The sequence below is a fragment of the Hemitrygon akajei genome, chromosome 31 (assembly GCF_048418815.1).
Source record: "Hemitrygon akajei chromosome 31, sHemAka1.3, whole genome shotgun sequence".
NCBI classification, from domain to species: domain Eukaryota; kingdom Metazoa; phylum Chordata; class Chondrichthyes; order Myliobatiformes; family Dasyatidae; genus Hemitrygon; species Hemitrygon akajei.
The window spans coordinates 37,973,971-38,113,970 of NC_133154.1; the positions used below are offsets into that span (position 1 = coordinate 37,973,971).

At 47.5% G+C, this 140,000-nt stretch overlaps 2 protein-coding genes across 7 annotated transcripts; both read right to left on the bottom strand.

Moving 5' to 3' along the window:
- Window positions 1-5,330: 5,330 nt before the first annotated feature.
- Window positions 5,331-28,260, bottom strand: hspbp1 (HSPA (heat shock 70kDa) binding protein, cytoplasmic cochaperone 1). 5 transcript variants are annotated; one of them, XM_073033686.1, is made up of 10 exons: window positions 28,178-28,231; window positions 26,088-26,169; window positions 24,623-24,765; window positions 23,313-23,499; window positions 18,944-19,168; window positions 16,145-16,300; window positions 15,623-15,670; window positions 9,386-9,482; window positions 8,915-9,026; window positions 5,331-6,804 (listed from the first exon to the last, which is right to left on the bottom strand). In XM_073033686.1, exons 3-10 carry the CDS (start codon window positions 24,746-24,748, stop codon window positions 6,730-6,732), a joined length of 1,026 nt encoding a protein of 341 aa, XP_072889787.1. In that variant the 5' UTR covers window positions 24,749-24,765; window positions 26,088-26,169; window positions 28,178-28,231; the 3' UTR covers window positions 5,331-6,729. The 5 variants fall into 5 exon arrangements, with proteins under 5 accessions (XP_072889787.1, XP_072889786.1, XP_072889788.1 ...); XM_073033685.1 differs by lacking the exon at window positions 26,088-26,169 and having other exon boundaries at window positions 28,178-28,260; XM_073033687.1 differs by lacking the exons at window positions 15,623-15,670; window positions 26,088-26,169 and having other exon boundaries at window positions 28,178-28,260.
- A 5,163-nt stretch (window positions 28,261-33,423) lies between these two features.
- On the bottom strand, window positions 33,424-69,304 carry LOC140719230 (histone-lysine N-methyltransferase KMT5C-like). 2 transcript variants are annotated; one of them, XM_073033691.1, is made up of 9 exons: window positions 69,213-69,304; window positions 61,842-61,968; window positions 57,699-57,864; window positions 55,920-56,029; window positions 49,250-49,413; window positions 42,711-42,730; window positions 41,077-41,213; window positions 40,295-40,464; window positions 33,424-36,980 (listed from the first exon to the last, which is right to left on the bottom strand). In XM_073033691.1, the coding sequence occupies exons 2-9, from the start codon at window positions 61,949-61,951 to the stop codon at window positions 35,446-35,448; spliced, it is 2,412 nt and encodes an 803-aa protein (XP_072889792.1). In that variant the 5' UTR covers window positions 61,952-61,968; window positions 69,213-69,304; the 3' UTR covers window positions 33,424-35,445. The 2 variants fall into 2 exon arrangements, with proteins under 2 accessions (XP_072889792.1, XP_072889793.1); XM_073033692.1 differs by lacking the exon at window positions 69,213-69,304 and adding an exon at window positions 67,904-68,017.
- Window positions 69,305-140,000: the final 70,696 nt, after the last annotated feature.

Below are 140,000 nucleotides of genomic sequence, written 5' to 3' on the forward strand. Positions count from 1 at the left end.
TATCAGTTTGTGCTCATAATATTTTAATACGTTGGAGCTCACACCATCCACAATGACCTTCTGAGCCTTCAGCCACAGTCCAAACCACTGATGTCCAGTATCTGCTGTCAGCTCCTCACTCGTCCGTCCTCCTCGCTCACCTCCCGAAAAAGACCCGAACTCCCACTCAGCTTATACATACAAATTAGCATAACAATTCTCCATTGGTTAGTTCCCCCCTTATCTACAGTTATAACATTCCAGCTACAGAAACCCATTACAGCATTAAATAACATTACAGAGAAGCCATTTTGTTAGCCTGAACAGTTAACACCACAGTTAATGGTACATACACCATTTATTTTTGCAATTTAGAATGATTTACAAATGTACTGCTGTCACAAAAGACAATTTTCCTGTCATCTAGGTCCGTGACAATAAATATGATTCTGAAACCATCATTGTTTCTTTTCCCACAGATGCTGTGCACCCACTGTGGAAAAAGCATGATTGCATTGACCCATCTACATGCCTCAGAATTTCTACCTCCTACCAAAGATCCACAAACCTGCCTGTCCAGGTAGACCCATTGTTACAGCTTGCTCCTGCCCACTGAACTCATTTCTGCATACAGACAGACAGACAGACAGACATACTTTATTGATCCCGAGGGAAACTGGGTTTCGTTACCAAGAAGTGTAGAAATATAGCAAGATAAAACCATAAATAATTAAATAATAATAAGCAAATTATGCCAAGTGGAAATAAGTCCAGAACCAGCCTTTTGGCTCAGGGTGTCTGACACTCCAAGGGAGGAGCTGTAAAGTTTGATAGCCACAAGCAGGAATGACTTCCTATGACGCTCAGTGTTACATCTCGGTGGAATGAGTCTCTGGCTGATGGCTGAATGTACTCCTGTGCCTAACCAGTACATTATGGAGTGGATGGGAGACATTGTCCAAGATGGCATGCAACTTGGACAGCATCCTCTTTTCAGACACCACCGTCAGAGAGTCCAGTTCCACCCCCACAACATCACTGGCCTTACGAATGAGTTTGTTGATTCTGTTGGTGTCTGCTACCCTCAGCCTGCTGCCCCAGCACACAACAGCAAACATGATAGCACTGGCCACCACAGACTCGTAGAACATCCTCAGCATCGTCCGGCAGATGTTAAAGGACCCCAATCTCCTCAGGAAATAGAGACACTCCCCATTCGACACTGTTTTATCCCCCCTTGTTCAATCCCTTCCCACTTATGTTCGTGACACTTCTCATGCTCTGGATTTTTTCAATGATTTCAGGTTCCCTGACCCCCATCATCTTATTTTCATTATCGATGCCCAGACCCTATATACCTCCAACCCCACCAGGAAGGTCTCAAAGCTCTCCGCTTCTTTTTGGATTCCAGACATAGCAAGTTCCCCTCCACCACCACCACTCTCCTCCGTCTCTTAATAATTTCTCCTTTGGCTGCTCCCACTTTCTTCAAACTAAAGGTGTAGCCATGGGCACCAGTATGGGTCCCAGCTATGTCTGCCTTTTCGTTGGCTTTGTGGAACAGCCATGTTCCAAGACTACACTGGTATCCATCCCCCACTTCTCCTTCGCTACATCAACGACTGGATTGGCGCTGCTTCTTGCATGCATGCTAAACTCGTTGACTTCATCAACTTTGCCTCCAACTTCCACCCTGCCCTCAAATTTACCTGGTCCATTTCTGACAACTCCCTCCCCTTCCTTGATTTCTCTGTCTCTGGAGACAGCTTATCTACTAATGTCTACTATAAGCCCACGGACTCGCACAGTTACCTAGACTATCCCTCTTCCCACCCTGTTACTTGTAAAAAGCCCATCCCCTTCTCACACTTCCTCTGTCTCCACTGCATCTGCTCTCAGAATGAGGCTTTTCATTCCAGGACGAAGGTGATGTCTTCCTTTTTTAAAGAAAGGGGCTTCCCTTCTTCCACCATCAACTCTGCCCTCAAACGCATCTCTCCCATTTCACATACATCTGCTCTCACCCCATCCTCCTGCCATCCCACTAGGGATAGAGTTGCCCTTGTCCTCACCTACCACCCCACCAGCCTCTGGGTCCAACATATAGTTCTGCCATCTCCAACAAGATCCCACCACCAAGCACATCTTTCCCTCCCCCCCACTTTCTGCTTTCCACAGGATTGCTCCCTACACGACTCCCTTGTCCATTCGTCCCCCATCCCTTCCCACCAGTCTCCCTCCCAGCACTTATCCTTGAAGTGGAACAACTGCTACACCTGCCCTTACACTTCCTCCCTCACCACCATTCAGGGCCCAGACAGTCCTTCCAGGTGAGGCGACACTTCACCTGTGAGTCGGCTGGTGTGGTATACTGTGTCCGGTGCTCCCGGTGAGACCCGACGCAGACTGGGAGACCGTTTCACTGAACACCTACGCTCTGTCCGCCAGAGAAAGCAGGATCTCCCAGTGGCCATTTTAATTCCACGTCCCATTCCCATTCTGATATGTCTATTCATGGCCTTCTCTACTGTCGAGATGAAGCCATACTCAAGGCTGGAGGAACAACACCTTATATTTCGTCTGGGTAGCCTCCAACCTGTTGGTATGAACATTGATTTCTCTAACTTCCGTTAATGCCACTCCTTCCCTCATCCCTATTTTTTTCTCTCTTTCCCTCTCACAGTAACTCCTTGCCTGTTCTCCATCTTCATCTGGTGCTCCCCTCCCCCTTTCTTCCTTCCAAGGCCTTCGATCTCCAGCCTTGTATCCCTTTTGCCAATCAACTTCCCAGCTCTTAGCTTCATCCCACCCCCTCCTGTCTTCTCCTATCATTTCAGGTTTCCCCACCCCCTCCCACTTTCTAATCTCTTTTTTCCATTAGTCCTGATGAAGGGTCTTGACCCGAAACGTTGACTGTACTTCTTCCTATAGATGCTGCCTGGCCTGCTGCGTTCCACCAGCATTTTGTGTGTGTTGCTTGAATTTCCAGCATCTGCAGATTTCCTCATGTTTGATAATTTGACTTTTTTTTGACACAGTCAACAGAGACTCTTTCGTGTCAAAAATGAAAACAGTTCCCTACAAAGTGACAAAGTGAAAATTACAAATATAAAGCACAAAATAATTGATTGCATAAGTATTCACCCACTTCAAGTCAGTAATTAGTAGATGCTTCTTTGGCAGCAGTTACAGCCTTGAGTCTGAGTGGATAGGCCTCTATCAGCTTTGCACATCTGGACACTGCAATTTTTCTCCATTCGTATTTACAAAACTGTTCAATCTCTGTTAGATTGCATGGGGATCATGAGTGAACAGCCCTTTCCAAGTCCAGCCACAAATTCTCAATTGGATTGAGGTCTGGACTTGACCACTCCAGGACATTAACTTTGTTGTTTTTAAATGAAACACCTTTTTATTGGGCGTCTCTGGAAATGCAGCTCATTAGCCCCTCACTAACAGCCACTGGCCTCTGCAGTGAGAAACCCACCTTTCTGAATGCCATTCGAAATCTATCTCGAACAAATAGGTCTCTCACGGGAGTATGAGTCCTTCCTCCTTGAAGCCATTAATCTGCACAAAGCACCTTGTGCAACAGGGACGGCATCCTCAGTCATCTTCCCTCCCGCCATCTCCCAGCTCCCCACACCAGAACCTTCTCCCAATTCCACCATGCTGATTGGCAGACACCAGATTACTAAGTTGAAGAACAAAGCCTCTTCTTATCTCAGCTCAAAGCCAAACAGGCTGAAAATGAAACAGACTGTTTCACAGAACTGCTAAAATAAAATACCTACAGCATAGCAATAAAAATCTTAACCAGGGTTAAGATTAGCTATTAGCTAACATTAGCTATTCCTGTGTAGCTTTGGCTTTGTGCTGGGGGTAACTGTCTTGCTGGAAAACAAGTCTCTCAAGTCACAGTTCTCTTGCAGACTGCATCAGGTTTTCTTCCAGGATTTCCCTCCCTGTATTTATCTGCATTCATTTTACCCTTAACCTTCACAAGCCTTCCAGGACCTGCTGCAGTGAAGCATCCCCACAGCGTGATGCAGCCACCACCGTGCTTCACAGTAGGGATGGTGTGTTTTTGATGATGTGTGGTGTTTGGCTCATGCCAATTATAGCATTTAGTCTGATGGCCAAAAAGCTCAATTTTGGTTTCATCAGACCATAGAACCTTCTTCCAGCCGACTTCAGAGTCTCCCACACGCCTTCTGGCAAACTCGAGCCGAGATTTCATGTGAGTTTTTTTCCCCAAACAGTGGCTTTCTCTTTGCCACTCTCCCACAAGGCTATGACTGGCGAAGCATCTGGGCAACAGTTGTATGTGCAGTCTCTCCCATCTCAACCACTGAAAGTTGTAACTCCTCCAGAGTGGCCTCCCTTACTAGTCCCCTTCTCAGTTTGAAGGATGGACTACTCTAGGCAGATTTACAGCTGTGCCATCTTCTCTCCATTTCTTGATAATTGACTTAAACTGTACTCCAAGATTTATTCAGCGACTTGGAATTCTTCTTATATCCATCTCATGACTTGTGCTTTTCAATAACCTGTTTGTGGACTTGCTTGGACTATTCTTTTGTCTTGGTGTAGTTGTCGCCAGGAACAGCTGCACTTTCCAGAAACAGGTGTATTTTTACTACAATCAGTTGAAACACCTTGACTGCACACAGGTCTCCAAAAACAGATCTCCAGTTAACTAATTTTGTGACTTCTAAAACCAATTGGCTGCACCAGTGATGATTAGGTGTGTCATATGAAAAGGGGGTGAATAATTATGCAATCAATGATTTTGTGTTTTATATTTGTAAATGATTTAGATCACTTTGTAGAGATCTGTTTTCACTTTGACATGAAAGAGTCTTTTTCTGTTGATCAGTGTCAAAAAAAGCCAAATTAAATCCAGTGTGACTCAATGTTGTAAAACAATAAACATGAAAACTTCCCGGGGGGGGGGGGGGGAATACTTCTTATAGGCACTGTATATATGTGTGCCTAAGGCTTTTGCACAGTACTGTGCATTCTCATCTCCACTTCCACAATACAGTACTGTGCAAAAGTCTTGGGCACATTGGCTACATTGACGAGCACAGTACTGTATCTTATGGTCTTCTCCCTTTTATCCTTTCTGTGTTTACACAGAATATATACAGGGAATATTTCTGGAACCTAAGAAAGCCATTTGGCTCACTGAGACAGAGCTCACCTGTCTAACCACAACTTTCAACACTGGATCCAAAGTCCCCCAGCTATAATCCTCAAGTCCAAAGCTAAGTTTTATATAACTGCAGTGAGGGATTTCGCCTCCACAGCTTGGTAACAACAAAAAGGAAAAAAAGAGGCCCACAGAGTGAACGGGGTCAAATGTCACTTTAATGTTTTACAGAAACTGAATCTTCCTTGAAGCAGGAACGAGGATCTCACAAGATGACACTAGCCTGCTACAGTCTGGGGTCAATCAGAAAGTTGTGCTTTCCAGGTTCTTACGCACAACAACCACTATATACAAATGACTGCTTTGAAATGTAAAATACAGTGCACAGTATGCTGGACAACTTTTACAAACAGCAGCTCGGAAGTTCTCCAAGATATTAGAGGATGTGTGGAAAAGGCCGATACAACCAAAGATTTGTACAGCTGAAACAAGCTCAAGAGACAAGTGGCCTCTTCCTCGCATCTCTGCAGCCCTTCAGAGCTCCACAGACCCAAAGGCTGCAGGTATGAGGTTAAGTCAATCCACCAACTCTCAGTAGCACCACAGGTACCGATCTGGCAACCAGACAGTCTAATGAACGGCCCTGTTACACTCAGGCCTCTTCTCCCCTCGCATTGTCTTCAGATGTACAGGTCTTAAAATATTACAATACTTGTGCAAGATAACAGTTAAAAAACAAAAACACTTGATGCTGTTGGAACTCAGCAGTTTGTGCGTGTTGCTCGAATTTAAAAACACAGCTTATCCACACATTCCCTCCCAAGTTAATTTTCTTTTGGAGCGCTGCTGCTCCGAGCACCTCAGGCTACGGGGAAATTCACAGCAGAAGCTACAGCAGTGTCAAAGAATCTGGCAGTTCACTGCCCAGGAGTTTGTATCTTAGTTCAGAAGCATGAGATCAGCACCTCCTCTTCCTTAGAAATAAACTGTACATTCCCTGGCACGACACCAGGAATGTCAAGACAGCTAGACTGCAATGTTAATCTAGTGAGTCTGGGATTCTAAAGAAGATAGCCAATGATAATGACAAATCTCCAATTCCCTTACTGGGATTTAGTCCCAAAAAACAAAAGATGCAGAGAAAGAGATGGTGGACAGAGAAAGACAAACTGTAAACTGTGTTAGACACAGATTGCTGTGAGTATTTTTATCTTCACTAAGTGGAGAAAGCTGTACACAGGATGAACAGACAGGGTGATCGGGAAACGATGGGACTTTGAGACAGATTGCTGTGAGTATTTTTATCTTCACTAACTAGTCATTACTGACTGGAGAAAGCCGTACACAGAATAAACAGACAGGGTGACCGGGGTAACATTGGGATGTTGAGACAGTTTGAAGAAAAACGAAAAGAGTGAAATAAATATCTGTTAAACAGTCTTTTTTCCCCAGTATGTGTAATACACAAGCTGATTCACAATGCACCAGGCTTCCAAAGCTTTACAGATTGCAGTTACAGGAAGCTGTTTGAAAGGCCGGATAAATTCTTTCCAACAATGCGGTGTAAGAAACCTCTGCAAAGACATCTCCTCAGATCACCGGTCCATCCCGTTCTCTTCGGGCTGGTTGAAGCATACACGGAGAAGCTGCTCACAGAATTCCAACTCTTCCTGCAAGTCAAATTAGACAGGATTCATTGCTTTTCCTCACTGCTAGGTCACTGCCCCTTCCAGTTCCACTCTTTCTCTGAAAGACGATGGATTTCATAACACTGCAGTTCTAAATGCTGAGCAGCACAGCATCCTATCTGTTAGTGTAACACTTCATAGCAACAGTGATCGGAAGATCACAGTTCAATTCCAACTGCTGTCTGTAACTAGCCATTAAATATTGAAAGGCCTAGATACGGTGGACATGGAGAGGGTGTTTCAAATAGTGGGAGAGTCTAGGACCTGAGAGCATAGCCTCAGAATACAAGGATGTTCCTTTAAAACTGAGATGAGGGATTTCCTTAGCTAGAGGATGGTGAATCTGGGGAATTCCTCGTCACAGATGGCTATGGAAGCCAGGTCACTGGGTATACTTAAAGCGCAGGTTGATAGGCTCTTAATTAGTAAGGGTTATGGAGCGAAGGCAGGAGAATGGGATCGAGGTGGATAATAATTCAACCATGATAGATTGGTGGAGCATACTTGATGGGCCGATTGGCCTAATTCTGCTCCTATATATTATGGTTTAATGTAAGGAGTTTTTAGTTCTCCCTCATTCTAAGGACCTATGGGTTAGGGGTGGGGTTAATGAGTTGTGGGCATGTTATACTGGAGCTAGACGCATGGCAACTTTTTCAGGCTGTCCCCCAGCAGTGTTAGATATTGACACAAATAATATATTTCAGGATATGTGTTGACATACACGCGACAGATACAGCTAATCTTTAACCTCACTGTTAAATGCAACTGAAATTTCTCCCAGTCCCTTCCACCCAAGCTCTGAGGAGGAAGAGAACTGGAAATGGAGGGTATGCTTTCATTACTGACATGAATGCTTCTGATTATTACTGATGAACAGATTAAAGGCGGAGTAAAAGTACAAAAGTAGATGGCACAGTAGCATCGCGGGTGGCGGAACGCCAGCAGTCTCCAGTCGAGGTCCGGTTGCTGCCGCGTACGTACATGTTCCTGTGAATACGTGGGCTTCTCCGGGTGCTCTGCTTTACACCCACATTCCAGACAACAGGGTTACTGACTTGCAATTTATTCTTCTGGCAAAACATGGAATGGTGGTACTAATATCGAAAATAACAAAGAAATACAGCAGTCAGCACCACCCTAAAGAGAACAGGAGTACTGTGCGTTGAAAACTCCAGGACTCCCACAGGCTGGGTCCTTTCTGCGTACTCAAAGGATGGGATTTTCTCAAGGAGAATGAGAGGTGACGATAGCGGTGTACAAGCTGATAAGAGGCATGGATGGAATGGACAGCCAGAGACATTTTCCTAGGGTGGAAATAAGTAATAGGAGAGGGGCATCATTTTAAGGTGCTTGGAGGAGAGTATAGGGAGGATGTCAGAGGTAAGTTTTTTTTCCACACTGAGTGGTGATTGTGTGGAACACCCTGCCAAGGGTGTTATTAGGGACATTTAAGAGGCTCTTATATAACCACATAAATGATAGAAAAATCGAGGACTATATAAGGGGTAAGAGTTAGATTGATCTTGGAATAGGTTAAAAGGTCGGCACAATTTTATGGCCTGAAGAGTCCTGTACTGTAGAGTTCTATGTTCTAAACATCCCATACTTATTCCGGAATTTTGTCCTTTCTATGGATATATTAATAACCGATTTACTGTCCGCATCAACACGGCTGATGGCAACAGGCTTGATAAACTGATTAGAAAGGCTGGCTCTGTTATAGGAGTAGGACGGAGCCTATGGAAAATCCTGGCCATTCTGGACGACGTTTCTCACTCTCTGCGTGCCACCTTGGCTGAACAGAGGAACACTTCTGGTAACAGACTAAGACAACCGTGCTTCTCTAAGGAGCGCTATATGACGTCATTCTTACCCTCACCTTTGGGCTCAATAATGAGTCAAGCTACAGCGGGGTGGTGATGATCCCCCCTCCTGTTAGACTGTTTCAGATAACTTATTTTTATTCTTTCTTATTTCTCTTCTAATATTTGAATATCAGATCACTTGCAATGCTACTGTGACACTGTAATTTCCTTTGGGATCAATAAAGTATCTATCTATCTGACCAGTTTCAGAATTATTTATGCACCTGAAATTCTTCTTGGTCTTTCAGCATCCGTGATCTCTCGACTAAAAGATTCTCCAGGCCCAGCTCAGGTTCCTGACACTGCCTGACTCCACCAGGGAAGTTGGTCACCAGGCTGCAAGGGAAAGAGGCATACAGTAATTTGTAAACCGTTATAATCCTGTTTTACACATGGCTTTTCCTCTCACTGGGAGCAGTGCCTCAGAAATGCAGTAAGCAATGGGTTAGAGACTGAGCAAGAGAACATGTGAGAGAGAGACAGCGAGAAAGGTGGGGACATTGAGACAGAAAGGCAGATACTGAGACGTCGAGTGAGAGATGGATAATAAAAGGTGGAAGAGGGTTTTAAAAATTCAGACAGGATTGAATAATGGGGCAGTTGATGGGCTGAATGGCCCAATTCTGCTCCTGTTGTGCTACGGAATTGAAAGACAATAGTTGAGAGCCTGGAAAGGAAGGCATTTGTCCACCCACCTGCACAGTGCACCCAGAACATGCTCATGAAAGGGATCGTGCTCTGTCTGTACGAGCGACACCAGCTGCTGCACCATTCCCATTGAGCAGAGAACGTCTGTAGAAGGAATAAAGCACACTCTTTATTGATGGATTTCTGATTTTGAGGATGTCAAGGTCTTGGCTACACTTTATTGAAAAGCCTTTATTTTCCAGCTGGACTCACTCCATTTTCTCACGGGAACTGCCTCTCTGTCACCTGGACTGCAGGGAGTAGGGTATCTAGGTAGAGTGTGTGTTCCTCACCCCTCCTTGTCCTGAACACAAGCTGCAGTACAGTTCCACACAAACCAAGCTCACAATTGAACACATGACCCCAGTCCAAGTGTTGGCAGGCTATTCTAAAATTACAAACCACAAGATGTGGATCAAGAACCCCATGGGAATTTCCATTAGAGGAGGGGGAGGGGTGTTTGAGAGGTCAAGCCAAGCCTAGTTTAATCCTTTCTCTCAATAATTCAAAGACTGTGAGGTCCTACATTTTGGCAGGAATAATCCAAATAGAACATACAGGGTAAATGGTAGGGCATTGAGGAATGCAGTGGAACAGAGAGATCTAGGAATAACAGTGCATAGTTCCCTGAAGGTGGAGTCTCATGTAGATAGGGTGGTGAAGAAGGCTTTTGGAACGCTGGCCTTTATAAATCAGAGCATTGAGTACAGAAGTTGGGATGTAATGTTAAAATTGTACAAGGCATTGGTAAGGCCAAATTTGGAATATTGTGTACAGTTCTGGTCACCGAATTATAGGAAAGATATCAATAAATTAGAGAGAGTGCAGAGACGATTTACTAGGATGTTACCTGGGTTTCAGCACTTAAGTTACAGAGAAAGGTTGAACAAGTTAGGTCTCTATTCATTGGAGCGTAGAAGGTTGAGGGGGGATTTGATCGAGGTATTTAAAATGTTGAGAGGGATAGATAGAGTTGACGTGAATAGGCTGTTTCCATTGAGAGTAGGGGAGATTCAAACGAGAGGACATGATTTGAGAGTTAGGGGGCAAAAGTTTAAGGGAAACACAAGGGGGTATTTCTTTACTCAGAGAGTGATAGCTGTGTGGAATGAGCTTCCTGTAGAAGTAGTAGAGGCCAGTTCAGTTGTGTCATTTAAGGTAAAATTGGATAGGTATATGGACAGGAAAGGAGTGGAGGGTTATGGGCTGAGTGCGGGTAGGTGGGACTAGGTGAGATTAAGAGTTCGGCACGGACTAGGAGGGCCGAGATGGCCTGTTTCCGTGCTGTGATTGTTATATGGTTATATGGACTCGTTGGTTTATTATTGTCACATGTACCAAGATACAGTGAAAAGCTGTTGTTTGCACGCGATCCAACATGCATTCATTAGTACATCGAGGAAAACCTATGCAGAATAGTAAACACAAAGAATACTGCTGATGCTGTCAAAACAACACATACAAACAAGCTGGATGAACTCAGCAGGTCGGGCAGCATCCGTTGAAATGAGTAGTCCTGATGAAGGGTCTCGGCCCAAAACGTTGACTGCTCATTTCAACGGATGCTGCCCGACCTGCTGAGTTCATCTATGCAGAATAGTGTTACAGATACAAAGTGCAGTGTATGAGTCCATCTTTATCAGAGCTCTGTACAGGAGTGTTATACAGGCAGAATATCTTGTCCATGGTTATATTGCATATCCACAGATGAATAAAAGACATTCAATATCCATCTCAGTTCTTCCAGCAATCCTCCAAATTTTGGAGTGAGTTCAGTCTTTCTTCAGATCCTAACGTCACGTTGAGACTGCCCCTGCAGTCTAGATCTAGATCTATCCTAAACTTCTTTTGGTGAAGGTATTCCCAGACAGCCCAGAATCAGAATTATTATCACTGACATAGGTTGGGAAATCTGTTGTTTTAAAGTGCAAGGCATGAAAATTAAAGTTACAGTAAGTACATATAAAACAAATAGTGCAAAACTGAGGGAATGTTTATGGACTGTTCACAAATCTGATGGTGTTGGGGAAGAAGCTGTTATTAAAACATTGAGTGCAGGTCGTCAGGCTCCTGTACCTTCTCCCTGATGGGAGTAATGAGAAGAGGGTTTGTCCTGGTTGGCAAGGATCCTCGATGGATGTTGTCATCTTGAGGCACCGTCTTCTTAAAACGATCTTGACAGTGGGGAGGTTAGTGCCAATGATGTATCTGGTTTGAGTTTAAAACTTTCTACAGCTTGTTGCGATTCTGTGTATTGGAGCCTCCACGCCTGACAGTGATGCAATCAGTAATATTGCTCTCCACGGTACATCTGTTTTTGATGACATACCAAACCTCCTCAAACTCCTAATGGAGTATAGCCACTAGTGTGCCTTTGTGATTGCATCAACACACCGGGCCCAGGATTCACCCTGGGATGTTGACACAGGAAGACAAAACTGCTCACCTTTTCCACTGCTAACCCCTCAAAGAAGACTGGTGCGTGTTCTCCTGACTTTCCTTTCCTGAAGTCCACTATCAATTCTTCAGTCTTACTGATTTTGAGTGCAAAGTTATCGCTGTGACACCACTCAACCAGCTGATCTATCTCACTCCTGTACGCCTCCTCATCACCATTTGAGATTCTGCCAAAAACAGTTGTGTCATCAGCAGATTTATAGATGGCAGTTGAGCTATGCCTAGCCATATGGTCACGACTGCAGAGAGCATAGAGCAGTTGGCTAAGCATACATCCTCGAGGTGAGCCAGTGTTAATTGTCAGCAAGAATGAGATGTTATTTCCAATCTGTATTTGAGCTCCCGATGAGGAAGACGAGGATCCATTTGCAGAGGGAGGCACAGAGGCTGAGGTTTTAAAGTTTATTGATTAGTACTCAGGGGATGATGGTGTTGAATACTGAGCTGTAATCAATAAACACTGCTGTTGGCTAGGTGCTCCAAGGCTGAGTAGAGAGTCAATGAGTCCTGCAGACCTATTGTGGCAGTAGATAAATTGCAGCAGGTTCAAGTCTTTGCTCAGAAGGGGGTTAATTCTAGCCATGAGCACTTTATCACAGTAGAATTGTTGATAGTCATTGAGCCAGCTCACTTTGCTCTCCTTGGGCACTGATACGATTGATCCCCTACTGAAGCAGTTGATAAGTTTCAGAATTTGTCTCCAGCAACAAATTTCTACAACAGGGTGCAACTTGGAGGGGAACCTGCAGATGGCAGCATCCCCTTGCATCTGAAACCTTAGATTGTTTGGGTTGCAGAGATTATGGGTTTGGGAGGTCTCGTTAGCAGTGACCCAAGCAAGTAACTGAAAGTCAAAGTAAATGTTACCATGTACTACCTTGAGATCCATTTTCTATTGAGGTATCCATTGAGGTATTTACAAGAAAACATAACAATAGGATTGACAAAAACTATACATAAAGACTGAAACAGCGAATGGTGCATTTAAATAAATAACTAATATTGAGAACAGGATTGACAAGTCCTTGAGAGTGAGTCTGTAAGTTACGAGATCAGCTGAACCTGGAGGTGTGGGACCTCAGGCCCCTGTCCCTCCTCTCTGATGGTAGTGGTGAGAAAAAAGCACGGTGGTGCTTCTAGATGTTAGATGCTGCTTTCTTGTGACAACACTGCATGGTGGGGAGGGCTTTGCCTGTGAAGGACTCTGTTGTTTCGATCACTTCGGTAGACCTTCCCGTTCCTGGACATTGGTGTTTCCATACAGGCTGTGATACAACATACAACTTTAGTGCACATTGTGGGATGATACATGGAGTAGATGCAGTGGTGGAGTAAGAGGGCATTCTGTGTCGAGATTTTCAGGTGTTGTTTCAGTACAGTGGAAATTATTTCATCAGACTTCAAAGGATCAGTGAGGCATTTTAGGATTCAGATTTATTTATCACACGTCCATCAAAACATAACAGTGAAATGCTTTGTTTGCGTTACAGCCAACACAGAAAAGCATGTACAGGGTGCAGCCTTCAAGTGCGGCCATACAATCTGCACCAACGTAGCGTGCCCACTTTGTACAGCAGAACAATAGCAAAGCAAGCCCCTCTTCCTCAGTCATACACACACGTCCACACAGACAAGCCTCCAGCAGACATCAGGTTTTCAACTTCCCCAAGGCTTCGGCCATTTGCCCTCGACCTCCAGACTCACCGACTTCAGTCTTCGACTTTTAGGGCTTCAGTCTTCAGTACTGATCCCAATAGTTGCCAAAGACAGGACCCCAAAATCCAGAACTCAAACTCTGGGCATGTTGATGATGGGACCCCTACACTTGTAGCCACAATACTTATGCAGTTAATTCATTTGAGTCTCTTGTCATGTGGGGAACTTGGCAACTGTAATGCCGTTGAATATCTCTCTTGCTTAGCATTTTTTTGGTGCAAATGTGGGTCTTGCTGTATGCAACTATGCCCTTCTTCACTTGCTGAAGAAACACAAATGAAACTAAACATCAGTTATAACTGCAATGGAGAAAAGCAGTAAAAGAGAGGAGTAACTCACACACAAAATGTTGGAGAAACTCAGCAGATCAGGCAGAATCTTGGGAGAGAAATCATGGAGAGATGGCAGTGTGCTCTGACGCAGTGGCCTCTCCAGGGCCAACTAGAGGTATTTTTGCCTTTTTAAAAAATATGTTTTTTTACAATTGCATGACAATGCTGGACTTAGTGGGACCATGTTGCTGCCTGCTGCAGAAAGGCATCAGAATTGGTGTGTGAAGGAAGTCTGCAGTCTAACAGCGATTGCAAGACCCTGTTGGTCATTGTTAATGTAAAATGCTGCAAGTCTGGTTCACTGGTGAGACTGAAGGTAGGGAGATTGTAGTGAGAAGAAGGCCTCATGCCACGAGTTTGCCTGTTGCAGCAGTCCACGACGGGAGATGCCAGAGTGATTTGGCACTGCACCCACGCTGGCCCCTCCCGGCAGTGCTGTCCTCCAGCGTTCGCTCGGCGTGAGAACAAGCTGGATTGCACGTTTGCAGAGTGCTGAGAACTGCTTGTGCTTGCCGATAACACTCATGCACCATCAATTGACAGGACATGTCACTCAGGGACTTGTGGCTGTATGTTTACTGCTATGTTGGCACCCTGACACCCAGAGGAACCCTGTTTCATCTGGCTGATCCACGGGTATTCACGTATGGTTGAATGATAATTAACCTTGAACTTGAATCAGCTGTTTCCAACATGACCCCCCCCCCCACTGGAATGGAAAGCAAGGCGGAAGGAGCCGGAGTAAGTTCCAGAGACAATAACCAGTCTTGTAGGAATCAGCCGCAGAGGAATAACTAACTTCATCAAATCACATCCAGGGTTGAAGGAAGTTCATGGGGAATACTCCAATCCACGCAGAGCAATTCGACTGCAAAGTGGGGAGGCCAGCACATCGCCTTACAGTGCCAGTTGTAAGACTGGGGTTCGCTTCTCGCTGCTGTCTGTGAGGAGTTTGTACATTCTCCCCGTGAGAAAGACGTGTGGGTTAGGGTTAGTAAGCTGTGGGCACGCTACGTTGGCGTCAGAAGTGTGGAGATATTTGCAGGCTGCTCAGCCCAACATTCACTGATTTGATTAACACAAACGATACAAGTCACTATATGTTTCGATGTATATGTCTTTCATGTTTGTTTTTTGTCTTGGATGTGATTCTGGAGCCTGTGATTTGCTGTTTGGAGATCATTTGGGTGTTCCAGTGTTCTGCAGTCTCTGAGAGAATTCCGGGAGGCAGAGGCAGCGTGCGGGAACCTCACTGTGAGCAGACTGCAGGATGGGTGGAAGCCGATGTTTGACTCCATTTCGCCAATTAAAGCAACAAGGGAGACTGAAACATCGAGGCAAAAGCGGAAGGGGATTGCCGGCTGCCAGCCTTTTGATCGCTCTGCTACTGGAGAGGGGAGAGCCTGCCACTGTGCCTGGAGAACGCGTTTTAGATACGGAGTCTTATAGATTTCTATATTCTGTGTTTTTCACCCAATCTTTCTGAGTGGGGGGGGGGGGGGGTGGCTGTGAGTTTGGGGGTTGATGTGCCTGTTCAGTTTGTTGTTTTTTGTGTGGCGAGTGGGGTTGATCCCTTCCTTTTCTTGGTTTCATGGTCACCTGGAGAAGGAGAATTTCAGAGTTGTATATTTTGATAACAAATGAACCCTTGAACATGGAACAAATAAGGGCAGGATCAAAGTAAGGTAAAAGGCAGCCTCCCCACCCCAGCCCATGATAGAACAGCCTGCCAATACTTACTGGCAATATTCAGCTGGTGTGGAACTGCATCCGTGCACGGGACACCACCTTTAGCAGGGAGGAGAATAAAACAGGAGAAGGAAAAACGTTAAAACCCCAGCACGGTAGTGTAGCAGCTAGCATAATGCCTTACAGCACCAGCAATCAGGGTGTGTTTGTTTCCCCTGTGACTGTGTGGGTTTCCTCCCACACCCCACACAGGGTTAATGAGTTACAGGCACGTTGCAAGCACGGCAACACTTGCGGGCTGCCTCCTGCACATCCCCGGACCGTGTTGGTCACTGACACACTCACTGCATTTCACTGTATGCTGCAACGTACGTGTGATAAATAAAGCTCATCTTAATCTTAATCATAGCACACTGGTACCGGCAAGAAAATGTCGCTGCGAACCCGTCAAACCCAATCCTCTCCTTCCATCTCCCACGCCAACCAGCACACTTGCCTTGCTTATCCTTTTCCCTAATGCAGCGGCTGAATACGAGAGCTTTGTTCATTGTGGATTTGATGGCAGTTTCTCACCTTTGTGCTCGGGGCTGTTGATGAGCAGGTTCTGCAGCAGGAACGCGGCCTTCACCTTCAGCTTCTCAACATTACTCTGCATGGCCCTCATCAGTACCGAGAAACCGTCGTGGTCAACAAACTCCCGCAGGCCAGCCTCCTGCTCACGCACCAGACCTGAAGGACACATGGTCAAATTTCCAAATGCAGCAAACATGCGATCTACTGTTCAGATACCTGCACCCATTCCCAGAGATGAAACAGGAAACTGCCTGATTAGGGAGCATGTCTTACAAGGAAAGGTTGAGTGAAAGGTTCCCTTTGGAGTAATGAAGGATACAGCAGGAGGTACAGAAGCCTTAGGTCCCACACCACCTAGTTCAGAAACAGTTAGTTCCCTACAACCATCTGGCTCCTGAACCAGTGTGGATAACTCCACTCATCTTAACTCTGAACTGATCCCACAGTCTATGGACTCACTTTCAAGGACTCTTCAACTCATATCCTCAATGTTATTTATTATTTATCACCATTATTATTATTATTATTATAATATTTGACTGATTGTCTTCTTTTGCACATTGTGTGTAGTTTTTCATTGATTTTATTCTATTTCTTTTCTCTAGTGTGAGTGCCCACAAGAAGATGAATCTCATAGTGACATATATGTACATTACTTTGACAGATTTTGATAGAATGCCTTTTTCTCAGGGCAGCAATGGTTAATGTCAGAGGGCATCCATTTAAGGTGTGTGGAGAAAAGTTTGGGGACATGTCAAGGGCAGGTTTCTGTTTACTCAGACAGTGCTGGGTGCCTGAAAAACACTGCTGGGGGTGGTCGTAGAAGGTGATATAACAGACATTTAGGTAGACACATGGATGGTAAAATGGAAGGTTATGGGCTGTGTAGGAGGGAAGGGTTAGATCGATTCTGGAGGTCGGCACTACATTGTGAGGTGCTGCCATCCCTTCAATAATTTTAGAGCTACAGCACTTGTTTTCAATCCCATTAACAAAGAAAATAGATAATTCTCTTTCTAGCTCCTCATAATTTGATGCACCTCTTCTACTCCAAAGAAACTCAGGATTTACAATTCTTTCCTCCAGAAGTTAAGCAGTGTCATGCTCACCACCCAGACTGAACTGTTCACACATCAGGCTTTGACCAGGAGCAAGGTCCCCGTCAGCAGCTTCAGCCTCAAGCTTGGTTGTTTTATCCTTGGGTTTTTGCTGTTGAGGGACCCTATTTCAAAACCCATCCATTCTGCTTGCCCCTCAATGCCTCTTCTAAGACTAGGGAACTTATTCCAGAGATTGGGACCTTCTCTTCTACATCATAGGTGCCACACCAATAATTGTCTTAAGATACCCTCAACCAATATATTGTCTTTTCAGCTGGTACCCTTCCCCCATCCCCACCTCTTCACCTTTCCTTTCTAATCCTGAAGTTGGCCCTTGCTTGTGGGATTTTGGAGGGTAATGAATCTAAGATTGTGAAAACACTTCTCATTGGAGAATCAGAGGTGGAGAGGGTCAGCAATTCCTCCGTGCTATAATCTTTGAGGACCTCTCCTGGACCCAGCATAAGTGCAATTACAGCAGTGCCTTCAATCCCTTAGCAGTTTGCGGAGATTCTGAATGACACCTAAAACTCTGGTGCTTGGAAATACCAATGCCATTCAACAGAATATCCTACAAAAAAACAGTGGATACATCCCAGTCCATCACAGGTAAAGCCCTCCCAACCACCCAGCACATCTACATGAAACACTGTCGCAGGAAAGCAGCATCCATCAGGAAGAAGGTACAGGAGCCTCAGGACTCACCCCACCAGGTTCAGGAACAGTTATTACCCTTCAATCATCAAGCTCTTGAACCAAAGGTTTACTCAACTTCTTTTGCCCCATCACTGAAATGATCCCATAACCAATGGACTCACTTTCAAGGACTCTTCATCTCATTTCTTAACATTTATTGCTTAATTATTTATATTATTATTATTTCTTTCTTTTTGTATCTGCACAGTTTGTTGTCTTCTGCACTCTGGTCACAAGACATGGCAAATAATGATGCTGATGGTAAATTGAATGGGAGACAGGATTAAGGGGCTGAACGGCCTACTCTAACAGTAACGCAAGAGATTCTGCAGATGCTGGAAACCTACAGCAACACATAAAATGCTGGAAGAACTAGGCAGGCCAAGCAGTATCTATAGAGGGAAATAACCAATCAACATTTCGGGCTGAGACCCTTCATCAGGAATGCAAAGACGATAGAATATAAAGGCAGTGGGTGACGGAGGAGTAGTACAAGCTGGCAGGTGATGGGTAATGCCAATTGAGGGGGAAGGTGGATGGGTGGGAGAGGGGTAATAAAGAGAGAGGTGAGAGGTGATAGGTGGTAAATTGGATGGCTGAAGAAGGAATCTGAAAGGAGAGTGGACCATGGAAGGAAGGGAAGGAGGAGGGTGATGATAGGCTGCTGAAGAGACAAGAGGGGGTAAGAGGGGAGCCAGAATGGGGAATGGAAAAGAAGGGGGGGGAAGAAAAATTACTGGAAGTTAGAGAAATCAATGTTCATACCATCAGGTCAGAGGCTATCAGACAGAATACAAGGTGTTGTTCTTCCAACCTGGGGGAGGCATGTTGCCTCATTCTGGCAGTAGGGGAGGCTGTGGTGCAACATACAGTAACTCTATCCATAGGCAAACCAAGAAAACGGTTTTCTTTATCACTTACTTGCATAAGCTGGTCTCCCTCCCTATCTACAGCACTCACCCCCCCCCCCCCTCAGAATCTCATTGAGAACAGCAGCACTTACATGATATGGCAAAGAGGGCCTTGATTCGAACCATGTCATTGTTGTCGCTATTGAGAAGATCCAGGAGTTTGGGCATTGTGCCCAGGTTCAGCACGTGCTCCTGCACAAAGGGGTTGTTTTGGCTGCACGTCCCAATGAGGTGCGCTGTTCGCCATCGTAGCTCAGGGTCCGGACATTCCAGAAAACTGCTCACCACCAGCTGCATGCCAGCCAGCTTACAGAAGTCTAAACAAAGCAAAATGTTAACATAATATCCAAACAGCTGAGGTAAAAAAGGTCTTTGAAAAGCACAGCTTCCCTTTTGCACACCAAGGGACAATTGCTTCACTAACTTCAAAGTATCACCAGTTGTTAGATTGTCATTTCTATTGAACCACCTCTATTGTGACTGGTGATTGATCTTGCATGTAAGGAATCGAAACAAATACAGTTTACCATACGTATAAAAATGGCATTTCACAGTTCACAGCAGTGTGCTGACAGAATCACAGTCAGAATCAGGTTTAATATCACTGGTATATATATGTTATAAAATTGTTGTTTTGTGGAAGCAGTACATTGCATAATGAAAAAAGCTATAAATTACATATAGTGATGATCAATAAACCAATAGTTTGGAATCAAATGACCTTGTCTGGTGTCTCAGAGCTGGGTGTGTTGCACTCATTTTCTACAACCTGTCTCACACCCCTCCTGTGGTGCTCAACCCTCACTATTCCCAACATCCTTTGCTCCTGCCAGATTTATAAACTTGCTCTCTGCTCCGCGTTAACAAATTCTGCAAAAAAAGTCTTAGGCACTCTAGCTATATACACAGTTGCAAGAAAAAGTTTGTGAACCCTTTGCACCTACCTGGTTTTCTGCATTAATTGCTCACAAAATGTGGTCATCTTCATCTACATCACAATAATAGACAATTGCTGCAGTGAGTGTCCTGCAAAGATCACACCAAGAGCACAAGGTGCAATGCTGAAGGTGGTGAAAAAGAACCCAGGGGTAACAGCAAAAGACTTGCTGAAATCTTTAGAACCTGCTAAATCTCTGTTCGTGTGTCCACTATGAGAAAAACACTGAACAAGAATGGTGTTCATGGAAGGACACCAAGGAGGAAACCATTACTTTCCAAAAAAAGCATTGCTGCACATCTGAAGTTTGCAAAAGACCATCTGGATGTTCCACAATACTTCTGGGACAATGGTCTGTGGACAGATGAGACAAAAGCTGAACTTCTTGGCAGAAATGCACATCTCTATGTTTGGAGGAAAAAGGGCACTGCACACCAACACCAAAACCTCATCCCAACTGTGCAGCAAGGTAGAAGGTGCTTCATGGTTTTGGGCTGCTTTGCTTGCAATTGTTGAAGGAACAATGAATTCAAAATTGTATCAAGACATTTTACAGGAGAATGTCAGGATAGCAGTTCATCACCTGAAGCATAATAGAAAGCTTCAAGATTCAAAGATTCAAAAACGTTATTGTCATTCTAACCGTACATCAGCTCTGCAGGGCAGAATGAGACAGTGTTTCCCAGGAGCAGTGCAATCATAACATAACAAACACAACACTAAATAGTAAAACACAACAGCCACATGTCGGTTAAAAACAAGTTATAAGTGTCCAGTGCAAGTTAAAAGTGTCCAAAGCAGAGTCAGGTAGAGCAGGTAGAATGAAGTTGAATGATGCATCAAGACAATAATCCAAAAATCAACAACAGAATAGTTTAAAAAGAAAATTAGTATTTTGGAATGGCAAGTCAGAATTCAGACCTTAACCCAATTGAAATGCTGTGGCATGACCTGAAGAGGGATCTTCATACAAAGGTATCCCAGAAATATTGATGAACTGAAACAGTTCGTATGGAGGAATGGTCTAAAATTCCTCCTTGCTGTTGTGCAGTAGCTCTGTGAAACTTTTGGTGGTTATTGCTGCTTTTTCCAGCCTGGACTGTGAATGATTAAACAATGTGTTCAATAAAGACATGAAAAGTACAATTGTTTGTGTGTTATTAGCTTAGGCAGAATGTATTTATCTATTATTGTGATTTAGATGAAGATCAGACCACATTTTATGAGTAATGAATGAAGAAAACCAAGTATTTGCCAAGGTTTCACAAACTTTTTCTTGCAATTGTACATTGAAACATACAGACTTTTGCACATTCTGTACATATGAAAAAATAAATAAAGTAGTACTTAAAAAAGAGAGCAAAAAAGAGAAAAATATATACCAAAGTAGTGTTCATTGTCCATTTGGAAATCTGATGGCGGAGGGGAAGAAGCTTTTCCTGAAACATTGAGTATGTGTCTCCAGGCTTCTGTACCTCCTTCTCAATGACAGCAATCAGAAAGGGGCATGACCTGGGTGATAGGGGTGATGAAGGATGCTGCCTTTTTGAGGCACCGCCTTTTGAAGATGTCCTCGATGCTGGGGAGGCTAGTGTCCTGCAGCTTTCTCTGATACGTGCAGTGGCCCCTCCATACCAGAGCAGTGATGCAACCAGTTAAATACTCTTCATGGTACATCAAGACACACCAAGTCTCCTCAGACTCCTACTGAAATACAGCCACTGTTGTGCCTTCTTTGTAATTGCATGATAGGCTCCAATCTGTTCCCCTAGTGCACAAGTACAACCAAGTGGACCACATCCTTGTTGGGTTTGGAGGCCTGTGTGCCCTGTTGGCTGGAGTCAAGGCTTCTGCCTTGGCTCTTGGTCAGGTCACCCATGCCAAACAGGTCAAAGGGCAGAGGCCACACTGAGAGTGGTCCACCAGTCCTCCAGGTTTGGGGGCTCAACTCAAGGCTAACTACCCTAACTGGAAAAGCAAAACTGTTACAGAAACAGCAATGAAGAATTCTTCTACATCTGAGTGTGGTAGTATTCCTGAATCTCCACTTGCATGACTGACAATAGTGAAAATCAAGAGGAAACTACTTACGTGATGAAGGAAGCACAGAATACAGCCGTAGATGGAGAAGCTTCATTGCTGCCCTAAGCACCAGTGGTGTAAAGGACAGTGAATAAGTATTGAGGATTGAGTGAGTTTCAGAGTCCAGTTTATTGGTGACGACAAAAGCACAAATCACGCTAAGGAACTTGCCTTATTAGATCCTGGGCCTCTGAGGCAATAGGGGGAGAAACTCAGCCCATATCGGACTTTGCATAGTAGTGTAGTAATTAGCATAAGGCTTTACAGTGCCAGCGACCCGGGTTCAATTCCTGCTGCTGTCTGTAAGGAGTTTGTACGCTCTCCTTGTGACTGTGCGCATTTCCTCTGGTTTCCTCCCACATTTCAAAGAAGTACTATGGGTTAGTGAGTAGCTGGAATGCTATGTTGGCACCAGAAATATGGCGACACTTGTGGGATGCCTAGCACATGCTCAGACTAGGATAGTTGTTGACACATTTCAATGTTTGTGAATGTTATCTGTCACTGATTACCCCATGCCTGACACTGCCTGGGTTTTGTTGGTGGACTCACTTCAGAACAGATGGGAATCCCCAATGCTTGCTCAAGTAACAACACTAAAACAGACAGCTTCTTGTGCACAAACTGCTTGACAGCAACTACAATTCAAAGCCTCTTCGCCAAATTCCAAATGTGTCCCGAAGCGGTGACAATGCAACTTTTAAAATTGGAACTTATAAACATGGGACATGACTCTCCTCATTACTTACATCAGCAAGCAGGTTCAGGAGCCTGAAGACCCACACTCAACACTTCTTCCCCTCCATGAACACCACCTCACCATTCATCTTTTGCACTTTTTTATATCATAACATAGTAATTATCTTTTTGCACTGTACTGCTATGAAACATATTTCAAGATACGTCAGTGATAATAAATCTGATTCTGATTATGAAGAGCCACACTCAAGATTCTAGGAACAGCATTTCCAAGTTCAAGTTTACTGTCATCTGACTGTAAATATATACAACCAAATGAAACATTCCTCTGGACCACAGTGCACCCACAAAACGTACAACACACACGTAAACCAAAATATTACCACCCATTATTAAAAGATAATTGAAAATGCATGCAGTGTGCTGCACAGGGTAAACAGTAAAGAGCTCACTGTCTAGTGACGAGATCTCGGTGGTGGCTGGGTATTCATTAGTCTCAGAGCCCAAAGGAAAAAGCTGTAACCCAGTCTGACAGTCCCAGTGCTGATGCTTCTGTACCCCCTTCCTGATGACCGACGGTCAAAGAGATTGTGGGATCCCCTCTACCATCAGATTTCAGAACAGCCCATGAACCCAACCTCGCCATTCCTCTTCTGAACTTTTTATTTTTTTAACGTAGCTTTTTTAAAAAATATTGTGCTGCTGTAAAACAAATATAAATGATTCCGATTCTGAAGCCTCACCTCCCGCATTGTCGAGGTTTTCACACAAGTCAGCCAATGTATCAAGTGCATTCCAGCGCCTTTCGTCATCACCACCATCATCTTCAGGCATTTCTTTCAGGATTTCGAGACAATCTTTGAGTTGTTTAATCTCATCCAAGTGTCCGTTAAATACATCCGATAGCGCATCCTGCAGCCACTGTCTGCGCTGAGGGAACATGGAGAAAGAAACTTTCAATAAACTGCAGGAACTCACCCATGAAATGGATCAGTAAATATCCTGTATTGTTACGACAGCAATGGGGTTTAAATAACACACAGTTAATAAAGCAGGTCAAAAGCAAGGTACATAATCCACAGATTCTTTACTCCAGTCCAGACAGTCAGCAAATTTTAGGTAATGAAAAGACTACAAATATTGGAAACTGAAGTCTAAAAAAAGGTCTGTCAACATTTGGAAAGTTGATTTAAATAGTCAGTGATTCATGAAAATCGAGGTTCAAGATATCAAGATTGAAGTTTACTTATCACATTGTCAGGTGGTGGGGTGGAGATACATCTCTACCAAAGGTGAAAGGTGCTCCTTCCCTCCTTCCACTAATCTGCAGGTTACCCTTGGGCAAGGTGTACCACAAGTATTGATTGTTCGATTGCTGAAGTTATTTTGATAATGGCTGGTGTCACCTGACTTAAAAAGACACTGTCCAGAAGGCAGCAATGGCAAACCGATTCTGTGAACTCACTTTAAAGGACTCTGCAACTCTTATTCTCAGTGTTGTATATTTTTGTATTTACACAATTTGTCTTCTTTTGCATATTCGGTTGTTTGTCAGTCTTTATATATAGTTTTTCATAAATTCTATTGCATTCCTTTATTTTCCTGTAAACCTTCAAGAAAATACAGAATTATCAGGGGTGTAGATAGAGTAAATGCCAAGCAGACTTTTTCTACTGAGGTTGGGTGAGAGTACAACTAGAGGTTAAGAGTGAAAGGTGAGAAGTTTAAGGGGAACATGAGGGGAAATTTCTTCACTCAAGAGGGTGGTGAGAGAGTGGTATGGGCTGCTAGTGCAAGTAGTGGATACGATTTCGATTTCAACGACTAAGAGAAGTCTAGATAGCTACACGGATGGGAGGGGCACAGAGGGCTACAGTCTGAGTGGAGGTTGGTGGGACTGAGCAATTTAAATGGTTCAGCATTGATTAGATGGGCTGAAGGGCTTTGTTCTGTGCTGTTGTTTTCTTTTACTCCAAAATGAATCTCAGGGTAGGATATAGAGATATGTATGTACTTTGATGAAAAATGTATTTTGACATTGAGTCATACTTGCCTCTTCTGGCATGGGTTGCAGTTCAGGAGCTGTGTCACCCACTGACCCTGCCTCCACAGCAAGTCTCAGCAGACCCTGCAAATTATTTGGATGCTGCCTGTTTCTCTCAGATCCACCTTCAGCCATTTTAAAGAAATTTCAATCTGGAATAAGCAGATAAAGAAAAAGCCTTTTATACAGTGAACAGTAAGTGAAACCAACAGAATTCAATCAAACTTCTGTCATTGAGACCCAGAAGTTGAGACCTGGCTGTCAGAGCCCCAGGTATGTGAATCTCTGTGAATTTGCTAGGGAAGTCGAAGGTCCAATGCTTGCAAGTCCATGAGTTCACTGGAGGCTGGAGGCCAGACTGGGGTTAGAGGATTGTATATGTGCGTGAGATGGTAGATGGGATGAATGGGCTTGTCTTGCTGTTCTTTTGTTGCTTGTTGTGCTCTGTGTTGTTCTGCCGAGTCACATTGCTACCAGAATATGTAGTTACACTTGCCTCCAGCACACCCTTGGGTGTGTTGTTAATGCAAACGATGCATTTCACTGGACATGTTATGTTTCAAAGTACATGTAACAAACAAAAAACATTGTGCTCAGTTCTGGTCGCCTCACTACAGGAAGGATGTGGAAGCCATAGAAAGGGTGCAGAGGAGATTTACAAGAATGTTGCCTGGATTGGGGAGCATGCCTTATGAGAATAGGTTGAGTGAGATTGGCCTTTTCTTCTTGGAGCGACGGAGGATGAGAGGTGACCTGATAGAGGTGTATAAGATAATGAGAGGCATTGATTGTGTGGATAGTCAGAGATTTTTTCCCCAGGACTGAAATGGCTAGCACGAGGGGGGCACAGTTTTAAGGTGCCTGGAAGTAGGTACAGAGGAGATGTCAGGGGCAAATTTTTTTACACAGAGAGTGGTGAGTGAGTGGAAGGGGCTGTCAGCGACGGTGGTGGAAGCGGATACGATAGGGTCCTGGACAGGTACATGGAGCTTAGAAAAATGAGGGCTAGGTAATCTCTAAGGTAAGGACATGTTCAGCACAGCTTTGTGGGCCGAAGGGTCTGTTTTGTGCTTTTTTGCAACATCTCGGCCCGAAACGTTGACTGCTCATTTCAATGGATGCTGCCCGACCTGCTGAATTCATCCAGCTTGTTTGTACGTCTGTATTGTGCTGTAGGTTTTCTATGTTTCTATAACAGCAAAACAAGCTCCTTTTCTAACCCTCCTACCTACCCATCCCCTCACATACACAGAATCCCTGTCTCCTACTCCTGGACAGGCTGCCTCTGAGCCTCCAGGCCTTGGCCCCCAACTCCCAGACATCAGGCCTCTAACCTGGCCTGTACTTGCAGGTATTAGGCCTCTGACCTGTGGATAATGTGACCCAGGGGCTTTGATCTTTACCTCCGGACTCTCTGACATCTCCAGAATTCAACGTTCAACACTGCCCTTTTGGTATCAACCCAAGGACTCACCAATGACAGGTATGAATTTAGGGATAGATGATGAAAGTTTCTATTTCAGTTAGGCAATAATGCCGCGTATTCACACACCGGCCTGACAGGAGAAAAAAGACTGGATCAAAATCTTCAGGTATCAGGAAGGAAAATAAAATTTAACAGATGACATAACCTCAAATATATACTTCAAATTCGGTCTGGGTAGCCTCCAACCTGATGGCATAAACACTGATTTCTCCTTCTGATAAATTATTCTTCCTTCCGCCTTCTTTCTTCTTCTATTGGCCATTGTGGCCTCTTCTCACCTGCCAATCACCTCCCCATGGGGCCCCACCTTCTTCCCTTTTCCCCCATGGTCCATTTTCCTCTCCTATCAAATACCTTCTTCTCCAGCCCTCTACCTCTCCCACCCACCTGGGTTCACCTAGCACCATCTAGATATCCTCCTTTCTCTCCCACCTTCTTACCCTGGCATCTTCCCCCAGTCCTTTCCACTCCTGATGAATGGTCTCCGCCTAAAACATCGACTGTTTATTTATTTCCATAGATTTTGCCTGACCTGCAGAGTTCCTCCAGCATTTTGTGTGTTGCTCTCAATATAATGGAAGATTTTAAGATCGTCTCAAGTATAAACAAACAGTAGGATGACTTGGGTGAGTCAGAATTATATTGGCACTCAGTGGAGACTCCTTCGTGTTCATCTACAAAAACAGCTTAGTTTCTACCTTTGATGCCTCTCGTTTTCCCTTTCAGGGTGGATGGCGTTCTGTTGAAGACCCTGACCTGGGGTTACACTCAAGACTTCGGTTCTCTGCTGTGGTGGGACCCGCTCTTGGGTCTCATGACTGGCTGCTTTTCGATATCCTAAGAATGCAGCCTAGAAGACGAGCGTACCTTCGAGGTTCCAAGGTTTCATGGCCTGGTGGATGGGCTGATTGTAAGCCGGTGCCACCGAATGAAACGTCGCAGGAGAAAAATGGAACATCAGGAACAGCGACTCTGCTGTCAGAGACTCCGTACTTGGCAAGTCGCGCTCTCTCACATGTTGGTGGAGGAGAGACGGACGCCGATTCTCCGGGCAGGGAATTTGGGGGGGTGAGGGGAGGAGGCAACAAAACAGATTTTTAATACTGTAAATCTGTGAGTTGTTCTGTTACGTCTCCGCTCTCACTGTGAAAGGGGACACCTGTTTTCCCCTTTATTTCCCTATATGTTGAATTATCAGGTGAGCAATTCGTCATGGTCTTTATTGGGGGCTTTGCTATTGCATGCTTGGGGGGTGGAGGGTGTTGATCCTTTCTTGCTGAATTGGGTGGGGGTGGAGGAGAATCGTTGCTTTGCTGCTGCTTGTGAGTGTGAGGGGAAGCAGGGGGCTTTGGGGTTCTAACTTTTTAACTGTCATATTCTCTGGGGCTCTTTTCTGCTTTCTGGATGTCTGTGAAGAACAAGAATCTCAGGATGTATGTTGCATACATTTCTCTGATATTAAAACTATATACGAAAACTCATTATTACCTCCCTAAGGTGCTGGTAGCTAAATTCTCAATTCTAATGATTAGGTGATTGACACTGAGCTGCTGTCTAACAGACCCAAGCTTTTCCAATAGCAGCCTGAATCATCCTATCCAGGGCAACAAGCAAAATGCTGGATGAACTCAGATCAGACAGAATCAATGGAGGAAAATGGACAGTTAATGTTTAGACCAGGGGTTCCTAACCTGAGGTCCGCAATTGGAGGTTCTATGGCATAAAAAAAGGTTGGAAACTCCTGGTCCAGACCCTTCACATGAACTATCTAAGGCCAACAATAGCCACATCCCACGAATAAAAGACAATAAAAAAGTGACTGTCTTACTGCCAATGTTCCTGACTTATTTCGACGACACGTTGATCAGGGGAGTGCATACAAACTGCAAAACTAACCCACACTAGTTTCAAACTGAAAGCCACTGACCAAGCATCCCTCACTGAGCCGTGTGATCGATACCAGTGGGGCTGATGGATGGATAAGCGCCCACCCAGCGGAGCCGATTCTCCAAATCCTTCACCCACCCCTATCCTCTTCCACAAACCACCCTCCCGGTCTCCCCTCACCTAGATCCTACCTTCTCCACCTTTCCAGATTCTTCCAGCGCTCTTAACTCATGGTCGCCACCATTTTCCCGGAAGTTGCGGAACAAATCATTTGTGACGCCTATTAACCGGAAATGACATAATTGCGGGGCACTCGTGCATCCCTATCGTTTGACCCGAAATTGGAAAGTAGTCTGCTCTTTCTTCCAAAGACCAAAAGTGATACTTGAATAGTATGACCCATGCCCTTTATAGCGCATTAAGTACTTCTGAGATGCAATCTCTATTGTTATGTAAGCATAACAGGAATTTTGTGAAATAACGGTGGTGGAGGCGGATACGATAGGGTCGTTTAAGAGGCTTTTAGATGGTACATGCAGCTTAGTAAAATGGAGGGCTATAGGTAAGCCTAGTAATTTCTGAGGTAGGGACATGTTCGGCACAACTTTGTGGGCCGAAGGGCCTGTATTGCGCTGTAGGGTTTCTATGTTTCTATTATGGACCCTTGGTATTCAGTCCCGCAACTCGGCAGTTAGATATCCAAAGGGTGACAACCTGCTTTCTATAGGACGTTTAGAATTTGAACTCTTCCCCCAGGAATCCCCCCCCCCGTCCCAAAAAAAATCACAGAGGATATAAACAATATTATTGCTCTTGCTGTAACGATACCATTCTAAAAAAAAAGTGACGCTATCACCATAACTGATGCAATTATTCTCAATTCGCTGCATTTTGCTGGCACAATCTGCCTGCTTTTATTTGGATAAACTGCTACAATTCCTGTCATAAATTCTGTTTCTTGTCCTTTTTAAGTACAATAAAAATCTGATCATCTGGCATGCATTGACCCTTAGTGGTATTGGATTAGCAGATTCTCAAGACTCTCAGATGTTAGTTCTATTAATATTTAATTGAATTAATTTTAAAGTTGTTTATTTTCATTATCTGCATTAGGATATTAATTGTCATTTGCACAAATCCATGTGTGCACAGATGCAATGAAAACTTTGTTGAAGCAACACAGGCACAGTGCTTCAGAAACACAACATTCACAATAAAACATTAAACATAAATCAGACACAAGAAAGAACGCATTTGGAACAAAAATTGTCCATTTCCGTGCAAAGTGATCGCAGTGTTGCTAAAGTGATGAGGGTTGTGTAAGCTCATTCAAGAATTGAATGGTGAAGGGAGATCGCTATTCTTGAACCTGTTGGTGTGGGACTTCAGGCCTCTGTACCTCCTGCCTGTGAGAAAATGGCATGCCCCAGATAGTGGGGATCTTTGATGTTGACTTCCATCATCAGAGAGCAGCGTTTGTAGAAACTACCGATGGTGGGGAGGGATGTGCCCACTACTATCTGCACTTGTTATGCTCCTGCACATTTGTATTGCCTTACCAGACCATGATGCAACCAGTCAGGATACTTTCAACAGTAATTTATAAAAGTTTGTTAAGAGTGGTGACAAGCTGAATCTTCTAAGAAAGTAAAGACACCTAGCACATCTTCCTTGAGAGTACATCTCTATTCTGGACCCAGGACAGATCATCTTCATCTTCAAACAATTCCAATATTTTAAGATATTTATACCAATAGCTGAGTGATTAGGATTCCTTTATCACTTCAGGTATCTAAATGCTGGTACTCCTTCCCCAACAGTACTGAGGGAGCACCTTGTGCAGAAGAACTGTAGCAGTTTAAGAAGGCAGCTCATCTCAACTTCTCAAGAACAATTAAGGATATGTAATTGCTGGCCTTGCATGGTAATGCTATTACAATGCCTGCAACCCGGGTTCAATTCCACCTGTTGGTAAGAAGTTTCTGTGTTCTCTCCATGACCGTTTGGATTTCCTCCCACATTCCAAAGGAGGTTCATTGGTCACAAGCATGTAATTGGGCAGCACAGGCTCATTGGGCCAGAAGTATCTTGAGCTATAAGACACCACTTTAACCTTTCATTACTTTTAGCTAGTCAGTGAAAGACTGTAGAGCACACATACCTCCCCTGGATCAGAGTCACAGAGCACTACAGCACAGAAACACTTCAGCCCATGCTGAGTTAGACCATAAGATTTAGGAGAAGTAGGCCATTCAGCTCGAGTCTGCCCTGCCATTCAATCATTGGCTGATCCAATTCTTCCAGTCATCCCCACTCCCCTGCCTTCTCCTCATACCCTTTGATGCCCTGACTAATCAAGAACCTATCTATCTCTGCTGTAAAAGCACCCAATGACTTGGCCTCCATAGCTACTTGTGGCAACAAATTCCACAGATTTACCACCCTGTGACTAAAGTGATTTCTCTGCATCTCAGTTCTAAAAGGACGTCCTTCAATCCTGAAGTCTTGTCCTAGAATCCCCTCATGAGAAATAATTTTGCCATATCTAATCTGTTCAGGCCTTTTAACATTCAGAATGTTTCTATGAGGTTCCCCCTCATTCTCCTGAACTCCAGGGAACACAGCCCAAGACCTGCCAGACGTTCCTCATACGATACCCCTTTCATTCCTGGAATCATTCTTGTGAATCTTCTCTGAACCCTCTCCAATGTCAGTATATCCTTTCTAAAATGAGCCCAAAAACTGCATACAATACTCCAAGTGTGGTCTCATGAGTGCCTTATTGAGCCTCAACATCACATCCCTGCTCTTATATTCTATACCTCTAGAAATGAATGCCAATATTGCATTCGCCTTCCTCACAACAGACTCAACCTGGAGGTTAACCTTTAGGGTACCTTGAACAAGGATTCCCAAGTCCCTTTGCATCTCTGCATTTTGAATTCTCTGCACATCTAAATAATAGTCTGCCTGTTCATTTCTTCCACCAAAGTGCATGACCATACACTTTTCAACATTGTATTTCATTTGCCATTTCTCTGCCCATCCACCTAAACTATCTAAATCTTTCTGCAGGCTCTCCATTTCCTCAACACTACCCGCTCCTCCACCTATCTTTGTACCATCGGTAAATTTAGCCACAAATCCATTAATGCTGTAGTCCAAATCATTGACATACATACATTGTAAAAAGCAACGATGCCAACACTGACCCCCGTGGAACTCCACTGGTAACAGGCAGCCAGCCAGAATAGGATCTCTTTATTCCCACTTTGATTTCTGCCGACCAGCCAATGCTCCACCCGCACTAGTAACTTCCCTGTAATTCCATGGTCTCTTATCTTACTAAGCAGCCTCATGCATGGCACCTTGTCAAAGGCCTTCTGAAAATCCAAGTACACCACATCTACTACTTCTTCTTTGTCTACCCTGCTTGTAATTTCCTGAAAAAATTGCAGTAGGTTAGTCACGCAGGATTTTCCTTTCAGAAAAATTGTTATTCTGCCTAGTGGCATCAACCCACACCTGGACCATAGCCCTCCATTCTCCTCCCATGCATGTACTTAAACAAACTCATAAATGTTGAAATTGAACCTGCTGCCATTGGCAGTTCATTCCACTCTGAGTGAAAAAGCAGGTTCAATTTCAACATTTGAGTTTGGAGTTCCTCAAGTTCCCCTTAAATGTTTCACCTTTCACCCTTAACTTCTAGTTCTATTCTCAGTGGAAAACGCCTGCTTGTACTTACCCTATCTATACCCCTCATAATTTTGTATACTGTACCTCTATTAAATTGCTCATTCTCTTCCTCTCCAGGGGAATAAAGTCATAATCTTTCCCTGTAACTCATGTCTTCAAGTTCCAGCAACACCCTTGCACATTGTTGCTGTACCTTTTCAAGCTTATTGGTATCTTTCTTGTATGATCATGAAGATTAATGTCACTGAATGGATGTAATAGAGAGAGCATAATCTCAATGGATCGAACAGCCTCCTTCTCCTTTATAAATACAATCACGAGTAGCATGGTGTGGTAATGGGGATAAGCCCCCACTGCCTATTAAATGCTCCCAGTGGCGTGCATCTCAAATAGCCTCTGACAACTAAGTCCAGCTCTCAGCCTTCACGTACAGTTTAGTTACTAAGCCTAGTGTAAATGTTTCTGCACAGGAGACGGGGCAAAGGTACATAACTGGCTTCGGGCAGATGGATAGGGCTCATCAGCTGTGATTGGCAGCTCACCTGAGGAAAACTGATCTCAAACCTTCTCTGCCTTGTGGCTATACCCATCATTGGAGATGCTTCAGGAGTAAATCCCAAAGTAAAGTTCAGAGTTGGAGTCCCTAGGCGGTCATATTTTGAGTTCAATGTTGACCGGCAACTCCTGCAACACCACTGGTGGCAAACTGTGTTGGTCTCTGTTGTTTCTTTGGGTTCATCAGCTGATCAGCTGTGTGGAGAGGGTGAGGGGGAGCCTTCTCATGAGCAACAGCTTGGTCTCCATCGTTCTGCCCTGGCCTGCGTGTCAACTGACAGCATTGCTGTCAGCAATGTAGACAGCTGGGAAGCAACTTCCGTGATCAACCCCGACCAATGGGGGGCTCCCATTGTGATTCTGCTTGAGCACTTAAGATGAGTTGGGAAGTTTGGCTTAGGAGGTAAAGGCATGCCCATCAACAAAAAGCTGATGTTCAGAGGGATTTCGGGGATGACATGTCCCATCTCGACCTCTCTGAAGAGCAATGCTCAGGTTGTTGTCACGTTGAAATGTAAAGCTTCATAAAAAGACCTTCAGACACGCTCCCTGGAGACTAAGATCACATCGACTATTACTTATCTCTACCAAAGATGCTCCACTAGGTGGCACCCCCTGTACACAAGATAGCATGGCGATATTCTGCTTTGACTCCGTTTTAAAGAGACTTACTTTGTCATAAATACATCAAAACATGCAGTGAAATGTGTAGTTTGTGTCATATCAATTCAGCAAGGTATGTGATGGGCAGTCTGCAAGTGTCGCAACGCTTCTAGCGCCAACATAGCACACCCACAATTTACATGCTTTAACTAATATGTCTTTGCAGTGTGGGAGGAAACCAGAACAGCCAGAGAAAAGCAAGTTGGTCAAGGCAAAAACATAGACTCCTTACAGTTAGTGTTGTGAACTGAACCCTGAGCTTATATCTGATGCTGTAAAGTAACATTACACTTCTGTCCTTCCCCAGAATTGCACTCAAAGTGTAACATGGGGCAAAATTGAAAAGGGTAATGAATACAGGGCTGCAGCACACAGAATAAGGTAGATGATCTTGTAGCATAGTTAGAGATTGGCAGGTACGACGTTATAGGCATCACTGAATTCTGTACAAAAAGTATTGAATGAGAAAATGAAATAATGGCAGATTTCTGCCCAAGATAAATACTCCAAAATTGATTAATTCATTAAAGGGATATTTATTTGCACCTTGAAAACATTTAAAAAAGTGATACTGATGATTTAGCTTCAACAGTCAGTGCCAGTACTCTGTTACTTTGGTTGCTATTTACAAACATTTTAAATTACTGTCCTCAAATGAACAAAGAGATGATGTACACACCTAGTGATTGTACATTGCACCTCTGTACAATAACAAAGTGCATTTATAAAACACCTTAAAATAAAATACCACAAATTGGTTAGCACACAGCAAACTATGTAAAGAACAGAGATGATAAAAAGATTGGGGGATTGCCTAATGCTGTGTTCATTTGCTTACCTTGGGTAAATATTTTGATGTCAGATGGGGTTTTGGGGAAGGCAGGTGGAGGATATCAAATTCCTAGTCACAACATGTACAATAAACTCCTGCTTTTATCAGAATTCCTGTTAAGGGTCTACCCTTGACTGCACAGGAACTCAAGGAACCAATAATATAACACTCTTATTCCATTGTTTCCTGAGAAAAAAAAGAAAAAAATTTTCAACATCCACTGCAGATTGCACGCACAGAGTTGCATTTATGCAGATCATATGTTCCATATAATTCAGAGATGACTGCTCTGGTACCAAGGCTAAAAGAAACACCTTAAAGCAGGGATTCCCAACCTGGTGTCTATGGACCTCTTGCTTAATAGTATTGGTCCATGGCATAAGGAAAGTTGGGAACCCCTGCCTTAAAGTTTCTCCTTATAACAGCATCTATCTATAGATCTGCCTTATGAGACCAAGCTCAAAGGGTGCACCCTGTGTTTGCAAGGTCATTACACTTATTGAACAAAAAAGAACTGATAGACATGGGAAAAGCAAGGAGAATTGTTTCCCAAGCCCCCAATGTTGTAATGATACACTGGTAGTGCTAAATTAAAAGTTAAGTGTAAGAAGAGGGAAGAGGAGTTCCAGGTTCTTGAGGCAAGGTCACAGAAGTGGAATTACTGTAACGGTGTGGCTCTTTCGAAGAGCCAGCAAAGACGTGATGCACCAAATGGATTCCTCCTGTTGTGCGTGAGTCTATGAGATCATGGTGACAATACCATCCCCATTATTAGACCCAAAACAGACCTTTTCCGGTCCACCTAGGAGTAACAAATATCCTCGTATCTACTTGTGGACTTCACAGACCGGTGGGGGGGGGGGGGGGGGGGGGAGGGGGAATAAAAGCTGCTTTAAAAACTGTACATCTTTCTTGTATGAGGAAAATTATCAAGCACATCAGCCAATTGAAAAGCACCAAGAGTTGTTATCCTGAGGTTATAGAAGCTTTACATATTGACCTTGGGACAGGGTCAAGCAATTGTGAGAGAGTATTTCAAATGTTACTCAAAGAAATACTTTACTGTTTCAAACTGACCGAACCTGCCAGTTCATGAGTTACTTGCATTAATAACGTGGCTGGATAGTCACAACTACTTCCAAGTTAGCCCTACAATTTACTTCTGTTTGTCTAACGCCTCCATTCCCCGTTCTCTTGTGCCCTGTGCTGAGGTGCTAGCCCTGGTTCACCAACAGGCACCTCACCCGTGCCCAGTTAACCTGAGCTGGCAGCTCCACCACTTCACTTCTCATCCACGAAGTGGGTCGATGGATATCTGCCGGGAGAGGAAGTCCGGGGCAATTTTGCATCTTCACCATCAGCTGCCCCCTACACAAATGGTCTTGAGTTAATTACAGCAGAAAAAAACTTTTAGCCCCACATCCTCATGGGAATTCACCCCCAATTCTGGCATCAACCCACCTGGGGTTTGTCTATTAATACATCTCAATCCTTCACTGGGATGGGGAAGCAACAAAGAAAGAACATATTCATGTTCCAGCATTGTGGCAGAATCGTGCAAACTGGAGTAAGCACAGGGCCAACCAATAACACAACAGTTAGAGGGGATTTTGCATCGAGCCTCTGTGCATGAGGAAAGTTGGTCCTCTCCACATAGAATACTTCATTAGGTTAGGGGAAGATGAACCCCTTGTTGTCCCAGTGTAACACTCAGACAGAGCTCTCACTTGCTGAAGAGGAGATATCAAAGTCAATAGAACCATGGCTGACGACCAGACGCAGGCGTTTCGATCGAGCGAACGGCGTGAAAACTGCAGGCCTTTTGTCTTCCTCCACTGAGGACACAAAGCAACCGTGGGAGAGAAAGCCCTCGTCAAACCCTCTATCCCCCATTGGCTCTATGACACGCCTGGATCGCTTCTGCCGTGTCGAGTTTGGCTGCCAGTTGCAGTGGTCTGTCGAGCCTGGCCTACTTGCCAGTTCCGTTCCCTTTGCATCAGGCTCCTTCCTTTTGACGGCTCGTTTCAGCGAGTGCTGACCACCTTTTCTCTGCACGCTGCTCGTCCGCTTGTTGCACCTTGCATGGAAGTGTGGCTGAGGGTGATCTGAAGTCCTTGAAGATCCACTGTCTGCAATCTGCTCAGACCCTACTCTGGGATCTGGCCTTCTGCTTCTTTCCTCTGATTCCAAGCTCAACTTCGCTGCCAGCTTTCTGCTGATACACCATGTGCGGGTGGCAGTCTCAAAGACCTTCGAAATGTCCTCCAGAACAACATGTACATCTCGAATTTCAACAATGCCTGCTGGGTCTTGGCTAGCGTACAGTTGAGGTATTGTCCTGCCTTGCACTGAGCTCTGCACTTTGTTCTTAATACTGGGTACAAATACAGTGTCTCTGCTCAAGTCGATCTTCACAAAATGGGTCAAACCAAAAGCTTTTCTCGATAACACTGTTGGACTCTCTGAGGTACTTCTCTTTTGATTTGTCCTTTTGTTCAATGCCTTTCTCTGTCGCCAGTGTCTCCTCTGCCTCCTTTGCAGGGAGTTACCACGGCTAGACTGTGCATGAAAAGGGGGCAGACTTGTGGAAAAAGCTTCCTTTGAGCTCCCTAAATCCACTGGTGCTTGGTCTGGGGAGAGAATATTCCCTCCAGTTGTTGAATCAACAGTTATTGGATTCTCCACGGTGGACTCTCTAAAATTGGGTTTAGGTGTGGTGAGTCCACTGGTGCTCACAGGGGTTTTCTCAATGGTCACATCTTCCAGTTGCTGAGAGGATGCTGGGTGTTGCTTCACATCTGATTCTTCCCAGAAATGGCCCCCAAGTTGTGTTGTAGTTGTTCTAGTCAATTTAGTACAGGTTCTGGCTAGATCCCTACAGTCATACAAACCCACTCGCAAATCCTTCAAGACGACACCTTCAGGCATCTGGAATGTTGCAGACATTTCAGGTTCAGTTTCCTTAACTGTGGGCTGCAATTTTGAAGGATACCCAAACCCACAGTGAAGACCTTTTGCCATCCCCTTCTGCACTCCAGACCTTTCCCTGTGGCAGTTCGTCTGGCTTGCATTCTCTGGAAACTCCGGCGGGCTTGCCTGCCTTGCTGCCTTGTTGGTTTCACTGGTCTGGACATTCTGCTGCTGTAGAGGCGTCGATGGAAGTGACTTGGAGCAGGAGTTCTGTGGGGCCTGCATTTTCCGTTTCCTTCGTCGATTCCTCCTTTTACTTAAGGAGAGCCTTTGGGCTGAAGCGGAAGTGGAAAAAGATAATTACTTAGCAAGTAAGCTCAACATTACAAAATCCCTCCAAATACAGTTCTTCTTCCTCCATTTCTCACTGAAGACAATGAACTAATTGGTACCTCCACCTAGTGTGCATCAGGCAGCGATGGTGATATTTGGCAGGCATAGGGCATTCTTCAGCCCATAATGCCATGATGTTGTGCCAACCTTTTAATCTACTCCATGGTCAACCAACCCTCCCCTCCTACATTTTCTCTATCATCTATGTGCCTACATGAGAGTTTCGTAAATGTCCCTAATATAGCTGCCTCTATCACCACCCCTGGTAGGGTGTTCCACACACCCACCATTCTCTGTATTAAAAAAAACCTACCTCTGACATGATCCATACTCTCCTCCAATCATCTTAAAGTTATTTTCCCTTCTATGAGCTATTTTCACCCGATAATAAAGTCTCTGTCTGTCCACTCGAACTAAGTCTCTTATCATCTTATACAGCTTTGTTGCTCTGAAGAGAAAAGGCCCAGCTTGCTCTACTAATCTTCATAAGACATGTTCTCTGATCCAGGCAGCATCCAAGTAAATCTCCTTTGCATCCTCTCTAAAGCTGCTACACCCTTCCTATAATGACAGCCAGACTGAACACAATATTCCAAGTGTGCTCTAACCAGGATTTATAGAGATACAACATTTCCTTGTGTCTCTCGGGGGGGCGGGGGGGAATTCACAAATATAATGATTTCTACAGTCTCACGCACAATCAAGATTGAGATGAATTAATCCCCCCCAACTCCACCATCTCATTAGTGATTATAACAGAGGTCCCATTGCTCTTTGCTAAGCTTAATGACCATTATGCTAACATGAAGTAGGGAAAAGTTGGGATCTTGTCCTCCCCACTGCTCCACATATACCAGTGAATGGTTATTACGATGATCTCAGTCAGCAGTGAGACCTATGCAACATGTTCCTATTGAAAATTTTCTAAGGTCAGTCATCACTGTGTGTGATTCTCAACGTTTAGAGGCTGAGAAGACATTTAAACACTGAAGACAGCACAAGACAAGCAGCAAAGTCAATCTCTGGACTGTGTCAGAAAGAAATGACAGCTCTACAATTTTGAAGAAAGTCACTGCAATGCTAATAAACAAATTTTAAATAGTTTGTACATAATAAATGATAGGCGGACACTGACTGAAATGAATAAAGGCAAATTTCATACTGTTATTCACAATTTGTGGATAATACCAGTGGACAGCGAGGAAGATTATCAAAGTTGGAAAAATGGAAGATGGAATTTAATGCAGCCAATCAGAGTAGGTGTTACACAGTGAATGGTAGGGCAATAAGGAGTGCAGTAGAACAAAGGAATCTGGGAATACAGGCCAATAATTCATTGAAAGTGGCGTCACAGGTAGACAGGTCGTAAAGAAAGCATTTAGTACATTGTCCTTCATCGATCAAAGTATTGAGTACACGAGATGGGATGTTATGTTGAAGTTGTATAAGATGTTGGTTAGGCCTAATTTGGAGTATTCGGTTCAGTTTTTGACACTTACGTACAGGAAAGATGTAATTCAGATTGAAAGAGTACAGAGAAAATTTACAAAGATGTTGCTGGGACTGGACGACCCAAGTATAAGGAAAGATAGAATAGTTTAGAACTTCATTCCCTAGAACGTAGAAGATTGAGGGAAGATTTGATGGGAGGTATACAAAATTATGAGGGATATAGATATGGTAAATGCAAGCAGGTTTTTTTCACCGAGGTTGGTACAACTAGAAGTCATGAGTTAAGGGTGAAAGGTGATAAGTTTAAGGGGAACATGAGGGGAAACTTCTTCAGAGAGGACAGTGAAAGTCTGGAACAAACTGCCAGTACAAGTGGTGGATGCGATTCCAATTTCAATGTTTAATAGAAGTTTCGATAGGTACAAGGATGGTATGGTGTGGAGAGCAATAGTGCAGGTCAATGGGACTTAGCAGTTTAAATGGTTCAGCACGGAATAAATGGGCCAAATGGCCCATTTCTATGCTGTAGGTTATATTAGGAATTACAAGCAGATCAAAAAAGTAAAATGAGAAAGAATAAAATTAGAAGCAGCAGTAAGCCATAAAGCTATTCTATAAAATTACAAATAATTCTCCCTTTATCTACTTTCCAAGCCCAATCTCCAGACCCCAATAATGTTATAATGAATCGAACTGTATGAACAGTATTGCTGAGGGGTCTTGGCCTGAGATATCAACTTTTGTTTCACTCTATACATGTAGACTTGCCTGCTGAGTTCCTCCAGTACAGTGTGTTGCTTTGAACAATATGAAAGACAAGTTTTTCACTGTACCTTGGTACATGTGGCAATAATATACCATAACTTACCCATTTAGGATCAATGAATGAGCACACCCAGTTCTCTGAGACAAAAACAAAAAATTTCACAACCAGTGTATTCTCATTTCAGTTCAGAGTGGGTGATCGCTTATTTTGAGACTTTGCCTCCTGGTTCTGGGGCTTCCAGCTTGCGAGAATGGCGGTAGGAATAGTGAAGGTGAAACCCTGTAAGCATTTGAATGCTGCAGAAACATTCCGGCTGGATACATTAAGGTGGGTCAAGTTGCTGTATAGTTGATAAGATGGTTAAGAAGGTTGTACGGTGTGTTGACCTTCATTTGTCAGGGTATTGAATTCAAGAGCCACAAGGTAACGTTGCAGCTCTGTAACATTCTGGTTAGACCACACTTAAAATATTGTGTTCAGTTGAAGCTTTAGAGAGTGTGCACAGGAGATTTACTTGGATGCTACCAGGATCAGAGAGCATGTCTTTTGAGGATAGGCTAAGTGTGTTAAGGATTTTCTCTTTGGAGTTAAGGAGGATAAGAGATGACTTAATAGAAGTGTTCAAAATTATAAGAGGCATAGATTGAGTGGATAGCCAGAGTTTTTTTTCCAGGGTGGAAATGACTAATATGAGAAGGTTTAAATTTAGGTGATTGGAGGAAAGTATAGGAGAGTTGTCAGAGGTAAGAGTTTTTACTATGAAAGAGGGAGAGGTTAGATTGACCTTAGAGTAGGTTAAAAGGCTGGTACAATGTCATGGGCTGAAAGGCCTGAACTGTGCTGTACTGTTCAATGTTAAATGTTGTATTTGTTTTCTTCATCTGTAATTATCCCTGTTTGTACAGTTCTCAATTTCCTGATTGGTTTTCATCTGACTGACAGACTGAGTATCCTTTTCAATGTTCCACCAGCCTCCCTACCTCAACAATGGAACCTGCCCCTCTCATGGTAGCAACATTCACTGGTGAGAGTACTTACTTTTCCACAGTGCCCTATCAACAGTTTTCTGGTAGAGAGATGCACGTGCTCTTCCTTTCCCTTTCTCTTTCATGCGACTCAGGCGGCTGTCAGTCTCTCTTAGCCTGTAGTTGTAGTGAGCATTCATTTCCACAGCTCGCTTCTTCATCCTGAAAGCTCCTTCACCTCGCCTGGAAAGATCAATTCCATTTCAGATGCTGGAAATCATGAGCAACACACACAACCTTCTGGAGGAACTCAGCAAGTCAGGCACCATCTATAGTGAAAAAGGGTCTTCACTATTGGATTTCTTAACACTGGCTACTTTCCAGCCACTCCAAAGCATTTGCAACCCATTACGACCTGCTGTGAACTGACAGGCTTGCTCAGCTATTTCAGAATGCAGCTAAGAATCAACTTGACTGTTGTGGGTCTTTAAATCAGACCAATGACAGATGGTAGATTTTCTTCTCAAAGCACAAGGGGAAATATGATGGTTTTTAAACATCAATCAGTAACTTATAGTCACCATTACTGAGAAAAACTTTGAATTACAGATTTGTTCATTTAAAAATATTCCCAGCTACAGTGGTAGGATTCTAACTCATGTTTTCAGATCAGGCCTTTGGATAGGAGTTAGCAATTTAGCTCCCTCCCAACCCCACTTCTTTATACATTGCTGATTGATGCCACCATAAGGCCCAGTAGATTTGTGCTCAAGTGTTCATTTCAGCAATCAGGACCTTCAACTAAACATTACCTTCCAGCAGATGAGAAGGTCTGGAAACCATCTTATTCCTCACCTTTCACATGTGTAGCATTCACACAGCTCATTGTTTTCACCAAAAAAACTGTCACCATAGTAACAGGTGATTTCATCTCCAGGCTCAATATCTCGAAGTACTTTGACACACGCTCGGTCACCTTCAGTTGGAACAAACTGTGTGAGGAAAATACAAGGTAAATGTACTTGTAGACTAGGAGACCAGTTGTGCTATGATATGCTGTGTAACAAAAGACCACATCATCATGGGTGCAATCTTCTGTGAGTTTGTATGCCCAGCAATCCTGTCTCTGAAATTCCTTGATCTCTGCACCTCAGTCTCCTCATTAAAGATGCTGCTTAAAAACAACATAGAACAGTACAGCACAGTACAGGCCTTTTAACCAGAATGTTGTGCCGACCTTTTAACCTACTCTACGACCAATCTATCCTTTTCTCCCATAATGCCCTAATTTTTTCTTTCATCCATGTACCTAAAAGTCTCTTAAATATCCTTAACGTGGCTTCAACCACAACCTCTGGCAGCATGTTCCACGCACCCATCACTCTCAGTAAAAAACCTACATCGCACATCCCCGCTATACTTTCCTCAATCACCTTAAAATTATGCCTCTTCAACTATTTTTGAGCTTTTGATAATCTGCTCTCATATCTTCTGACAGGGCTTAGGGTCAAATTGTGCTTGCTAATACCTGTGAATTAGGATGCTATGATAAAGTTGTTATATAAACGCAGATGTCATCGTTGAGGAAGTACAAAAGACTTACTACAAAGAGGGAAGCTGTTCACAGAGTATGGTTCAGATGACAGCCATTTTCTGTTCCACATTTTTCCAAAGCATAAACGTACACTCAGTAGCCACTTTATCAGTTACAGGAGGTACCTAATAAAGTGGCCACTAAGTGCATTCTTCCAATAATGTTACAATTCTCTAGTTCTACACCAGGATATTGGGGTATTTGGGGTGTGCAGGGAGGAGCAGCACCTCTGCTGAAGGGCTTGTCATGTCCATTCAGAGGCAGCTCACTCACCTTTCACCCCCACCGGACACTCGGTTCTCACCTGTGACTCCAAGTAGCTGTTTGCATGCAACAGCAGCCACACCTCAGTACACCGCTTCGACAGGCTAGCTAAACCAGGTGAGGGTAATGGGCAACCTCATACACTAGTGAGATAAGGACATGCCTGTCCCAGCATGTGAAGTCAGCTGTGGTGGACTGGGTGGATGAAATCTACAGTAAGATCCAACCTCAGGAAGGTGGTACTGCAACATTGAGAGCAAAGGGCATGACAAGGACAGACCCCAGTTTGTCATGTTTGTTCATACCACTGGACTTGGACTTCTGATGTCAAGAGAATGGAACTGCCCCAGTGCAATGAGTTTTCCACTTTAAAAACTCTCTTACACAGATTTCCCTGTCATCATCGGACAACTATCACCATCACACCAAGATATCAGTTCCTGGTGTTGAACTTTAAACCTGTTGATTCATAATCTAAATGATATGTCAACAATTCCTTGACAGAAAAAAAGGATGACAATAAAACATAATGTCACACAGCTCTAGGATTTTTTTGTGTTGTGTCTGATCCAACAGCTGTTACTTAAAGACAAAACCATGTGAAATAATGTGATAAAGGCCACTCTCTTACCTTACAGTTTGGTCTGCAGTCTTCAGGACAAGGAGAAGGAGAGAAAAAAAGAAATAGCATTACAATTAACCTTCCTTATAAACACATACTTTGAGTTATAGCCTGTTTTATTTGCAGGGTACCGGACCACCAATTCAGGGATATACATTTGAATTTATAGCAGCTGAAAATTACAGCAACCATGAAACAACAGATTGTTGTGAAAACCTATGGGGTTCACTGATGTTTGCAGAAAGGAAACTCTGACGTCCTTACCCAATCTGACCCCAGACGCACCAACAATAATGCCCTTGTTTTAGGGGTATTGCCAGCAATGTCCACACTCCATGAAGACACGTTTATAAAAACATTTGTAAGTACAGCTAGAAGTATGCACATGTGCATGCATATTTCAATATCCATTAGAATCATAACAGAACCATTTTAATTTAGCAAAGATTGCTCTGAGTTGCCTATTCTGCTAGTTCAAAGGACTGCAATAAAGCCTCAACAATAGAAGACACATGAAATCCTAAGGACAGATGGTATCAGTTCCAAAGAGTTGAGCGATCCGGGAGATTAGAGATGAACTGAAGAGAGAATCAAGAAACCTTTTAGGGGTAGCTGTGGATTGGGAGCATGCAAATGTGATAAACAAATAAATAAATAAAGTTTGCATTTGTATTGCATCTTTCGAAGTCTCGAATGGATCCAATCAATGAAGTATTTTGAAGGTGCAATCAATGCAGGAAATACGGCAGGTAACCTGTATACCCGTAACTCCCACAAGTACCAGTAACGCAACGACCAACCTGCTTCTGATGTTGATGGGTAAATGCCAAATAGACTGTTTCTCTGACATAGATAGATAGATACTTTATTGATTCCAAAGGAAATTACAGTGTCACAGTAACATTACACGTGCACAGATATACAAATATTAGAAGAGAAGTAAGAAATAAAAAATAAGTTACCTCAAACTGTCTAACAGGAGGGGGTCATCATTTTTCTGGCTATAGGTTGACTCATTATAGAGCCTAATGGCCAATGATAAGAATGACCTCATACAACGCTCTTTGGAGCAGCGCAGTTGTCTTAGTCTATTACTAAAAGTGCTCCTCTGTTCAGCCAAGGTGACATGCAGAGGGTGAGAAACACTGTCCAGGATTTTCTGTAGGGTTCTTTGTTCTACCACAGCTTCCAGTGTGTCCAGTTTGACTCCTATAACAGAGCCAGCCTTTCTAATCAGTTTATTGAGCCTGTTGGCATCACCTGTGTTGATGACATTGCCCCAGCACACCACCACATAGAAGACTGCACTAGCAACAACAAACTGGTAGAACATGTGAAGGAGGGGCCTTCATACGCCAAAGGACCTCAGTCTCCTCAGGAAATAGAGGTGACTCTGGCCCTTCTTGTACACAGCCTCTGTGTTGGTGCTCCACTCAAGTCTGTCATCCAGGTGCACCCCCAGGAACTTGTAGGTCCTCACCACATCCATGTCCTCAACCATATTATCTACCTAATATTTATCTCATATTTTCCATGACATGAAATTAAATAAAATATCTAGATCTGAGAAATATGAGGAAATTATGCTAACTAGTTACATTTCTAAATTTTAAGCAATTTCCAGGATAATGACAGGATCTGTAATTCCCTTGATATTGCTGGAGCACATTACATTAACATCTACATCCTAGACACTTGTATCATAGATAAAATATTAACTTTATTTGTTACATGTACAACAAAACATCGACAAATAGAGCGAAATGCATCAATCGATCTTTAAATGGGGATGGAAGCAGAATAAAAGGAATTATAGGCCAGTTAGCCTGACTTTAGTGGATGGGCAGATACTGGAGACCATTATTAAGGATGTGGTTTCAGGGTTCTTGGAGGCATGTGATAAAATAGACCAAAGTCAGCATTATTTCCTTAAGAGGAAATCTAGACAGACAAATTTGTTGGAATTCTTTGAGGAAATAAGGAGGATAGACAAAGAGATTCAGCGAATGTTGTGTACTTGGATTTTCAAAAGACCTTTGACAAGGTGCCATACATGAGGCTGCCTAGCAAGCTAAGAGCTCCTTATATTACAGGAGAGATACTAGCATGGATAGAAGATTGGCTGACTGGCAGGAAGCAAAGAGTGGGAATAAAGGAGGCCTTTCTGATTGTCTGCTGGCGATTAGTGGTGTTCCATAGGAAGCCAATGTTGGCACCACTTCATTTCAGACTATATTGCAATGATTTGGATGATGGAACTGATGGCTTTGTAGCCATGTTTGTGGACGATACGAAGATAGGTGGAGACACAGGTAGTGTTGAGGAACCAGGCAGCCTGCAGAAGGATTTGGACAAATTGGAAGATGGACAAAGAAGTGGCAGATGGAATATAATGCAGGGAAATGTTTGGTCATGCACTTTGGAAGGAATAAAGGCATAGACTATTTTCTAAATGGGGGGAAAAGTTCAAAAATCTGAGGCGCAGATGAACTTGGAAGTCCTCATAAAGGATTCTCTAAAGGTTAACTTGCAGGCTGATTCGGTAGTAAGGAAGGTAAATGAAATTTTAGCATTCACTTCCACAGGACTAGAATATAAAAACAAGGATGTCATTCTTTTTCTTCTGAAGCTCCTCACCTCTACTACAGATTATTAGAGTCCTCTGTCCTGCACCAGTCTTTCAGGTTTTCCCAGGTGAAGCCCATCATCATGGTGTGTCCTTCTTCTCTCAGGGATGAGGCCTTTGAAGCTTCTGTAGGCACTTCTGTAGCACTAGGTTTTTAAGGGAAGGGGTTGCTATCCCAATGCCACAAGGATGTACATGCTGAGGCTTCATAAGGCATTGGTCAGAACACACTTGGAAAACTGTGAGCAGTTTTGGGATCATTTAAGAAAAGAAATGCTGACATTGGAGAAGGACCAGAGGTCATTCATAAGTATGATTCTGGGAATGAAAGGGTTAATGTGTGAGGAGAGTTTGATGGCTCTGGGTCTGTACTTGCCAGTACTTAGAAGAACGGGGGGGGGGGGGGGGGGAATCTCATTGAAACCTATTGAATATTGAAAGGCCTAAACAGAGTAGATGTGAGAGGATGTTTCCTATAGTGTGTGAGTCTAGGACCAGAGGGCATAGCCTCAGAATAGAGGGTCATCCTTCTAGAACAGTGATGTGTAAGAATTTCTCTAACCAGAGGGTAGTAGAATTAATTGCCACAGAAGACAGCTGTGGAGGCTAAGTCACTGTGTATAGTTAAAGTGGAGGTTGATAGGTTCTTGATTAGTCAGGACGGGTCACCAACCTTTTTTGCACCGTGGACCGGTTTAATATTGACTGTATTCTTGCGGACCAGCCAACGGTGGGGGGGCGGGGGGGGGGGGGGTGTTAATATCGACCGGAATATAGGTGATAAGTCAACTATAAGTCACGTATGTGGCTAATACACTCTATTTTATTTCTAAAAGGGTTTATCTAAGAAATTTAATATTAAATACACAGCACATATTTTCTCCGTATGAACACATAAAATCATTGCAACACACCAAAATCGCTGAATCAGTGGGAGCCCTGTGCTTGTTTCCCTGCAACAAGATGGTCCCATCGAGGGGTGATGGGAGACAGCGATACTCGAAGGGGGTTCCTTATGTCCAGTCTATTCCGCAATTTAGTTTTCGTGGTTCTCAGCACTTGCTTCTGTCCCGCTTGCTCATGCTTTTTCGCTCAAAAAATTCAATGGGTTTGTCTTTAAGTGCAGGGTGCTTGGACTCAAGGTGCCAAAGCAGTTTTGAGGGCTTCATTGCCTCATTAGACAGCCTCTGGGCCCGAGCTCCAGCCTCCCGCCCATCCACTGCCAGACACGGCTGGTGGTGGGTGGGGTGAGAGAACGAGGTAAGGGCTGGAGGTCCCCGTGCCGGGGCCGTGGCGGTCACAGTCTGGAGAGAGTGACCGACCGAGCAAGGAGTGCGACAGGGCACATGCCCGCCCTCCTTGTACATAGGTAGGATCTATCGGCCGACAAGTTTGGCTTGAGGGATGATTTCCAGTAGATCACAGCGAGGTAGCTGCTCTGCTACCTACGGAACCCTGAACCCGAATTAGGTTGTCTGCAAATATTTTAGCACCCGGTTCCCCACAAACATTCGGTGTACTAAACTTCAGAGGCAGCACCCATCTGTCCGTGCTCCAGGCCAGTAGCAACGGCACTTCTCACCGGCCGGTTACCCGAGGCCAACCAGTGATCCCTGGCGCTAGGATATCACTGCATTTAGGCGATTGATGACCTCATGTGCGTTCAAGTTCAACAGTGGGTGTGACATGGAATGAGGAAAGGTGCAGCTGACTCATATCATTTCATATCGCCAAATCATATCATTTTCTCGTGGCCCAGTAGCACATGCTTTGTGGCCCGGTAGCTGGGGACCACTGAGTCAGGGTATCTCAAGTTATGTGGAGCAGGCAAGAGAATCAGCCATGATGGAATAGCAGAGCTGACTTGATGGGCTGAAAGGCCTAATTCCGCTCCCATGTGTTTTGGTCCTATGATTGCATCAACCACAACACAGTCTGAAGATGTCCTGTGGGCAGCCCACAGGTTTTGCCATGCTTCTAGTGATAGCATAGCATGCCCACAACTTACCAACCGCAACTAACCCATACACCTTTGGAACGTGGGAGGAAAACAGAGCACCCAGAGGAACCCGTGGTTACGGGGAGGATGTACAAAGTCCTCACAGACAGCGGTGGGAGTTGAACCTAGATTGCTGGTGGTGCAAAGCATTATGCTAACTGATATGCTACCGTGCCACCACAGGTTGTAGCTCTAACAAACTAGAATCCAAAGACTGATTCAATGCTCCTTGTTCCAGTCTTGAGGTGTCATTAAAACTTTATGCTGCATCATTAGCTGATACTGAGCTATTTCAGAGTCAGCTAGTCTGGCTCTACGAACAGGGCAAATAACATCAGAGCACCAATGACAATGTCCTTTCAGTGACACTTCAACAAACAAGTCAGCTTAACATCCTGACCTGACATAATGTATACAGTGCCTTGAAAAAGTATTCAGCCCCCACTACTGTTTTCACAGTTTACTGTCTAAATTTCTAAACTTAAAATATTTTGAAGTAGGAGTTTTGAGTTACTCTACAAAATATTGTGCATCATGTCAAAAAAGTTCCAAAACCTGTCAACAATTTACTAAAAATTAAAAATCAAAATTGAGGTTGAGAAAGCATTCATCCCATCCCAAAAAATGCAGACAAAAAAGCATTCAAGACAAGTCAGGGAACTGATAATAAAGAAGCACAAATCTGGTGGAAGGGTGCAAGACCATCTCAAAGGCACTGAACATACTTCAGAGCTCAGTGCAGTCAATCGTGAAAAAGTAGAAACAACATGAAACCACTCTCACACTGCCTAGGTCAGGCTAAACTTAGTCGCCAGAGAATAATGGCACTTGTAAGAGAGGGTACTTTGATGCCAAGATTCACACTGAGTGAGCTGCTGAAGTCAGTAGCTACAACTGGAGTTGAAGTTCACGGCTCTACAATCTCTAAAGGCCTTGAATAGAAAGGGTATTTATGGAAGAGTGGCAAGAAAGAAGCTCTAATAAAAAAAAGCATATCCTTTCCTGTAAAGACTTTGCAAAGCATCGCTTAGAAGACACTGAAAGGTGGAAGAAGGTCTTGTGGTCGGATGAGACAGAGTGGAACTTTTTGGCCTCAACATTAAGCAGTACGAGTGGCATAAATCTAATATACTGCACATTAGCCAGGTAACACTACCCCTACTGTAAAATGTGGAGGAAGTAGCATCATGCTGTAGGGATGCTTATCAGCAGCAGGGACTGGGAATCTGGCCAGAACTGACTGGAAGATGAATGCTGCTAAATACAGAGAGATCTTGCATAAAAACTAGCTAGCCTCTGCCACTGGGGAGGAAGTTAGTCTTTCACTAGACAACAACACAAAGCACAATGCGAGAGCAATCAACCGAAGAGTGGCTTCAAATAAAGAAAATTGATGTCATTGAGTTGCCCAGTCAGAGGACCCACCGTAACCCGATCAAAATCTTTGGCAAGACCTCACTGTTGCTCCCCAACTAACTTGGCACAGTTTAAGCAATTTAGCAAGGAAGAATGGGTAAATCTTGCTCATCATGTTGCACAAAGGTTATTAATGGCTGTAATAGCTGCAAGAGGTGTTTCAACTAAGTACTGAGCAAAGGGGGATGAATACTTTTGAACAGCTGACATTTCAGTTTTTGAATTTTTACTTTTCCATGCTTTACAATTTCCCTGCTTTTTGGGCTCTACTCTGAAAAAAGGAGCCGATGATTCACAAATAAAAATTCTCGGTTAAATTGGTCAAAAATTACTGGTTGTAGTACTCCTTTATCTGAACAAAGACTGAACACTTTTACAAGGCACTGTACTTTCTCAAAGTGTATGATTCTATAAAGTAAAACAAGGAAACGTTTGCAACAACGACACATTCTCTATGAGTTCTTTCATTTCCTCCACTGTTAAAGAGGACCAAGTGTACAAACTTACCATGGTTGATGAAGGATGCGGGCCCTAGCCAGAGCTGAGCACATTTCTTTCTGGTTGAATACATCACACTGAAGTCATTCTCTCCAGGGCGCAGGAGGGACTCATCTTCTTCTGAAAGTTCTGCCAAGCAGCCGACAAGCAGTTCAATCTTATCATTCTCTTTCCTTTTGAACAGGAACAAAAGTGCCAATTAAACAGGAGAAAAGCACTCACTGTTTGCAAAATGAAGACATCGAGTCTGCACACTTTGTTATGTTAGGTCATCCCAGTCAAGGACACAGCATTGATGTTCTGCCAAACTAATTAAGCTAATGACACCTAATCCCTTCTGTCTGCACATAGAACATTACAGTGCCGTACAAGCTCTTTAAACCTACTCTAGGACTTTTGAAATCCACTCTAACCCTTCCCTCCGACATAGCCCTCCACTTATCTTTCATCCATGTGCCTGTCAAAATATCTCTTAAATGTCCCTAATGTATCTACCTCGACCAACAACCCAGCAGTGCTAGTCCATGTCCCTCTATTTCCTCCATATTCTAAGAGCTTCTTAAACACTTCTATCATACATGCTTCCACTACCACCCTGGCAGCACATTCCAGGCACCCACCGTCCGTGCAAAACAAAAAAATTGCTCCTTTAAACTTAACCTCACTCACCTTCGGCCCTGGGGAATAAAGTTACCACCTACCTATTCAATCTATATCTCTCACAGTTTTATAAAATTCTATCTGTTAGAAATGGTAATAATCAGTTGTACAGTACAAAATAGGCCCTTCAGCCCTCCATGTCAATGTTATCTGTCTTCCTCCTGACTACATTAATACTGCATACACTCAGTGGCCACCTGTTTGTTAATGTGAATATCAAATCAGCCAATCATGTGACAGCAGTTCAATGCATAAAAGTATGCAGATGTGTCAAGAGTTTCAATTGTTGTTCAGAACAAACATCAGAATGGGGAAAGAAACGTGATCTAAGTGATTCTGATCATAGATGATTGTTGGTGTCACAATGGTTAGTTTGAGTAGTTTGAGTGGGGTTTTCACAGTACAGTCTCTAAGAAGCATCGGGCGAGCAGCAGTCCTGTGGGTGAAAATGCCTTGCAAATGAGAGAATGGCCTTGTCAGAGGAGAATGGTCAGACTAGTTCAAGCTGAAAGGAAGGTGACAATACCTCAAATAACCTCACGTTACAACATTGGTGTGCAGAAGACCATTTCCAAACATGCATGTCAAACCTTGAAGATGGGCTACAGCAGCAGACCACAAACATACATTCAGTGACTTTATTAGGTACAGAAGGTACCCAATAAAGTGGTCACTGAGTGTATTTGCACACATTAGGTTCATAACCTTCTATGCATTGCCCACTTAAGCGCCTGTCCAAAACAAAGTGGTTATATTTGTTTTTACCACCTCCTCCCACGAGTTCCAAATATCAAGCACTCTGTGCTTAAAAAAAAACCCTCAAATCTCTTTTAAAACTCTTTCCTCTCAACTTTAATTTATGCCCCTCTACGTTTTGATACCCGTCTCGCTTTTTGATTCAGACTCTGAAACCCATCTATGCCTCTCATGGTAGCGTAGCAGCTAGTACATCACTCTACAATGCCAGTGACCAGAATTCAATTCCTGCCACTGTCTGTAAGAGAGTTGTACACTGTCTCCGTGACTGTGAGGGTTTCCTCTTACTGGTCCAGATTACTCCTACATTCCAAAGACATATGGGTTATTAGGTTAATTGATCACATGGGTGTAATTGGGCAGCACAGACTTGTTGGGCCGAAAGGGCATCTTACCATGCTGGATCTCTAAATTTGAAAAATTAAATACAAGTACATAAGATAGCTTATAAACTGTACAGAGACTGACTTTATGTCCACAAAATGATGCTAGGCACAGGACAAACTGTTGCAAGAAACATAAGGTTGCTACAGTAGGCAATTTTAATTGTCCAAATTCTGACTGGGACTCCCGTACAGTAAAAGGACTAGATGGGTTAGTTTGTCAAACACGTTCAGTACATATAAGTCCCAATGAGAGAGTTTGTGACACTTGGTCTGTTTATTAGGGGATGAGACAAGACATCTTTGCATCTAGTGCCTATAATGAAATTAGTTTCAAAGTAAATATGGAAAAGGATGGGTCTGGTCCATGGGATGAGATTCTAAATTGCAGAAAGGCCAATTTTGATGATATCAAAAAGGATCTGGCAAGTGTGGATTGGGGCAGGCTGTTTTTTGCCAAAGGTGTCCTTGGTAAGTGGGAGGCCTTCAAAAGTGAAATTTTGAGAGTACAAAGCTTGTATGTGTCTGTCAGAATAAAATGTAAAAGTAACAGCTTTAGGAACCTTGGTTTTCAGGAAAAATTGAGACCCTGTTTAAGAAAATAAAAGAAGTGCACAGCATATAGGCAGGAAGGAACAAATTAGGAACTCATGGAATGCAAGAGAAAACTTAAAAAAGGTATCAGGAGGGTAAAAGAAGGCATGAGGTAGCCCTAGCAGACAAGGTAAAGGAGAATCCTTAGGGATTCTACAAATAGGTTAAGAGCAAAGGATAATTGGTCTTTTGGAGCCAAAAGAGATGGGGGAGTCATTAAATTGATTTTTTGCAGCTATATTTTCTCAGGAGACAGACACAGAGACTACAGAAGTGAGGCAAAGCACTAGCAAGATCATGGACCCGATAACAGATTACAGAGGAGGAGGTGTGTGCTGTCTGAAGACAAATGAACTTGAGTAAATCCCCAGGGCCTGACAGGTGTTTCCTCCGACCCTATGGGAGGCAGGTGCAGAAATCGCAGGAGCCCTAGCAGAGATATTTAAATTATCCTCAGCGAAGGTGAGGTACTGGAGCATTGGAGAATAGCTAATGTTGTTCCAACAATTAAGAAAGGCTCTAAAAACAAACCAGGAACTATAAGCCGGGAAGCCTGATGTAAGTAGTGGGAAAGTTAATGGAAAAGTATTCTAAGGGACCAGATATATGAATATTTGCATAGACAGGGACTGACTAGGGATAGTCAAGATGACTTGTGTGTGGTAGATTTTGTCTAACCAATCTTATAGAGATTTGAGGACGTTACCAGGAAAGTTGATGAAGGCAAGGCAGTGGATGTTATCCACGAGGACTTTAGCGAGGCATTTGACCAGGTCCCACATGGGAGGTTGGTCAGGAAGGTTCAGTCACTTGGCATTCAAGATAAAGTAGTAAATTGGATTAGACACTGGCTTTGTGGGAGGAGCCAGAGAGTAGACAGTTGCCTCTCTGACTGGAGGCATGTAACTAGTGGAGTGCTGCTGGGTCCTTTCTTGTTTGTCATCTATATCAACAATCTGGATGATGTGGTAATGTGGTTGACACCAAGGCTGGGGGTCTAGTGGACAGTGAGGAAAACTATCAAAGCTTACAGCTGGAAAAACGGCACATTGAATTTAATGTAGACAAGTGTGAGGTGCTGCACTTTGGTAGAACCAACCAGGACATGTCTTATACATTGAATGGTAACTGAGGAGTGTGGTAGAACACAGTGATCTGGGAATACAAGTCCACAATTCATTGAAAGTAGGGGCACGGGTAGTTAGGGTTGGAAAGAAAGCTTTTAGTACATTTGCCTTCATAAATCAGAGTATTGAGTGCAGGAGATGTGATGTCACGTTGAAGCTGTTTAAGAGATAATTTGGAGTATTGTGTGTAGCTTTGGTCACCTACTTACAGGAAAGATGCAAATAAGGTTAAAAAAGCACAGAGAAGATTTATAAGCATGTTACCAGGACTGGAGGACCTGAGTTAAAAGGAAAGCTTGAATCAGTTGGGACTTTATTCCTTGAAATGTAGAAGATTGAGGGGAGATTTGATAGAGGTATCCAAAATTATGAGGGGTACCCAATAGGGTAAATGCAAGCAGGCATTGACTAAAACTAGAGGTCATGAGTTAAGGGTGAAAGGTGAGAATTTTAAGGGAGAACATGAGAGGAAATTCCTTCACTCAGAGGGTCGTGAGAGTGTGAATGAGCTGCCAGCGCAAGTGGTGCACGCAAACTCGATTTCACCAATCAAGAGAAGTTTGGATAGGTACATGGAAAATAGGGTATATATGGTTGTGGTGCAGGTGCAGGTTGATGGGACCAGGCAGTTTAAATGGTTCAGCATGGATGAGATGGGCCAAAGGGGCTGTTTCTGTGCTGTACTTTTCTATCACTACAACATAAGTCACTGTAGAGTTACTGACAGGAAATGATAAAGCAGTGGTGCTTGGGGTGTGAAGGGGTAGGTTAGTGAGTGGAGGTATTGATCAGCCTTACTGCTTGGGGAAAGTAACTGTTTTTGTGTCTGGTGGCCCTGGTGTGGATGCTAGATAGCCTCCTCCCTGATGGGAGTGGGACAAACAGCCCATGAACAGGGTGGGTGGGATCCTTCACTGGATTCTGTACATATGTCATTGATGGCGGGTGGCCAGGTGCTGCTGATGCACTGGGCAGTTTTGACTACCCTTTGCAGACCCTTTTGTTTGCTGCATGCAGTTTCTGTCCCATGCAGTGATGTAGCTTGTTAGGACGCTCTCTTCAGTGCATCTGTAGAATGATGTGAGTATATGTACATAGTCCAGCTCTCTTCAACCTCCTCAGAGAGTGGAGGCCTTGGTGGGCTTTCCTATTTGTGTAGAATGTGTTTTGGGACCATGAGATGTGCACCCTCAGGAACTTGAAACTGCTCGCAGTTTCCAATGCTGTGTCACTGATGCAAAAAGGTGTGTGTGTGAACGGCACGAGTTCTCCTGAAGTCGAAGACCACCTTCTTTGTCTCAAAATCATTTTGGGAGCAGGGGGCCAGGAAGAGAAGAGAAATGCAGTTATAATTGAGTGTGGCATAGTCAGGGGAATAGACACAGTGCTCTGTTGCAAGGATCAAGAGTCCTGAAGATTTTGCTATCCTATGAGGAGCATTTGATGGCTCTGGGCCTGTATCCACTGGAATTCAGAAGAACAGGGGTGGGGAGGTGATCTCATTGAAACCTATTGACTATTGAAAGGCCTGGATAAAGTGGATGTAGAGTGATGCTTCCACTAGTGGGAGAGTCTATGACCAGAAGGCACAGCCTCAGAATATAAGGATATCCCTTTAGAACAGACGCGAGGAGGAATTTTTTTAGTCAGAGTAGTAATTCAGTGGAATTCATTGCCACAAACAGCTGTGCCAACCAAGTCATTAGGTAGATTTGTAGCAGAGGTTGATAAGTTCTTGATTGGTAAGGGCGTCAAAGATTCCAAAGTAAAGGTTCTTAATTAGTGAGGGCATCAAAAGTTACAGGGATAAGGTTTTTGATTAGTAAGGGTGTCAAAAGTTACAGATTGGGGGTTAAGGGAAAATAAATCAGCTATGATCAAATAGCAGAGGAGACTCCATGGGCAATACTGCTTAATTCTGAACACCTACGCTCTGTCCGCCAGAGAAAGCAGTATCTACCAGTGGCCACACATTTTAATTCCACATCCCATTCCCATTCTGATATGTCTATCCATGGCCTCCTCTACTGTCAAGATGAAGCCATACTCAGGTTGGAGGAATACCACCTTATATTCCGTCTAGGGAACCTCCAACCTGATGGCATGAACACTGATTTCTCTAACTTCAGTTAATGCCCCTCCTCCCCTTCTTACCCCATTATTTATTTATCTATTTATTTATCTATCTCTTTACTATTTTTCCCTTTTCTCTCTCTGTCCCTCTCAGAATCACTCCTTGCCTGCTCTCAGCTCTCCCTGGTGCTCCCCTTCCCCTTTCTTTCTCCCTAGGCCTCCCGTTCCATGATCCTTTCCCTTCTCCAGCTGTGTATCCCTTTTGCCAATCAACTTTCCAGCTTTTAGCTTCATCCCTCCCCCTCCTGTTTTCTCATATCACTTCGGATCTCCCCTTCCTACTTTCAAATCTCTTACTATCTCTTCTTTCAGTTAGTCCTGACGAAGGGTCTCGGCCCAAAACGTCAACTGTAATTCTTCCTATAGATGCTGCCTGGCCTGCTGCATTCCACCAGCATTTTGTGTGCGTTGCTTGAATTTCCAGCATCTGCAGAATTCCCCGTGTTTCTGACCTATGACTTGTGTTCTTATAGTCTAAAATGCATAGGCAGGCTCCTGTTTAGTTCCTTATTCAAAGTCAAACACAAAAGTGTCATGTAAAGTTAGCCTGGGCTTAATGGTCAGGTCTTATAGTGGACCTTAAACTTTTGACTAGGTGCACGGTAGCATAGCAGTTAGCCTAATGCTATTACAACGCCAGTAACCTGGGTTCAATCCTTGCTTCAGCCCGTAAGGAGTTTTGTACTTTTTCCCTGTGACTGCATGCGTTTCCTCCGGTTTCCTCTCACGTTCCAAAGATGTACAGTTAGGGTTAGTGATTTGTCAGCATGTTATGTTGGCACTGGAAGTGTGTAACAATTGCAGGCTGCCCAGTACAATCCTTGCTGACTTGATTTGATGCAAATAATGCATTTCACTGTATTTTGCAATGTACATAAGAGAAATAATACTAATCTTTATCTTTACATATTGCAAATTAACATATTTATCTCAGTAATCTGGTTGTAACTTCAGCACAAGTTAGTTAAGTGAAAGGCCAGTATCTTAACCCATGTCACAGATCCCATTAAAGGCGAGGAAACATACCACTTTCTCAATGACACTATCTTGGCTCCATTGGATTCTGAAGAATATCGATTACACGGGAGAATTTCAAAGCCACTTTCAGGTAGGAATATTCGAAGGTAACGAAATACCTAAAGTAGAGCCAACATTTCAGGAATTCATCAAATAAACATACTACTCTGAAAGATCATTTTAAGAGTAAATTTTATTCACACACACGTGCCTGCATGTATATTTACTTGTTTTTACTATGTGTATATTTTTATTATTTCTGTACACATGTATAAACAGACAAATGTTTTCTTTATTCTGGGGCTGAGCTTCAAACGATCTGAAATACCACAACTGCTGCAGACCTCCTCGGGAATGAGTTGTGGAGCTTTCGATAATTTTGGGAGTATCTCATTGAAAACTATCAAATATTGAAAGACTTAGATGGAGTGGATGTTGAGAGGACATCAGAGTAGGGGAGTCTAGGACCAGAGGGTACAGCTTTATAATACAAGGAAGACATTTTAGAACAGAGATGAGGAGGAATTTCTTTATCCAGAGGGTGGTGAATCTGTGGAATTAATTGCCAGATGGTTGTGGAGGTCAAGTCATTGAGTGTATTTAAAGATTATGTTGATAGGTTCTTGATTAGTAGAGGCATCAAAGAATACGGCGAGAGGGCAGGGCAATGGGGTTGAGGGATAATTTTGTAGTCCACTTAATATGTTCTGTATATAAGACCATAAAATACAGGAGCAGAATTAAGCCATTTGATCATGGCCAATGGCAGAGCAGACTTGATGGGTCAAATGGCTTCTGCCATTTTAATACAGAATGTAAAATAATTTTAGAAAAAAATGCTGATATTTACAAGGCTATATAAATTGTTTTAAAAAAGATAACATCAATTGTCCCTATCAACTGAGACCTCAAATTTGTTGCTTATATTAAAACAAGTTAGTTGATATAGATGGGACTGTTAAATGTGGTACAAGCGCCTAAGACTGGGGAAATAGGAGGGGGATATGAAATGAAAATTAATGATAAATCTTGCTGTCTGCATACTCTAGGTGCTGTTTAGTTGACTCACAGTTAAAAATGGCTACTTGGATAGCCATATTATGCACCAGATTGTTGCCAATACTTGGGGAACCTCCTCCAGCACAATGGTGCACTATGGAGACCAAACAGAGGAGTAAAATGGAACCATTTAGAGAAGCAGCACTTGGGTAAATAAGCTTCAGCTCTGAGATTTATAACTGCTTCTGTAAGTTGTAGAAAATACCCTAATCAGTACATAGGTGTGTTACACAGTCTTGTTCTGGTAGTTAGCAGGAGAATACACCACATGATGTTGAAATGTCACCTGAAACTGATGCAGAGGGTTCACCAGAGCAAGTTGGAACAAGATCAGGGGCAAGAACTGGAGGACTTCTCATAGTCTGTGCACCTCACACTCTATCCATCTTCAGGCCATGCCACTCAGGTAGTATTATTTTGTCTCTATGTGCTGAATTGTAACTATATGTACTGTGTTTTGCACCTTGAACCAAGAGAAACTGTGTTTTGTTCAGATGTATATATGTGTATGTTTGAACGATAATGAACTTTGAAATGAAGATGCAGACACGAGTGAGAATGGGAAAAAGCACGTGGCCACAATTCCCACAGCCAAATTGCTTACAGGATTCTATCTGGGCTCAAGCAGGACAACTGGGCATGGCTACTGGGTATTTATGAAACTGCTTCTGGCAAGGCTCTGCACTTTCACGAAAGGGTAAAAGCGAAAACACTCACTTATTCACTCACCTGAGCTTTGAATATTTCTTCCTCGAGAGACGTTTTGTGCAGGAAGTAGTTCCAGGCCCAGTCACCCAGCGTCAATGCTCGATACACAGTTTCCAAGTCCTGTGACTTCAGAAACTTTTGAAGAATATCCCTGAGGTATTGGTGCCTCCTTACGACTGGTCGATGGCTGGAATGAAATAAAAATCCATCATTTAGAGTTAGGCTTGTGGCTTCAGACTCAAGCAAGAAGACAATAAGAGGTCCTGCAGGTAACAATGTATTTTCCAAAAGTTTAATATAACTAGTAACTAAAATATAGTTCAAATGGAAGAAAGTCAGCAACCAAAGAAAAATTTGTATAGTATTCCTCACAATCTAATTTCTAGATTTTTGTCTGGACTTTGTCATTCTAAATAAACATTACCTTATGGAGACCAGAGGCAGATAGGTAGATTCTCAAAATCAAGGTGGCAATGGACAGAGATGGATAGGTCACAGATGGAGTCAAATGTCTGCATGGCCACAAGAGACAGTCAAGTGTGAAGATGGAGAGAAAGCCATGGGAAAGGAAATTACAGAGGCATGAGAGAGGAGATGGCCAGAATTGATTGGAAAAGAACACTGGCAGGGATGATGGTAGACCAGCAATGGCTGGAATTTCTGGAAGCAATTTAGAAGTGTGGAAGAAAAATAGTAAGACAATGTGATGAACGTTAAGGGGTTAATGACCTTCTTCTAGTATGTGAATTCAAAGTCTCTAATCACTTATCTGCAACTAACATACACTGTGTGACTGAAAGGTGCTTTGTAGATGGGATGGGAAAATAACTATGTCTGTGCTTCCTTGTTCTAGGAATCATCACATGTCTGTGCTTGGGAAAGCCTGATATACTGTCCTGAGAACTAACACTTAGAAAATGTATAACCACTGTTATGCCCGCAGCCCCCTCCTTGGTGAGAATCACAAGATCACTATTGGGTTGGGTCAGGGGGCCCAGGAAATGAGAGAGAGACGTGCAAGATGCCTCGTTCCCCGGCAATGTAAAATCCCGGGATATATCCATTGTTTCTTGGAGACACATTTGTGGATTGCGATCCTATGCTACGTGACAGCCTTCAGGGCAAAGTGGGCTGGGTGACGGGGAGAGATTGCATCATCCCCCAACCTGATTGACATCTTCAACCCTGCAAGTCAGGATAAAAGAGGGGCTGTAGGAACAGCCCCCTCAGACGCACCAGAAGAAACGCTAGCGATCCCATAATAGCGGGAAGCCATTTGAAGGAAGCCACGTGCGTTCGGTTTCCTTGCCTGGGAACCGGTGGCTGGTACCACGGAAAACGATTTTTGAACTAACAATGGGGAACCAACTCCCCCGACTCAACGGATCGGCCTCATAAAAGACATGGGCAAGTTTAAGACTGTCTCTCTCTACAACCCAAAAAAGCTGCATCTTTAATGACAATTGACGTTTATTTCTTCATCGGACAATACAGTAACCCCTAGACAAACGATAGAGTTATTTCTTATTGATGATTATGATTATACCCGCGCTTTTAGATTGAGTATTGACGACATATATTATCTGAATGTTTGTATTAATCTTATTTTTGTGCCCCTTTATAAATAAAGACTTTTAAAAATAGTACCATCAGACTTCAACGGACCTCTCTATCTTTGCTGGTAAGTGACCCAGTTACGGGGTACGTAACACCACTCAAAGACATATAGTACAACTTCGCTATTCTAACGAGTTGTAGTTGAAGTTCCCTCCTTTTTGTCACGTACGCCTGGGGTATAAATAAGATTGTTGAGCAGAGTCTCAGAACTCCGCTTTAGGAGTCTGGCCTTTAGTCTGAGACAATTCTCTGAGTTGGCCTGATCTATTCTGTCTGCTGCTCCTCCTGAGATTTTTTTTTCCCACAACAGGAAGGCACAGGACACATACATCCCAAAGAGGAAGAAGTATTCTAAAGGAAAGATGACACAACTGTGGCTAACAAGAGAAGTCAAAGCCAACATAAACTCCAAGGAGAGGGCATACAATAGAGTTTATTATTATATTAATAAAAATTAGTGGGAAGTTAGAGGATTGGGAAGTCTTCAAATACCAACAAAAGATAACTTAAAAAGTCATTAAGAAGGTAAAGATGAAATACAAAAGTAAGCTAGCCAATAATATTAAAGAGGATGCCAAAAGTTTCTTCAGATACATAAAGTATAAAAGAGAGGCGAGAGTAGATATCGGACCACTGGGAAATGCTGCTGGAGAGGTACTAATTAAGACCCTAGCAGTATGGTGGAGGTTCCAGGTATCAGGGGTCATGAAGTGTGTGAAGATACCATTGCTAGGGAAGTTCTTGGGAAACTGAAAGGTCTGAAGGTAGATAAGTCACCTGGACCAGATGGTGTACACCCCAAAGTTCTGAAAGAGGTGGCTAAAGAAATTGTAAGCAATGATCTTTCAAGAATCACTAAATTCTGGAAAAGTTCCAGAAGACTGGAAAATTGCAAAGGTCACTTCACTCTTCAAAAGAAAGGAAATTATAGGCCAGTTAGTCTGACCTCAGTGGCTGGGAAGATGTTGGGAGTTGATTGTTAACCATATAACAATTACAGCACGGAAACAGACCATCTCAGCCCTTCTAGTCTGTGCCGAATGCTTACTCTCACCTAATCCCACTGACCTGCACTCAGCCCATAACTCTCCATTCCATTCCTGTCCATATACCTATCCAATTTTACTTTAAATGACAATACCAAATCTGCCTCTACCACTCCTACTGGAAGCTCGTTCCACACAGCTACCACTCTCTGAGTAAAGAAATTCCCCCTCATGTTACCCTTAAACTTTTGCCCCCTAAGTCTCAACTCATGTCCTCTTGTTTGAATCTCCCCTACTCTCAATGGAAAAAGCCTATCTACGTTAAATCTATCTATCCCCCTCATAATTTTAAATACCTCTATCAAGTCCCCCCTCAACCTTCTACACTCCAAAGAATAAAGACCTAACTTGTTCAATCTTTCCCTGTAACTTAGGTGCTGAAACCCAGTTAACACTCTAGTAAATTTTCTCTGTACTCTCTCTATTGTGTTGACATCTTTCCTATAATTCGGTGACCAGAACTGTACACGATACTCCAAATTCGGCCTTACTTATGCCTTGTACAATTTTAACATTACATCCCAACTCCTATACTCAATGCTCTGATTTATAAAGGCCAATATACCAAAAGCTTTCTTCACCACCCTATCCAGGATGTGGTTAAGGATGTGGTTTCAGGGTACTTAGAGGCACATGATAAAATAGGCTGTAGACAGCATGGTTTCCTCAAGGGAGAATCTTGCCTGATGAATTTTTTGGAATTTTTTTGAAGAAATAACAAGCAGGATAGACTAAGGAGAATCGGTCGATGTTGTGTACTTGGATTTTCAGAAGGCCTTTGACAAGGTGCCACACATGAAACTGCTTAACAAGCTACAAGCCCATAGTATTACAGGAAAGATTCTAGCATGAATAAAACGGTGGCTGATTGGAGGAAGCAAAGCATGGGAGCCTTTTCTGGTTGACTGCTGGTGACCTGGTGTTCCATAGAGGGATGTGTTGGGACTGATTGTTTTTATGTTATATGTCAATGATTTGGATGATGGAATTTAATGGCTTTGTTGCAAAGTTTGCAGACAATACGAAGATAGATGGAGGGGCAGGTAGTTTTGAGGAAATAGAGAGGCTACAGAAGGATTTAGATTAGGACAATCAAATAAGTGGCAAATAAGTGGAATACACTGTCAGGAAGTGTATGGTAGAAGGAATTTCACTTCGGTAGAAGGATTGAAAGGGTAGACTATTTTCAGAATGAGAGAAAATACAAAAATATGAGGCGCAAAGAAACTTGGGAGTCCTTGTGCAGGATTTCCTAAAAACTAATTTGCAGGTTGAGTCGGAGGTGAAGAAGGCAAATGTGATGTCAACATTCATTTCAAGATGACTAGAATATAAAAGCAAGCGTGTAATGTGCTTCCTGCAGAAACTACAGATAATGAACAGAGGCTCAGTTAAGAATAGTAGAACTGACAAGTTCAGGAATGAGGGGTGGGCAGATATGAACAGTGAAGAAACAGAAGATGGATGGAGAGATCTTGACAGCAACTTGACGAATGCTTACCTGATGTTCATTTTGTGAGTCTGAAAACCCAAGTATGGATCGAGTACGAGGCTTGTAGCAAGATCATCGTACTCACATAAATCTCTAGCTGTTACACGTATGGATTCCATGTCCCGCAATCACCATACTAGAGTTTACAGGGTTTAAAAAGAAATAACACATTAGAGTGAACAACTCACAAAGCAATAAACTGCTACAGACGTGCAAAAATCTGGCGCTCTAGGTTCAAAGTAAATTTATTATCAAGCTATATATATGTCACCATATACTACTCTGAGATTCATTTTCTTGTAGGGATTCACAGTAAATACAAAGAAACATAATAGAATCAGTAAGAAATGACGTACAAAAGATGGACAACAACCAATGTTCAAAATGCAATATATTGTCAAATACAAAAAGAAAAACAAAATAATAATAGATAAGTTGTAATAAATAATATTAAGGACATAAGTTGTGGAGTCCTTAAAAATGAGTCCATAGGTTGTGAAATCAGTACAACGTTGGGGTGAGTGAAGTTATCCACACTTGTTCAGGAGCCTGATGGTTGAGGGGTAATAACTGGGCTGGGACCTGAAGCTCCTGTACCTCCTTCCTGATGGTAGCAGCAACAAGACAGCATGGAGATAGAGACAAAGATTCAATTCCAAATTGACCAATATTATATATTCATAACTTATTAATTGGAATAAACTCATCATTATTACAAGCTCTCTGGCTCAACAAGTGTGTGCTATCGACCACCTGTTTACACCAATTCAACATGAATCTAATTTCTCTCTTCTCTCCACATTTCACCATCTCCCTACAGATTCTACCACCCCTTACACAGTGGGGGCAATTTACAGAGGACGATTATCTACCAACCAGAGGAAGGAAACTAGAACACCTGGAGGAAAAGCACATGGTCACGGGGAGAACATACAAGCTCTACACAGCACTTGAAGTCAGGACTGAAACTGTGTCACTGAAAGCATAGGGGAATGGCTCTACCAGCTGTGTAATTGTCACTTTAACACAGTCACCAATAATTAAAGTCAGAGAGTTATACAGCACAAGACAGACCCTTTGCCAAAATCATTCAAGGCAACCAAGATGCCTTCCCATTTGCCTGTGTTTGGTCCACATCCCTCAGAACCTTTCCTATTCAGGTACCTGTCCAAGCAGCTTTTTAAAGTTGTAATTGTTCACACTTCTATCACTGCCTCTGGCACTTCCAACCCAGTGCATAAATAACTTACTTCTCAGACTCCCTTTAAATATCTTCCCTCTCCCCTTCTCATGTTAAAGATGTGCCTTTCTGGACTCTCTAACCATGGGATAAAGGCTATCTTTGCTCCCCCCCCCCCCCCCCCCAACCCACCTGCGATATTATAAACCCTGATAACATCATCTCTTGGTCTCCTACACTTGGGAGAAAAAGCTCCAATCTATCTTCATTTGACTTGAATTTAAAAACCATAAGTAGCTGAGAAAGTAGGGGAGTGGTGACGAAGTACTGGCCAAGAGGTAATGTTACAACTATAAAGGACCCTGGTCAGACCCCACTCAGAGTACTGGTCACCTCACTACAGTGGAAACTATAGAAAGGGTGCACAGGAAATTTACAAGGATGTTGCCTGGATTGGAGGGCATACCTTATAGTTTGAGTAAACTTGGCCTTTTCTCCTTGGAGCGACGGAGTATGAGAGGTGACCTGATAGAAGTGTACAAGGTGATGAGAGGCATTGATCGTGTGGATAGTCAGAGGCTTTTTCCCAGGGCTGGAATGACTAACACGAAAGGACACAGTTTTAAGGTGCTTGGAACTAGGTACAGAGGAGATGTCAGGGGTAAACTTTTACGTAAAGAATAGCGCGTGCATGGAATGGGGCTGCCGGCCACGGTGGTGGATACAATAGGGTTTTTTAAGAGACTCCTGGGCAGGTACATGGAGCTTAGAAAAATAGAGGGCTATGGATAACCTGAGGTAATTTCTAAGGTAAGGACATGTTCAGCACAGCATTGTGGGTCAAAGGGCCTGTATTGTGCTGTAGGTTTTCTACGTTTTGATTGTGAAATTTCTCAATTCCTCATCCATATACAGCACCCAAAGCTGTGTTGTACACATAGTCTAATGCTCATCTGCAGTTCTGTGAAGAGTTACTGGATTTCAGCCAATTTAGGCCAGTTATAATAATTAGAGCCAGTACTCTTCTATTGAGGAGGTGGTTGGTCATTCATTTATGATCCTCGCATGATTACCACATGAACCCTGCCTGTTACACATCATTGCCTGTGATGTGACTTTGAAATTGGATTACGTTTAGTACTGATGTTCCAAGCTCATCGACATTACCAGGACAGAAGCAAATAATTGTATACCAATTTGTGTCACATTATGTACATATAATCAATCTATGTATATAACTATCTCATCTACTTTTTGTGTTTTTTTAATTGCATTCTTTATCTTACTGTGTGGTTTTTTCTGTGCTGCTTCGGATCCGGAGTAACAATTATTTCATTCTTCTTTACACTTGTGTACTGGAAATGATGTCAAACAATCCACAATGTTGAACATTATCTCACTGCTGACCTCAAAACTTTTCTAGCTCTTAATGGGTGAGGTGAGACCAGTTTCAGAGAACAAATTAGGTCACAGGCATGGAAAAAACAGCAAATCTCTCCACAGAGCGCCAGCTAGAGGCATAAAACTTTTCAAAAGCTGTCCATGTTTTGCACTATTTATTTATATATTTCTTATTGTAATTTAGTATTTTTATGTATTGCATTGTACTGCTGCCATGTCAAATATGGTAAACTGGATTCTGTTTCTGATGAAGATGTGCAGAATTGTAATAGCAACAATAAGCGATTCCAGCAACTCTATGAGATAAGATTTCCGAGCCTACTGTATTGTCATCACTATCTTACCATGGTGCTAATACATCTGACTCATTTGGCAATTCACCACACAACTCAGTCCTGTCCACAGCCCACTGCAGTGTGGAACAGGCCCTGAGACTGATTTTCAGTCTCGTCCACAGCCCATTGCAGTGTGGAACAGGCCCTGAGACTGATTTTCAGTCTCGTCCACAGCCCACTGCAGTGTGGAACAGGCCCTGAGACTGATTTTCAGTCTCGTCCACAGCCCACTGCAGTGTGGAACAGGCCCTGAGACTGATTTTCAGTCTCGTCCACAGCCCACTGCAGTGTGGAACAGGTCCTTCAGGCCAAATGAGCTGCTCCTCCCAGCAACCTACCCACCCATTTAACATCTGCCAACTCACAGGACAATTTACAGTGAGCAAGTAACCCACTAACCACTACGTCTTTGAAATATGGAAGGAAACCGGTGCACCTGGAGGAAACCCGCGCATTCCCAGGGAGAACATACAAACTCCTTACAGATGGTGCCAGAGTTGAACTCCAAATGCCTAACTGCTACGCTAACGTGACATACAGTTCTATCACCCCCATGTAGTTAGCCACAGAGTGACTTACATCTGCAAATTAAAAAAAACAAGACTGGGTACTAAGTCCCTTATTCCTGCTCTGCTATTTATGGAGATCATGTCTGTTTTTTTTTAAACTCAGTTTTGCTTTTTTGCATTCATCCTATTCCCCTATTTTTTTTGTCTAAAAATCTATTGATTTAAATTTACTCCCCACAATCTATCCAGACAGAGAATTCCAAAGATTAATTACAATCTGGGTGAAGAAATTCCTTCTGATATCTGTCCTGACCTGATTCTATATAGATCAGTCTTGGCCCTAGGGAGACATCATCTCTAACTTGTTGTGTTTTGTAAAAATGTATGCTTTAATGAGATCACCTCATCCTTTAAAACAAAATATAGACACTGTTGAATTAATTTCTCACACAGCAAACCTGCCACCCCAAGTGTATATATGATGAAGTTTCATCGTATTCCTTCAGTTGTAAATGTAGGGTGTCACTGTCATAGAAACATAGAAAATAGGTGCAGGAGTAGGCCATTCGGCCCTTCTAGCCTGCACCACCATTCAGTATGATCATGGCTGATCATTCAACTCAGAACCCTGGACCTGCTGTCTCTCCATACCCCCGATCCCTTTAGCCACAAAGGCCATATCTAACTTCCTCTTAAATATAACCAACGAACCGGCCTCAACTGTTTCCTGTGGCAGAGAATTCCACAGAATCACCACTCTCTGTGTGAAGAAGTTTTTCCTCATCTCGGTCCTAAAAGGCTTCCCCTTTATCCTTAAACTGTGACCCCTCGTTCTGGACTTCCCCAACATCGGAAACAATCTTCCTGCATCTAGCCTGTCCAATCCCTTAAGAATTTTATACGTTTCAATAAGATCCCCCCTCAATCTTCTAAATTCCAGTGAGTATAAGACTAGTCGATCCAGTCTTTCTTCATATGAAAGTCCTCCCATGTAGCGGTTAGCGCGACATTGTTGCAGTCGGAGTTTGGAGTTCAATTCCAGCACCGGCTGTAAGGAATTTGTAAGTTCAAGTTCTCCAATTTCTTTGCACAGTCTAATCTCATACCGTGTCAGTAGGTTTATTAGTCATTGTAAATTTCCATATGATTAGGCTCATGTTAAATAGGTGGGTTGCTGGGCAGCATGGCCTTTTGGGGCAGAAGGGCTTGTCCTGCGTTGTGCTGTATCACTAAATAAATACCCTCCTTACATACAGGCAGCTCAGCAGCATAGCAGGTAGCCCAACGCATTACAGCCGCTGTCTGTAAAGCATTTATACATTCCCCGGTTTCCTCTCATATTCCAAAAATAAATATGGGTTAGGGTCAGGGTAAGAAAGTTGTGGGCATGTTACATTGGTGCTGGAAGCAAGAGCTGCTCCCAGCACATCCTCGGACTTTGTTGGTTATTAACGCAAACGACTCATTTCACAGTGTGTTTCAAAGTGCACATAATAAAGCTAACCGCTTATCTTATAAGACCAGAGCTGTGTATAATACACCAGATGGTGTCACCAGGATCCCATGTAACTGATGCAAGGCATCTTTAACTTTGCACTCAAATTTTCTTGCAATAAAAACCATTATTATCCATTTTCCTCAATGCTTCCTGCAATTGCATGTTAATTTTGAGTGATTCATGCAGGATACCCAAGTCCCTTTGAACACCCACACACCTTTCAAACTCTCAACATTGAAAACTATTCCCACCTTTCCCATTTTTCTTCCATCAAAAGAAGAATTACATTTCATGTCCCAAGTCCTTGCCCATTCACTCAATCTGTATCTATCTTTGGCAGCCTCTCTTAATCCTTTTCACAGCCCACACCACCTTAGAACATCTGCAGGTTTTATACCGTGCATACACGTGATTCCAGAACCTGAAAGGGTAGAGGTGGAGTTGATGCTTTCCCTGTGCTATATATCTATAACCAGTGGTCGCAGTCTAAAAATAAGCAGCTGGCCTCCCAGGACAGAGATGAGAAGAAACTTATTTATTCACAGGGTTGTAAACCTTCAGTATTCTCTGTCCAAGAATGCTGAGTAAACCAGAGCTAGTGTAACAGTTAGCATAACACTTTACAGGACCAGTGACCCGGGTTCAATTCCACCACTCTATACATTTTTGTATGTACTCCCTAGGACTGCGCGTGTTTTCTCCAGGTGCTCTGGTTTCATCCCACATTCCAAAAATGTACAGATTAGGGTTAATAAGCTATGAACGTGCTGTTCTGGTGACGGAAGCATGGTGACATTTGTGGTCAAACTCTAGTACAGACCATGTTGGTCATTGGCCAGACTTCCAAAACACACACCACATTCTGGGCTCTGTCTTGGGAAAAAATTGCCAAGCTGGACAGAGGGAATATTTCAGGGATGTGCTCTGCAACCTCCATGAAGAAATTCAACTCTGGAAAACTCCTAGATGCTTCTAGTGGAGACTTGTAAGAACCTCAAAGTGGAGAAGCATTCAGGTGACAATTAAAAACTCTAGTCCACGCCTCGGCAGCGCATGTAAGGAATATTTCAGAGGCAGAAGGAACACATCACTTCACAAATGACCCACCCACCTCTTGCCCCATCTCAGGCAGAGTCTATGGTTCTTACCACAGCCACCAGAGGAGAAGAAGCAAGTTATCTCCATCCTGAGGAACCACCCAAGAAGACTTCATATATTCTGGAGACAATAGAAACTGAAGATGTTCAAATCGTGCAACAAAATGGTGGAGACCATTAGACATAGGAGCATAATTAGGCCGATTGGCCGATCGAGTCAGCTCTGCCATTTCATTATGGCTGATTTATTATCCCTATCAACTCCATTCTCCAGCCTTTTCCCTGGAACCATTGACACCCTTCTTACTAATCAAGAGCATATCAACCTCTACTTTAAATATACCCAATGACTTGGCCTCCACAGCCATCTGTAGCAATGAATTCCGCAGGTTGAGTGCCCTCTAACCAAAGAAATTCCTCCTTATCTCTGTTCTGAAGTTACATCCTTCTATTCGTAAGATGTGGTCTCTGATCCTAGACTCCCTCACTACAGGAAACATCTAGACCTAGCCAAGACCAGTAGCCAGCACCTCCCTTCTATCTTCCAGTCCGCAGCAGCTATCAATTTTCTTGCGTGTATCTGCCTGCTCCACTAAGCTCCTCTAGCATCTAGCTTTGTTGATCTCGTATTTCCTGCTTATTATTTTTGATTTTATTTTGGCCACACAGGACCTGACGACAGTAGTGGGGGGTACACTAAAAGTCCTGGAGCATCATACACAAAGTGTTGGAGGGATTAAGCAGATTCATGGAGGAAATTGAAGAGACAACTTTTTGGATGGAGACACTTCATCTGGCATTTCTGAACTGGAAACGTTGACTGTCCATTTCCCTCCAGAACTGCTGCCTGGCCCAGGGTCTCTCCAGCATTCTGCGTGTGATGCTCCATCTGCTGACTCTTGTGCCTACGTCCAAGAGCCTGGGATCCTGTGTGTGGGACAGGATGTAACGGGGTGCGGATCTCAGAAGAGGGAACGATGAAACCAGCTGTGCTTCGACCTCTACATCTGTCCACCTTTCAACGGGGCTGTAGGAGCTAGAGAAATGTAGGGTTATTGTAGGGCAAGAAATGGAGAGTGTGTGGGGGAGGGGTGGGCAACCCATAAACCCCTCAGGTCTAAAACAGGCAGTAGGGAAGGTGGGGAGTGACTCCAACGGGACAACGTGAGGGCTGGGCTGCTGGACTTCATCATATCACGGCAGCAAACAAAGAGCAAGGGCTTGCATCTCTTTCCCATCAGCTGAAATCACCCCTTCGTCATCACCAAAATCCCCCCTACCCAAACCCACTCGAGCACCGTTAACTTCCCAGCTGTTTTTCATGAGAGGGGTGAATATAAAATTCACCCGGCAAGCTTACCTTTAAACCACTGAGACAATTTCGAGTGTCTTCGCGCGTCACACAAACCCGGCGCCCGGCCATTCCCCCCGCCTCCAAAGCCGACCAATTGGCTGGAATTCGCACATAACCTCACCGTTCTGACTCCTGATTGCGCGAAAGAACATCCATCCAGGTTCGTTTCCGCTTGGCAGCAGGTTAGGGTGTGGCGGAAGTGGAGGCCGTTCTGCAGCCTATGTTGCGTTGCTAGGCGACTTTTCCATCCGAACCGATTTACAGTATTTGTAACATAGAACATCATATAAAAAACATCTGAAAAGAATGACAATGCATTCGGCTTATTGAACGCTAAAATAACTTTTCAGATGTATTTGAAAATAATTACATTTAAAACCCGATTAACCTGGAGATTAACCTTAATCACTTGTAATATATCCAGCAAGTAAATAGGTTCAGGGGCGCAAATGCAATCAACTTTTGGTCTTTCTTTGACCATCACAGTGAAAGCAAGATGTCATAAAATTGCCATTGTTGACTGCATTCTTTCCAAGACAGATCAATTACACCTAATATAAAAATAATTTGGACATTAAAGCATCTCAGAACATTGGATTCTTAACTGGGTTTGTAATCAAGAGTTACTGTTGTGGCCTTTCATAGGTAGGTAAGACTATATATGTATATAGCCTTTTGAATGTGGGAGGACTGGAGAAAATCCACTCAGTCATGGGGAGAGTGGCAGGATTGAACACCGATTGCTGATGTCTGGTGTTACGTTATGTTACGCCGCTGTGCTGGCCTGACAATCTGGCCATTTTTCCTCTTCCTTCCAAGTCTTCTTGCAGTGTTTTGACATGAAATGTTGACGTACACACTATGAAGGTGTCATCAATGTATCTGAAGAAGCATTTGGGGTGTAAGGGCAATGAACTCAGAGCCCTCTCCTCAGTCCTCCATATAGAAATTAGCAATAGCCAGTAACAAGGGCAATCTCATGGCCACTCTGTCTGCCTGTTCAGAGTCGTTCCCCTTACAGAGGAAGTACTGTATGTCAAAGTAAGGGTGTGTTCAGAAAGGTCAATGGTACCCTTATCAAACCTTGGCCAAGCTGTCCTTAATGGGAACTCTCATGAACATGGACACCACGTTGAAACTGACTATTATGTTATCTGGACCCAGAGAGTCTCCCCAAGAAAATAAGACAAATACATACAACATTCCTACAGAATGGCTGCAAGGTGAAGGGACAAGGGAAAAATAAGGAAACCTAACAATGAGGAGGAACCTGTTGCTGCCGCCTGTCTTCCCCGTATTTCCACGGTTTCTGGAAGGATTGTCAGGATCCTGAAGAAATTCTGGATTAATACCATCTACAAACCTGTCAGGAAGCTCAAATCACAGCTTATGCAGTTCAAAGATGATCAGGTTGGCTGGTGTTTACAGGACTTCCTGTGAATGCGGAGCAGCGTATATCAGCCAGTCGGAACGCACGGTGAAACCCGCATCAATGAGCATAGGAGGTGTAGTCGTCTGGGTTACCTGGAAAAATTGGTGGTAGCAGAACACTACATTTGCAATTGCCATAGGATTGACTTCAATGGCACAGAGCTACTGTGCCACACCAATGGCTCTTGGTAAAGGAAGCCATTGAAATAAAACTGAAGGACAAGATTTTTAACAAAGATGAAAGTCTTGCTTGAAGTAAGAACAGAAATTCAATTGTAAACAAGCCGGGAAAGCGGAAACCTGATTGGATGAGAACTAACCAATCAGAGAGACAGACAGTGGGGGTTTAAATACCATCAGACTAGACATGCCCAGGCATCATCCCTGATAAAGATGACAGAGATTGTCAATGAAATATCAGTTATAATTGATATCTTGGCCCGGCTGGAATCCCAAAAAGAGTGCTTAATCAAACATTAATTATGATATTACTTAAATATTGCCTGGTAGCACTCACATCGATAGTGATGAAATGCTTTGAGAGATTGGTTAGAACTAGATTGAACTCCTGCCTCAGCAAGGACCTGGACCCATTGCAATTTGCCTATCGCCACAACAGGTCAACAGCAGACGCAATCACAATGGCTCGCCACATGGTTTTAGACCACCAAGACAACACGAACACCTATGTCAGGATGCTGTTCATCGACTATAGCTCAGCATTTAATGCCATCATTCCCACAATTCTAATTGAGAAATTACAGAATGTACAGGGCCTCTGTACCTTCCTCTGTAATTGGATCCTTGACTTCCTAATCAGAAGACCACAGTTTGTGTGGATTGGTAATAACGTATCTTCCTCACTGACAATCAACACTGGCTCACCTCAGGGGTGTGTGCTTAGCCCACTTCTCTACTCTCTGTATACACATGACTGTGTGGCTAAGCAGAGCTAAAAAAAAATCTACAAATCACTGCTTGGTATGGGAACTGTACCTCCCTTAATCGCAGGATTCTGCAGAGAGTGGTGCAGACAGCCCATTGTATCTGTAGTTGTGAACTTCCCGTGATTCAGGACACTTACAAAGACAGGTGTGTAAAAAGGACCCATAGGATCACTGGGTACCTGAGTCACCCCAACCACAAACTGTTCCAGCTGCTACCATCTGGGAAACGGTACCGCAGCATAAAAGCCAGGACCAACAGGCTCCGGGACAGCTTCTTCCACCAGGCCATCAGACAGATTAAGTCAGGTTGATTTGAGTGTATTCTATGTTACATTGACTGTTCTATTTATTATAAATTACTAAGATTGCACATTGCATTGTATGTTTTCTATGTTTCTATGTACATTTAGACGGAGACGTAACGTAAAGATTTTTACTCCTCATGTATGTGAAGGATGTAAGAAATAAAGTCAATTCAGTTCAATTCTCAGTGTATCATTACCGAACTGACAGTGGTCAGACCGTCTCTTCAATTCAGCCGTGTATACTGAAATGGACTCCCCTTACTTCTGATTCCACTTTTGATGCCTAAAGCATTTTGCAATCAACAATGGCATTGGTTCATAGTGTTCCTGCATTGCTTTTACAATATCAGCAAAGCTCGTTTCTGACGGCTTGGTTGGAGCAGTCAAACTTCGAAGCAAACTGTATGCCTTTAAACACAATGCACTTAGCAAAATTGGTACTCGCTTTTCATTGGATATTTATTTTCCTTCAAAATACTGCTCAGTTTCATCTATATTTAAAGTCCAATTATCTGTTGTGCAATCAAATGCGTCAATCTTTCCAATGTAGCCATCCATTTCTTTTTTTTAATGATTATTATCACCAGGTACTCTCCCTTTATGAACCCATGGACCCTTCCTTTCTCTTTGTGAACCCATGAGCCCTTCCTTTCACTTTATGAACTCGTAGATTTCTGTTTCCGGACTTTGTCGAATGTGTCTTCCCTTTTGAAGAAGATATGCTAGCTGCTTTTTTTTTCTCAACATGCCTTGCTGTGTTTTTTTAGTTCGAATAGCTTGCTGTGATTCAACAGGTCGGTAGCCATATTGGGTTTGTTTTGAAAATACCTCATGGTCAATATTATGTTTCCTAACTGTGGTAAACTATGTATACCTGTCTGGAAACGCCCCTCTGATGACTGCTCCTGTGGCTCCTCCCACAGACCCCTGTATAAAGGCGATTGGGGCACTGCTCCTCCCTCAGTCTCCGAGATGTCGTGTTCCCTTTTGCTGCTAATAAAAGCCTATCGTTCACTTCCAGTCTCCGAGAGTTATTGATGGTGCATCACTAACTTCAAAACATTAAATTAATTCAAGGCAGAGACTGGAGCCCAAAATGCGTGTCTAATGGCATCTTGTTTAAGTGATGCGGACATTTACCATGTGGTAGCGTGGTGACATATGCAATTCACACATCCATATGTATTACCATAATGAATTATTTAAGTGAACAAGAATGGTTAAATCAACCAATATGTGTGTGTATCTATATATACACACACACACAAGATTACTCAAATATTACTTGAACATTAAATACACAACACCCATGGTTCCCTCAAATCCTTCACAGAATGTGCAGTCATAAATCTATGCTTAAATGATGTGATTGGTTTCTTTGGAGACAATCCCACTACAAGTCTGGACACATAAGTACATGTAGCATCCGTGCCCCCAATTCACCGCCATTTGCCGAAGGTGAACTGCTGTCGGGCCGCCAATAGTGCAATACTTCGGTGTAAGTACGGTGTAATGCACCCCCCCCCCCCCCCCCCCGGTACACGTTCGCAACACAAGTACCAGACAATACACCAAAGGCGAGTAAATAATTGCAACTTTATAGTTAGTAGAAACAGATAACCTAAAGGCGCCAAATCAGTAAGTTTATCAGCTTGTGCACATAATACTTTAATACGTTGGAGCTCACACCTCTGGTTCCATCTACAACGACCTTCCAAGCTTTCGGCCACTGTCTGAACCGCTGATATTCAGTATCTGCCGCCCTGGAACCGCTGTCTGTTCCTCACATGTCCATCCTCCTCGCTCGCCTCCCCGAAAAAGATCGCGAACTCTGGCTCAGCTCACACATACAAGATAGCATAACAATCCTCCATTGGTTAGCAGTCTTGGGGGAACTCCCCTCTCTGGCAGTCACACCTGCCAGAAGTGCATGCGACTGGGCGATCTGGAAGACCGTGTGAGGAATCTGGAGCAGCAGCTGGATGACCTTCGACTCATAAGGGAGAATGAGGCAGTCATACATGAGAGCTACAGGGAGGTAGTCACACCCAGGCAGCTGGAAGCAGGTTGTTGGGTGACAGTCAGAGGGGGGAAAGCGAAGGTGAGTAGACAGGTAGTGCAGAACACCCCTGTAGCCATTCCCCTGAATAATAAGTACAGTATACCGTCCTGGATACTGTTGGCGGGGACGACCGACCAGGGGTAAACCATGGTGGCACTGAGTCTGACCCTGTGGTGCAGAAGGGTGGGACGGAGAAGAGGAGAGCTGTCGTCATTATATAGTCAGGGGAGCAGACAGGAGATTTTGTGGATGTGAGAAGGACACCCCCATGGTTTGTTGCCTCCCGGGTGCCAGGGTCCGGGATGTCTCTGACCGGGTACATGACATCCTGGTACGAGAGGGAAAGCAACCAGAAGTCATGATACATGTTGGGACCAACGACATAGGCAGGAAGAGGGATGAGGTCCTGAAGTGTGAGTTTTGGGAACTAGGCAGAAGGCTGAAGAACAGGACCTCAAGGGTGGCGTTCTCAGGATTGCTGCCGGTACTACGTGATAGTGATGGTAAGAATTGGAGGAGATGGCAGTTGAATGCGTGGCTGAGGAGTTGGTGCAGGGGGCAGGGATTTAGATTTTTGGACCATTGGGATCTCTTCTGGGGAAGGTGGGACCTGTACAGATTGGATGGGTTGCACCTGAACTCGAGGGGGAGCAATATCCTTGCAAGTAGGTTTGCTAGCATGGTTTGGGAGGGTTTAAACTAATTTGCAAGGGGAATGGGACCCGGAGCGATAGAGCAGTGAAAGAAGTGTATGGAGTAAAGCCAGACCTAACATACAGAGAGGCTTTGAGGAAAGAGAAGCAGAATAAAGGGTGTAAAGGTAGTAAGGTAGAAGGGCTAAAGTGTGTGTACTTCAATGCAAGAAGCATCAGGAACAAAGGTGATGAACTGAGAGTTTGGATACATACATGGAATTATGATGTAGTGGCCATTACAGAGACTTGGCTGGCAGCAGGGCAGGAATGGATTCTCAATATTCCTGGATTTCAGTGTTTTAAAAGGGATAGAAGGGGGAAAAGGGGAGGAGGGGTGGCATTACTGCTCAAGGATTCTATTACAGCTACAGAAAAGGTGGGTAATGTAGCAAGATCCTCTTTTGAGTCAGTATGGGTGGAAGTCAGGAACAGGAAGGGAGCAGTTACTCTATTGGGAGTATTCTATAGGCCCCTTGGTAGCAGCAGGGATACTGAGGAGCAGATTGGGAGGCAGATTTTGGAAAGGTGCAAAAATAACAGGGTTGTTATCATGAGTGACTTTAACTTCCCTTTTTCTTTTCTTTTTACAATATTTTTATTCAGAAGAAAAAACAAGATTTACAGAGTGCAACACATAGATAATCTCAACATAACTTGTGTACATTCATATATTGTAATAAAATTGATCAAAATGTTATAGCATAACACATAAAGGTATACCACTTTGTAATCAAAAATTTAAAGATAGGTCATACATCATAAAAGAAATTTTTTATGTAAAAAAAAAGTCAACCCCCTACCAACTACCAAAGAAAAAAGCTGATGGATGATAATGGATAATTAGAAAAAAACATATTCACTTAAGAAGAGAAGATAAAAATATACATAAAAGTCTGTGCACTGTTAAACTTTATAAATTGGAAAAGTAATTTAGGAAAGGTCCCCAGATATCATAAAAAGATTGTTTCAAATTTAAGACTGAGCAGCGGATCTTTTCTAAATTTAAATAAGACATAATATCACGTAGCCATTGAAGATGTGTAGGAGGGGTAGACTCCTTCCATTTAAGCAAGATTGCTCTCCTTGCTAAAAGAGAGGTAAAAACTAAAACCTGTAGGTTAGGAGTATTTAAAGTTATATCTTCATTTGCAATAATACCAAACAAGGCAGTAAGGGGATTTGGGTCAAATTGGACCCTAAAAAGTTGTGAGAAGGTATGGAATACTTCCCGCCAAAACTTTTCAATTTTAGGGCAAAACCAAAACATATGAATTAAAGAGGCATCAGCAGAGTTGCATTTATTACAAAGTGGAGAAACGTTCGGATAAAAACTGGACAGCTTCTGTTTAGAAATGTAAGCTCTATGAACCACTTTAAATTGTAGAAGAAAATGACGAGCATAGAAAGATGATTTATTACCCATTTAAGAATTTTATTCCATCTTTCATCAGAAATCTGACAATTTAAGTCATCCTCCCAAGCTTTTTTTATTTTATTTAAGAAGTCTTGTCTAGAATCAATCAACAATATTAACTTCCCTAGTATTGATTGGCACCTGATTAGTTCCAATGGTTTAGAAGGGGCAGAGTTTGTTAAGTGTGTCCAGGACAGATTCCTATCACAGTATGTTGACAGGCCGACTAGGGGGAATGCCATACTAGATCTAGTATTAGGTAATGAACCGGGGCAGGTCACAGATCTGTCAGTGGGTGAGCATCTGGGGGACAGTGACCACCGCTCCCTGACCTTTAGCATTATCATGGAAAAGGAGGACAGGAGGGGATAGGAGAGGACAGGAATATTTTTAATTGGGAAAGGGCAAATTATGAGGCTATAAGGCTAGAACTTGCGGGTGTGAATTGGGATGATGTTTTTGCAGGGAAATGTATTATGGACATGTGGTCGATGTTTAGGGATCTCTTGCAGGATGGTAGGGATAAATTTGTCCTGGTGAGGAAGATAAAGAATGGTAGGGTGAAGGAACCATGGGTGACAAGTGAAGTGGAAAATCTAGTCAGGTGGAAGAAGACAGCATACATGAGGTTTAGGAAGCAAGGATCAGATGGGTCTATCGAGGAATATAGGGTAGCAAGAAAGGAACTTAAGAAGGGGCTGAGAAGAGCAAGAAGGGGGCATGAGAAGGCCTTGGCAAGAAGGGTAAAGGAAAACCCCAAGACATTCTTCAATTATGTGAAGATCAAAAGGATGACAAGAGTGAAGGTAGGACCGATTAGTGATAAAAGTGGGAAGATGTGCCTGGAGGCTGTAGAAGTGAGCAAGGTCCTCAATGAATACTTCTCTTCTGAGAGGGAACTTGATGACGGTGAGGACAATATGAGTGAGGTTGATGTTCTGGAGCATGTTGATATTAAGGGAGAGGAGGTGTTGGAGTTGTTAAAATACATTAGGACGGATAAGTCCCTGGGGACTGATCGAATATTCCCCAGGCTGCTTCACGAGGAGAGGGAAGAGATTGCTGAGCCTCTGACTAGGATCTTTATGTCCTCGTTGTCCATGGGAATGGTACCCGAGGATTGGAGGGAGCCGAATGTTGTACCCTTGTTCAAAAAAGGTAGTAGGGATAGTCCGGGTAATTATAGACCAGTGAGCCTTACATCTGCGGTGGGAAAGCTGTTGGAAAAGATTCTTAGAAATAGGATCTATGGGCATTTAGACAATCATGGTCTGATCAGGGACAGTCAGCATGGCTTTGTGAAGGGCAGATAGAGTTCTTTGAGGAGGTGACCAGGCATATAGATGAGGGTAGTGCAGAGTGCAGTGAATGTGATCTACATGGATTTTAGTAAGGCATTTGACAAGGTTCCATACTGTAGGCTTATTCAGAAAGTCAGAAGGCATGGGATCCAGGGAAGTTTGGCCAGGTGGATTCAGAATTGGCTTGCCTGCAGAAAGCAGAGGGTCGTGGTGGAGGGAGTACATTTGGAGTTGTGACTAGTGGTGTCCCACAAGGATCGCTTCTGGGACCTCTACTTTTTGTGATTTTTATTAAAGACCTGAACGTGGGGGTAGAAGGGTGGGTTGGCTAGTTTGCAGATGACACAATCGTTGGTGGTGTTGTGGATAGTGTAGAGGATCGCTGAAGATTGCAGAGAGACATTGATAGGATGCAGAAGTGGGCTGAGAAGTGGCAGATGGAGTTCAACCCGGAGAAGTGTGAGGTGGTACACTTTGGAAGGACAAACTCCAAGGCAGAGTACAAAGTAAATGGCAGGATACTTGGTAGTGTGGAGGAGCAGAGGGATCTGGGGATACGTGTCCACAGACCCCTGAAAGTTGCCTCACAGGAGGATAAGTGTAGTTAAGAAAGTTTGTGGGGTGTTAGCTTTCATAAGTTGAGGGATAGAGTTTAAGAGTCACAAGGTAATGATGCAGCTCTATAAAACTCTGGTTAGGACACACTTGGAGTACTGTGTCCAGTTCTGGTCGCCTCACTATAGGAAGGATGTGGAAGCATTGGAAAGGGTACAGAGGAGAATTACCAGGATGCTGCCTGGTTTAGAGAGTATGGATTATGATCAAAGGTTAAGAGAGATAGGGCTTTACTCTTTGGAGAGAAGGAGGATGAGAGGAGACATGATAGAGGTGTACAAGATATTAAGAGGAATAGACAGAGTGGACAGCCAGCGCCTCTTCCCCAGGGCACCACTGCTCAGTACAAGAGGACATGGCTTTAAGGTAAGGGGAGGGAAGTTCAAGGGGGATATTAGAGGAAGGTTTTTCACTCAGAGTGGTTGGTGTGTGGAATGCACTGCCTGAGTCGGTGGTGGAGGCAAATACACTAGTGAAATTTAAGAAACTACTAGACAGGTATATGGAGGAATTTAAGATGAGGGGGGTTATATCGGAGGCAGGGTTTGTGTCGGCACAACATTGTGGGCTGAAGGGCCTGTACTGTGCTGTACTATTCTATGTTCAATGTTCACACACACACACACACACACACACACACACACACACACACACACACACACACACACACACACACACACACACACACACACACACACACACACACACACACACACACACACACACACCTGGGAGCAGTTTTGGGCCTGTTATCTAAGGGAGGATATGCTGGCATTGCAGAGAATCTGGTTTGAATGATGATGCCGGGAATGAAAGGGTTTACATACAAGGAGTATTTGATGGCACTGGGCTTTAGTGAAACGAGGGTTATCTCATTGGAACCTACCAAATATTGAAAGGCCTGGGTAGAGTAGATGTGGAGAGGATGTTTTTAATAGGATGAGTCTAGGACCAGAGGGCACAGTCTCAGCTAAGGAATTTCTTTTGCCAAAGGGTGATGAATCTATGGAGTTCAGATGACTGTGGAGGCCAGGTCATTGGGCACATTTAATGCGTAGGTAGATAGGCATGTGATTAGTAAGGAGGGGTCAAAGTTTATGGGAATAAGGGAGGATAAGGGGTTGAGAGGGAAAATAAATCAACCATGATTGAAGGGTGGAACACTTGATGGACTGAATGGCCTACTTCTGCTCCTATGTCTGTGGTCTTCTGGACATGGAGCAGCTATTGGGGGAGCAATAAAAATGTGCCATCTTTGGAGTAATGAATAGGCCAACTCGATAACCCTTTACGAAGTCTGGGTATGTAACTTCAATGAAGTTTGAAAATGCAAGCAGAAATTTGCACAATTGTGGTGAAACTGGAAGATTAACATTTCCTGTAATGTTTATCAACAGGATGTAAACTGTTTAGTAAACATTCTTGGAAAGTTAGTGTTAGCACAGATTTTTGCGTAACTAACTGGGATCTCTAACGTTCATTGTGGTTGAGGCTGACCTCTGAGTTGTAGAGTCATAGCCAGAAACAGGCTCTTCGACCTTTCCAGTCCATGCCTATTCCCATCGACTGGCATCTGGACCATAGCCCTGCATACCCCTCCCATCCATGCAGTTACCCAAACCTCTCTTAAAAAGTTGCAATCAGACCCAGATCCACGGGCAGCTTGTTCCACCATCTCACCACCCTCTGAATGAACAAGCTCCTCCTCATTAAACATTTGCCCTGAACCAATGGACAATTAAAATAAAACATATTGCAAATCTGAAATCTAAAAGAAGAACGTTTGAAAGTGTTGCTCGTAAATCTCGTGGAAAAATCGGTGGTGATTTTCCAGTATTATGCAACTAAGTGTCAGTGGAACTGAAATTTGACCATCTTGGGTCATTTTGTGTAACTCCTGAAATTTAGCCAGACGGTTCCAACTTTTACTTAAACTCAGAGGAAACCCACAGGAAATCTTGTGGAGCTGTTCTTCTGCAGGAGGACTTGCAGACTGCTCTTGGTCACTCCTGGGACAACGTGATCTTCCCAGCGCTGCGCTGGAGTGGGCGACTGGCAAGGTAAATGTTTCATTCTTTGTATTCGGTAGACTCCACCCCCACTCTCCCAACTGCAGGAACTTCGTAATTCCCGCTGCTATCAGTTTGTGACTGTGTGGAATTTATCCGGGCAATCAGGTCTCCTCTCACATTCTAAAGGGTGAGCAGGATAATTCGTTACCTAATTGGACACAGTGGGCTCATTGGGCCGAAAGGCCCTGTTACTGTGCTGTATTTTTAAGTAATTAAATAAGCCCTCATTCATGTCAGGGACTGCCCCCTTTCACCCTTCCCAGATCCACGACACACTCTTTAAAAATGACAGTTCCCAATCCAGTGAACGGACAGCTTGTGGTTCTGTTCCTCAGTAACTTGCTAGTCATAGAACATAGAAGAGTACAGTACAGTACAGGCCCTTCAGAACACGCTACCAGGCTCATTGGTAGAGACAGATACACTAGGGACATTTACGAGACTCTTAGAGACGCTCACTTCATTTGCCGTGGATATTTACATTTAGTGGCCATTTTATTAGGTTCACCTGTACAGTCAAGATTATTGTCATTTATCTATATATACTGTATGTATATAATAAAACCATATACTGTAATGTATATAGAAATGAGACGTTTCTCCGAACTTGGGTTTAAAGCACTTAACACACGATAACACAAGAAGGTAAGGATAAAATCAACAGATGAATCACACATAAATACCAAACTGAAGCACATAATTTAAACACTCGAAGGTATGGAACAGATTAACTGGTGACACTTCGAATACGATGCAGCAGAGAGTTCAGAAGCCTCATGTGTGAGGGACGAAATTGTTTCCCACCCTGACCGTTCTTGTCTTTATGCATCGGAGTCTCCTGCCTGATGGTAGAAAGTCAAAGGGAATGCTGGATGGATGGGTGGGATCATCAATAACACTAAAGACCCTGCTCGCAAGCGCTCCTGATAAACTTGCTAGATATTACAAATATCTAATCAGCAGAAAAGCATGCAGACATGGTCAAGAGGTTCAGTTGTTGTTCAGACCAAACATCAGAATGTAGAAGTAATGTGATGTAAGTGACTTTTACCATGAAATGGTCATTGGTGCCAGACAGGGTGGTTTGAGTATCTCAGAAACTGCTGATTCCCTGGGATTTTCACACTCAACAGTCTTTAAAGTTTTGAAAGGATGGTGGGGAAAAACAAAACAAAAAATCCAGTGAGCGACTTGTTAATGAGAGAGGCCAGAGGAGAATGGCCAGACTGGTTCAAGCTGACAGGAAGGCGGCAGTAACTCAAAAAACCGCACGTTACAACATGCACAACACGTTGAAACTTGAAGTGGATGGGCTACAACAGCAAAAGACCACAAATATACACCCAGTGGCCACTTTATTAGATACAGGAGGTGCCTAATAAAGTGGCCATTGAATATATATGTATTTGTAATTTACTGTGGTATGTTGATGTCACATATTAACAAAAACATTAAATTTAACAACTATAAAGAATAAGGAATTATCAAAAAGAAGTTAGAGATGAAAGTAAATGTGCATAAATTCCAGCATGGATTTACAATGTGAAAGGCGTTATGCAAGGTTGCAAGGTGGTTTAAAGCGTTTAAATTACAGTGCAGTGACACAGGTTATAGATAAGGGGGGGGGGGGGGGGAGTGGCTAATTAGAATGACTGATCAGCTTAACTGCCTGAGGGAAGAAACCGGCATGGATTAGAATAGAATCAGATAAGATAGGAGAAAACGTACCAGAAGATTTTATATATAAATGGGAATCCAAATGGATACGGGAAAAAAAAGAATCTCCTATATTAAGACATTTGATTGATTTATGGAATAAGGTAAATATGGACGATGAGATAAAGAAATCTTTATTAGCAAAAAGAACTTTAATTCAAAATAGGCTTATTCCTTTTACAATGGATAATAAACTTTTACATAATTGGTTCCAAAAGGGGATTAAATATATAGGCGATTGTTTTGAAGGAGGTATATTGATGTCGTTTGATCAATTAAAAAATAAATATAAAATATCAAATAACACTCTTTTCTGTTATTTTCAATTAGAAGCTTATTTACTAGAAAAGCTGGGTCAAACAATGTTGATACCAAAACCTAGTGAAATAGAAATATTAATTCAGAAAGGAAAAATTAAAAAAAATACATCTTGTATGTATAATTTGATTCAAAAACAGACAACTAAATCAGGAATTCATAAATCAAGACAAAAATGGGAATCTGATTTGAATGTTAAAATTGATGGAAAAAACTGGTCAAGATTATGTTCTGATAGTATGAGAAATACAATAAATGTTCGACTTAGATTAATACAATATAATTTTTTACATCAATTATATATAACACCACAGAAAATAAATAGATTAAATTCAAATATGTCTGACCAATGTTTTCGATGTACTCAAGAAATTGGTACTTTTTTACATTCTACTTGGTCTTGTTTTAAAATTCAACAATTTTAGATAAATTTAAGACTTTTATTGGAACAAATTACTGGAGTACAACTCTCACATAGTCCACTATTATTTTTATTAGGAGACATTGAAGGGACAGTACCGAAACTTAAATTGAATAAGTATCAGAAAAAATTTATAAAACTTGCACTGGCAGTAGCCAAAAAAGTTATCGCAGTTACTTGGAAATCTGATTTATATTTAACTATGGATCATTGGAATAATGAAATACATAGTAGTATTCCACTTGAAAAAATTACGTACAATCTAAGAAATGAATATGATATATTTTTGAAAATTTGGTTCCCATACTTACAAAAGATAGGATTAAATACATAGGTCCTTTGAAGATAAAATTATAAAGTACTGGGGGAAAGTAAAAATAAATATTAAAATTATTTTGAACTCCATGGAGCATGTGGGGATCCTCCGATATCCAGGCAATCTTTCTCTTCTTTCCTTTTTTTTCTTTCTTTAGATAAGGGTTAAGGGGGGGAGGGTTAATATTATTTTTCTTACTATTTTATATCACACTTATTCTTTGTAATTTCTAAAATTTAATAAATAAACAGATAAATAAATAAATAAATAATTTGAAAAAAGAAGGCATGAAGTTTTTGTTTTAATAGCCCTATTGCACTTTCGGAAGTGAGCTTTAACAGACAGACATACTTTATTGATCCTGAGGGAAATTGGGTTTTGTTACAGCCGCACCAACCAAGAATAGTGAAGAAATATAGCGATATACAACCATAAATAACTAAATAATAATAAGTTAATCGTGCCAATTGGAAATAAGTCCAGGACCAGCCTATTGGCTCAGAGTGTCTGACACTCCGAGGGAGGAGTTGTAAAGTTTGATGGCCACAGGCAGGAATGACTTCCTATGACGCTCGGTGTTGCATCTCGGTGGAATGAGTCTCTGGCTGAATGTACTCCTGTGCCTAATCAGTACATTATGGAGTGGATGGGAGTCATTGTCCAAGATGGCATGCAACTTGGACAGCATCCTCTTTTCAGACACCACCGTCAGAGAGTCCACCCCCACAACATCACTGGCCTTACGAATGAGTTTGTTGATTCTGTTGGTGTCTGCTACCCTCAGCCTGCTGCCCCAGCACACAACAGCAAACATGATAGCACTGGCCACTACAGTCTCGTAGAACATCCTCAGCATCGTCTGGCAGATGTTAAAGGACCTCAGTCTCCTCAGGAAGTAGAGACGGCTCTGACCCTTCTTGTAGACAGCCTCATTGTTCTTTGACCAGTCCAGTTTATTGTCCATTCGTATCCCCAGGTATTTGTAATCCTCCACCATGTCCACACTGACCCCTTGGATGGAAACAGGGGACACCGGTGCCTTAGCCCTCCTCAGGTCCACCACCAGCTCCTTAGTCTTTTTCACATTAAGCTGCAGATGATTCTGTTCGCACCATGTGACAAAGTTTCCCACCGTAGCCCTGTACTCAGCCTCATCTCCCTTGCTGATGCATCCAACTATGGCAGAGTATTCAGAAAACTTCTGAAGATGGCAAGACTCTGTGTTGTAGTTGAAGTCCGAGGTGTAGATGGTGAAGAGAAAGGGCGACAGGACAGTCCCCTGTGGAGACCCAGTGCTGCTGACCACTGCTGACCAGTGCTGACCACTCTGTCTGACACACAGTGTTGCAAGCGCACGTACTGAGGTCTGCCAGTCAGGTAATCAATAATCCATGACACCAGGGAAGCATCCACCTGCATCACTGTCAGCTTCTCACCCAGCAGAGCAGGGCGGATGGTGTTGAACGCACTGGAGAAGTCAAAAAACATGACCCTCACAGTGCTCGCCACCATCCGGGCCTGCAGCCTTGCTTGGGTGGAGATGTTTCAGCTGTCTTCTCACCTGTTCAGCTGTGAAGCCCACCATGGTGGTTCCAGGTGTGGGAGGGGTGTAGTCACGAGAGCAGGGTGGGGGGCTGTGAGGAGGGGTAGGAGGGGAGAGTGGAGTATGTGTTGGTTGGGGGCTGACAACAGATAAATCATGTGGGGGATGGGCAGGGGCCACAGTGTCAAATCTGTTGAAGAACAGGTTAAGTGGAAAATGCAGTTTTCGGGGTGGGCTGTGTCCACAATGATTTTTCCTGCCTGTTTTGTTGTCCTGGACACGTGTAAGTCCTGCCATGATGGTCGACTGCAGCCTTTTCTGCTGAGCTGACAGTCACTGCAGTTTTAGTATGTTGTGAGGGGATGTCATACCAAACCAGCCAGTAATGGCTGATGTGAGGATGCTCTCTGTGGTGGCAGTGTAGAATTGCACTAGGATGTTCTGGAATTTTACTGACTGCAAAATGGATGGCTATGCGGGAAGGAAGGGTTAAATTGTAGGTTCAATGGTTGGCACAACACTGTGGGCTGAAGGGCCTGTAATTACGGACCTCTTCTATGTTCCATGTTCTGAACACGCGATCAGAACTCAGCTCAAACTCCAGGCAGCCAGGATCTGCTAATGAGGCTCGGTTCTGCTGTGTGTTCCTAGGCTGTTTCTGAACCTTGTAAAAATAGGTTGCTAATAAATAAATATTTGTCCTATAAAAGTAAAACTGTAACAGTGAAGGAAAAATTACTTGGCACCAGAGGCAGTTGTACAGGGAGAGACAGAGCTAATAGATCAGGGAGGGGCAGACTCATGCATCAGGGCATCAGTAGTGATGCCACAGCTGTTGTGTTTTGTAATTTCAGAAGAAAAACATGGGAGCCAGGAAAACGTGTCCACTTCGTTCTTTAGTGAGGTGCTCATGTATGATGTGGTGGCGTAATAATGTATCCATTCAAATACTTCTTACATATAACCCGTAACGAATTATGCAAGTAAACGAAGGATGCATAATCAAATAATATATTTACAATAACGCTCAAATATTAAATACACAACACTCTTGGCTTAGCTATAAACTTCAACTCAAATGTATAGACACACACACACACACACACACACACACACACACACTCACACACACACACACACACACACACACACACACACACACACACACACACACACACACACACACACACACACACACACACACACACACACACACACACACACTATATATAATACCACTACTATATAGGCACACAGCACAATAAACTTTAAATTGTCCCATTCAGCTCTAATTTCTTATGCTTGTGGGATAACGCCTTTCCTGACGGAGGTGGTGGTGGGGGGGGGGGGGTGCGGTGGAGGTGTGGGCAGTCACTCTGCTTGGCAGGTGAGGCTTGTGGCTGTGAAACAATCTCAGGTTCTGGAGCGTCCTCCGTGGTGGCTGTAGGAGTTGACTCTGGGACTGTAGGAAGTGGTTCTGAAAGCTCTGGCACCTTTCTTCTTTGCTCTCCTCAGCTGATCAGTGTGTCCTCTCCAAATGACATCAGACACAATCTCCATTGGGTAGAGTGTTCCAGTTCTGTCATTAATCTTTCCAAGTACCCAGATTTGATCACCTCAGTAGTCCCTCGCCAGGACTGAAACATCCTCCCTCCTTGTTTGAGGATGCCTCAATTTGTCTCAGCTGTTTGTCCTGAGACTGGCTTTGAGGAGATCCAAGCGCGAACACAAGGGATGGCCCAGGATCAGCATGGCGGGTGAGCTGTTGTTTGTGGAGTGGGCTGCATTGTGATATGCAAGGTGGGAACTGGCGAGTTTCTGACTCATTGTCAGTGTCAGTGAGCTCTGTTCTGCTGACAGTGCATTCTTTAGATCTTGGACAAACCTTTTTCCGAGCCTGTTGTAGCTGGGTGGCACGGTGCAGATGTGATCTGTCTTATTCCATTCATTTTCAGGAATGACTGAATCTATTCTGCAACAAACTGTGGTCTGTTGGGTTGTGTATTTAATATATCAGCAACATTTGAATAGTCTTGTTTGTTTCAAGAATTCATTATGTGCTATATGTATGTGTGTTGCATATATCAGCATGTTACCGTGTGATACGTGCGTCCTTTGCTTAAAGCAAATATGCAGTTAGACTCTTGTTTACGACTTCCATGTCTTTCTTTGAATTAGATAAAATGTTCTGAAGTTACAAAAGTTAACACATTGTCATTGACGAAGTGCTCTGGAACACCAGTCCTTGAGCGAGGTGTGGTGGAGTTTATTAGGATCACTTCTGGACACTTTGTAGCTGCTACAAAGAAATATGTGCCCATGAATGGTCCGAAAAAATCCGCTCGAATCCTTTCCCAGGGCAATGCAGGCCATTCCCAGGGATGGAGAGGCGCTGCTCTTGACATCTTCTGGACGTGTTGCCATCCCGAACATTGCATGGCAAGCTGCTCGATCACAGGCCACCAGACAAAAAATTTCAAGGCAACATGTTAGTGCAAATGGTGGATTCTAGCTACATAAGACTTTTGCACAGTACTGTATATGACTTCTGATCGGGGAAAAAGGCTGCAGGACATTCTGGAAAGGGAATGGGAGGGTGAACAGCCAGTGGTCGTGGTGCACATAGGTACCAACGATATAGGTAAAAAACGGGATGAGGTCCTACAAGGTGAATTCAGGGAGTTAGGAGATAAACTAAAAAGTAGGACCACAAAGGTAATAATCTCTGGATTACTACCAGTGCCACGTGCTAGTCAGAGTAGAAATAGGAGGATATTTCAGTTGAATACTTGGCTTGAAAAATGGTGTAAGGGGGAGGGATTCAAATTCCTGGGGCACTGGAACCAGTTCTGGGGGAGGTGGGACCAGTACAAACAGGACAGTCTGCACCTGGGCTGGACTGGAACCAATGTCCTAGGGGGAGCATTTGCTACTGCTGTTCAGGAGGCTTTAAACTAATGTGGCAGGGGGATGGGAACAAGTGCAGAGAGACAGAGGGGTGTAAAATGAGGGGAGAAGCAAAAAGTAGTAAGGTGAAAAGTAAAAGTGGCAGGCAGGCACATCCAGGGCAAAAAACAAAAAGAGCCACTTTTCAACATAATTGTATAAGGGCTAAGAGTGTTGTAAAAACAAGCCTGAAGGCTTTGTGTGTCAATGCGAGGAGCATTCATAACAAGGTGGATGAATTGAATGTGCAGATAGTTATTAATGAATATGATATAGTTGGGATCACAGAGACATGGCTCCAGGGTGACCAAGGATGGGAGGTCAACATCCAGGGATATTCAATATTCAGGAGGGATAGACAGGAAAGAAAAGGAGGTGGGGTAGCATTGCTGGTTAGAGAGGAGATTAACGCAACAGAAAGGAAGGACATTAGCCTGGAGGCTGTGGAATCGATATGGGTAGAGCTGCATAACACTAAGGGGCAGAAAACACTGGTGGGAGTTGTGTACAGGCCACCTAACTGTAGTAGTGAGGTTGGGGATGGCATTAAACAAGAAATTAGAAATGCGTACAATAAAGGAACTGTAGTTATAATGGGTGACTTCAATCTACATATAGATTGGGTGAACCAAATTGGTAAGGGTGCTGAGGAAGAGGATTTCTTGGAATGTATGCGGGATGGTTTTCTGAACCAAAATGTCGAGGAACCAACTAGAGAGCAGACGATTCTAGATTGGGTATTGAGCAATGAGGAAGGGTTAGTTAGCAATCTTGTCGTGCAAGGCCCCTTGGGTAAGAGTGACCATAATATGGTGGAATTCTTCATCAAGATGGAGAGTGACATAGTTAATTCAGAAACAAAGGTTCTGAACTTAAAGAAGGGTAACTTTGAAGGTATGAGACGTGAATTAGCTAAGATAGACTGGCAAATGATACTTAAAGGGTTGACAGTGGATATGCAATGGCAAGCATTTAAAGATCGCATGGATGAACTACAACAATTGTTCATCCCAGTTTGGCAAAAGAATAAACCAGGGAAGTAGTGCACCCGTGGCTGACAAGGGAAATTAGGGATAGTATCAAGTCCAAAGAAGAAACATATAAATTAGCAAAAAAAAAGCGGCACACCTGAGGACTGGGAGAAATTCAGAGACCAGCAGAGGAGGACAAAGGGCTTAATTAGGAAAGGAAAAAAGATTATGAGAGAAAGCTGGCAGGGAACATAAAAACTGACTGTAAAAGCTTTTATAGATACGTGAAAAGAAAAAGACTGGTCAAGACAAATGTAGGTTCTTTACAGTCAGAAGCAGGTGAATTGATGATAGGGAACAAAGACATGGCAGACCAATTGAATAACTACTTTGGTTCTGTCTTCACTAAGGAGGACATAAATAATCTTCCGGAAATAGTAGGGGACCGAGGGTCTAGTGAGATGGAGGAACTGAGAGAAATACATGTTAGTCGGAAAGTGGTGTTAGGTAAATTGAAGGGATTAAAGGCAGATAAATCCCCAGGGCCAGATGGTCTGCATCCCAGAGTGCTTAAGGAAGTAGCCCAAGAAATAGTGGATGCATTAGTGATAATTTTTCAAAACTCCTTAGATTCTGGATTAGTTCCTGAGGATTGGAGGGAGGCTAATGTAACCCCACTTTTTAAAAAAGGAGGGAGAGAGAAACCGGGGAATTATAGACCAGTTAGCCTGACATCGGTGGTGGGGAAAATGCTAGAGTCGGTTATCAAAGATGTGATAACAGCACATTTGGAAAGAGGTGAAATCATCAGACAAAGTCAACATGGATTTGTGAAAGGAAAATCATATCTGACGAATCTTATAGAATTTTTTGAAGATGTAACTAGTAGAGTGGATAGGGGAGAGCCAGTGGATGTGGTATATTTAGATTTTCAAAAGGCTTTTGACAAGGTCCCACACAGGAGATTAGTGTGCAAACTCAAAGCACATGGAATTGGGGGTATGGTATTGATGTGGATAGAGAATTGGTTGGCAGACAGGAAGCAAAGAGTGGGAGTAAACGGGACCTTTTCAGAATGGCAGGCAGTGACTAGTGGGGTACCGCAAGGCTCAGTGCTGGGACCCCAGTTGTTTACAATATATATTAATGATTTAGTCGAGGGAATTAAATGCAGCATCTCCAAGTTTGCAGATGACACGAAGCTGGGCGGAGGTGTTAGCTGTGAGGAGGATACTAAGAGGATGCAGGGTGACTTGGATAGGTTAGGTGAGTGGGCAAATTCATGGCAGATGCAACTTAATGTGGATAAATGTGAGGTTATCCACTTTGGTTGCAAGAACAGGAAAACAGATTATTATCTGAACGGTGGCCGATTAGGAAAAGGGGAGATGCAATGAGACCTGGGTGTCATTTTACACCAGTCATTGAAGGTGGGCATGCAGGTACAGCAGGCGGTGAAAAAGGCAAATGGTATGTTGGCATTGTTATGCCCTCGGCCCCCTCCTTTGTGAGAATCGCAAGAGTCCTAGTCAAGAGGGGGGGTCAACTGACCCAAGAGGGGAAGAGACGTGCTGAATAGACACAGGAAATGGGAGAGAAAGAGAGAGACGTGCGGAAGACCACGTTCTCCCGAGAAGCAGAATAAAGGCGACATTGACTATTGTCTCATGGAGACCATGTGAAAAGCCCTCGGGCAAAGTGGGCTGGTTGAGAGAGAGATCGTATCACCTGCAACCTGATTGACACCTGCGATCCCGTGAAGAAGTATAAAGGAGGGTCTGAGGGGGGGACAACCCTCAGACGCACCCAGGAGACACCAAGGAAGCACGATACCGATTCCCGTGGGAGCGGGAAGGCATTTTGAAGGAAGCCACGTGCGTCAGATTCCAAATTTTGAATCTGTGGCTAGAACCAATGGAAGACTGCTTTTAACTAACAACGGGGAAGCCTGCTCCCCTGATTCCAAGGATTTGCTCTGTAAAGACAACGGGCAAGTGTTTATCCTTTCTCAACCATCTCTCTCTCTCCACAACGTGAAATCCCAGCGGTTCCCAAAAGGGAAAAGCCTGCAAACTTCTGAGTGACTCTTTATATTTCAATTGGACTCAGTATTACCCCTAGACAACTATAGAGCTTATTTCTGATTGATTATTATTACACCGGTGTTTTGGATTGAGTTTTTGACGATGTATATGATCTGAATGTTTTGTATTAACCATGCGTTTGTGCCCCTTTTTGAATAAAACATTTGAAAATAGTAGCATCCGACTCAGCTGATCCCGCTATCTTTGCTGGTAAGTTACCTGGTTACGAGGTTACGTAACAGCATCCATAGCAAAAGGATTTGAGTACAGGAGCAGGGAGGTTCTACTGCAGTTGTACAAGGCCGCACCTAGAATATTGTGTGCAGTTTTGGTCCCCCTAATCTGAGGAAAGACATTCTTGCCATAGAGGGAGTACAAAGAAGGTTCACCAGATTGATTCCTGGGATGGCAGGACTTTCATATGAAGAAAGACTGGATCGACTAGGCTTATACTCACTGGAATTTAGAAGATTGAGGGGGGATCTTATTGAAACATATAAAATTCTAAAGGGATTGGACAGGCTAGATGCAGGAAGATTGTTTCCAATGTTGGGGAAGTCCAGAGCGAGGGGTCACAGTTTAAGGATAAAGGGGAAGCCTTTTAGGACCGAGATGAGGAAAAACTTCTTCACACAGAGAGTGGTGAATCTGTGGAATTCTCTGCCACAGGAAACAGTTGAGGCCGGTTCATTGGCTATATTTAAGAGGAAGTTAGATATGGCCCTTGTGGCTAAAGGGATCGGGGGGTATGGAGAGAAAGCAGGTACAGGGTTCTGAGTTGGATGATCAGCCATGATCATACTGAATGGCGGTGCAGGCTCGAAGGGCCGAATGGCCTACTCCTGCACCTATTTTCTATGTTTCTATGTTTCTAAATGCAACAAGGAGAGACTGAGTAATGACTGGTCGTTAATGTAACGTTTTATGTGATTTCTTATGTATTAAGGCCCATATAAATCCTGACACCGGGGTCTTGATCACCATACTGTCACCATACCTGGGAATTCTCTGCATCTGACCCAGAGTCACAGGAGTTCCTCGTCTTTAAGGAAGTTCAGATGAAGATGCTGCATGGATGGCATCACCTCGGCTGGCATTTTAACTTTTGACTGTGGCCCTATCCCAGGCAAAATGTGGCTCCCTGGTGTTGCTCTGCTGCCCTGTTTAAAGTTTGCCCCCTGTAAAACAGGCAGTTTGCCAGCCAACAGTCACTGAGGATCCCACAGGAGGGCGATCTCCCACAAGCTGCTCCCAAGTGCCTGGCCACAAACCAGGCACGCCCAGGATCCTCTTCAGTTTGCGTATAAGGAGAAGGTGGGAGTGGAGGATGCTATCACGTATTTGCTGCACAAATCACTCTCTCACCTAGATGGGGTCAGTTGTGCTGTGAGGATTACATTCCTTGACTTCTCTAGTGCCTTTAACACCATCCAGCCCAAGATCTTAAGGCACAAACTAACGGAGATGGGAGTAGACTCTCACATGGTGGATTGGATAGTGGACTACTTGACAGATAGACCTCAGTATGTGCGGTTGGGAGACTGTAGGTCTGACACAGTGGTCAGCAGCACAGGGGCGCCGCAGGGAACCGTACTCTCTCCGGTCCTGTTCACCCTGTACACATCAGACTTCCAATATAACTCGGAGTCCTGCCATGTGCAGAAGTTCGCTGATGACACGGCCATAGTGGGGTATGTCAGGAATGGACAGGAGGAGGAGTATAGGAAACTGATACAGGACTTTGTGATATGGTGCAACTCAAACTACCTGCGTCTCAATATCACCAAGACCAAGGAGATGGTGGTGGACTTTAGGAGATCTAGGCCTCATATGGAGCCAGTGATCATTAATGGAGAATGTGTGGAGCAGGTTAAGACCTACAAGTATCTGGGAGTACAGTTAGACGAGAAGCTAGACTGGACTGCCAACACAGATGCCTTGTGCAGGAAGGCACAGAGTCGACTGTACTTCCTTAGAAGGTTGGCGTCATTCAATGTCTGTAGTGAGATGCTGAAGATGTTCTATAGGTCAGTTGTGGAGAGCGCCCTCTTCTTTGTGGTGGCGTGTTGGGGAGGAAGCATTAAGAAGAGGGACGCCTCACGTCTTAATAAGCTGGTAAGGAAGGCGGGCTCTGTCGTGGGCAAAGTACTGGAGAGTTTAACATCGGTAGCTGAGCGAAGGGCGCTGAGTAGGCTACGGTCAATTATGGAAAACTCTGAACATCCTCTACATAGCACCATCCAGAGACAGAGAAGCAGTTTCAGCGACAGGTTACTATCAATGCAATGCTCCTCAGACAGGATGAAGAGGTCAATACTCCCCAATGCCATTAGGCTTTACAATTCAACCGCCAGGACTTAAGAACTTTTTAAAAGCTATTATTAATGCTTTTTGAGATAGTGATTTAGATGCATATCATATTTTTTTACTGAGTTAAGTATTGTATGTAATTAGTTTTGCTACAACAAGTGTATGGGACATTGGAAAAAAAGTTGAATTTCCCCATGGGGATGAATAAAGTATCTATCTATCTATCTATCTATCTATCAAGTATCTGGTAAATTTGGATGCTTTCCCTCAGTAGTCTGGGTGTACTGGTTTCACCGAAGGATTTGTACACCAGAGGTGTGAGGTGGAATGATACGTTGACAGTCACATCTGCTTTGATCTCATTAAATGTCTGACTGAGCAACAGAGTGAAACCTTTCTCCTGCTCTTAGCTCACACACATATACGCTCATTGGCAACTATATAATGCAAATATCTAATCAACCAATCAGGTGGCAGAAGCCCTAACCATGCAGACCTGGTCAAGAGGTTCACTTGCTGTTCTGACGAACATTAGAACGGGGAAGAAATCTGACCGTGGAATGATTGTTGGTGCCAGATGGGGTGGTTTGAGTATCTCAGGAACTGCACAATGGTCTCTAGAGTTCACAGAGAATGGCGCTGTCTATTTAAGTGTTGAAGTACTCCTAAATGTAGCAGCACATCGATGTAGTTATAAAGAAGGCAGGACAGCGGCTATACTTCAGTAGGAGTGATGCACTATCAATAACTCCAAAAGACTGGAAGTAGAGTAAATACTGAAAGGCTTTTATTAGCAGTAAAACGGAGCACATCCGTGTCGGATGACTTCCCTGGACTGTGGGAGGAGCAGTGACACAATCACCTTTATCCAGGGGTCTGTGGGAGGAGCCACAGGAGCAGTCAGCAGAGGGGCGTGTCCAGACAATATACATGGTTTACCAAGGAACTTGAAGAGATTTGCTATGTCAACAAATACACTCAAAGACTTCTATAGATGCACCATGGACAGCATTCGGACAGGCTGCATCACTGTCTGGTGTGGGGGGTGCAGGGCTACTGCACAGGACTGAAAGAAGCTACAGGGAGTTGTAAATTTAGTCGGCTCTATCTTGGGTACTAGCCTACAAAGTACCCAGGACATCTTTAGGGAGCGGTGCCTCAGAAAGGTAGCATCCATTATTAAGGATCTCTAGCACCCAGGGCATGCCCTTTTCTCACTGTTACCATCAGGTAGGAGGTACAGAAACCTGAAGGCACACACTCAGTGATTCAGGAACAGCTTCTGCTCTACTGCTGTCCGATTCTGAAATGGATATTGAATCCTTGAACACAACCTCACTTTTTAAATATATATTATTTCTGTTTTTTTGCACAATTTTTAATCTATTCAATATAATTTATACTGTAATTTATTTATTTATTATTTTTTTCCTCGACATTATGATTTGCATTGAACTGCTGCTGCTAAGTTAACAAATTTCATGACACATGATAATAAACCTGATTCTGATAATTAGAACCATAGAACATTACAGCACTGAAACAGGCCTTTGGCCCTTTTTGGTCTTGAACCATTTTTCTGCCTAGTCCCACTGACCTGCACCTGGCCCATATCCCTCCATACACCTCTCATCCATGTACCTGTCCAAGTTTTTCTTAAATGTTAAAAGTGAGCCCGCATTCACCACTTCATCTGGCAGCTCATTCCACACTCCCACCACTCTCTGTGTGAAGAAGCCCACCTTAATGTTACCTTTAAACTTTTCCCCCTTCACCCTTAACCCATAACCTCTGGTTTTTTTCTCCCCTAGCCTCAGTGGAAAAAGCCTGCTTACATTCACTCTATCTATACCCATCATAATTTTATATACCTCTATCAAATCACCCCTCATTCTCCTATGCTCCAGGGAATAAAGTCCTAACCTATTCAACCTTTCTCTGTAACTCAGTTTCTCAAGACCCGGCAACATCTTTGTAAACCTTCTCTGCACTCTTTCAACCTTATTAATATCCTTCCTGTAATTAGGTGACCAAAACTGCACACAATACTCCAAATTCAGTCTCACCAATGTCTTATACAACCTCACCATAACATTCCAACTCTTATACTCAACACTTTGATTTATAAAGGCCAATTGTATTTGATTCTGCCACCTCCTTAAGAGCATGTTCCAGATGTTAACCATTCTGGGTAAAGAACGTTTTCCCTCAGATCCCCTATAAAATTCTTTCCTCTTATCTTAAACCTATGCCCTGATTTCTGATACCCCTACCATGGGGAGAGATTCTGACTATCGAGGCCTATTTGTCCCTCTCGTAACTTTATATACATTTATCAAGGCCCTCTCAACCTCTCCGCTCCAGGGCAAGCAAGCCCAGCCTCTCCAATCTGCAACATCAGCCCTGGAAACATCCTTGTGCTGGAGGAACTCAGCTGGTCAGGCAGCATCCATGGAGATGAATAAACAGTTCAGAGTTCGGGTCAAGATCCTTCATCAGGACTGAAAAGGAAGAGGGCAGGTGAAAGAGTAGCTGGGAGGTGATAGGTGAAGCCAGGTGAAGGGGAAGGCGGGTGGATGGGGGAAGAGGGGAGCTGGGGGGTGATAGGTGAAGCCAGGTGAAGGGGAAGGCGGGTGGATGGGGGAAGAGGGGAGCTGGGAGGTGATAGGTGAAGCCAGGTGAGAGGAAGGCAGGTGGATGGGGGAAGAGGGGAGCTGGGAGGTGATAGGTGAAGCCAGGTGAAGGGGAAGGCGGGTGGATGGGGGAAGAGGGGAGCTGGGAGGTGATAGGTGAAGCCAGATGAAGGGGAAGGCGGGTGGATGGGGGAAGAGGGGAGCTGGGAGGTGATAGGTGAAGCCAGGTGAAGGGGAAGGCGGGTGGATGGGGGAAGAGGGGAGCTGGGGGGTGATAGGTGAAGCCAGGTGAGAGGAAGACAGGTGGATGGGGGAAGAGGGGAGCTGGGAGGTGATAGGTGAAGCCAGGTGAGAGGAAGGCAGGTGGATGGGGGAAGAGGGGAGCTGGGAGGTGATAGGTGAAGCCAGGTGAAGGGGAAGGCGGGTGGATGGGGGAAGAGGGGAGCTGGGAGGTGATAGGTGAAGCCAGGTGAAGGGGAAGGCGGGTGCATGGGGGAAGAGGGAGCTGGGGGGTGATAGGTGAAGCCAGGTGAGAGGAAGACAGGTGGATGGGGGAAGAGGGGAGCTGGGAGGTGATAGGTGAAGCCAGGTGAGAGGAAGGCAGGTGGATGGGGGAAGAGGGGAGCTGGGAGGTGATAGGTGAAGCCAGGTGAAGGGGAAGGCGGGTGGATGGGGGAAGAGGGGAGCTGGGAGGTGATAGGTGAAGCCAGATGAAGGGGAAGGCGGGTGGATGGGGGAAGAGGGGAGCTGGGAGGTGATAGGTGAAGCCAGGTGAAGGGGAAGGCGGGTGGATGGGGGAAGAGGGGAGCTGGGGGGTGAAGCCAGGTGAAGGGGAAGGCGGGTGGATGGGGGAAGAGGGGAGCTGGGAGGTGATAGGTGAAGCCAGGTGAAGGGGAAGGCGGGTGAATGGGGGAAGAGGGGAGCTGGGAGGTGATAGGTGAAGCCAGGTGAGGGGAAGGCGGGTGGATGGGGGAAGAGGGGAACTGGGGGGTGATAGGAGAAGCCAGGTGAAGGGGAAGGCGGGTGGATGGGGGAAGAGGGGAGCTGGGGGGGGTGAAGCCAGGTGAGGGGAAGGCGGGTGGATGGGGGAAGAGGGGAGCTGGGAGGTGATAGGTGAAGCCAGGTGAAGGGGAAGGCGGGTGGATGGGGGAAGAGGGGAGCTGGGAGGTGATAGGTGAAGCCAGATGAAGGGGAAGGCGGGGTGGATGGGGGAAGAGGGGAGCTGGGAGGTGATAGGTGAAGCCAGGTGAAGGGGAAGGCGGGTGGATGGGGGAAGAGGGGAGCTGGGGGGTGAAGCCAGGTGAAGGGGAAGGCGGGTGGATGGGGGAAGAGGGGAGCTGGGAGGGTGATAGGTGAAGCCAGGTGAAGGGGAAGGCGGGTGAATGGGGGAAGAGGGGAGCTGGGAGGTGATAGGTGAAGCCAGGTGAGGGGAAGGCGGGTGGATGGGGGAAGAGGGGAACTGGGGGGTGATAGGAGAAGCCAGGTGAAGGGGAAGGCGGGTGGATGGGGGAAGAGGGGAGCTGGGGGGGTGAAGCCAGGTGAGGGGAAGGCGGGTGGATGGGGGAAGAGGGGAGCTGGGAGGTGATAGATGAAGCCAGGTGAAGGGGAAGGCGGGTGGATGGGGGAAGAGGGGAACTGGGAGGTGATAGGAGAAGCCAGGTGAAGGGGAAGGCGGGTGGATGGGGGAAGAGGGGAGCTGGGGGGGTGAAGCCAGGTGAGGGGAAGGCGGGTGGATGGGGGAAGAGGGGAACTGGGAGGTGATAGGAGAAGCCAGGTGAAGGGGAAGGCGGGTGGATGGGGGAAGAGGGGAGCTGGGGGGGTGAAGTCAGGTGAAGGGGAAGGCGGGTGGGTGGGGGAAGAGGGGAGCTGGGGGGGTGAAGCCAGGTGAGGGGAAGGCGGGTGGATGGGGGAAGAGGGGAGCTGGGAGGTGATAGATGAAGCCAGGTGAAGGGGAAGGCGGGTGGATGGGGGAAGAGGGGAACTGGGAGGTGATAGGAGAAGCCAGGTGAAGGGGAAGGCGGGTGGATGGGGGAAGAGGGGAGCTGGGGGGGTGAAGCCAGGTGAGGGGAAGGCGGGTGGATGGGGGAAGAGGGGAACTGGGAGGTGATAGGAGAAGCCAGGTGAAGGGGAAGGCGGGTGGATGGGGGAAGAGGGGAGCTGGGGGGGTGAAGTCAGGTGAAGGGGAAGGCGGGTGGGTGGGGGAAGAGGGGAGCTGGGAGGTGATAGGTGAAGCCAGGTGAAGGGGAAGGCGGGTGGATGGGGGAAGAGGGGAGCTGGGGGGTGATAGGTGAAGCCAGGTGAAGGGGAAGGCGGGTGGATGGGGGAAGAGGGGAGCTGGGAGGTGATAGGTGAAGCCAGGTGAAGGGGAAGGCGGGTGGATGGGGGAAGAGGGGAGCTGGGAGGTGATAGGTGAAGCCAGGTGAAGGGGAAGGCGGGTGGATGGGGGAAGAGGGGAGCTGGGAGGTGATAGGTGAAGCCAGGTGAAGGGGAAGGCGGGTGGATGGGGGAAGAGGGGAGCTGGGAGGTGATAGGTGAAGCCAGGTGAAGGGGAAGGCGGGTGGATGGGGGAAGAGGGGAGCTGGGAGGTGATAGGTGAAGCCAGGTGAGGGGAAGGCAGGTGGGTGGGGGAAGAGGGGAGCTGGGGGGTGATAGGTGAAGCCAGGTGAGGGGAAGGCAGGTGGATGGGGGAAGAGGGGAGCTGGGAGGTGATAGGTGAAGCCAGGTGAGGGGAAGGCAGGTGGGTGGGGGAAGAGGGGAGCTGGGAGGTGATAGGTGAAGCCAGGTGAGGGGAAGGCAGGTGGGTGGGGGAAGAGGGGAGCTGGGAGGTGATAGGTGAAGCCAGGTGAGGGGAAGGCAGGTGGATGGGGGAAGAGGGGAGCTGGGAGGTGATAGGTGAAGCCAGGTGAGGGGAAGGCAGGTGGATGGGGGAAGAGGGGAGCTGGGGGGTGAAGCCAGATGAAGGGGAAGGCGGGTGGATGGGGGAAGAGGGGAGCAGGGGGGGTGAAGCCAGGTGAGGGGAAGGCGGGTGGATGGGGGAAGAGGGGAGCTGGGAGGTGATAGGTGAAGCCAGGTGAAGGGGAAGGCGGGTGGATGGGGGAAGAGGGGAACTGGGAGGTGATAGGTGAAGCCAGGTGAAGGGGAAGGCGGGTGGATGGGGGAAGAGGGGAGCTGGGGGGTGAAGCCAGGTGAAGGGGAAGGCGGGTGGATGGGGGAAGAGGGGAGCTGGGAGGTGATAGGTGAAGCCAGGTGAAGGGGAAGGCGGGTGGATGGGGGAAGAGGGGAACTGGGGGGGTGAAGCCAGGTGAAGGGGAAGGCAGGTGGATGGGGGAAGAGGGGAGCTGGGGGGGTGAAGCCAGGTGAAGGGGAAGGCGGGTGGATGGGGGAAGAGGGGAGCTGGGGGTTGATAGGTGAAGCCAGGTGAAGGGGAAGGCGGGTGGATGGGGGAAGAGGGGAGCTGGGGGGTGATAGGTGAAGCCAGGTGAAGGGGAAGGCGGGTGGATGGGGGAAGAGAGGAGCTGGGGGGTGATAGGTGAAGCCAGGTGAAGGGGAAGGCGGGTGGATGGGGGAAGAGGGGATCTGGGGGGGTGAAGCCAGGTGAAGGGGAAGGCAGGTGGATGGGGGAAGAGGGGAGCTGGGGGGGTGAAGCCAGGTGAAGGGGAAGGCGGGTGGATGGGGGAAGAGGGGAGCTGGGAGGTGATAGGTGAAGCCAGGTGAAGGGGAAGGCAGGTGGATGGGGGAAGAGGGGAGCTGGGGGGTGAAGTCAGGTGAAGGGGAAGGCGGGTGGATGGGGGAAGAGGTGAGCTGGGAGGTGATAGGTGAAGCCAGGTGAAGGGGAAGGCAGGTGGATGGGGGAAGAGGGGAGCTGGGGGGTGAAGCCAGGTGAAGGGGAAGGCAGGTGGATGGGGGAAGAGGGGAGCTGGGAGGTGATAGGTGAAGCCAGGTGAAGGGGAAAGCGGGTGGATGGGGGAAGAGGGGAGCTGGGGGGTGAAGCCAGGTGAAGGGGAAGGCAGGTGGATGGGGGAAGAGGGGAGCTGGGAGGTGAAGCCAGGTGAAGGGGAAGGCAGGTGGATGGGGGAAGAGGGGAGCTGGGGGGTGAAGCCAGGTGAAGGGGAAGGCAGGTGGATGGGGGAAGAGGGGAGCTGGGGGGGTGAAGCCAGGTGAAGGGGAAGGCGGGTGGATGGGGGAAGAGGGGAGCTGGGAGGTGATAGGTGAAGTCAGGTGAAGGGGAAGGCAGGTGGATGGGGGAAGAGGGGAGCTGGGGGGGTGAAGCCAGGTGAAGGGGAAGGCGGGTGGATGGGGGAAGAGGGGAGCTGGGGGGGTGAAGCCAGGTGAAGGGGAAGGCAGGTGGATGGGGGAAGAGGGGAGCTGGGGGGGTGAAGCCAGGTGAAGGGGAAGGCGGGTGGATGGGGGAAGAGGGGAACTGGGAGGTGATAGGTGAAGCCAGGTGAGGGGGAAGGCAGGTGGATGGGGGAAGAGGGGAGCTGGGAGGTGATAGGTGAAGCCAGGTGAAGGGGAAGGCGGGTGGATGGGGGAAGAGGGGAGCTGGGAGGTGATAGGTGAAGCCAGGTGAGGGGAAGGCGGGTGGATTGGGGAAGAGGGGAGCTGGGGGGGTGAAGCCAGGTTAAGGGGAAGGCAGGTGGATGGGGGAAGAGGGGAGCTGGGGGGTGAAGCCAGGTGAAGGGGAAGGCGGGTGGATGGGGGAAGAGGGGAGCTGGGGGCTGAAGCCAGGTGAAGGGGAAGGCGGGTGGATGGGGGAAGAGGGGAGCTGGGAGGTGATAGGTGAAGCCAGGTTAAGGGGAAGGCGGGTGGATGGGGGAAGAGGGTAGCTGGGAGGTGATAGGTGAAGCCAGGTGAAGGGGAAGGCGGGTGGATTGGGGAAGAGGGTAGCTGGGAGGTGATAGGTGAAGTCAGGTGAAGGGGAAGGCGGGTGGATGGGGGAAAAGGGGATCTGGGGGGTGATAGGTGAAGCCAGGTGAAGGGGAAGGCGGGTGGATGGGGGAAGAGGGGAGCTGGGAGGTGATAGGTGAAGTCAGGTGAGGGGAAGGCAGGTGGATGGGGGAAGAGGGGAGCTGGGGGGTGAAGCCAGGTGAAGGGGAAGGCGGGTGGATGGGGGAAGAGGGGAGCTGGGAGGTGAAGCCAGGTGAGGGGAAGGCGGGTGGATGGGGGAAGAGGGGAGCTGGGAGGTGATAGGTGAAGCCAGGTGAAGGGGAAAGCAGGTGGATGGGGGAAGGGGGGAGCTGGGAGGTGATAGGTGAAGCCAGGTGAAGGGGAAGGCGGGTGGATGGGGGAAGAGGGGAGCTGGGAGGTGATAGGTGAAGTCAGGTGAGGGGAAGGCAGGTGGATGGGGGAAGAGGGGAGCTGGGGGGGGTGAAGCCAGGTGAAGCGGAAGGCGGGTGGATGGGGGAAGAGGGGAGCTGGGAGGTGATAGGTGAAGCCAGGTGTAGGGGAAGGCGGGTGGGTGGGGGGAAGAGGGGAGCTGGGAGGTGATAGGTGAAGCCAGGTGAGGGGAAGGCAGGTGGGTGGGGGAAGAGGGGAGCTGGGGGGTGAAGCCAGATGAAGGGGAAGGCGGGTGGATGGGGGAAGAGGGGAGCAGGGGGGGTGAAGCCAGGTGAGGGGAAGGCGGGTGGATGGGGGAAGAGGGGAGCTGGGAGGTGATAGGTGAAGCCAGGTGAAGGGGAAGGCGGGTGGATGGGGGAAGAGGGGAACTGGGAGGTGATAGGTGAAGCCAGGTGAAGGGGAAGGCGGGTGGATGGGGGAAGAGGGGAGCTGGGGGGTGATGCCAGGTGAAGGGGAAGGCGGGTGGATGGGGGAAGAGGGGAGCTGGGAGGTGATAGGTGAAGCCAGGTGAAGGGGAAGGCGGGTGGATGGGGGAAGAGGGGAACTGGGGGGGTGAAGCCAGGTGAAGGGGAAGGCAGGTGGATGGGGGAAGAGGGGAGCTGGGGGGGTGAAGCCAGGTGAAGGGGAAGGCGGGTGGATGGGGGAAGAGGGGAGCTGGGGGGTGATAGGTGAAGCCAGGTGAAGGGGAAGGCGGGTGGATGGGGGAAGAGGGGAGCTGGGGGGTGATAGGTGAAGCCAGGTGAAGGGGAAGGCGGGTGGATGGGGGAAGAGAGGAGCTGGGGGGTGATAGGTGAAGCCAGGTGAAGGGGAAGGCGGGTGGATGGGGGAAGAGGGGATCTGGGGGGGTGAAGCCAGGTGAAGGGGAAGGCAGGTGGATGGGGGAAGAGGGGAGCTGGGGGGGTGAAGCCAGGTGAAGGGGAAGGCGGGTGGATGGGGGAAGAGGGGAGCTGGGAGGTGATAGGTGAAGCCAGGTGAAGGGGAAGGCAGGTGGATGGGGGAAGAGGGGAGCTGGGGGGTGAAGTCAGGTGAAGGGGAAGGCGGGTGGATGGGGGAAGAGGTGAGCTGGGAGGTGATAGGTGAAGCCAGGTGAAGGGGAAGGCAGGTGGATGGGGGAAGAGGGGAGCTGGGGGGTGAAGCCAGGTGAAGGGGAAGGCAGGTGGATGGGGGTAGAGGGGAGCTGGGAGGTGAAGCCAGGTTAAGGGGAAGGCGGGTGGATGGGGGAAGAGGGGAGCTGGGAGGTGATAGGTGAAGCCAGGTGAAGGGGGAAAGCGGGTGGATGGGGGAAGAGGGGAGCTGGGGGGTGAAGCCAGGTGAAGGGGAAGGCAGGTGGATGGGGGAAGAGGGGAGCTGGGAGGTGAAGCCAGGTGAAGGGGAAGGCAGGTGGATGGGGGAAGAGGGGAGCTGGGGGGTGAAGCCAGGTGAAGGGGAAGGCAGGTGGATGGGGGAAGAGGGGAGCTGGGGGGGTGAAGCCAGGTGAAGGGGAAGGCGGGTGGATGGGGGAAGAGGGGAGCTGGGAGGTGATAGGTGAAGTCAGGTGAAGGGGAAGGCAGGTGGATGGGGGAAGAGGGGAGCTGGGGGGGTGAAGCCAGGTGAAGGGGAAGGCGGGTGGATGGGGGAAGAGGGGAGCTGGGGGGGTGAAGCCAGGTGAAGGGGAAAGCGGGTGGATGGGGGAAGAGGGGAGCTGGGGGGTGAAGCCAGGTGAAGGGGAAGGCAGGTGGATGGGGGAAGAGGGGAGCTGGGGGGGTGAAGCCAGGTGAAGGGGAAGGCGGGTGGATGGGGGAAGAGGGGAGCTGGGGGGGTGAAGCCAGGTGAAGGGGAAGGCGGGTGGATGGGGGAAGAGGGGAGCTGGGAGGTGATAGGTGAAGCCAGGTGAAGGGGAAGGCAGGTGGATGGGGGAAGAGGGGAGCTGGGGGGTGAAGTCAGGTGAAGGGGAAGGCGGGTGGATGGGGGAAGAGGGGAGCTGGGAGGTGATAGGTGAAGCCAGGTGAAGGGGAAGGCAGGTGGATGGGGGAAGAGGGGAGCTGGGGGGTGAAGCCAGGTGAAGGGGAAGGCAGGTGGATGGCGGAAGAGGGGAGCTGGGAGGTGATAGGTGAAGCCAGGTGAAGGGGAAAGCGGGTGGATGGGGGAAGAGGGGAGCTGGGAGGTGATAGGTGAAGCCAGGTGAGGGGAAGGCAGGTGGATGGGGGAAGAGGGGAGCTGGGGGGTGAAGCCAGGTGAAGGGGAAGGCAGGTGGATGGGGGAAGAGGGGAGCTGGGAGGTGATAGGTGAAGCCAGGTGAAGGGGAAGGCAGGTGGATGGGGGAAGAGGGGAGCTGGGAGGTGATAGGTGAAGCCAGGTGAGGGGAAGGCAGGTGGATGGGGGAAGAGGGGAGCTGGGGGGTGAAGCCAGGTGAAGGGGAAGGCAGGTGGATGGGGGAAGAGGGGAGCTGGGAGGTGAAGCCAGGTGAAGGGGAAGGCAGGTGGATGGGGGAAGAGGGGAGCTGGGAGGTGATAGGTGAAGCCAGGTGAAGGGGAAGGCAGGTGGATGGGGGAAGAGGGGAGCTGGGGGGGTGAAGCCAGGTGAAGGGGAAGGCGGGTGGATGGGGGAAGAGGGGAGCTGGGGGGGTGAAGCCAGGTGAAGGGGAAAGCGGGTGGATGGGGGAAGAGGGGAGCTGGGGGGTGAAGCCAGGTGAAGGGGAAGGCAGGTGGATGGGGGAAGAGGGGAGCTGGGGGGGTGAAGCCAGGTGAAGGGGAAGGCGGGTGGATGGGGGAAGAGGGGAACTGGGAGGTGATAGGTGAAGCCAGGTGAGGGGGAAGGCAGGTGGATGGGGGAAGAGGGGAGCTGGGAGGTGATAGGTGAAGCCAGGTGAGGGGAAGGCGGGTGGATGGGGGAAGAGGGGAGCTGGGGGGTGAAGCCAGGTGAAGGGGAAGGCAGGTGGATGGGGGAAGAGGGGAGCTGGGGGGGTGAAGCCAGGTGAAGGGGAAGGCGGGTGGATGGGGGAAGAGGGGAGCTGGGGGGGTGAAGCCAGGTGAAGGGGAAGGCGGGTGGATGGGGGAAGAGGGGAGCTGGGGGGGTGAAGCCAGGTGAAGGGGAAGGCAGGTGGATGGGGGAAGAGGGGAGCTGGGAGGTGATAGGAGAAGCCAGGTGAAGGGGAAGGCGGGGTGGTTGAGGGAAGAGGGGAGCTGGGAGGTGATAGGTGAAGCCAGGTGAAGGGGAAGGCGGGTGGATGGGGGAAGAGGGGAACTGGGAGGTGATAGGTGAAGCCAGGTGAAGGGGAAGGCGGGTGGATGGGGGAAGAGGGGAGCTGGGAGGTGATAGGTGAAGCCAGGTGAAGGGGAAGGCGGGTGGATGGGGGAAGAGGGGAACTGGGAGGAGATAGGTGAAGCCAGGTGAAGGGGAAGGCGGGTGGATGGGGGAAGAGGGGAGCTGGGAGGTGATAGGTGAAGCCAGGTGAAGGGGAAGGCGGGTGGATGGGGGAAGAGGGGAGCTGGGGGGGTGAAGCCAGGTGAAGGGGAAGGCAGGTGGATGGGGGAAGAGGGGAGCTGGGGGGGTGAAGCCAGGTGAAGGGGAAGGCGGGTGGATGGGGGAAGAGGGGAGCTGGGAGGTGATAGGTGAAGCCAGGTGAAGGGGAAGGCAGGTGGATGGGGGAAGAGGGGAGCTGGGGGGTGAAGTCAGGTGAAGGGGAAGGCGGGTGGATGGGGGAAGAGGTGAGCTGGGAGGTGATAGGTGAAGCCAGGTGAAGGGGAAGGCAGGTGGATGGGGGAAGAGGGGAGCTGGGGGGTGAAGCCAGGTGAAGGGGAAGGCAGGTGGATGGGGGTAGAGGGGAGCTGGGAGGTGAAGCCAGGTTAAGGGGAAGGCGGGTGGATGGGGGAAGAGGGGAGCTGGGAGGTGATAGGTGAAGCCAGGTGAAGGGGAAAGCGGGTGGATGGGGGAAGAGGGGAGCTGGGGGGTGAAGCCAGGTGAAGGGGAAGGCAGGTGGATGGGGGAAGAGGGGAGCTGGGAGGTGAAGCCAGGTGAAGGGGAAGGCAGGTGCATGGGGGAAGAGGGGAGCTGGGGGGTGAAGCCAGGTGAAGGGGAAGGCAGGTGGATGGGGGAAGAGGGGAGCTGGGGGTTGAAGCCAGGTGAAGGGGAAGGCGGGTGGATGGGGGAAGAGGGGAGCTGGGAGGTGATAGGTGAAGTCAGGTGAAGGGGAAGGCAGGTGGATGGGGGAAGAGGGGAGCTGGGGGGGTGAAGCCAGGTGAAGGGGAAGGCGGGTGGATGGGGGAAGAGGGGAGCTGGGGGGGTGAAGCCAGGTGAAGGGGGAAAGCGGGTGGATGGGGGAAGAGGGGAGCTGGGGGGTGAAGCCAGGTGAAGGGGAAGGCAGGTGGATGGGGGAAGAGGGGAGCTGGGGGGGTGAAGCCAGGTGAAGGGGAAGGCGGGTGGATGGGGGAAGAGGGGAGCTGGGGGGGTGAAGCCAGGTGAAGGGGAAGGCGGGTGGATGGGGGAAGAGGGGAGCTGGGAGGTGATAGGTGAAGCCAGGTGAAGGGGAAGGCAGGTGGATGGGGGAAGAGGGGAGCTGGGGGGTGAAGTCAGGTGAAGGGGAAGGCGGGTGGATGGGGGAAGAGGGGAGCTGGGAGGTGATAGGTGAAGCCAGGTGAAGGGGAAGGCAGGTGGATGGGGGAAGAGGGGAGCTGGGGGGTGAAGCCAGGTGAAGGGGAAGGCAGGTGGATGGGGGAAGAGGGGAGCTGGGAGGTGATAGGTGAAGCCAGGTGAAGGGGAAAGCGGGTGGATGGGGGAAGAGGGGAGCTGGGAGGTGATAGGTGAAGCCAGGTGAGGGGAAGGCAGGTGGATGGGGGAAGAGGGGAGCTGGGGGGTGAAGCCAGGTGAAGGGGAAGGCAGGTGGATGGGGGAAGAGGGGAGCTGGGAGGTGATAGGTGAAGCCAGGTGAAGGGGAAGGCAGGTGGATGGGGGAAGAGGGGAGCTGGGAGGTGATAGGTGAAGCCAGGTGAGGGGAAGGCAGGTGGATGGGGGAAGAGGGGAGCTGGGGGGTGAAGCCAGGTGAAGGGGAAGGCAGGTGGATGGGGGAAGAGGGGAGCTGGGAGGTGAAGCCAGGTGAAGGGGAAGGCAGGTGGATGGGGGAAGAGGGGAGCTGGGAGGTGATAGGTGAAGCCAGGTGAAGGGGAAGGCAGGTGGATGGGGGAAGAGGGGAGCTGGGGGGGTGAAGCCAGGTGAAGGGGAAGGCGGGTGGATGGGGGAAGAGGGGAGCTGGGGGGGTGAAGCCAGGTGAAGGGGAAAGCGGGTGGATGGGGGAAGAGGGGAGCTGGGGGGTGAAGCCAGGTGAAGGGGAAGGCAGGTGGATGGGGGAAGAGGGGAGCTGGGGGGGTGAAGCCAGGTGAAGGGGAAGGCGGGTGGATGGGGGAAGAGGGGAACTGGGAGGTGATAGGTGAAGCCAGGTGAGGGGGAAGGCAGGTGGATGGGGGAAGAGGGGAGCTGGGAGGTGATAGGTGAAGCCAGGTGAGGGGAAGGCGGGTGGATGGGGGAAGAGGGGAGCTGGGGGGTGAAGCCAGGTGAAGGGGAAGGCAGGTGGATGGGGGAAGAGGGGAGCTGGGGGGGTGAAGCCAGGTGAAGGGGAAGGCGGGGTGGATGGGGGAAGAGGGGAGCTGGGGGGGTGAAGCCAGGTGAAGGGGAAGGCGGGTGGATGGGGGAAGAGGGGAGCTGGGGGGGTGAAGCCAGGTGAAGGGGAAGGCGGGTGGTTGGGGGAAGAGGGGAGCTGGGAGGTGATAGGTGAAGCCAGGTGAAGGGGAAGGCGGGTGGATGGGGGAAGAGGGGAACTGGGAGGTGATAGGTGAAGCCAGGTGAAGGGGAAGGCGGGTGGATGGGGGAAGAGGGGAGCTGGGAGGTGATAGGTGAAGCCAGGTGAAGGGGAAGGCGGGTGGATGGGGGAAGAGGGGAACTGGGAGGAGATAGGTGAAGCCAGGTGAAGGGGAAGGCGGGTGGATGGGGGAAGAGGGGAGCTGGGAGGTGATAGGTGAAGCCAGGTGAAGGGGAAGGCGGGTGGATGGGGGAAGAGGGGAGCTGGGGGGGTGAAGCCAGGTGAAGGGGAAGGCAGGTGGATGGGGGAAGAGGGGAGCTGGGGGGTGAAGCCAGGTGAAGGGGAAGGCGGGTGGATGGGGGAAGAGGGGAGCTGGGGGCTGAAGCCAGGTGAAGGGGAAGGCGGGTGGATGGGGGAAGAGGGGAGCTGGGAGGTGATAGGTGAAGCCAGGTTAAGGGGAAGGCGGGTGGATGGGGGAAGAGGGTAGCTGGGAGGTGATAGGTGAAGCCAGGTGAAGGGGAAGGCGGGTGGATGGGGGAAGAGGGTAGCTGGGAAGTGATAGGTGAAGTCAGGTTAAGGGGAAGGCGGGTGGATGGGGGAAAAGGGGATCTGGGGGGTGATAGGTGAAGCCAGGTGAAGGGGAAGGCGGGTGGATGGGGGAAGAGGGGAGCTGGGAGGTGATAGGTGAAGTCAGGTGAGGGGAAGGCAGGTGGATGGGGGAAGAGGGGAGCTGGGGGGTGAAGCCAGGTGAAGGGGAAGGCGGGTGGATGGGGGAAGAGGGGAGCTGGGAGGTGAAGCCAGGTGAGGGGAAGGCGGGTGGATGGGGGAAGAGGGGAGCTGGGAGGTGATAGGTGAAGCCAGGTGAAGGGGAAAGCAGGTGGATGGGGGAAGGGGGGAGCTGGGAGGTGATAGGTGAAGCCAGGTGAAGGGGAAGGCGGGTGGATGGGGGAAGAGGGGAGCTGGGAGGTGATAGGTGAAGTCAGGTGAGGGGAAGGCAGGTGGATGGGGGAAGAGGGGAGCTGGGGGGGGTGAAGCCAGGTGAAGGGGAAGGCGGGTGGATGGGGGAAGAGGGGAGCTGGGAGGTGATAGGTGAAGCCAGGTGAAGGGGAAGGCGGGTGGATGGGGGAAGAGGGGAGCTGGGGGGTGAAGCCAGGTGAAGGGGAAGGCGGGTGGATGGGGGAAGAGGGGAGCTGGGGGCTGAAGCCAGGTGAAGGGGAAGGCGGGTGGATGGGGGAAGAGGGGAGCTGGGGGGGTGAAACCAGGTGAAGGGGAAGGCGGGTGGATGGGGGAAGAGGGGAGCTGGGGGGTGAAGCCAGGTGAAGGGGAAGGCGGGTGGATGGGGGAAGAGGGGAGCTGGGGGGGTGAAACCAGGTGAAGGGGAAGGCGGGTCGATGGGGGAAGAGGGGAGCTGGGAGGTGATAGGTGAAGCCAGTTGAGGGGGAAGGCGGGTGGATGGGGGAAGAGGGGAGCTGGGGAGGTGAAGCCAGGTGAGGGGAAGGCGGGTGGATGGGGGAAGAGGGGAGCTGGGAGGTGATAGGAGAAGCCAGGTGAAGGGGAAGGCGGGTGGATGGGGGAAGAGGGGAACTGGGGGGTGATAGGAGAAGCCAGGTGAAGGGGAAGGCGGGTGGATGGGGGAAGAGGGGAACTGGGAGGTGATAGGAGAAGCCAGGTGAAGGGGAAGGCGGGTGGATGGGGGAAGAGGGGAACTGGGGGGGTGAAGCCAGGTGAAGGGGAAGGCAGGTGGATGGGGGAAGAGGGGAGCTGGGGGGGTGAAGCCAGGTGAAGGGGAAGGCGGGTGGATGGGGGAAGAGGGGAGCTGGGGGGTGATAGGTGAAGCCAGGTGAAGGGGAAGGCGGGTGGATGGGGGAAGAGGGGAGCTGGGGGGTGATAGGTGAAGCCAGGTGAAGGGGAAGGCGGGTGGATGGGGGAAGAGAGGAGCTGGGGGGTGATAGGTGAAGCCAGGTGAAGGGGAAGGCGGGTGGATGGGGGAAGAGGGGATCTGGGGGGGTGAAGCCAGGTGAAGGGGAAGGCAGGTGGATGGGGGAAGAGGGGAGCTGGGGGGGTGAAGCCAGGTGAAGGGGAAGGCGGGTGGATGGGGGAAGAGGGGAGCTGGGAGGTGATAGGTGAAGCCAGGTGAAGGGGAAGGCAGGTGGATGGGGGAAGAGGGGAGCTGGGGGGTGAAGTCAGGTGAAGGGGAAGGCGGGTGGATGGGGGAAGAGGTGAGCTGGGAGGTGATAGGTGAAGCCAGGTGAAGGGGAAGGCAGGTGGATGGGGGAAGAGGGGAGCTGGGGGGTGAAGCCAGGTGAAGGGGAAGGCAGGTGGATGGGGGAAGAGGGGAGCTGGGAGGTGATAGGTGAAGCCAGGTGAAGGGGAAGGCGGGTGGATGGGGGAAGAGGGGAGCTGGGAGGTGATAGGTGAAGCCAGGTTAAGGGGAAGGCGGGTGGATGGGGGAAGAGGGTAGCTGGGAGGTGATAGGTGAAGCCAGGTGAAGGGGAAGGCGGGTGGATGGGGGAAGAGGGTAGCTGGGAAGTGATAGGTGAAGTCAGGTTAAGGGGAAGGCGGGTGGATGGGGGAAAAGGGGATCTGGGGGGTGATAGGTGAAGCCAGGTGAAGGGGAAGGCGGGTGGATGGGGGAAGAGGGGAGCTGGGAGGTGATAGGTGAAGTCAGGTGAGGGGAAGGCAGGTGGATGGGGGAAGAGGGGAGCTGGGGGGTGAAGCCAGGTGAAGGGGAAGGCGGGTGGATGGGGGAAGAGGGGAGCTGGGAGGTGAAGCCAGGTGAGGGGAAGGCGGGTGGATGGGGGAAGAGGGGAGCTGGGAGGTGATAGGTGAAGCCAGGTGAAGGGGAAAGCAGGTGGATGGGGGAAGGGGGGAGCTGGGAGGTGATAGGTGAAGCCAGGTGAAGGGGAAGGCGGGTGGATGGGGGAAGAGGGGAGCTGGGAGGTGATAGGTGAAGTCAGGTGAGGGGAAGGCAGGTGGATGGGGGAAGAGGGGAGCTGGGGGGGGTGAAGCCAGGTGAAGGGGAAGGCGGGTGGATGGGGGAAGAGGGGAGCTGGGAGGTGATAGGTGAAGCCAGGTGAAGGGGAAGGCGGGTGGATGGGGGAAGAGGGGAGCTGGGGGGTGAAGCCAGGTGAAGGGGAAGGCGGGTGGATGGGGGAAGAGGGGAGCTGGGGGCTGAAGCCAGGTGAAGGGGAAGGCGGGTGGATGGGGGAAGAGGGGAGCTGGGGGGGTGAAACCAGGTGAAGGGGAAGGCGGGTGGATGGGGAAGAGGGGAGCTGGGGGGTGAAGCCAGGTGAAGGGGAAGGCGGGTGGATGGGGGAAGAGGGGAGCTGGGGGGGTGAAACCAGGTGAAGGGGAAGGCGGGTCGATGGGGGAAGAGGGGAGCTGGGAGGTGATAGGTGAAGCCAGTTGAGGGGGAAGGCGGGTGGATGGGGGAAGAGGGGAGCTGGGGAGGTGAAGCCAGGTGAGGGGAAGGCGGGTGGATGGGGGAAGAGGGGAGCTGGGAGGTGATAGGAGAAGCCAGGTGAAGGGGAAGGCGGGTGGATGGGGGAAGAGGGGAACTGGGGGGTGATAGGAGAAGCCAGGTGAAGGGGAAGGCGGGTGGATGGGGGAAGAGGGGAACTGGGAGGTGATAGGAGAAGCCAGGTGAAGGGGAAGGCGGGTGGATGGGGGAAGAGGGGAACTGGGGGGGTGAAGCCAGGTGAAGGGGAAGGCAGGTGGATGGGGGAAGAGGGGAGCTGGGGGGGTGAAGCCAGGTGAAGGGGAAGGCGGGTGGATGGGGGAAGAGGGGAGCTGGGGGGTGATAGGTGAAGCCAGGTGAAGGGGAAGGCGGGTGGATGGGGGAAGAGGGGAGCTGGGGGGTGATAGGTGAAGCCAGGTGAAGGGGAAGGCGGGTGGATGGGGGAAGAGAGGAGCTGGGGGGTGATAGGTGAAGCCAGGTGAAGGGGAAGGCGGGTGGATGGGGGAAGAGGGGATCTGGGGGGGTGAAGCCAGGTGAAGGGGAAGGCAGGTGGATGGGGGAAGAGGGGAGCTGGGGGGGTGAAGCCAGGTGAAGGGGAAGGCGGGTGGATGGGGGAAGAGGGGAGCTGGGAGGTGATAGGTGAAGCCAGGTGAAGGGGAAGGCAGGTGGATGGGGGAAGAGGGGAGCTGGGGGGTGAAGTCAGGTGAAGGGGAAGGCGGGTGGATGGGGGAAGAGGTGAGCTGGGAGGTGATAGGTGAAGCCAGGTGAAGGGGAAGGCAGGTGGATGGGGGAAGAGGGGAGCTGGGGGGTGAAGCCAGGTGAAGGGGAAGGCAGGTGGATGGGGGAAGAGGGGAGCTGGGAGGTGATAGGTGAAGCCAGGTGAAGGGGAAAGCGGGTGGATGGGGGAAGAGGGGAGCTGGGGGGTGAAGCCAGGTGAAGGGGAAGGCAGGTGGATGGGGGAAGAGGGGAGCTGGGAGGTGAAGCCAGGTGAAGGGGAAGGCAGGTGGATGGGGGAAGAGGGGAGCTGGGGGGTGAAGCCAGGTGAAGGGGAAGGCAGGTGGATGGGGGAAGAGGGGAGCTGGGGGGGTGAAGCCAGGTGAAGGGGAAGGCGGGTGGATGGGGGAAGAGGGGAGCTGGGAGGTGATAGGTGAAGTCAGGTGAAGGGGAAGGCAGGTGGATGGGGGAAGAGGGGAGCTGGGGGGGTGAAGCCAGGTGAAGGGGAAGGCGGGTGGATGGGGGAAGAGGGGAGCTGGGGGGGTGAAGCCAGGTGAAGGGGGAAAGCGGGTGGATGGGGGAAGAGGGGAGCTGGGGGGTGAAGCCAGGTGAAGGGGAAGGCAGGTGGATGGGGGAAGAGGGGAGCTGGGGGGGTGAAGCCAGGTGAAGGGGAAGGCGGGTGGATGGGGGAAGAGGGGAGCTGGGGGGGTGAAGCCAGGTGAAGGGGAAGGCGGGTGGATGGGGGAAGAGGGGAGCTGGGAGGTGATAGGTGAAGCCAGGTTAAGGGGAAGGCGGGTGGATGGGGGAAGAGGGGAACTGGGGGGTGAAGCCAGGTGAAGGGGAAGGCAGGTGGATGGGGGAAGAGGGGAGCTGGGGGGTGAAGTCAGGTGAAGGGGAAGGCGGGTGGATGGGGGAAGAGGGGAGCTGGGAGGTGATAGGTGAAGCCAGGTGAAGGGGAAGGCAGGTGGATGGGGGAAGAGGGGAGCTGGGGGGGTGAAGCCAGGTGAAGGGGAAGGCAGGTGGATGGGGGAAGAGGGGAGCTGGGAGGTGATAGGTGAAGCCAGGTGAAGGGGAAAGCGGGTGGATGGGGGAAGAGGGGAGCTGGGGGGTGAAGCCAGGTGAAGGGGAAGGCAGGTGGATGGGGGAAGAGGGGAGCTGGGAGGTGAAGCCAGGTGAAGGGGAAGGCAGGTGGATGGGGGAAGAGGGGAGCTGGGGGGTGAAGCCAGGTGAAGGGGAAGGCAGGTGGATGGGGGAAGAGGGGAGCTGGGGGGGTGAAGCCAGGTGAAGGGGAAGGCGGGTGGATGGGGGAAGAGGGGAGCTGGGAGGTGATAGGTGAAGCCAGGTGAAGGGGAAGGCAGGTGGATGGGGGAAGAGGGGAGCTGGGGGGGTGAAGCCAGGTGAAGGGGAAGGCGGGTGGATGGGGGAAGAGGGGAGCTGGGGGGGTGAAGCCAGGTGAAGGGGGAAAGCGGGTGGATGGGGGAAGAGGGGAGCTGGGGGGTGAAGCCAGGTGAAGGGGAAGGCAGGTGGATGGGGGAAGAGGGGAGCTGGGGGGGTGAAGCCAGGTGAAGGGGAAGGCGGGTGGATGGGGGAAGAGGGGAACTGGGAGGTGATAGGTGAAGCCAGGTGAGGGGGAAGGCAGGTGGATGGGGGAAGAGGGGAGCTGGGAGGTGATAGGTGAAGCCAGGTGAGGGGAAGGCGGGTGGATGGGGGAAGAGGGGAGCTGGGGGGTGAAGCCAGGTGAAGGGGAAGGCAGGTGGATGGGGGAAGAGGGGAGCTGGGGGGGTGAAGCCAGGTGAAGGGGAAGGCGGGTGGATGGGGGAAGAGGGGAGCTGGGGGGGTGAAGCCAGGTGAAGGGGAAGGCGGGTGGATGGCGGAAGAGGGGAGCTGGGGGGGTGAAGCCAGGTGAAGGGGAAGGCAGGTGGATGGGGGAAGAGGGGAGCTGGGAGGTGATAGGTGAAGCCAGGTGAAGGGGAAGGCGGGTGGATGGGGGAAGAGGGGAGCTGGGAGGTGATAGGTGAAGCCAGGTGAGGGGGAAGGCGGGTGGATGGGGGAAGAGGGGAGCTGGGAGGTGATAGGTGAAGCCAGGTGAAGGGGAAGGCGGGTGGATGGGGGAAGAGGGGAGCTGGGAGGTGATAGGTGAAGCCAGGTGAAGGGGAAGGCGGGTGGATGGGGGAAGAGGGGAACTGGGGGGTGATAGGAGAAGCCAGGTGAAGGGGAAGGCGGGTGGTTGGGGGAAGAGGGGAGCTGGGAGGTGATAGGTGAAGCCAGGTGAAGGGGAAGGCGGGTGGATGGGGGAAGAGGGGAACTGGGAGGTGATAGGTGAAGCCAGGTGAAGGGGAAGGCGGGTGGATGGGGGAAGAGGGGAGCTGGGAGGTGATAGGTGAAGCCAGGTGAAGGGGAAGGCGGGTGGATGGGGGAAGAGGGGAACTGGGAGGAGATAGGTGAAGCCAGGTGAAGGGGAAGGCGGGTGGATGGGGGAAGAGGGGAGCTGGGAGGTGATAGGTGAAGCCAGGTGAAGGGGAAGGCGGGTGGATGGGGGAAGAGGGGAGCTGGGGGGGTGAAGCCAGGTGAAGGGGAAGGCAGGTGGATGGGGGAAGAGGGGAGCTGGGGGGTGAAGCCAGGTGAAGGGGAAGGCGGGTGGATGGGGGAAGAGGGGAGCTGGGGGCTGAAGCCAGGTGAAGGGGAAGGCGGGTGGATGGGGGAAGAGGGGAGCTGGGAGGTGATAGGTGAAGCCAGGTTAAGGGGAAGGCGGGTGGATGGGGGAAGAGGGTAGCTGGGAGGTGATAGGTGAAGCCAGGTGAAGGGGAAGGCGGGTGGATGGGGGAAGAGGGTAGCTGGGAGGTGATAGGTGAAGTCAGGTGAAGGGGAAGGCGGGTGGATGGGGGAAAAGGGGATCTGGGGGGTGATAGGTGAAGCCAGGTGAAGGGGAAGGCGGGTGGATGGGGGAAGAGGGGAGCTGGGAGGTGATAGGTGAAGTCAGGTGAGGGGAAGGCAGGTGGATGGGGGAAGAGGGGAGCTGGGGGGTGAAGCCAGGTGAAGGGGAAGGCGGGTGGATGGGGGAAGAGGGGAGCTGGGAGGTGAAGCCAGGTGAGGGGAAGGCGGGTGGATGGGGGAAGAGGGGAGCTGGGAGGTGATAGGTGAAGCCAGGTGAAGGGGAAAGCAGGTGGATGGGGGAAGGGGGGAGCTGGGAGGTGATAGGTGAAGCCAGGTGAAGGGGAAGGCGGGTGGATGGGGGAAGAGGGGAGCTGGGAGGTGATAGGTGAAGTCAGGTGAGGGGAAGGCAGGTGGATGGGGGAAGAGGGGAGCTGGGGGGGGTGAAGCCAGGTGAAGGGGAAGGCGGGTGGATGGGGGAAGAGGGGAGCTGGGAGGTGATAGGTGAAGCCAGGTGAAGGGGAAGGCGGGTGGATGGGGGAAGAGGGGAGCTGGGGGGTGAAGCCAGGTGAAGGGGAAGGCGGGTGGATGGGGGAAGAGGGGAGCTGGGGGCTGAAGCCAGGTGAAGGGGAAGGCGGGTGGATGGGGGAAGAGGGGAGCTGGGGGGGTGAAACCAGGTGAAGGGGAAGGCGGGTGGATGGGGGAAGAGGGGAGCTGGGGGGTGAAGCCAGGTGAAGGGGAAGGCGGGTGGATGGGGGAAGAGGGGAGCTGGGGGGGTGAAACCAGGTGAAGGGGAAGGCGGGTCGATGGGGGAAGAGGGGAGCTGGGAGGTGATAGGTGAAGCCAGTTGAGGGGGAAGGCGGGTGGATGGGGGAAGAGGGGAGCTGGGGAGGTGAAGCCAGGTGAGGGGAAGGCGGGTGGATGGGGGAAGAGGGGAGCTGGGAGGTGATAGGAGAAGCCAGGTGAAGGGGAAGGCGGGTGGATGGGGGAAGAGGGGAACTGGGGGGTGATAGGAGAAGCCAGGTGAAGGGGAAGGCGGGTGGATGGGGGAAGAGGGGAACTGGGAGGTGATAGGAGAAGCCAGGTGAAGGGGAAGGCGGGTGGATGGGGGAAGAGGGGAACTGGGGGGTGATAGGAGAAGCCAGGTGAAGGGGAAGGCGGGTGGATGGGGGAAGAGGGGAACTGGGAGGTGATAGGAGAAGCCAGGTGAGGGGAAGGCATGTGGATGGGGGAAGAGGGGAACTGGGGGGTGATAGGAGAAGCCAGGTGAAGGGGAAGGCGGGTGGATGGGGGAAGAGGGGAGCTGGGAGGTGATAGGTGAAGTCAGGTGAAGGGGAAGGCAGGTGGATGGGGGAAGAGGGGAGCTGGGAGGTGATAGGTGAAGCCAGGTGAAGGGGAAGGCGGGTGGATGGGGGAAGAGGGGATCTGGGGGGTGATAGGAGAAGCCAGGTTAGGGGAAGGCGGGTGGATGGGGGAAGAGGGGAGCTGGGAGGTGATAGGTGAAGTCAGGTGAGGGGAAGGCGGGTGGATGGGGGAAGAGGGGAGCTGGGAGGTGATAGGTGAAGCCAGGTGAGGGGAAGGCGGGTGGATGGGGGAAGAGGGGAACTGGGGGGTGAAGCCAGGTGAAGGGGAAGGCGGGTGGATGGGGGAAGAAGGGAGCTGGGAGGTGAAGCCAGGTGAAGGGGAAGGCGGGTGGATGGGGGAAGAGGGGAACTGGGAGGTGATAGGTAAAGCCAGGTGAAGGGGAAGGCGGGTGGATGGGGGAAGAGGGGAGCTGGGAGGTGATAGGTGAAGCCAGGTGAGGGGAAGGCAGATGGATGGGGGAAGAGGGGAGCTGGGGGGGTGATAGGTGATGTCATGTGAAGGGGAAGACGGGTGGATGGGGGAAGAGGGGAGCTGGGAGGTGATAGGTGAAGCCAGGTGAGGGGAAGGCGGGTGGATGGGGGAAGAGGGGAACTGGGGGGTGAAGCCAGGTGAAGGGGAAGGCGGGTGGATGGGGGAAGAAGGGAGCTGGGAGGTGAAGCCAGGTGAAGGGGAAGGCGGGTGGATGGGGGAAGAGGGGAACTGGGAGGTGATAGGTAAAGCCAGGTGAAGGGGAAGGCGGGTGGATGGGGGAAGAGGGGAGCTGGGAGGTGATAGGTGAAGCCAGGTGAGGGGAAGGCGGATGGATGGGGGAAGAGGGGAGCTGGGGGGGTGATAGGTGATGTCATGTGAAGGGGAAGACGGGTGGATGGGGGAAGAGGGGAGCTGGGGGGGTGAAGCCAGGTGAGGGGAAGGCGGGTGGATGGGGGAAGAGGGGAGCTGGGGGGGTGATAGGTGAAGCCAGGTGAGGGGGAAGGCGGGTGGATGGGGGAAGAGGGGAGCTGGGGGGTGAAGCCAGGTGAGGGGAAGGCAGGTGGATGGGGGAAGAGGGGAGCTGGGAGGTGATGGATGGAAGAGGAAGAGCTGAAGGGCTAAGGAAGAAGGAATCTGATAGGAAAGGAGATTGGACCACAGGAGAAAGAAAAGTAGGAGGGGGAGCAAAGGGAGGTAAGGACATGTGAGGAGAAAAGAACGGGTAAGAGGGGAGCCAGAAAGGGGAATGGAAAAAAAGAGAAGGTGAGGAGGAGAAATGACTGGAAGATGGAGAACTCAGTGTTCATACTGTCAGGTTGAACCTTTGGGGAAATCTCCTTTGACCTCTCTCCAGCCCAATCACATCCTTCCTGTAGTGTCACGCCCAGAACTACATACAATACTCCAAGCATGGTCTAACCAGTGTTTCAATCTCTCTCATAATTGTTCACATTTTATTACAATGTAGAGAGAGCCATTCGGCCCACTGACTATGTTGATCCATTCCATTTCCCCGCCTCTTTCCTCTCCCACTCCTCTGATTCTCTGACCATCCACCTATTGTCGAGTAGTTAATGCTCACCAACATGTCTTTGGGATGTAGAGGAACCTGGAGCCCACCAGCGTATCTTTGGGATGTAGAGGAATCTGGAGCCCACCAGCATGTCTTTGGGATGTAGAGGAATCTGGAACCCACCAGCGTATCTTTGGGATATAGAGGAATCTGGAGCCCACCAACATGTCTTTGGGATATAGAGGAGTCTGGAGCCCACCAACATATCTTTGGGATGTAGAGGAGTCTGGAGCCCACCAACATGTCTTTGGGATGTAGAGGAATCTGGAGCCCACCAGCATGTCTTTGGGATGTAGAGGAGTCAGGAACCCACCAACGTATCTTTGGGATGTAAAGGAATCTGGAGCCCACCAATGTATCTTTGGGATATAGAGGAATCTGGAGCCCACCAGCATGTCTTTGGGATGTAGAGGAATCTGGAGCCCACCAATGTATCTTTGGGATATAGAGGAATCTGGAGCCCACCAGCATGTCTTTGGGATGTAGAGGAATCTGAAGCCCACCAACATATCTTTGGGATGTAGAGGAGTCTGGAGCCCACCAACATGTCTTTGGGATGTAGAGGAATCTGGAGCCCACCAGCATGTCTTTGGGATGTAGAGGAATCTGGAGCCCACCAACATATCTTTGGGATGTAGAGGAGTCTGGAGCCCACCAACATGTCTTTGGGATGTAGAGGAATCTGGAGCCCACCAGAAAGTCTTTGGGATGTAGAGGAATCTGGAGCCCACCAGCATGTCTTTGGGATGTAGAGGAATCTGGAGCCCACCAGAAAGTCTTTGGGATGTAGAGGAATCTGGAGCCCACCAACATATCTTTGGGATGTAGAGGAATCTGGAGCCCACCAGCATGTCTTTGGGATATAGAGGAATCTGGAGCCCACCAGCATGTCTTTGGGATATAGAGGAATCTGGAGCCCACCAGCATGTCTCTGGGATATAGAGGAGTCTGGAGCCCACCAACATATCTTTGGGATGTAGAGGAGTCTGGAGCCCACCAACATGTCTTTGGGATGTAGAGGAATCTGGAGCCCACCAGCATGTCTTTGGGATGTAGAGGAGTCTGGAACCCACCAACGTATCTTTGGGATGTAAAGGAATCTGGAGCCCACCAATGTATCTTTGGGATATAGAGGAATCTGGAGCCCACCAGCATGTCTTTGGGATATAGAGGAGTCTGGAGCCCACCAACATATCTTTGGGATGTAGAGGAGTCTGGAGCCCACCAACATGTCTTTGGGATGTAGAGGAATCTGGAGCCCACCAGCATGTCTTTGGGATGTAGAGGAGTCTGGAACCCACCAACGTATCTTTGGGATGTAAAGGAATCTGGAGCCCACCAATGTATCTTTGGGATATAGAGGAATCTGGAGCCCACCAGCATGTCTTTGGGATGTAGAGGAATCTGGAGCCCACCAACATATCTTTGGGATGTAGAGGAGTCTGGAGCCCACCAACATGTCTTTGGGATGTAGAGGAATCTGGAGCCCACCAGAAAGTCTTTGGGATGTAGAGGAATCTTCAGCCCACCAGCATGTCTTTGGGATGTAGAGGAATCTGGAGCCCACCAGAAAGTCTATGGGATGTAGAGGAATCTGGAGCCCACCAACATATCTTTGGGATGTAGAGGAATCTGGAGCCCACCAGCATGTCTTTGGGATATAGAGGAATCTGGAGCCCACCAGCATGTCTTTGGGATATAGAGGAATCTGGAGCCCACCAGCATGTCTTTGGGATATAGAGGAGTCTGGAGCCCACCAACATATCTTTGGGATGTTGAGGAGTCTGGAGCCCACCAACATGTCTTTGGGATGTAGAGGAATCTGGAGCCCACCAGCATGTCTTTGGGATGTAGAGGAGTCTGGAGCCCACCAACATATCTTTGGGATGTAGAGGAGTCTGGAGCCCACCAACATGTCTTTGGGATGTAGAGGAATCTGGAGCCCACCAGAAAGTCTTTGGGATGTAGAGGAATCTGGAGCCCACCAGCATGTCTTTGGGATGTAGAGGAATCTGGAGCACACCAGAAAGTCTTTGGGATGTAGAGGAATCTGGAGCCCACCAACATATCTTTGGGATGTAGAGGAATCTGGAGCCCACCAGCATGTCTTTGGGATATAGAGGAATCTGGAGCCCACCAGCATGTCTTTGGGATATAGAGGAATCTGGAGCCCACCAGCATGTCTCTGGGATATAGAGGAGTCTGGAGCACACCAACATATCTTTGGGATGTAGAGGAGTCTGGAGCCCACCAACATGTCTTTTGGATGTAGAGGAATCTGGAGCCCACCAGCATGTCTTTGGGATGTAGAGGAGTCTGGAACCCACCAACGTATCTTTGGGATGTAAAGGAATCTGGAGCCCACCAATGTATCTTTGGGATATAGAGGAATCTGGAGCCCACCAGCATGTCTTTGGGATATAGAGGAGTCTGGAGCCCACCAACATATCTTTGGGATGTAGAGGAGTCTGGAGCCCACCAACATGTCTTTGGGATGTAGAGGAATCTGGAGCCCACCAGCATGTCTTTGGGATGTAGAGGAGTCTGGAACCCACCAACATATCTTTGGGATGTAGAGGAGTCTGGAGCCCACCAACATGTCTTTGGGATGTAGAGGAATCTGGAGCCCACCAGAAAGTCTTTGGGATGTAGAGGAATCTGGAGCCCACCAGCATGTCTTTGGGATGTAGAGGAGTCTGGAACCCACCAACGTATCTTTGGGATGTAAAGGAATCTGGAGCCCACCAACATATCTTTGGGATGTAGAGGAATCTGGAGCCCACCAGCATGTCTTTGGGATATAGAGGAATCTGGAGCCCACCAGCATGTCTTTGGGATATAGAGGAATCTGGAGCCCACCAGCATGTCTTTGGGATATAGAGGAGTCTGGAGCCCACCAACATATCTTTGGGATGTTGAGGAGTCTGGAGCCCACCAACATGTCTTTGGGATGTAGAGGAATCTGGAGCCCACCAGCATGTCTTTGGGATGTAGAGGAGTCTGGAGCCCACCAACATATCTTTGGGATGTAGAGGAGTCTGGAGCCCACCAACATGTCTTTGGGATGTAGAGGAATCTGGAGCCCACCAGAAAGTCTTTGGGATGTAGAGGAATCTGGAGCCCACCAGCATGTCTTTGGGATGTAGAGGAATCTGGAGCCCACCAGAAAGTCTTTGGGATGTAGAGGAATCTGGAGCCCACCAACATATCTTTGGGATGTAGAGGAATCTGGAGCCCACCAGCATGTCTTTGGGATATAGAGGAATCTGGAGCCCACCAGCATGTCTTTGGGATATAGAGGAATCTGGAGCCCACCAGCATGTCTCTGGGATATAGAGGAGTCTGGAGCACACCAACATATCTTTGGGATGTAGAGGAGTCTGGAGCCCACCAACATGTCTTTTGGATGTAGAGGAATCTGGAGCCCACCAGCATGTCTTTGGGATGTAGAGGAGTCTGGAACCCACCAACGTATCTTTGGGATGTAAAGGAATCTGGAGCCCACCAATGTATCTTTGGGATATAGAGGAATCTGGAGCCCACCAGCATGTCTTTGGGATATAGAGGAGTCTGGAGCCCACCAACATATCTTTGGGATGTAGAGGAGTCTGGAGCCCACCAACATGTCTTTGGGATGTAGAGGAATCTGGAGCCCACCAGCATGTCTTTGGGATGTAGAGGAGTCTGGAACCCACCAACGTATCTTTGGGATGTAAAGGAATCTGGAGCCCACCAATGTATCTTTGGGATATAGAGGAATCTGGAGCCCACCAGCATGTCTTTGGGATGTAGAGGAATCTGGAGCCCACCAACATATCTTTGGGATGTAGAGGAGTCTGGAGCCCACCAACATGTCTTTGGGATGTAGAGGAATCTGGAGCCCACCAGAAAGTCTTTGGGATGTAGAGGAATCTGGAGCCCACCAGCATGTCTTTGGGATGTAGAGGAATCTGGAGCCCACCAGAAAGTCTATGGGATGTAGAGGAATCTGGAGCCCACCAACATATCTTTGGGATGTAGAGGAATCTGGAGCCCACCAGCATGTCTTTGGGATATAGAGGAATCTGGAGCCCACCAGCATGTCTTTGGGATATAGAGGAATCTGGAGCCCACCAGCATGTCTTTGGGATATAGAGGAGTCTGGAGCCCACCAACATATCTTTGGGATGTTGAGGAGTCTGGAGCCCACCAACATGTCTTTGGGATGTAGAGGAATCTGGAGCCCACCAGCATGTCTTTGGGATGTAGAGGAGTCTGGAACCCACCAACGTATCTTTGGGATGTAAAGGAATCTGGAGCCCACCAATGTATCTTTGGGATATAGAGGAATCTGGAGCCCACCAGCATGTCTTTGGGATGTAGAGGAATCTGGAGCCCACCAACATATCTTTGGGATGTAGAGGAGTCTGGAGCCCACCAACATGTCTTTGGGATGTAGAGGAATCTGGAGCCCACCAGAAAGTCTTTGAGATGTAGAGGAATCTGGAGCCCACCAGCATGTCTTTGGGATGTAGAGGAATCTGGAGCCCACCAGAAAGTCTATGGGATGTAGAGGAATCTGGAGCCCACCAACATATCTTTGGGATGTAGAGGAATCTGGAGCCCACCAGCATGTCTTTGGGATATAGAGGAATCTGGAGCCCACCAGCATGTCTTTGGGATATAGAGGAATCTGGAGCCCACCAGCATGTCTTTGGGATATAGAGGAGTCTGGAGCCCACCAACATATCTTTGGGATGTAGAGGAGTCTGGAGCCCACCAACATGTCTTTGGGATGTAGAGGAATCTGGAGCCCACCAGCATGTCTTTGGGATGTAGAGGAGTCTGGAACCCACCAACGTATCTTTGGGATGTAAAGGAATCTGGAGCCCACCAATGTATCTTTGGGATATAGAGGAATCTGGAGCCCACCAGCATGTCTTTGGGATGTAGAGGAATCTGGAGCCCACCAACATATCTTTGGGATGTAGAGGAGTCTGGAGCCCACCAACATGTCTTTGGGATGTAGAGGAATCTGGAGCCCACCAGAAAGTCTTTGGGATGTAGAGGAATCTGGAGCCCACCAGCATGTCTTTGGGATGTAGAGGAATCTGGAGCCCAGCAGAAAGTCTTTGGGATGTAGAGGAATCTGGAGCCCACCAACATATCTTTGGGATGTAGAGGAATCTGGAGCCCACCAGCATGTCTTTGGGATATAGAGGAATCTGGAGCCCACCAGCATGTCTTTGGGATATAGAGGAGTCTGGAGCCCACCAACATATCTTTGGGATGTAGAGGAGTCTGGAGCCCACCAGCATGTCTTTGGGATGTAGAGGAGTCTGGAACCCACCAACGTATCTTTGGGATGTAAAGGAATCTGGAGCCCACCAATGTATCTTTGGGATATAGAGGAATCTGGAGCCCACCAGCATGTCTTTGGGATGTAGAGGAATCTGGAGCAGAGCAGGTGGGGAAACTCATATGGTCACAGGTAGAAGATGTAAAATCCATAAACACGGTGGTAGAGGTCAGGATTGAACCTGGGACCCTGGAACTAAAATGGAGCAGCAGTAGGAGCTGCATCATTGTGGGTTAACCTTCTGTAATCTCCTTCTTAAGGATCAATATTGGCCAGCATCAATTTTAAGCCTACTGAATGTCGAAAGGCTTGGATGAAGTAAATGTGGAAAGGATGTTTTCAATGGTGGGAGAGTTTAGGACCAGAGGGTATAGCCTCAGAACAGAAGAGACATAAGGAAGAATTTATTTAGTCAGAGGATGGCAAATCTGTGGAGTTCATTGCCACACGTGGGTGTGGAGGGCAAGTCATTGGGTATATTTAAAGCAGAGGTTCACGAAGGTAATCATGGTTAGCACAACGCTTTACAGTGCCAGCTGTAAACCAGGGTTTGCTGTCAGTAAGGAGTTTGTACGTTCTCCCCGTGACCACATGGGTTTCCTCTGGGTGCTCTGGTTTCCTCCCACATCCCAGAGCTGTCCAGTTAGGGTCAGTGAGATATGGACATGCCACGTTGGCGCCAGAAGTGTGTCGACACTTGTGGGCTGCCCAGCACAGTCCTCACTGATTTGTTTTGATTCATTGTGTTTCGATGTACATTTGACAAATAAAACTATGCTTTGTACCTTCAATCCAGATGCTTGACTATTAAGGGGATCAAAGGTTGGATGAGAAGGCAAGAAATTGGGTTGAGAGAAAGTAAATCAGCCATGACCAAATGGCGGTGCAAACTTGGGTCAAATAGCCTTATTCTGCTCCTTATGGTCAAAGTGGGGAAGATTCCCCTGTTCTCAACAACAGTACAGTGGGATCATCTAACAGATAGACTGACTTACCTCTGAACCTGCATCTCTGACAACGCTGCTACGCACAGAGAGTTTCCTGGAACTTGGAGTTCAGTAGCTGTGTGGATCATACAGCTCGATGAAACCCTGATTAGACCACCGGGTGGGAGTTTGTGTTCCGTTCTGTTTGCTTCATTATGGAAAGGATGTCGAAGCTTTAGAGAGGGTGTGGAGGAGATTCGCCAGAATGCTACCTGGTTTAGAGGGGGTATCTTTATGAGGATGGGTTGAATAAGCTGAGGCTTTTCGCTTTGGAGTGAAGGAGGGTGGGAATTGACTTGACAGAGGTATACAAGATGATAAGAGGCATAGATCAAATGGACAGCCAGAGACTTTTTCCCAGGGCAGAAATATGAGGGGGCATAATCTTAGCAAGGAAAGTAAAGGGGTGGGGTGTCAGAGGTAAGTCTTTTACACAGAGAGTGGTGGATGTAACACCCTGCCAGGGTTGGAGGTAGAGGCAGATTCATTTGGGGAAGTTAAGAAACTCTTAGATGGGCACATGGAGGGCTGTGTTGGAGGGAAGGGTTAGATTGATCTTAGAGAGGGTAAAAAGGTGACACAACGTGATGGACCGAAGGGCCTGCTCTGTGCTGTAATGTTCGGTTCCATTTTCTCTGCACTTGAACTCACAGCCTGTGAGTTGGAGGCAATAGACAATAGACAATAGACAGTAGGTGCAGGAGTAGGCCATTCGGCCTTTCTAGCCAGCACCACCATTCACTGTGATCATGGCTGATCATACACAATCAGTACCCTGTTCCTGCCCTCTCCCCATATCCCTTGACCCCATTATCTATAAGAGCTCTATCTAACTCTCTCTTGAATGCATCCAGAGACTTGGCCTCCACTGCCTTCTGGGGCAGAGCATTCCACATATTCACCACTCTCTGGGTGAAAAAGTTTTTCCTTAAATCTGTTCTAAATGGCCTACCTGTTATTCTTAAACTGTGGCCTCTAGTTCTGGACTCACCCTCAGCGGGAACATGCTTCCTGCCTCCAGCGTGTCCAATCCCTTAATAAACTTATATGTTTCAATCAGATCCCCTCTCATCCTTCTAAATTCCAGTGTATACAAGCCCAGTCGCTCCAATCTTTCAACATATGACAGTCCTGCCATTCCGGGAATTAACCTTGTGAACCTACGCTGCACTCCCTCAATAGCAAGAATGTCCTTCCTCAAATTTGGAGACCAAAACTGCACACAATACTCCAGGTGGGGTCTCACCAGGGCCCTGTACAGCTGCAGAAGGACCTCTTTACTCCTGTACTCAATTCCTCTTGTTATAAAAGCCAGCAAGCCATTAGATTTCTTCACTGCCTGCTGTACCTGCATGCTTACTTTCAGTGACTGATGTACAAGAACACCTAGATCTTGTTGTACTTCCCCTTTTCCTAATGCTTTCCTAATGCAAGTCTATAGCAATGCTGACACCTAACAGTGAAAACAGGATCAGAACCTGAAACATTGTTCTCGGATAGTCCACATTTTCTGTTTTAATTTCAGATTTTCTGCAACTTCCCCCCTTTTTTAAAAATCCTTAATGAGCTCAGATTCAGATTTGAATTTATTTATCACATGTACATTGAAGCTACAGTGGAAAGCATTCTTTACATTACTGACCAACACACCCAAGGACAGGGGCAGCCTGCAAGTGAGATCAATGTAACATGCCCACAACATCCTGCAGAACAACAACAATAACAACAAAACAAAAGAACAAGCAGCAGAATAAGCCCCTTTCTCACACAAACGTACAAGCCTCCAACTCCAGGAGAGGCCCCCTCTGGGCTTCTAGCCCTCGGCCCCGGAATCTTAGACTCGCAAATATCGGCCTCATCCCAGGACTTACTGATCATGGGTTGTAGGTTAATGTACATAATTCACAACCATTGACTTTGAGTTGGGGTTTCACTTTAAGAGACTGGTCTGATGTAATGACATCGTTACGTAGAAGGTTTCTAGTGCACTTTTGTTGTGTAGGTTTTGAAGTTCAATAAAATGCGTTATGCTTTCATTAAACATAAACACCTCATTTCATTTTATTTGTGATAACCTACATCAGTGACCTCAATGCTGTACGATTCCGGAGTTATTGAACATGTCAGACAATGCAGGCACTTTGAAACTGCCGGGGTTTGGGGGCAAAATGCCACCATGTGGTTTGTACAAATGGGGGCCCAGTTTGCTCTGCGAGAAATCACTGCTAATGACACCAAATTTTACTACGTGGTAGCGTTGCTCGGTAACTCCACAGTGGCAAGGGTGGTGAGTCTGCTCCGACACACGCCCCAACACAATAAATACCATCTTTTACAGTCTATTGCAGCCTGAGTGTGCTCCCCTTACTCAGTCTCAGCCTTTAGAGCTAGTGGACCACATGCCGTCTCTCCTGGGAAATCAACATCCTTCTGTTATTTTTAAACAACTCTTCGTATGTCAAATTGGTTTTTTAAATCAAGAAAGCATAGTACAAAGCAGGTTTGTGCAGTCCCTAACTAATGCACCATCAATAACTCTCTGAGACGGGAGGCGAACGATAGGCTTTTATTAGCTGCAAGAGACCACCACACAACATCCTGGAGACTGAGGGGGGAGCAGTGCCTCCAATCGCCTTTATCCAGGGGTCTGTGGGAGGAGCCACAGGAGCAGTCAGCAGAGGGGCGTGTCCATATGTAGTTCACCACAATGACAACTGTGACGCAGGCTCTCATGTGAGCGTGCTACCGGCATTGCCTGTTGATCAGAAGGCAAAGAGCGATGAAACCTTGCTGGAGGCAGCCAACGGCAGCAGGATCCAGACCTACAGGACACTCTGCTTCAGTGAGTGACGTTACACATGGGACTTCGTCCTGGTTAAAGTGGCTAGACCTCTGCTCAGTGTAGATTCCTTGTTTTCTTCTAGAGGGTCGCCATTTCACAGCATTCATTGACCAACGATGTGCGATGACCAAAATATCAGACTCTTGGTCTGCAGGCAGCAATGCCTACATATCAGAGTTCACAACTGATACACAACACATCAAGAGGAAAATAATATTGTGGCTGATTACCTCTCACGGCCAGCCATTGAGGCTGTACACATAGGGATTGACTATGCTGGAACGACAGCCAACAAGATACTGACCCAGAGGCTCAGGCTTACCGAAGAGCAGTCACGGGCCTGCGGTTGGCTGACATTAAGTTTGGGAATGCTGGGGTTTCTCTTCTGTGTGATATCTCAACAGGTCGCCCTCGCCCCATCGTACTCGCAAACCGGAGACCGACTGGTTTTGACTCCCTACACGGCCTTTCGGATCTGGGCCATCAGGCTTCGCGGAAACTGATTGCTCTGAAATTTGTGTGTCATGGCCTCTGAAGGGATGTGCTTGATTGAACTGCAGCCTGTGTGGATTGCCAGCGGGCAAAAATAACCGTCATGTTCAGTTGCCATTGGCAACTTTTGAGGACCTTGTTGATCCTCTTCCTCCCAACCCCAGCCATTTCATGCACCCTGTTATCATGGTGAACCGTACTACCAGGTGGTCAAAGGTCATCCCCCTAGCATTGACAATGGCCACAGATGTGACTTGGGTGTTTTCAGCACCTGGGTTGCTTAGTCTGGAACCCCACCCGATATTTCCTCTGACCATGGTCCCCAATTAATTTCCAGTCTCTGGGCCATGAGGGCCCAGAACGTTGGTGTTGGGTTACTTCACACCACGGTGTGTCACCCACAGTCCAATGGACTATGCGAATGGTTTCACCGCTCCTTAAAGGCTGCTCTGAGGGCTTCCCTGCCCGATGATTGTTGGCATGGTCATCTCCCGTGGGTCCTGCTGGGGCTCAGAACAGCTGCGAAAGAGGGCCTGCAGTCGTCCATGGCTGAGGTGCTATACAGGCAGCCACTACAAGTGCCAAGTGATTTAATTCCTGATGCCTTGACTGCCTGATTGGCCTCTCAACAGTGTTCCACCCTCCTCAGTAAATTCAATTCCTTTTCACCCATTCTTACTTCATGGTGTACAGCACTCCTGGGTTCCTGTTGATCTACATTCCACTTTATTTGTTTCCGTTTGCGTTGACGCACACCAGCATCTCCTTAGGCTCCCTTACGATGGCCCGTTCCACATTTTGGAATGGGGAGAAAAGACTTTTATCATTGATAAGAGGGGTAAGCCCGAAAGTATTTTGGTAGATCGTCTTAAACCGGTACAACAAGATTTGGGGGATTCTACTGTCATGCCCCTGACATCACAACGTGACCATGAGTGTGTCAACGGACCTCTGGACGAGCCGAGGACTCTGTGGTCCCTCCACCCATGGTACACAGAACCTGAGCCGAGCTCCAGACAGGCTCACAATGCTGGTTTTAGTAAATCCTTGGGGGGGGGGGGGTGGGGGCTATGTATGATAACGTAATTGGGAGAAATGTACATAATTCTCAACTATTGGCATTGAGTTTCATGTTAACAGGCTGGTCTGACGTGATGATGTTGTTGCATAAAGATTTTTAGCGCGCTTTTGTGTTTAGGTTTTGGAGTTCAGTAAAATGTGTTATGGTTTCATTCAACATAAAACAGCTCACTTTGTGTTATTTGTGAAAACCAACAGGTTTGACCCTCGGGCCTCAACTTCTAGACTTGCATGGACGTCTGACCCCAGCAACCTCGACACTCCTTTGCTAATATTCCTGAATTAATGTTCTTCACCGGATTTGCCTCAGCTAACTCTGTGCCTCAAAAGCATTCTGAGTGAGATATATTAGTCCTGGGAAACAGAGTACTCCCTTTACCCACTTCCCTTCAGCTCTCCCATTTAAAGATTACCTCCAACGTCCCACCGTTACAGAGAGGACTTAATGTGTGCAGTTTGTCTTTGGCAAAGCCAACCAGGATACTCCTGTTTATTTTCTCACAGTAAAGGTGGTGGTGTGCCTTCAAAAAGCTTCTCTGTTATAGGACTGTTTACAGACTGGAGTAACCTCTTCCAGCATCACAGGGGGAGCTGATCTCCTCGCGGATAATTTCCACAGCTATGCGGCAGATAGTTTTCCTCCTCCCTTCTTTCATTTTGCAGGCTGGGTTTATTTCTTCAGTCTTTCCGCTGGCTACGATTGCCTGCTGGCAGTTTGTGTGCAAAGAAAGGGGGTCGTGTGAGTGCAGTGCGCTCCTCCCTCAGCTTGGCCCAGACTGACCACTCCACCCACAAGGCCAGCAGACTGCACTCAGAGGCCGGGCAGGGCTGTGGCTGGGGGTACAACGAGTTCTCATTTTGGGACAAAGCCAGTAAATGTTGGATTTATATAGCTGGCAAGGTAATGATTTGTGATTTGGGTCCTTTAAATAGAAGGTGCCATTCATTGTCAGAGTGCCAATGGGGAGACACGAGAGCATGTCGGTTAGAGTAACGCTTTACAGCACCAGCAACACGGGTTCAATTCTCACCACTGCCTACAAAGAGTGGGTCTTCTCTGGATGCTCCAGTTTCTTCCTGTTTTCCAGACACATTCGGGTTAGTAAGTTGTGGGCATGTTGTTGGCACCAGAAACTTGGCGATGCATATGGGCTCCCCACTGCACATCTTTGAACCGTGTTGGTTGTTGATACAAGTGGTGCATTTCGTGGTATATTTTAACGCACACGTGACAAATGAAGCTAATCTTTATCTTTATCTGTTGTAATGCAGGAAAGTAGGTGTGGTAAACTATGTATACCTGTCTGGACACGCCCCTTTGCTGACTGCTCCTGTGGCTCTTCCCACAGACCCCTGTATAAAGGCGATTGGGGCACTGCTCCTCCCTCAGTCTTCAACATGGTCGTGCTCCCATTTTGCTGTTAATAAAAGCCTATCGTTCACTTCCAGTCTCCGAGAGTTATTGATGGTGCATCAGTAAGCAACCTACTTCAACACAGTGAAGTGCCACGGATTGTAACGTTGTGACGATTCAGTGTTTGGTGATGAGGAAAAATTCCCTGCAGATACTGCAAACCTGAAAGAAAAACAGAAAATACTGGAAACGCTCAGCACGTCAGGCAGCGCTTGTGGAGAGAGAAAATGATTTGATAGATTTATACAGCCCTGCTGGTCCATGCCGACCTTGATCCCCATCTAAGTTAGATCCCATTTGTCTGCATTTGGCCCATATTCTTTCAAACCTTTCCTAATCATAAACTTCAGGGTGGAAAGGTGGAAATATGTCTCTACCAAGGGAGGTGTCTAGCCTGCAGGTCACCCTTCGGCAGGGTGTAACGCCTGCTTAGTGCCCCCCCCCCCCCCGCTCTGCCACCTCCCCGCTCCTCCGATCAAGGACATGTGAAGCCATGGGAGCAGCTGGTGTAGATCACAAGTCCTGGTTATGTGACCACTGACCCCAGGCAGACACCATCTGAAGAGTATTGATAATGGCTGGGGTCACCCATCTTGTAAACCCACTTCTGCAGAAAAATTTGCCAAGACCAATCATGGTCTAAGACCATGTTCAGTCATATCATATGACACGGCCCTTAATGAATGAATTATGATCCATGTACACGTCCAGGTGTCTTTTAAGTGTTATTACTGTACCTGCCTCTGTACCTGCCTCTGTTATTACTGTACCTGCAGACCACTTGATTGATGTCTGCAGAAGAACTTGTTCATAGGACCATCCACCACCTGCTCCCATGACATATCTCTAACCCGTCACCCAATCAGTGTTGGTGACTTCTAATAAGTCTAATTAAAACTTCATACTGGCTGGAATTTTAGAGTCATACAATGGCCATTCAGCCCATTGAACAAACACTGATCAACCAGCACCCATTAACACAAATCCTTTCATTTTCCACCCCTGGGGGCAGCTTAGTGTCCCGTTTTCCTCCCAACATGAATGTTTTCAGGATGCCGGAGGAAACCAGAGCTCTTGGGGAGGTGGGGTCCCATGCCGTTACAGGGAGAACATGCAAACTCCACACAGACAGCGCCGGAGGTCAAGTTTCAACCTGTGAGGCAGTGATTCTATTAGCTGCTCTGATTTTGACCCTCTCACCTCAGGCCTACAGGCCATTTACAGTTCCATAGGAACCAATAGGATGAGAAGCCAGAAAAGGCCTTTTGGCCCCTTGTGCCACTTGCACCTTTCAGTAAGGTTAAGGGTGATCTTTTACCTCAGTGCCACTGATTTCTACAACCCCAGAGCTTGGGAGGAGGATATTTCCACCAAGAACAGAACTTGGTGGTGGGATGGATCTCTGCCAAGCAAAGTGTAAAGCACTCCTTCCCTCAACTAGCCTGCAGGTCACCTGCTTGGCACCTGTTCTTGGATTTTCATAAGGCCTTTGACAAAGTACCACACATGAGGCTGCTTGACAAACTACGAGCCCATGGTGTTACAGGAAAGATTCTAGCATGGGTAAAGTTGTGGCTGACTGGCGGGGGCAAAGAGTGGGAATAAAGGGAGCCTTTTTTGGTTGGCTGATGGTGACTAGTGGTGTTCCACAGGGGTCTGTGTTGGTACCGATTCTTTTTTACATTATATGTCAATGATTTGGATGATGGAATTGATGGCTTTGTTGCAAAGTTTGCAGAAAATACAAAGATAGGTGGAGGGGCAGGTAGTTTTGAGGAAATAGAGAGGCTGTGGAAGGACTTAGATTAGGAGAACGGGCAAAGAAATGGTAGATGGAATACAGTGGCAGGAAGTGTATGGTCATGCACTTCGGTAGAAGGAATGAAAGGGTTAACTGTTTTGTAAATGGAGAGAAAATGCACACACCTGAGACGCAAAGGGATTTGGGAGTCCTTGTGCAGGATTCTGTAAAGTTAATTTGCAGGTTGAGGAAGGTGACTGTGATGTTAGCATTCATTTTGAGAGGACTAGAATACAAAAGCACGGAGGTAATGTTGAGACTTTATAACACATTGCTGAGGCCTCACGGAGCAGTTCTGGGCCCCTTGTATTGGAAAGGATGTGCTGAAACTGGAGACGGTTCAAAGGAGGTTCACGGAAATGATTCCAGGATAAACAGCTTGTCATGTGAAGAGCTCTGGGCCTGTATGCACTGGAATTCAGAAGAATGAGGAGTGAACATTGAAAATAGTGAAAGGCCTTGATAGAGTGGATGTGGGGAGGATGTTTCCTATGGTGGGCATGTCTAAGACCAGTGTGGAAACTTCTACTTTACAAAAAGACCACTCCACAACTTGATGGCCAAAAGAGCATCTTTATCTGGGTCGGCAAATGATATTTACAATACGGAGGCTTCCAGGTACCCCGTGCGGCCTGGGTGGAGGAACTATATACGATGCATACTGGGAGAAAAAAGAGCGGAAGTAAAGACCCCGCCAACCCCGGATCCGGCCTCTTGCTACCAACAGCTTCCCGATTAGTATTAACTTACTTTTAATAATACTCACATTACAACACTTCTCCCCCTTTAAAATCCAACATTCCCCAAATATAGAAGAACTGGGAAATAAAAACAGTGGTATCATTAGCAACAGGTTACCAATACAAAAACACCTAAAAAACATGGCAAATTCAACATTCAATCTAACAACAAAAGGAGCTATCCAATCAAAGATTCAGTCTGTCAGGAGGTTTGCGAGGGTGCTGTGATCTACGCACTACCCCCGGTGACCCAGCAGGCACCGCTGGTGAGGATGTTTTGAGTGGATCTAGTGTTGGGGACACGAGAGGGGTCTGTGTGTCCCCGTGAGAATGGTCCATCCTCTTCAGGGGACTCTGCCCCCTCTGCCAGTGTCTCTCCTCTAGCAAAGTCACTGGTGGACATGCTTTCCTGGTATGCATTAAGTGGTCATTGCTCCTTAACTGTTTTGGACTACTGAGCTTCTTTGAAATCGGTGGCAAGCTATTCTCAGCATTATTGGGATAAACGGCATCTGCAGGTTTGCCACCTGGCTTGGAACGCACTGAAGAAGGAACTTTGGTTTTTGAACCATTGTCACAACCGTGGCTCAGAATAGACCCAATTGCAAAGTTTTCATAGAGTTCCTTGTTATAACTTGGAACTATCTGGAGTTCAACAGCAGGAAATTGCAATGTGTTTCGGAAAACCTCTTGGGCTTGAACAAAGGTCTTGTCTTTTAAATCACAGTCACTGATTTTGATGATACATTCATTCTCCTGGAGCAGGTTCTCTTTTCTTGAACGGCTTTTCTCTTCAATACCACGAATACTCAGGCCAAGGAATCTTCCACTCAGTGTAGAGTTAAAAGGCACCACATGGATTCCCAGGGGGCCACTGCCTCCAGAAAATCCTACTTTCTTTGTCAAATCACTTAGAGTGCTTTCTGAATGCTTGTCTGGTGATCCTGGAGGCTCTGTTCTTACATCGTCTGCGGGTGCCCCGTTTGTTACTGTTACGATTGGCTTCACATGCAGGTTCCTGTTAGCGGGATCATCGGGCTGAGATGCACCTTGCTGTAACTGGGCGGGTGGTACAAGAGCTGGGTCACTGCTTCGCCATGCTAGAAGTGGCGTGCTGGCTTTCAGTGCTGAGGGGGTAACTTCAATTGCTCCTGTCAGGCTGAAGAGCCGTAAGCTGCACTGTGAGCTCACTCTCAAATGTGTCCGGACTATGTCTGTCACTCACATTGCCATCGGCGACTTCATCTGCCCGCTGCACCTCTTGCTCTTCCGTCATGTGTGCACACTTAATTTCATGCCAGTTGAGCCCGATTTTGCAAAGCCAATCGCGGCCCAGAAGACTGGGCCCACTGCCCTTAGCTATCACCAGCCTGGCTTCAGCCTTCTGACCCCCTGGCTGAAATATCCACATATAACACCCCTCAATGAGGTATGGGCTGCCCCGTATAGGTCCTGAGTTGGAGCTTAGATGGTCTGATGGGAGGCAGGTTGGATCCCCATGTCCTCCTGTAGGTCTCTTCACTAATGACTGATGCAGCAGCCCCTGAATCAATCTCGAACTTAATGTCCTTTCCCTTGACAGTGACTGTGGCATAATATGGTTCAGGTGGTCCCTCATCCATTTCCACCCCAAACATGTTGTAGGCACACACTGCCTCTCCGTCTGCTTCTCCTAGGTGGTGTGTGGCTGCCTGAGTCTGTTGAGCTTTCCCCTGCCCAGGCTTAACCTTACGCTTTAAGCTCCTGCACTTTTTAACGAAATGTCCCTTTTTGCTACAAGCATGACAGACAGTATCTTTGAATGTACAAACATTTGCATAGTGCGTTCCTCCACACCGAAAATATTCCATCCGCCTTTCCTGTCTACTGGTCTCCCTCCTGACTTGGAGCACTGCCGCCGACTGCGACCCCCCCCCCCCCCCCCATATCCTTTCTGCATATCCTTGGCATTATCAGAAGCCAACTCCATGCCTTGAGCAATCTCTAGGGCCGTCTTGAAAGTCAACGGTGGGGTTTCCCCCAACAATCGGCGTTGTATGGCGTCATTATTAATGCCGCATACTAATCTATCACGGAGTATGTCATCCAACACGGCTCTGAAATGTCAATGCTCCGACAGCTGCCGAAGCTCGGCCACAAAATCGCCCACAGACTGACCTGGCTGTGAAACTTGAACTGTTGAACTATCACCGAAGGCTTCGGATTGTGGTGGTTCCCCACGAACTTGACCAGTTCGTTGCACGGAATTTCTCCCGGTTTCCACGGTTGTTATGGACGGAAAGTTATCCGACCAAGCAGGAACGTGGTATCAGAGAAAATGTACCCGCGACAAGAATGAGACTAGACCACGGATCACAGTATTACACTTGTTTATCGGTAAGGTAAAATATTAGCATAAATGACACTTCATTGCGGAAAGCGGCTTAGCTTAACTACCCACGCTGTGCAACTGCCCTTTTCCCGATACAAGCAATACTTATCAACGTGTGGTTAATCCCACTCCCACACGACTCATACGGGGCCAGGAACAGGTGTGATGAAGCACCCACGCCAGCGAACGCGGTCTTCACCTGGGATGTTTCGTCCCCACCTGGGGTTCCTTCTGGTCTTGCTAGTTGTTGTCCTTCTCCACGGACTGCATATCGTCCTCTCCCTGTCTACCTGCACCTCACAGCCCCTGGCCCCTTTATATATCCCCTTAGAACAATGAGAACAATAGATATCTTCTTAGAACAATGACATCCTGTACAGTGCCCCTACATGCCTACACGGACAAGGATATCCTGTACAATGCCTCTACATGCCTACATGGTACAGTTACCACAGGACAATATAGGACGCGTTGCGGTTGACGAGTTGGGACCGATTGCATTGTTACATTTCCTGGCCCGACGCCATCCATTCTACTACATTAACAACCCACTACCCCACCAAATACCACCTGCTCAGTGGGAACTTATAGCAACCCATTGACCTCTCAAGTCCCACAGTCTTTTCCTATAATACACTCCACCCCCTCGGTACCAACTCGTCAACGGCGGCGAGGGGTTACACAACGTTGAATAACCTGCTTAATCACAAAAACACATAAAGCCACAAAAATTATTAACAGAATAACAAACACAAACCATTGTACCAATTACAAGTTAACCGGTCAACCCTCCATCCACTCGCATGACACATGCAGCTGTCACCGACGGGTAAGTGTAGCTGGTCGGTGCCATCGTCACAAGACCAGATACGAGAGCTGGTACTGGATCCGAGAAGAAGGAGGGTCAACAGGCCGTACAAGAACATCATCAAAATCCTGAAAACAGACAATCATTCGCGTTTAGTCAGGCGTTCTGTATTTAAACATTCCACCCGATCGTGCCCTTCCACAGCCACCCAACGGGTGTTCCCCTGGGCCACAGCAATGATCTCCCCCGGGAGGCGTTCACCTGTAGGATAACGGACCCATACCTGTTGTCCTACAACAGACACCATTTTTTCTTCCTCGTCTTCCTCAATGTCAATGCCAGCCTGGTTACCATCAGGGGGAAACAGGCGCTCCAACGGGGTGCCCCCCTTCCCCACCCGCTGGTTTAACCGGATCCAGTTCATGATGGGGAGGCTAGGTCGGAGAACAATAGGTGCGTCTCCAGTCATCCGCTCCGTTTCAATCAACGCCCAGTAACAGGCCAGAAGTTGTCGCTCAAAAGCGGTGTACCGTGTTACAGCATCTGGCATCTTCCTTGACCAAAAGCCCAGAGGAACTCGCCGTCCTGCTTGTTTTTGCCACATGCTCCAGTGAGCCGCATCCACATCGGCGGTCACCTGCAGTTCAAACGGTACACCAGGTACCCTTGGAGACAAAGGCAGCGCTTGTTGTACAGCTAGCTTAGCGTCTTCAAACGACTTCTGTTGTTCTTCGCCCCACTCAAAGGGGGCCTTTTTTCGGGTGACCACATAGAGAGGGCGCAGGAGGCCGGACAGGTGCGGAATATGCCTCCGCCAGTAACCTAGCAACCTGAGGAATCGTTGCGTGTCCGTCTTGTTAGAGGGGGTGGCAATATTAATTATTTTCTGCCGCACCTTTTCCGGAATGACTTGCTCTCCCGCATGCCACTGAATGCCCAGGAACACTACTGACTGACTTGGTCCCTGGACTTTAGCGGGGTTAACCGCCCAGCCCCGTTGTGTGAGGTATGCGGTTAGGGATTCCAGGGCCTCTTGTACTGTGTCCATATCACAGCCCTGAACCATAATATCATCAATATAATGGTGTATAATAATACTAGGTATGGTGGTGAATTCTGCCAGGTCTCGGGCTATCAATCCATGGCATACGGTGGGAGAGTGAAGATAACCCTGAGGTAGTCGGGTAAATGTATACTGTCGCCCCTTCCAAGTGAAGGCAAATTGATCCTGCGATTCGGGGCTAATAGGAATACTAAAGAAGGTATTGGCCAGGTCAATCACAGCATACCAACTCCCGTTCTCCTGCGCGGCGATATTTTCAATAATAGTTACTATGTCCGGAACGGCCGCCGCCAATGGGGGAGCCGCTCTATTCAGCCGGCGGTAGTCGACCGTCATTCGCCACGAGCCGTCTGGCTTCTGTACTGGCCATATTGGGCTATTAAACGGGGAAGTGGCTGGTCGCACAATGCCTTCCTGGACCAAAGCCTGTACCGTCTCGGTTATGGCATCATGCCCCCCTGGTATGCGGTATTGGGGAACGCTGACCGGAGAAAGAGGAGCGGGGATGTGGACCGGTTCCCACCTCGCCTTTCCCACAATTACTCTAGTAGCCCTTATCCCAAAAGTGAACGCGCCCTTTGTGGTTTGTAACTGTAACCCTCTTAAGATGTTCATACCCAGTATACATTCTTCCGTGGGAGCCACCAGTACCCGCCGCACCACCGGGGTATGATTGCCAATAGTGAGGCGGACCGAAATCTCTCGGGCCCGCGTCAGAGCTCCTCCCATACCCTCAATGTGGTACGGAGGTCCTTTCCACTTGTCTGGGTTGCCCGGTATTACCGTATGTTCAGCCCCAGTATCAACCAAGGCTAGATGACGCTGGTCATTCCCCTTACCCCAGTGGACTATTACAGGTATATAAGGCCTGGGGTCACCCTTCGTCCACACTGTGGTGATGCGATACACCAGGGCGACCCCGCCAACCTCCTATTCTTTACATGGCACTGGTGCCTTCCATTTAGCCGCCTCCTCCTGCAATGTTTTACGCACCAGCTGTTGCACATCGTCCAAGCTGGGATAAAGGGAAGGGGACGACTTGCTCACATCATTACGCTTCAGACCCGGTCCTCCCTCCACCTTTCCCTTCACTTTGGTCTTATACAATACATGCAGGACAGAGGTGGGCTTACCATCTATTTCTTCCTTACGGACACCTGCCTGCAACAGTGAGAGGAACATTTCTCGCCTACTCGGTCCTGGCGGTCCCTCTTTCTTCTGCCGATCCCGGCTACGGGGGGTGGCTATTTCAGACAAGGTCTGCATGGCCCCTATAACACGGGCGATAGGGCTCCCGATCAAGGGTCCCGTTATTGATAATACGACTCCCCGTAATGCGGGAGCCGCTGAGCGGACCAGGCGGGTCTGCATACCGGCGGTGAAGAGTTCATCCTCTGGCCCTCCCCCATGGGCCCACTGGCCCAGCCGATGGGCATATAGGGCAGCCGCCAGGGCTTGCTGCCGCAGCACCTGTGCTCCTTCCTCCCCTATCCGTAATAACCAAGCCGCCAAAGGTTCCGATGGTTTCTGCCGGAACCGCTGGCCCATCCCGGACAATTCCTTCATGGTGTAATCCTTATATTGTACTTGCCTTCGACCCGCGTTTAGGGCCTCCCCCGGTCTTACACGCGCATCGCCCTCGGCCTGAGCATAGTCAGAATCAAAATCGTTTCCCTCCGCCTCATCCTGGGGGGTAGGATAAGTATACGTAGTGACCATTGCCGGCCGGGCTTGGGCTTGGGCGGTATCCTCTCCCTGGCCATTGCCCGGGAACAGTGGGTAAGATGGTTGGTCCGGATATCGGTTGTCATCACCATCCCAGGTATCAATGTCATCCCCTTGTGCTAACATTGTCCTTACTCGGGCGGGATCCGGGGACATAGATCCCTTTTGCTTATACAACTGGTGTTTCAATTGGAGGGCCCTACATGCCAATTTGACCCCCGTTTCTTCCAGGTCAGAAGCCCGATTCTGACTGGTGCGCACTACTTCGCCCATCATAGCACACCTCTGTTGCAATGCTTCAACTTCCTCCCTTAATTCACCCAATTCCTTCTTCTTTGCAGATAGCACCCCTGATTGATGCCTCAGGGCTGTGGCCAGCAGCCAAAAAGCAACCGTCAGGGACCCCTTTTGCTTCGGAAAATTCAGCTCTCGCAATAACCGTGCCACACTTTCCCCGATAGGGGTTTCCCGTGGTAGCAGGCGATCCTCCCAACTGAGAGGAGAGCCCAACTGAGACAATGTATTTGCCAGCATCCCGAACCCGGCCGAATTATCCGTCCAGCCGGGGATAAGGAACTGTTCGGGAGTGGCCTCCTTCTTGCGGCGGAACAAATTCATCCTGATACCCTGCTCGCAGCGCCAATTGTTATGGACGGAAAGTTATCCGACCAAGCAGGAACGTGGTATCAGAGAAAATGTACCCGCGACAAGAATGAGACTATACCACGGATCACAGTATTACACTTGTTTATCGGTAAGGTAAAATATTAGCATAAATGACACTTCATTGCGGAAAGCGGCTTAGCTTAACTACCCACGCTGTGCAACTGCCCTTTTCCCGATACAAGCAATACTTATCAACGTGTGGTTAATCCCACTCCCACACGACTCATACGGGGCCAGGAACAGGTGTGATGAAGCACCCACGCCAGCGAACGCGGTCTTCACCTGGGATGTTTCGTCCCCACCTGGGGTTCCTTCTGGTCTTGCTAGTTGTTGTCCTTCTCCACGGACTGCATATCGTCCTCTCCCTGTCTACCTGCACCTCACAGCCCCTGGCCCCTTTATATATCCCCTTAGAACAATGAGAACAATAGATATCTTCTTAGAACAATGACATCCTGTACAATGCCCCTACATGCCTACACGGACAAGGATATCCTGTACAATGCCTCTACATGCCTACATGGTACAGTTACCACAGGACAATATAGGACGCGTTGCGGTTGACGAGCTGGGACCGATTGCATTGTTACATTTCCTGGCCCGACGCCATCCATTCTACTACATTAACAACCCACTACCCCACCAAATACCACCTGCTCAGTGGGAACTTATAGCAACCCATTGACCTCTCAAGTCCCACAGTCTTTTCCTACAATACAACGGTGTAGCTAAGTTCGGTATCAGCTTGTGCGTCTTTGCCCTACACACACTCAGGAGAAAAGAGCACTTCTTAGCCTCCTCAGTAATTCCATTAGCACAGAAAAAGTGTCCCAACCTTTCCTCGTACTCCGGCCACTCCTCGATTTGCTCGTTGAACTCATCGACCGATCCGAACACGAGGCTCCTCACCCACTCACGGCTCCTGATTGAAAACGGGGCCGGCCCGTCCACAAAACCAGTTTACCTCGTCGCCAAAAATATGTGGTAACTTCTACTTTACAAAAAGACCACTCGACAACTTGATGGCCAAAAGAGCATCTTTATCTGGGACGGCAAACGATATTTACAATACAGATGCTTCCAGGTACCTTGTGCGGCCTGGGTGGAAGAACTATATATGATGCATACTGGGAGAAAAAAGAGCAGAAGTAAAGACCCCGCCAACCCTGGATCCCGCCTCTTGCTACCAACAGCTTCCCAATTAGAATTAACTTGCTTTTAATAATACTCACATTACAACACAGAGGACACAGCCTCAGAATAGAGGGGTGTCCTTTTAAAACAGAGGTGAAGAGGAATTTCTTTAGCTAGAGTGTAGTGAATCTCTGGGATTCATTATCCTAGGCAGCTGTGGAGGGCAAATCTTTATGTATATTTAGATTCTTTGATTTTTAAGTTCTTAGATTCTTAAATCTTTATGTCATTTTAGATTCTTGATTAGCCAGGGCATGAGGGGATTTGGGGGAAAGGCAGGAGATTGGAGTTGAGAGGAAAAATGGATCAGCCATGATGAAATGGTGGAACAGGCTTGATGGGCCAAATGGCCTAATTCTGCTCCAATATCTTATGACCTTATTCATGTGTCTGTAGAAATGTCTCTTAAAGATGCTTATTGCATCTAGTTTCACCTCCATCTGTGGAAAACCATTCCAGATTTCAATCAGTCTCTGAGAGAAAATAAATGAACCCCTTAGCCACCCTTTAAAACCTTTCCTCTGGCCATAAACCTCATCCTTGGTCTCGATACCCCTACTGTGGAAAAAAAGACTCTATCGGCGACCAGTGGTATTCCACATGGATCCATTCCTGTGCTCCTGCTCTTTGTGGATGAGGACGAGGAAGGGTGGGTTAGTAAATCTGCAGCTTGCACGAAGGTTGGTGGAGTTGTGGATAGAGTAAAAGGGTTGCCATACGTTACAACGGGACAGCGACAGGATGCAAAGCTGGGCTGAAAAGCGGCAGATGGGGTTCAGTCTGGAAAAGTGTGAAATGATTCCCTTTGAAAGGTTGAACTTGAAAGCCAAGTGCAGGGTTAATGGTAGGAATCTTAGCTGAGTGGAGTAGAGTAGAGTAGTTGCTAGAGTAGTTAAGAAGATGTTTAGTGTGTTGGCATTCATTTGTCGGGGGAATTGAGCTCATGGTAATGTTGCAGCTTTACAAAAGCTTGGTCAGATCACAGTGGGTGTCCAGTTGTGGTCACCTCATTATAGGGAGGATGTGGGAGTTTTCGAGAGGGTGCAGAGGAAAGATACCAGGATGTTGTCTGCATTAGAGAGCATGTCTGATGAGGGTAGGCCGAGTGAACTAGGGC

Excerpts from the sequence above, each read along its gene's own strand:
- LOC140719230 (XM_073033691.1), bottom strand. The coding sequence starts at position 61,951 with ATGGAATCCATACGTGTAACAGCTAGAGATTTATGTGAGTACGATGAT. Across the intron at positions 42,731-49,249 it reads CGCATCCTTCATCAACCATG|ACTGCAGACCAAACTGTAAG; the intron begins GTAAGTTTGTAC and ends CTTGTCCTGAAG. Across the intron at positions 40,465-41,076 it reads GAATGCTACACATGTGAAAG|GCGAGGTGAAGGAGCTTTCA; the intron begins GTGAGGAATAAG and ends TGATCTTTCCAG.
- hspbp1 (XM_073033685.1), bottom strand. The coding sequence starts at position 24,748 with ATGGCTGAAGGTGGATCTGAGAGAAACAGGCAGCATCCAAATAATTTG. Across the intron at positions 23,500-24,622 it reads TGCAACCCATGCCAGAAGAG|CGCAGACAGTGGCTGCAGGA; the intron begins GCAAGTATGACT and ends ATGTTCCCTCAG. Across the intron at positions 15,671-16,144 it reads CAACAGCCCCGAGCACAAAG|GTGGTGTCCCGTGCACGGAT; the intron begins GTGAGAAACTGC and ends TCCCTGCTAAAG.